At 38.9% G+C, this 144,179-nt stretch overlaps 3 protein-coding genes and 1 non-coding gene across 4 annotated transcripts in view; 2 read left to right on the forward strand and 2 right to left on the reverse strand.

Annotated features, from left to right (window-relative positions):
* Positions 1-357: 357 nt before the first annotated feature.
* Positions 358-35,982, reverse strand: TOMM70 (translocase of outer mitochondrial membrane 70). The gene is made up of 12 exons (XM_032406422.1): positions 35,250-35,982; positions 22,574-22,747; positions 20,215-20,341; positions 18,521-18,630; positions 15,307-15,455; positions 13,418-13,625; positions 10,822-10,956; positions 9,503-9,610; positions 8,524-8,640; positions 5,386-5,483; positions 4,698-4,820; positions 358-2,468 (listed from the first exon to the last, which is right to left on the reverse strand). The coding sequence occupies exons 1-12, from the start codon at positions 35,574-35,576 to the stop codon at positions 2,315-2,317; spliced, it is 1,830 nt and encodes a 609-aa protein (XP_032262313.1). The 5' UTR covers positions 35,577-35,982; the 3' UTR covers positions 358-2,314.
* Positions 35,983-55,511: 19,529 nt separating this feature from the next.
* Positions 55,512-68,255, forward strand: LNP1 (leukemia NUP98 fusion partner 1). Its single transcript, XM_032406124.1, has 3 exons — positions 55,512-55,760; positions 62,871-63,101; positions 67,351-68,255. The coding sequence occupies exons 1-3, from the start codon at positions 55,602-55,604 to the stop codon at positions 67,498-67,500; spliced, it is 540 nt and encodes a 179-aa protein (XP_032262015.1). The 5' UTR covers positions 55,512-55,601; the 3' UTR covers positions 67,501-68,255.
* Positions 68,256-68,589: 334 nt separating this feature from the next.
* LOC116634160 lies at positions 68,590-68,693 on the reverse strand. Its single transcript, XR_004299873.1, has one exon. It is a non-coding gene; the product is annotated as a U6 spliceosomal RNA (small nuclear RNA).
* Positions 68,694-93,255: 24,562 nt separating this feature from the next.
* Positions 93,256-144,179, forward strand: part of TMEM45A (transmembrane protein 45A) — a 68,646-nt gene continuing 17,722 nt past the window's right edge. Inside the window, exon 1 of the mRNA XM_032406125.1 lies at positions 93,256-93,624. The gene's annotated coding sequence lies outside the window, so the exon portion shown is untranslated. The remainder of the gene's footprint in view (positions 93,625-144,179) is intronic.

Consider the following 144,179-nt stretch of genomic DNA (forward strand, 5'->3'; position numbering starts at 1 on the left):
GGTTGCAAACTGTGATCAAAACTCATTGGTGAAACCAGTTTGAAGATCATGTTAGTCTCAAGGCTCAGGTCTGGTTGGCAAACTTCTAGGCTGCCATGCAAGCATGGGTAAGGCAAGTATAGGTAGGAATAAAGGAAGCTGGCTCTGCTAGCTCTTCTTAGAGCTTTGTTTCACCAGTAAGAAGGACAAATGTTCTCAGGGAGCTCCACCATTCACACCAAAAACTTACTCTACTTCATATACTAAACATGACCTATTTTCAGTTAGTTTGAGCCCAAAAGAGAATGATTATGGTTTTACTCTGTACTATGATAAATGAATAAACTACCTTTTTATTTAAGGAACAGATAGAAAAGCTTGAATGTGATATTTATTTGGTGAATTTACATGTGAGGTCATTTACAAAAGAAAAGATACAGACAGATGCAGCTTTCAGTGCAGTTTCAAATATTTTTCAGAACAAGCAATAGTCCATGAGGATTTGGAATGATAGTATTGAATGGCACATGCTTCAGTTTCCTTCGTGTTTTTCTACCCAACCCCAAAGGGTAGGAAGGGAGAGCAGTAGAAGAAAATACCAGTGTTAATGTCAATACAGCCATGCAAATAAAAACTTTAAGTCAGAGGTTATTCAGAGATGTAGAACATTTCTGTATGTTATGATAGTTGGTACATAATTTAAGAAAATGCAGAGTTCTCAAACTTTTCCGTTATCCAAGCCATCTTAAATTGTCCCCACTAGAGGCCGCCTCAATATTTTCCAAACTCTGACTTTGGAAGGGGTCATTTCTTATAGTTTCTAAGAAGATAGCATTTGCAGACAAAACTTTTTTGACTTCACTAGGATAAAGCACCCTCTTAACAGAGGGGTACAATGCTCCTTTACTCCCCAAAATGCAAACTTGATTAGATTTCATTTCCAGAAGTGTAACTGAAGGCTTGCTTGCTCTTTTATTATACTCAGACTTAAATAAACCTTTCCCAGCCCCAAATATCTCAAAACAAGAGATACCTTAAGAACACAACCCCTCTCCCACCAGAAAAATCCAGCATATAAACAAAAGGATGGTCTATAAAAGTGACAATTGGAAAAACAAAACAAAACCCAAAGTGATTTCTAAGTAAAAAAGTAAAGTAAGGGAAAAAAAATCTGTTAGTATTCCTAAGTAAAGACCTGGACATGGGCAGTCAGGCCCTAGAGACCAAGGTTAGCTCAAAACTAAAAAGCATTCCACATTTCCTCAGGACCTTTGAAAATACTGGTTTAATATTCTTTAAGCACATGTAGCCATAGTTAAAGCACTAAACTTAACCACCTCAGGAAATACTATGCTTCTGGCTCCAAGACTTACATCCTTTTGGAACCTTTAATCACATTTTCTTCACTACAAATTTTAAGCTAATTAAACATTCCCACACATCACACTTCATCTTTATACACACAATCAACCTGAATTTTCTTTCAAAAATACACTATTAAATAGTGTACCTAATAGAGAAAATAGCCACAGGCAATTTACAAACCCATTCCTATTTCATCTTACCTCTTGCCTGGTTACTCTCCTATTAAATTTTCAGTTTTCCAGCATATATACCAGAGTATTTTGCTTCGGTGTGATTTGATGAAAGCCAGCTGCTGTGGACTTTTAAGAACAATGTACATTATCCATTGGAGTTGAATGGGGTCAAAAGGCTTAAGCTGCCACTGAATCTAACCTTCTGCAGAATCAGAGGCATTGTGCATGCTGACAGTGGTTTAAAGGGTCTGTTTTGCTGCCTTTAAAACAAAGTCCCCATTTAAGTTTTGTTTTCTAAAAAAAAAACCCAAAAAAACTAAAAGGGATTAATTGAATCCAAAAGAAACCTATTTTACAGCACTCACTATGTTAATTTAAAAACCAACATGCTGTAAAATACGTTACACACACACACACACACACACACACACACACACACACAATCATCCAGAATATAACCCACCAACCTCCAAAAAAAAAAAGTCAAATCAACAAATCAAAGTTTTTATTTGCATGGCCAATTATCATCTTCTGTACTCTCTGCAACTTTAATATCCCTTTAACAGGTTCTAAGCTTTTGTTGCACAGGGAATAAAAGCTGCAACACTGCAAACTTCCTTCAACAGCCACTCCCGCAACACCTAAACATGAAACATGTAACGAATGACAACAGCACAAACAAATACTAAGTTCCACCATTCAACACAGTTCATGACAGTGTCTTTAGGGTTCAGTTGAAAAGGGAGTAAACTTCTAAAAAGAGGGTCATTCTCCTCCCCGTCCCCTCCCCCCCCATTTTATAACGTTGGTGGTTTTAATCCATATTTCTTTGCAACTTCTGTCTGGGCATGGGCAGCATCACAGAGTGAGTACAGATGAGCCATCTCCATTTCTGATTTGGCCAGGTTAATAGCTTTGTTGAACATGTCAATGGCTTTCTCCATGTTTCCTCTAAAAGAACAATTTTAAATGTTTCACAACCAACAAGCATTTCACAGAATACAACGAAGTTTCTGACCACCCAGTTTTATGATTCCAAAAAAAATGCTTCTATACTGTATAAGAAACAAAATCGTGCCTAGCACATAGGAAGCACTCAATGAATATTAGCTACTATTATAAATACTATGTACTTATACCTTTTGTAGTCTTTGTTTACAGATAAGAACAGTGAGACTAAATGACTTACTTAAAATTATAATCCTGTCTGGTTCCTAAATTCTGTGTTTCTATACTACATCATAAGGCTCCTTTAGAAAGCAGTGACATAACCTCAGAGAACATTACTGGTATTCGGGGGCCTTACCTTCACATCTGTGTGAACTCCTCTTCTTTCCCCTCATCTCTTACCACCATACTCCCGCCCCATGCACCTCCGCTCCAGTTACACAGGTTCCCTGGGGCCCCTGGCTCTCCTACCTACATATAATGCTCAGATGATTTATGGCATCTCTGCCTGACTCTAAATCAAACCCTCACTGTTCTAAGGCTCAGTTCAAATACAATATCCTCATGAAAAATATCTTCCCCTTCCGTCCCCAGTCTTCCCACAGACATATTGTCATTCTGTGCAAGTCAGATGAATATATATTCATATTCTTACTACTTAATAGACACTTCTCCATTCCCAGATCCTAGTACAATGCCTGGTAATTAGTATCTGTTTTTTGAGTAAATAGATGAATATGCTTGGTCAAAAAAAATATAATTTACCTCTCACAGTCTAGATGTGGTTAGGCTTTACATACTTGCCAAGAACCAAGAGCTGTTTTAAGTTGTCTTACCCATGTATATATGCATACATGCCTGTAATCTTACAATAAATATTTATAAAGTTCCTACTATATGTATGCAGTTAAACTCTTAAGAAATACAACGGACCTCTGGGGTGACTGTACTTAACCTCCTACCACAATATATGGCTACATGAAAGACTTGTTTTTTTAAAAAAAAACTTTTAAGAGTTCATGTTTGGTTATTAGGTAGACAGTAGATTGGCTAAATCCTAGGATAATGAGCAATTTCACTTATTCATTTACATTCATTCATTTATTTGTAAGGCAGGATTTAGAATGGATTCCTTAAAGTATAATTAATATACCAAGAAAACCCATCAAAATGCATATCAGCGTTCTTAACCCAGGCTCTACAAATAACTTTATAGCTTTCCTCAAAAAAGATTAAGAACCAGAATCCCATCCTATCCTAGTGCAAGAATATTCACATTAACAGACTGGCAAATAAATAATATTTACATGTAATTGTCACAAATTTCATCAGCCTATATATATTCTGCCCACTATGGGGCAAAGAGAGGACCCAGGAGGGGCTGAATGACAGGGAGTTAAGACAATCCCTATTGATTCCTAACAAGGTCAGTTAATTTGGCAACAGTGAAATATAGGGGCTAATATCCTATTCCTACTACTGGATCGTGATGTAACTTTGTTACCCAGTTTGGGCATCAGTTTCTACACTCTTCAGTTAAACTAAAGATCATATAATCCCTACCTTTATAAGGACTGGGGTAAAGATCATTTGAAATAAAATTTGGAAAAATACCCAAGGTTCAGTACCTGGCCTAGAGTACTCAAATGGACAGCAATGCGAATATTAAGATGGTATACGACACTAAATTCTATGGCGTAAACAGTAGTCACCTGTTAATGGTGGCTCCCAAGTGCAACTCTGGATAAATATTTTCACAAAACAAGAGGTTATGAGCAGTAAGAGTTGCAAAAAATCTTATCTAACTCCCTGATTTTTAAGAAAACTCATGGGCTCAGGGATGTTTCAACGTGTCCAGGTACTTGGCTGGTTGCTTATTTGTAGCAGGATCTAGATCTTCCTGTATTCTGGCAGGAATCCTTATGCTGCACTGCACTGCCTAAGCACACTGCAGGTATTTTTTCCTACAACAGAAATAATATAGGTGGAAAGAGGAAAGAACACACAAGAGGTATTAGAGAAAGATCAAATTTTCCTTTCTAATGCAAAAGGAAAAAAATGAAACAAGGCAAATCAAAGTTGTATAGTTTTGAGGGAAGCTTCCTTCAAAAGGCATGACATACTAAGAACTTAGTGGATACTGACAATAACATATTCTGTAATGAGAAGAATGAAAAGATAAGTATCTATGGAGCTGCCTTAAATTTCCTTAGAATAGACTATAGAAGTTACCTTTGCACTTCAATAGTTCCCATGGTTTCATATGCAAAATCACATTTATTGTCAATTTCAATAGCCTTGCTGATGAGCTCCAAACCTCTATCCAGATCTTGCTTCCACTGAAGCTGAAGTAAACTGCAAATGCAACAAGGCAGTCAGATGTAACTATGGCATAGTATCAATAGGAATATAAGCACACAACTCAATTTCTGCCCTAAATGAATTTACAAGGAAAAACAATCTAAAACAGTACATAATCAGATTTGCATTATTTTTTTCAATTGTATATTGGTTTTATAGTCCAAAATCCTTATTATGAAAAAAGTGTCCAAAGGTCTAGACTCTATTACTAACTTACCCTGCAAAGCTTTTTTACTTTGTATAAAGTTTTTTTTAAATGATAAGTACATAAGGACTGGAAAAACTAATTTTGATATAGCTAACATTTGACAGGATGTTCAGAACTGAAATCTTTAAAAGAGTGAAAACAGTATATTTACCAACTGCTGTATAAGAATGAAACATAAAATTTTAAATATTAACAATGAAGCATCTACAGCATTAAGAAATTTGTCACTTAACTCACTGATACTTTCTATTACAGTCCCCCCTTCCTTTCTTAATGATCAGAAGAAATCCATCTTATTACATGCAAGATATACAGTTTCTTACAGAAACAGAGAACCATAAATATACATACCCTTTATGAACATATGTTGTGGCATTATCTGGTTCCAAATCAATACATTTATCATACATATCATCAGCTTTACCAAACTGTTGTTGATCTGTTAATGCCTATGTGAGGAGATACTTCAGTTATATTAAGGTAACTGTCAACCTAAGCAATTAAAAGTATATTGTTTACTAATTAAAATTTACTTAACTTATCCATTATTACCAAGTTTAAATGTTACATCTTAATTATTATTTTTTTATAAAGCATTGTTGTAAATATGAAATCTTAACTGTTCTTTCTTTTTGTCAAGTAGTTACATACAATAGCAGATGATCTGGTACAGTGTAGACCAGAGAAAGTCCCACTCTTGGTGCCAGTTCTAATACCAGTTTCTCACAGGTACACTCATGTCACTTATTCATAATTTATCATAATATGTCATAAGGGACTTATTTTAAAGACAGTACTCATTTGGAAGAATAAATTCAGTTATGTGTTAACTGTTATCAGAGTCATTCCTTAAAAATGTTGATAGAAGGAAAAAAAAAAGCAGCTACAGTCAACTATTTTAGGGCAAATCCCATGGCAGAAATGGAACACTTGGTTATATGGATACCAGTTCACACTGAACCTAACTTTGAGACTTGGCCAGCATCTAAGCTCAAGCTTGAGAGTTACACTTGGGACGCCTGCGTGGCTCAGTCGGTTAAGCGTCTGCCTTCTACTCAGGTCATGATCCCAGGGTCCTGGGATCGAGTCCCCCATCGGGCTCCTTGCTCAGCGGGGAGCCTGCTTCTCCCTCTCCCTGCCGCTCCCTATGTTTGTGCTCTTTCTCTCTCTCTCAAACAAATAAAATCTTTAAAAAAAAAAAAAAAGTTACACTATATCTAACTATTAGTGTGTATATAAAGTAACATATAGATATTTCATGAAGTAAAAATCAAAAGAGGGGTCAAAGGATTGAAATTTTAGACTAGTAACGTTAGTGCTGATAAGATGATAGCTCAAGTAAGCCATAGCTATTCTGAAGGCAGCACAGTGACAGGGAAAAATGCAATTAGAAAAGCTCTCAAGAGGTTGTACCTAGTATTAGTTTCTTTAAAAGCTATTCAGTGGCCTTTGCTCTTTTAGCTGCTTATAGAAATCTGTGCCCAAAAAAAAGCCTTCTGAATTTCATTTCAGTGATGAGGATGGTGCTGTCACTTTCTGGTTTGTTCCTAATCAAACATAATGCATAAACCCAAGTGTACTTATTCAATAAAAATGTCCTATAATTATAATGTGTGTTTGTCCTATTTTAACTTCTATGCATTCTGTAAAATTTTATATCACACATGCTTTCACAATAGTGTGTAGTCAGCCACCAGTGTTTCATTTTTTTATTATCACCATTCTGTCTAGAAATTTTAAAACAAATATATCATTTCAAACTCAATTTAAAGAATTTCTGGGTTGTACTTCATACCCTAGAATCTCAATTCTTAACAATGCAGTGATATTAGGACTTTTTTTCTTCTTAAGAAAAAAAGATTTTATTTTAGAGAGAAAGAGAAAGCACGAGCAGGGGGAGGGGCAGAGGGAGAGAGAAAATCTCAAGCAAATTCCACGCTGAGTGTGGAGCCCAACACAGGACCTGATCTCATGACCTGAGCCAAAATCAAGAGTCAGACGCTCAACTGACTGAGCCCCCCAGGTGACCTGATATTAGGACTTCTAAAGAACAGATCCAACATAAACCAATCTTATCATAATCCCTCTCAAAAAAAAGTTATACCCTGTGGTACTTATAACTTGGCCAAAGAATGCATGGAAGAAATTAAAAACAAAACAACCTGCAGAAAGGTTTGGAGGTAGGTGTCTACCCCAGATAGTCATTTTATTTTATTTTTTAAAGACTTTATTTATTTGTCAGAGAGAAAGAGAGTAGGAGTGGGGGAGTGGCAGGCAGAGGGAGAAGCAGGCTCCCTACTGAGCAAGAAGCCTGACGCAGAACTTGATCCCAGGACCCTGAGATCAGGACCTGAGCCGAAGGCAGATGCTTAACCAACTGAGCCACCCAGGCGCCCCAGATGGTCATTTTTAAATGTTTCTTATTTCTGTGATGTTTGGGGTAGGGGGAAAACATTTCTTTGGAATAAAAAAGAGTAAGAGAAGATATTATACAGCGTACTGAGATACCTGGTTTATGAATATACCAAAAGCAACTTTCAACTTAAAGACTAAGAGAGAAAACAGTCATTCTGAGATCATTTACTTACAGAAAAAAGTCTAACTGTGGCTATAAGAAGCTAACCATTTTCATTTAAATGGATGACTTAAACTTAGTAAGTTTTCAAAGACTTTAGATTACAATTAAAAAGTGAAAATAATTTTTAAGTGTACATTCTACTTTCCACACTTTCAATCCTAAAGCAAGGAAAGGTTCAGGATTTGGCAAACCACAGAGAAATTAAAATGAGCTGTCAAAAGGACAGTGATCTAAATAGGAAGAAAAACCTTTCCATGACATTCTTCCCACCAATTGCACAGAGTAAATTTTCCTAAGGTAATTAACTTCTGCAAATCCAATCCAAATGAACACTTGAGGGAAATGCTCAACTTTAGCTTCCCCACGTTGAGTTTAGTGCCAGGGTTTTCAAACTGTATTAACACAGGAGTCACTCCTAAGGTGATTCAAAAGACCATTTTGGAGGCAGGAGAATCGTAACAGGAACAAAGCCATTTGTGTTCACAGAAGCTGCAACCAGGGAAGCACCGTTTTTTAATTTCCATACTGAAATTCAGCATACAAATGCAGTTCTTTAAAAGGACTGGAAACTGGGGCCCTGGCTGGCTCATTCAGTGGAGCACACAACTCTTGATCTTGGGGTTGTGAGTTCGAGCCCCATGCTGGGTGTAGAGATTACTTCAAAATGAAATCTTTAAGGGGTGCCTGCGTGGCTCAGACGGCGAAGCATCCAACTCTTGATTTTGGCTCAGGTCATGATCTCAGGGTTGTGAGATCAAGCCCTGCATCGGGCTCTCCTGGGCATAGAACCTGCTTGAGATTCTCTCTCTCCTCCCTCTCCCTCTGCTCCTCCCCCACCTCTAAAAAAGAAAATAAAATCTTAAAAAAAAAAAAGGACTGCCAACTGAAAAAATAGGAAAAATCACATTTACCTGAGCATATAGTGCATAGCCTTCAGCACACCTTGGAAATTTCTTTATGACCTCTTCAAAACCTTTCATAGCTGCTTGGATTTGTGAAGAATTGTTTCCTGTATATGCCTGGCGATACTGTTTAAAAAAAATCAAAACAGGCCTGTCAAATCAAGAACTCAAAAACTCATGGAATTTAACATATTACAAAAGTCACACAAAATAACATAAGTATTTCCAGAAAAGCAGGTGATTTGCTAACCTAATTTGCTGCATCTAAAAGGGTTCCAAGGAAATATCTCCGGAGCAGGGATCCATAGGCTATGTACAACTATGACTTCATTGCCATTATACAATTTCAAGATGTTCAATAATCTAGAAGAAGGCATACTAACTTGTAAGAAGTTAACTTTGCATATAAATGGGGGAGTTTTAAATCTAATATAATTTATTACCACTTTACCAAAGTTACTATTAAGCTTCACCTAATAACATTTTTCATCCATAATATAAATGTGCTCGTGACCAATTTCTTTAAAAAGTCTTTTAGGACTCAGGCTATAGGGTTAACTGGAAGTACCTCATTTCACTAAAAATGAACTTATTTTACCTGATTTTCAGCTTTGTGTTTCTGAATATTAATAAGGTGAGATGAGAGAGCAGTTATGTGGTATGATTGAAGAGTATTTCCTCAAAATGCTTTTGTTTTTTTGTGCTAGCTTATGGTAGAAAAGCAGGGAGAACAGTGCTGTTTAGGGGAGCATGAAATAAGGGAGAAACATCTACCAAGATGAACTCAAATAAAACATCCAGAGGAATACAGAAGCAATTCCTCATTTAGCAAATACACTTCTATTACCCTAAACACATTTTTCCCTTGTAGTCATCCTTTGGGAGAAAAAAGAGATGATGGTTTTGTAGACAATGAGGTACTTATTTTTGTTAACAATGGGAAATACAAATGATGTTTAGGAAAACACAAAAATAAAGTAGAACCTACCAATGCAAAACATTTCTGAGCTTGTGCCAGAGCTGACTCAGGTCTTAATCTAATACATTCATCAAAATCTGCCACTGCTTCTTCAACTTGATCAAGCAGTATTTTCAGCTAAGAAAAAAACAAAAACAAAAACACACACACAAATATACACAATTCAAAATAATAGGTGCACCAGTTGAGTACAGTGTCTCTTATCACAGTTTAGCATCATGCTATGCATGTAGTATTCAATACAGAATTACTTTCTAGGAACAGTGAACTAGAAAATCCTATCATTTAAAGGAAAGATTCTAAAACTATTAACCAATTTTTTCTAAAGCACTATTAGAGGGGAACCCTCTTGGGTCCCCTCCCTCCTTGGGAACTTTGTAGGATCACTTTGCTATCGCTCAATAAACCTTGCTTTGCTGTCCACCAAAAAAACAAAAAAAACAAAAAACAAAAACACCATTAGAAACCCACCATTTTTGTACTGCAGTTTTGGTCACTCTTAAGCAAGAAACCTGTTCTCCTAGAAAACTGAACATCTCTGTACTTTAAAATTTCAAAGCGGATCAGACATCAGTAATTACCTTTCTTTCTTTCTTTTTTTTTTAAAGATTTTTTTATTTATTTGAGAGAGACAGGGAGCATGAGTAGGGGGGAGGGGCAGAGGGAGAAGCAGACTCCCTGCTGAGCAGGGAGCCCGATATGGGACTCAATCCCAGGACCCTGGGATCATGACCTGAGCCAAAGGCAGCTGCTTTTCTGTTATTCTATGGATAGCCTATACATTCCACCCTAATGCATTTCAAGAAGCCATCCATGTTAAACAGATAATAAAGCCATGTGTTCCCCAGATGAGGATGAAACTGGGAATGGCTTTTGTCACTACGTATCTTTACTAAAAATCAAACATGCTTATTAGAAAACTCCATTCAGAAGAGATTTTTTTGGTACTATCTGGATAGTCCAGGACAAAATTTCCTTACACCAAGAAGCCCACAGAAATCACCTTGTTGATTCTAGCATTAACTCAAAATGTCCAATAAATGTTTCAATGTCACTGAAAATCTAGGAGCCAGAAACACCTGAAAACCAAACTTGAACAGGCAAGCCAACATTTGTAGGCTTCTTCTTTTTTTTTTTATCAGCAAATACCAAAACTCAAAGGACAAATATTTAAGATGGGACTGAATAAATGCCAACCCAAACTATAAAACTATACTTTGTTCACAGCTATCAGAAGTGATAAAAGGAAACCTGTGACAACATTCTCAAAAATGGTACCATATTCCTCAATCCAAAGGTCAGAACTCTTGATACGAAAATAAATTTACCTGTCCTCGGTGGTGATAAACATCTGCATTCTGAGGGTCAATGTCAGCAGCCATGTTAAAATCCTGAGTAGACAGCAGAGGCTGCTGCTGCTGCATGTACATGCTGCCTCTTTTGATGAGAGCATTTGCTCGAAGCTACAGAACCAAAATGAGAAAAGGTTTGTCATGACTAGAATTCAGTTTTTTTAAAAAAATAACAGCTTTATTGAAGTCTAATTCACACACCAAAAGCTCATCCTTTAAAAGTGCACAAGTTGTTTTTAATATATTCACAGAACTGTGCAACCATCACCACTAATTCCAAACACTTCCATCACCCCCAAAAGAAACCTCATACACATTAGCAGTCATTTCCCATTTCCTCCCTAATCCGCAGCCCCTGGAAACCATCACTCTACTTTCTATTTCTACAGATTTGTATGTTCTGAACTTTTCATAGAAATGGAACCGGACATGATGTGGCCTTTTTGTGTCTAGCTTCCTTCATTTAACATAAGGTTTTCAAGGTTCATCTATGTCATACCATGTGTCAATACTTCATTCTTCTCTATGGCTGAATAATCATTCTATTGTACAGATATACCACAATTTATCTGTTCATCAGTTGAGGAACATCTGAGTTGCTTCCACTTTTTGGCTATTATGAATAACACTGCTATGAACATTCATGTACAAGTTTCTGTGTTGATATATATATTCAGTTCTCTTGGGTATATACTTTAGAGGGGAGCTGCTGGGTCATATGGTAACTCAATATATTTAACTTTTTGAGGAACTCCCAAACTAATTTCCAAAGGGACTTTATCATTTTACATTTCTACCAGTAATATGTGAGACTTCCAATTTCTCCATATCCTCACCAATACTTTTTTAATTGTCCATCTTTATGATTATAGCCATCTTGGTGGGTATAAAGTGATACCTCATTGTGATTTTGGTTTTCATTTCCCTATGGCTAATGATATTGAACATCTTTTCATATTCTTATTGGCCATTTGTATATATTCTTCGGAGAAAGTCTATTCAGATCTTTGACCTATTTTTAAATTGGGTTCTATTATTGAGTTCTGTATATATCCTGGATAAAAGCACCTTATCGGATACATGATTTATGAATATCTTCTCCCATTCTGTGGCGTGTGGCTTCTCTTTCTTGATGGCGTCCTTTTAATTACAAACGTTTTTAGTTTTGATGATTTTCGTACTGTTGCCATATCTAAAGAATCACTGCCTAATCCAAGGTAAAGAAGATTTCCTTCTAGGTTTTCTTCCAAGAGTTTTATAGTTTGAACTCTTACATTTAGGTTTCTCATCCATTTTGAGTTAATTTTTGTACAGGGCATATGATAGCCATCATTATTACTTGCCATTAAAACAAAAAGTCATGGTCATGAAAGCAAGAAATAGGTTTCTTCTCCAAAAAAATTTTTTGAGCGAAAGTACATGTAAATTTTCTTTCAATGAAACAAGTAAGAATGCCCCCACAATTATAACAAAAACAGAACATATTTGTAATCAGTAGGAAATAAAATTAAAAATTGTATTACGAGCGTATCTTCAATTTGAAAACCTCATTTTGAAAGGAACTTTTAACAGTCATAACACCTTTTGTTTACAAGAGGTTAAGATAGTTTATTAACAAATACTTAGGCCTTGAAAACAACTTTTCCACAAAATACATGAATGATTCATTTGGAGGTGAAAAAAGCGAGAATTCACTTAATTCAGTGAGGAAACAGGCCACAGAGATGTTAACTAGTAAGGCATACAAATCATGTATCCGATAAGGTGCTTTTATCCAGGATATATACAGAACTCAACAACAGAACCCAATTTAAAAATATGTCAAAGATCTGAATAGACTTTCTCTGAAGAATATATACAAATGGCCAATAAGAATATGCAAAGATGTTCAGCATCATTAGCCATAGGGAAACAAAAACCAAAATCACAATGGTAACTAGTAAGTTAATTGGTAGCTAAGCTCTGTCTTATTAAAACACTGAGTAGAAGGCTCATATATTCAGATCCCCCTAAATCTTAATTATGAAAATAATTATGTACACCTAAAAAGCTGTTCCAACCACACAACTATAGAAACTTTTGGTATATTTCAGTATATATCTATATCATATTTTTAGAACCCGTTTTTTAATTCATGTAACATAAAATCTTTCAAATTATTAAATGTGTTTATTTTATTAAATGTATTTTATAATCTTGTACTACCTATTGCATGTTATTTACAGTACTACCTATAGCATTACTGTATCACCCTTCCCCCGATCTAAATATAGTCTAATACAGTAGGCAGTGGCTTTAAAAGGAAGCTGAAGTTACCAGATGCCATAGAAAAAAGACAAAAATTCCTTTTCTGGCTAAAGATAAACATCACTGATATTTACATTTCAGTTTCACTGCACCAAATCATCATTAGGTGTAGTTGCTTCCAAAATAAAAACAGTCTTTTGGAAAATGGCAACTGCAATGTGAAAAACTTGGCAAAACCTGTAATACAAGCCACATTTTTAAAATTAATTCTTTTCACACAAACACACACACACACACACACACACACACACATTTTAAAATGTACCTTCACATTAGCTTCTTTCAAACTGATGACCTTATCTAAATCTGGTTTGGCCGCAGTGGCGTTGCCAATAAGCAGGTAGAAGGTGGCTCGTAGTAATAATGCTTCTGCCATGTATTTGCCTTGAGCATCTATTTCTTTTGAGCATTCACTTATTATTTTATCATAGTTTTCTTCTTCCATATACTGTTTGGCCCTTAAATATCCAGAACTGAAAATAAAAATGAACATAGGAAATTATTTACTACGAAAGGATCAAATGCTGAAACTTGCCACACTTAGTATTACTAGAGTTAAGCAACTGTCCACTTCCCCTTAACATTCCAGTGTAGGACTGGAATGGGATTGTGGGGAAAGGAATAACAGATTAGGATTCCTGGTGTGGACTGGGATTTTTCTTGATGTCCTGGAAAAAGGTTAACAGAGTCAACAGCAGAAACCTAGGGTTACTGCCCAGGCTTCAGCATTTAGATGTGATAAAAGATGAGCTAATGACTGACTGATCTGCAACATGGACAAGGATCTGGTGTTATTCACCTTCATACATATGGCACACTGATGTCACTCAAGTTATTTTATGATCAACAGAAAGAAAAGAGAAGAGATAATTAAGTTTAGGTGACAGAAGCCAAGGGAAGAGACATGACCCAATCTGTACTTGGTAAAGAACACTCTATGTTGTGGAAAACCCACTACAGAAAAGCAAGACTGGAGGCAGAGAATTATCTGAAGGGCTCTCATCCAGAAGCTGTTGTTTCACCTAAATAAACAGACCTAGAATGAATAGGTGGAAATATCAAAGAAGCAAATTTAAAGGAAGATTCTTCTATTAAGGGGGGGCATTAAAAAAACACACCTTTTCCTACTTTTTAAAATACGGTGGCCACAACATCATTATTCTTCTAAGATGATAACTTTTATTGAGGATGCCTGTAGAAGGGATTTTTTTTTGACTTGAAAAGGAAATTTATACTAGCTAACCTCTAAGGGGTCTTACAAATATAAGGCTCCATAAGTTAGAGTATATTTTCTCATTTCATTTGTTATATATCCTGAGTACAGAAAACTGGCAAGTAACTTAGGCTGTATCAGTCAAAATCTTATGAACTCTCTTAATTTATCTTAATTAATAATTACATTCTAATATTCCCTGCATTTTAACTTCATTGTAGTTTTTCTAGCAAGGACTATTCCCTAACCTGAAGAGGAAATTACTGGCATTATCTTAAACATTTACTTCTCAACTACATTTTCTGAAAAGACTGTGTATCAACTAACTAAAATTTGAATATCTTGGTACAATTATGCATGGTATCTTCCCTTAAAAGGTGGCCAACAATGGTTGAAAAATTAGAAGATACAAATCAAAAGCAATCTTTCCTCAAACTTTCCAATATGCTATAGATGCAAAACTATGCTTTGCTACAGGAACAATACTCCCATTTTTCCAGAACTCATTAAAAAATGGCATGTTGGTAGTAATAGTGAACCTTCTCTTAGAAAGGAGAGCTAGTTTTAATACCAAAACACAATATAAATGGATAAGCAGACTAGGTGACTTACATACCACATCACATCACTTGATCTCCAGTTGTAAACATAGCATTTTGTACTTTGGTTTCAATTCTCTATAGGAGCAAACACAAGAAGCCCAAAGAATGGGTAGGCAAGCAGAAAACAAAGAAAAAACTCTGAAGAAAGTCACTCTTCAGGGCACTCCTAAGCACCTCATAGTTTATAAACCTCCCTGCACTAAAACATTTGGATGTTGAGCTACATGATACTTTTCAAGTTAGTGCCCCTGTTCCAATATAGTCAACCACTCTACTCACTGGGAATCCTCTTGAGAATATCATGTAGGACTATATAGATATTATGCTTGATACACTTACTTTTCTTTAACTTCTGAAGCCTCTCCTTCTTTGTCTTTATCTTCATCAGACTTCTCTCCTTTAAGCATGGGCTGAGAAATTATATCATCCGTGAAAGAACTGAAGTAAGATTTGATAAACTGGGGAGATGGCATCAGAGGTTCACGATTCTGAAATTTAATCATGTTTAAATATATCAAAATGAGAAAACACTGATCAAAGAAGCAGGTACATTTGTACAACAGTGAGAATGACTGCTGTAAAAACTGGAATCTCATTCTCAAACAACTGAAGACTATTAGGCTCCAAACCACAGGACAGGACAAGAGATAGTGGAATAGGTAGAGTTACCCATCCCAGCTGTTCAAAGCAGGCTTTAAATGACACCTCCCTGGGACTCCTGGGTGGTGCAGTTGGCTAGGCATCTGACTCTTGGTTTTGGCTCAGGTCATAATCGCAGGGTCATGAGATCGAGCCCCACATTGGACTCTGAGCTGAGTGTAGAGTCTGCTTAAGACTCTCTTTCCTTCTCCCTCTGCCCCTCCCCCTCCCCTGACACACACACACACACACACACACACACACGTATGTGCACTCAAGCTCTCTCAAATAAATAAATAAATAAAGGAATAAATAAATAAATATTAAATGACACTTCCCCTCTCCAAAGATGTAAAAGATCAAGAACCCCTACTACTCACTAAAAGTTAAAAAGGTGAAATGTGTAACACAGGAGGCAAATAGCTGATGAGTTAAAAATTATCTCCTGGTACGCCTGGCTGGCTCAGTCAGTACAGTGTGTAACTCTTGGTCTTGGGGTTATAAGTTTGAGTCCCACACTGGGTGCAGAGATTACTTAAAAATCAAATCTTAAAAATGTAATAAAAAAATAAAAATTATCTCCCTCTGGTCTCTGTCCTAGAAGATCAGCATCTTAATTAACCATTCAAGACCACATCTTACACAGGTGCTGTAACGTTAAGTCCATTTACCACGGGCTTTCATCTGTCCTCTAATTGTATTGCATCTGAAGATCTCCATTATAGTAAATGCCACTGAAAGTCTGAATGAAATCATATTTCTTATTTAAATTACCACTTTTGACATGGCAATCTGATTCATAATTATAGAAGTATTTTATTTCTCCTTTTAGTCTGATTAGGATAAAGTTTTAAAGAGGGTAGAGGGAATAACATGGCCATAAGGCTCTTATCATATATTTTGGATCCTTTAGCTTAAAAATTTAACCAAAAGATTTTTAAATTGAAATATGATATTTTAGATTGTATGCGTAACAAATACCATTTCTGTTATTTTGGTAGATTTAATGCCTTTGTATTTGAAGGAGGGGTAAAAAAAGGGAATTTGGCTTTGTAAGTAAATGACCTAATCTAGGATAGATGAGATTGGGAAAGAAGACAACAACAGGAAATCTAAGGGGAAACCCTTATTTTTTTGGAAGAGATTCCATGTCTTAATTTAGGATTATACAAGTTAATATTTTAAATCAAACGGTCACCCATCAAGTAAAAAGTCTGCTTAACTTCAGTATTTCACTAAAGACTCTGCATAGGAATATACAGTGGCAATCATTTTCCACTTTAAATAGCAGTCACTGAAGGCTAAGTAAATCATTAATGTCTTTTAGTTTACTATTTCAGCTTGGAAAAGGCACCTCCCTGCCTTCCACAGAGAATTACAAATTTAAAATGAAAACAATGTAAGTAATGGACTTAAGTATCAAAGGAACAAGATACAAATTCTAGCTCTGCCATTTATTAGCCATGTGACCTTGTACACGTCATTTTCAGTTTTCTCATCTCCGAAATGGCAATAAAAATACTTGCCTTATTTATCTTACAGGGTTCTTGTAAAAATAAAAACAATAATGTAAAAAAGTATTTTGTGATTTTGTGCCACAAAGCTGGCATACAAACAGATTAGAAAATATAAGTGGAGGGGCATGTGGCTGGCTCAGTTGGAAGAACATGTGTCTCTTGATTGGGGTTGTGAGTTCGAGCCCCATGTTGGGTGGAAAGATTACTTAAACAAATAAAAACTTAAAAAAAAAAAAGAAAATATAAGTGGAAACTGATTTGGAACCTATGTAAATGTAGGTTATCTTATATTTTTCTTACCACCCCGGAAGTCCAACCAGTATAATCACTCAACAATAACATCATATAAATATACACAAGGAAACGAGGCTCCTTTGAGGTTGTGAGACTATTACATGGTACTTACAGTGTTTTGAGGAACCCCTGTTCTAGGAAATGATCAAGGGAAAAAAGGGTTCCAGAGTTTAAAGAGACTGAGAACAACTACAGCTACATTCCTCTTGGAGATTCACAATATATCCTAGCACATGAAAGTCCTGCAGTGAAGAAACCCGTTTTAACTGTTTAACTCAGTGAATATTCAGGAGCGCAAAATTAAAAAAACACACAGCTTATTAAAATCAATTTAAGAGAAAAGTTATTCTTAAAGAAAAAAGGAACAATTGACTTGACATTACTGAAGTTTAGCAAAAAATCTCCAGTGAAATTTAGTGATGCCTGTGGTAGTCCCATGGCATCTACTTATATCCCTCCATGACACTTCACCATATCATGCCTTTTACACTTACTAATGGTCTCTCTCACTAAATTGTAATTCTGTAAGGGCAAGGACCATATCTACCCACCCTTCTAAAATTGCTTTGTTCAATAAATGTTTCTTGAGTTAAGTCATCTGTTACAGACTGCCTAAAACCAGTGCCAATTTATATTTTATATCTTTAAAAACTTTAATGATATAGACAGGAGTTGGCAAATTTTTCCTGTAAAAGACCAGATAATAAGTATTTTAGGCTTTGCAGGCCATACAGTCTCTGTCACAACCACTCCACTCTGCTGTTTTAGCTTAAAAAGCAGCCTTTTTAAAAACAATGTCTGAGGGCAGTGTTCCAGTAAAACATTACTTACACAAACAGGTGGCAGAGTGGATGTGGCCCATAGGCCTTGTTTGGTGACCCCTAATATAGATGAATTCTTTCAGTATTCTCCAGATACCATATTGGATATAGCCTACATTCTTATTTTGAAAAGATAAGCCACAAAAGCCTAAGATCACAGGAAAAGACTATAATCCAGATCTAATTTCAGTTACCATTACTATCACATCCAAGTTTAAGCAGTGTAAATTAAAAATGACCCTTCATAATGTATATTCCCTCTACTGACCAACTCAGACTTACCTTGTATTTTTCTTTGGCTTTCTCTTTTCCAAGAAGTTTAAGAACCTTATCAGCTAACAGCATGCTTTGTTGATTTTGGAACCCTTCTAGTATACACACAGCAGTGACATCTAGAAATGATGGAAAAAATAAAAGTATAAAATTATTGCAAAGATGATCAGCAGCATCAAATGGGTACAGTGTTACCACAGAAAGTCAAGCCAAACTGATAGCCTGATGTAGCTATCAATTTCATTTCCAATAAATTGATTCTGTTCAACATTTAGTTTTATATACTCTATAACCAAACTCAAAGCTCAGAAATTCCACTTCTCTGGTTATTCACTTTCCTCACCTGTGAAATCCAAGGGACTATACTGCATGGTTTGTGATGTTTCTCACCACTCTCACATTCTACATAGTAAATAAACAAGGAATCCAGGAAGATTCTCTTCTGGCCAGTACCTAGAGGCCAAATCAGTGAAATGTGGCTCTCTCATGTCTGATTCTTTTTATAGGCCTCAGAGTTATTCCTTGTGTCCAAAGCCATCTGGCCAAGAGTTCTCAATTAAATCTGCTGCAAAATACCATTTTCATCTGGTTATGCCACAGCTCAAGATAAGGTGGTTTCACATTTAAAAGATCAGTGGTTCCTTAAACTCTCAACCTTTCAGAATACTCAAACACTAGCTGTTCCCACTCTTTCTGAATTCAGTTTCTCAAAATTCCAAATCCTCCAAACAAGTCAATTGGCTGTGTGTTCCTCTGATAACCTGGCTAATGCCAATATCAATGTCTTTTTCCCATCCCATTCCTCCTATCTAAAATCCGCTTAACCTCCTTTCTACCAATTATTAACTGTTAGTAACTTCAAGGGCTGGCTGAAAACTCAGAATTCTCTTTTCCAAAGCAACCGTCCTTCCACCCACAACCAAAATACACGACACCACAAAACTTCAAAAAACCATTCTCTAAACCATCCTCACTTGGTAATCCAGATTTTAAAAATAAAATGGCTTTTTCCTTTTAAATAATGTTACTTAATAATTATGGCAAAATCTGATTATTGATTTTAGCAGAGTTAGCTTGTCTAAATCACACTTTGGTTTAGCGCCATGTCACCTACAAAAACATACTTTAAAAGCCAGTGGTCTATATATTCTAATTGAAGTTTTGGAAGCAAATATGGCCAATTAGAGGCCGCAGAATATTTGCAGTACTCACTGAGAACGGCAAATTCACTTGATGCTTTGTACCAACTACATAATTTCCAATGAGGTATAAAATCATGTTTGAAAATATCAAGAGCAAAAACCAAATGTTTTCTTTAATGATTCATCTTAAAATTATTTCATATTTATTTAGGATAATCACTGAAAATATGTAGATTCTTAGCAACACTATCACTTACCTAAAACTTATTTTCTGATTTCTTATTCATGGAATTACACTGAGGCTCATTAATTGCCAAGTTAAAAATGTATGGGATGTAAACTTCAAATCTTAATACTAACTTAATTCCATAACTGAGAAGAGAGACAATACTCAAGTATCAGCAATCTCAATTTAAACTAGAAAACAAATTCTCAGGTGGGGAAGAATCTAACTTTTAAATACAAGTGATTTCTCTACTCACAAGCAGAGTTTCATATAAATTTACCAATGACTATAAAGCCTTTAGTAATTTTCATATGTAAACACAAAAATACCCTCACCTTCTAAACATTCCTTCTTATTGTCTAGCTTCTCGTGGGCTTTTGCACGTCTAAAGAGAGCTTTCACATATTTGGGATTAAGTTCAACAGCTTTTGTACAATCTTGTGCCACCTCTTTCCATTTTTGCTGTAATTGAAAGTATTAAAAAAAGTCACACTAAAGGAAGCACTGTTCAAGAGAAATCAGTTTTGGAAACTTAACAGGCTGAGTATTAAGAGTCCCATAACACACAAAAATATATTCCCAATACATAAAGAGTTAATATCCACAATATATTATAACAGCTCATATAAATACTTGTAATAAAGAAAAGCAACCTGATTTTCAAAAACAGGCAAAGGACCTACTTAGGTGATCTTTCTACCACAAAATCTACAAACCTACCTGTATCTCTGTGCTCATATCATTTCCTTCCCTGCTGTTAAAAGTGAGGAAGTGCCCCTCTTCATCAAAGGCTACCCCTCTACTTGTGATCTGGATCCATACTGTCCCCACTTCAAGGACTTCACTCTGTTAGCTATTTCTCCTCTGCATCAATCTCCATCTCTACTGAAGCATTCCCATGAGCATAAAAACACTCACTCTAGTATTTTCCAACTTTTAAAAATCCTCCTTTGATTCCATAATTCCCTGCAGCTACTACCCCATTTCTCAGCTCCTCTTTATTGCCAAACCTCCAAAGAACAGCCACTCTACTTGATTTCTGCCTACCTCAATGTGGGCTCCTTCTCAGTTTCCTTTGCTAAATTCTTCCCCTCCACCTGAGTCCTACAAGTGGAACACTCTCGGCCTCATCTCTACTCTCTCTCCCTAGGTGATTACATCTATTGTCCTGGCATTATATAAAATCTAAAATTAGATGGCTCTCAGATTGGTCTCTTTAGCCCAAACCACTCTCCTTAAAATAGAGACATTTCTAATTCAACTTCTACTTAGCTGTCTCACTCCTTGCCCATTCTACCGTTATTAACATTCCTGCTTTTCTTTATCCTTCACATCCAATACAACAGCAAGTTGTTGGTCTCAGCTTTCTTTCATGTTTTACCTAGGCTACTACAACAGCATCCTTATTTGGTCTCCCTGTCTCCACTCTTGCCTCCCTTTAATATATTCTTGACAGAACATTGAAAGCAATTTTAGAGGATGTTCCTGCCCTACTTAATATCCTTAAGTATTTCCCATTACACTCAGAATCAAATCCAATTTCCTTACCTTTGCAAGGCTTTGTCTCATCTGCCCTCTGCTACCTCTCCAGTTGAATCTCTATACTCCAGGATCCTTTATAATCACACCAAACTCTTTTCCTGCCTCAGATCAATTACACATATGGTTTCCTCTATTTTTAACACCGTCTTCTCTACTGTTTGTACCAGCCCCACCTCCAGTCATTCCTCTGTTATAGATCAGGTTAATTCTTTAAAGCATTTATGAAGATGTCATTTAGTAGTTCGTTGTTTAGCTATCCTTGAACTCTATGCATAACTATTTGCTTTTATAAACCCAGCTCATACTATAGTAACCTTCCGTATAGGAGATGGTCCATAAAATTTGAACAAATAAATGCGGAGAATACAATTGCCCAATAACCACAGAAAAGGACGGTCAACTTTAGCTACATCTTAAAAAGTGTAAATTAAAACAATGAGAGACAGTATTTTTCTCCTACCAAAATGGCAAATATTATTAAGACTGATAATATAAGTCAGTGAGAACGAAAGAAAACAAGCATATTCATATATTATTGTTTGGAGTAGGTATTGATACAATTTCTTTGTATTTCCATTTCTAGAATTTTATTCTTGAATTTTATCCTCCCAAAAGTATGCAAAAAAAATACTTATGAAAATATTTACTCAAACATTGAATGCAATAGGTAAAATAGGAAACAATCCAAATGTTCATCAATAGGAAGCTGTTCTCAGTATCCATCTATACAACAGCTACTACTATATATAGCATTTCAGAAAGAATGACAAATTTGCATGTGCGAATAAAAACTGCACAAGACACAGTGGCAACTGAAAGAATATGTTACAACAATATGTGGTCTCCCCCCCACCCCACATATGGAGACCAAAAGTTGAATAGCCTCAAACTGTTGAGAAGGATGGGTTCACCAGAAACTGTGGCTTCCTGTATTATCTAATTTTATAAAATCTGATATATAGTTATATTTGTAACCAGCAAACCTAAAATCTGTTAAGAAAGTTATGTAATTAAAGGATATGAAAACAAAAGTCTGTAATTTCAAAATAATTGAAATTGTTCAGAAAATTAATTAGATTTGGGTGGTATTAACTGAAACACTATGCAAATAAAGAAAACAAAAAGAAGAAAAAAAACACCTAAGATACATACCAACTGTTCAAAGGCAGCAGCTCTGTTTTGATAAAATGTGGAAAGGTCAGCATTCTTCTCTATAGGGCACAAACTGATCGCCTCAGTATAGCACTGAATAGCTTGTTCATATTTTCCTGCTTTAAAGTATTTGTTGCCTTTGTTCTTGGCTGCTTGGGCTCTATCAAGAGAGTTCTAAAATGAGAGGAAATAACACTTACCAATACTCAGGAATAGATTCAGATCAGTGATTAAACAGTGATAAACTGACAGAAGAAAAATGGGGAGGTAGAGTGGCTGTTTATAATGTAAGTCGCTTCATATAAGTATCTTCATGGGATAAAGTCTCAGTAGTAGGATTGCTAAGCCAAAGGTTTATGTATTTTTTTTTCATATTACAAGTTTTTATTTTAGTTAACATACAGTGCAACTGGTTTTTCGAGAATTCAGTGATTCAACATTTACATACAATACCCAATGCTCATCACAAGTGCCCTCCTTAATACCCATCACCCGTTTAGCCTATCATCCCCTTAACATCCCTCCATCAACCCTGTTTGTTCTCTATCGTTAAGAGTCTCTTATGGCTTGTTTCCCTCTCTCCTTTTTTTTCTTTTTCCCCTTCCCATTTGTTCATCTGTGTTCTTTCTTAAATTCCACAATTTATGTATTTTTTATTTCAAAAAAATTGCTATAGTACTTTAAATGTAAAGATCCACTTTCCTGCCATTCCTGCCAGCAAGAGTTGTGATAGCTAATTTTTGCCAGTCTAATGGGTTCTCAATCAGGGGGTCATTTTACTGGTTAGGACACATTTCACAATTTCTGATCATCCAACCATAGGAGGCAGGGGTGAGTAGCTGCTATTGTTAACCTGGTGGGTAGACACCAGGGATGCTGCTAAACATTCTGCAATGTACAGGACAGCTCCCCAACACAAAGAATTATCAGATCCAAAATGTCAGTAGTGTCCAAGTTCATTGGAAAACCATGATCTAAAGTAATATTCCAGTATTATTTTGATTTGCATTTTCCTCATTATTAATGAATCTGAAAATCTTTTCATGTTTATTGACCGTACAGCTTTCTTATTCTGAAAATGATTTATTCATGTGTGTTGCTATTTTTCTTTTTAATTTTTTTTTTATTAACATATAATGTATTATTTGTTTCAGGGGTACAGGTCTGTGATTCATCAGTCTTACACAATTCACAGTGCTCACCATAGTACCTACCCTCCCCAATGTCCATCACCCAGCCACCCCATCCCTCCCACCCCCCTCCACTCCAGCAACCCTCAGTTTGTTTCCTGAGATTAAGAGTCTCTTATGTTTTGTCTCCCCCTCTGGTTTTGTCTTGTTTCATTTTTCCCTCCCTCCCCCTATGGTCCTCTGCCTTGTTTCTGAAATTCCTCATATCAGTGAGATCATATGATACTTGTCTTTCTCTGATTGACTTATTCCGCTTAGTGTAATACCCTCTAGGTCCATCCACTTTGTTGCAAATAGCAAGATTTCATTTTTTGATGGCTGCATAATATTCCATTGTATATATATACCACATCTTCTTTATCCATTCATCTGTTGATGGACATCTAGGCTCTTTCCACAGTTTGGCTATTGTGGACATTGCTGCTATAAACATTGGGGTGCATGTGCCCCTTCGGATCACTATATTTGTATCTTCGGGGTAAATACCCAGTAATTGTGTTGCTATTTTTCTTTTAGGCTGTTTGTCAACAGTGTAGAACAGATACTAGAAACACTTTGCTAGTGTTTTAATTATAATTATTATCCCAAATCTGTTGTTTGTTCATCAGTACATTTTTTGTACTCCCATCTTTGTCTCAGAATCTTCCTGGGGGACCCAATGCACATCCTTCATGTGTACAATATGGAAGAGTTGGTGGTTACCACCAAGGACAGCTGTGAATACCTCAGTCAACATTTGGGAAGCATTCTGGAGACAATTCCAGTTATCCAGGTTCTAGCTACTAAGTCCAAGAGCTTTGTGGCACGTCTTTACCCAAAACTTTGTCAGCATCATCCAACTTTAACAAACATGTGATTATGAAAGAATCTATAGGTCTTCAACAGGTAAGCACTGACAAAGCAAAAGCAAAAGTAGCTGCCCTTATAAATAACTTGATAGGAACTGTGAAAGCCAAGTTGCTTAGGGCCTAGGGCATCTCATTCACAAACAGAAAATGAAATAGCAACCTTTTTTTCTATCTGCTCTTTTATCCCTTACTCTGGCTTCATTTTTCTTTGCTGCTTTTCCCCCCATCTACCTTTTGTTCCCCTTCTCCTTTAGTCTGAGTACAACTATAGTTATTTTTTTAAAAAGATTTTATTTATTTATTTGACAGAGGGAGACACAGCGAGAGACGGAACACGAGCAGGGGAAGTGGGAGAGGGAGAAGGAGGCTTCCCATGGAGCAGGGAGCTCGATGCGGGGCTCGATCCCAGGACCCCGGGATCATGACCTAAGCCAAAGGCAGACACTTAATGACTGAGCCACCCAGGCGCCCCTATAGTTATTTTTTAAAAGTATAGTGTGCAAAGATTTGTTGGAAACTGCATTTATCTAAGTTCAGATATATTAATACATTTTTTTAAAGTAGGCCCGACACCCAATATGGGGCTTGAATTCATGACCCCTGAGATCAAGAGCCACATGCTCTACAGACTAAGCCAGCCAGGCACCTCCTAAGTTTAGAATATTAAACAGTTTAAGCCAGCTAGTGTCAATAAGGAACGTATTTTAAAACTAGGATGTAGGAGGATGAAAAGAGCCAAATAAACCACAAATAAATTAAAAGATGAATATAAATTCTACCATTTGTCCAAAGCCTTAATCATCTTCCAAAAGCTTTGACAGTGAAAATTCTTGGCACAAAACATCCATAGTAGACAACCAGGAATCTCTTATGTGGCTGTGGACTATAGGAGGGCAACTATCAAGCTGATTGCTGGAGAACTGCATTTGAAGCAACCTCAACAGTCCTCCCACTCCACTGAGACAAGCAGAAGGCACAGTGGAGTAGGGCTCTGTCATCCAGAAGGAGTAAAGATCGACTAAACCCAAGAGACAAGTGACAGGCATACCTGGTCTGTCTTTCAAGAGACCACACTGCCGAGTACTGCTAACATGAGAGAGAGGCACCCAACTCAAATAGAAACTAGTATTTGAGAAAAGCAGTATAAACCAAGCGAACAGAAACTTTAACATCAGTGGAATAAGAGGCTATCACATTTAAAAAAGAGGCTGCTTTTGAGGTGCCTGGGTGGCTCAGTCAGTTAAGTGCCTGACTCTTGTTTTCGGCTCAGGTCATGATCTCAGGGTAGTGAGATCAAGCCCCAAGTTGGGCTCTGTGCTGGGTGTGGAGCCTGCTTAAGACTCTCTTTCTCCCTCTAAAAATAAAATAAAAAAAGAAAGAGTCTGCTTTTACAGAGCACCAATTAGACATCTTGAAAGTTAAAAAGGATTATTTCAATCAACTCAATAGATGGCCTGGGACTGCATATTAGAATGGGCATAACTGAGGAGCAAATTAACAAGTAGAAGGTAGAGCCAAGGCTATCTGCCAGAATGCAATGAAAACAGAGGATAGGGAGGTGAAAAGTCTGGAAGAAAAGTTAAATGACATGGAGTATAAATCCAGATGTTCCAACATGTATCTATCTGGAGTTTATTTATTTATTTATTTTTAAATGGTTTTTTTTTTTTTTTTTAAGATTTTATTTATTTATTTGAGAGAGAGAGAATGAGAGCACATGAGAGGGGGGAGGGTCAGAGGGAGAAGCAGACTCCCTGCCGAGCAGGGAGCCCGATGTGGGACTCGATCCAGGGACTCCAGGATCATGACCTGAGCCGAAGGCAGTCGCTTAACCAACTGAGCCACCCAGGCGCCCTATCTGGAGTTTAGAAAGCGAGGCACAGAAAGGTGTGTTTAAGGAAATATTAGAAAAATTCCTGGAGCTGAAATGACACATTTTCAGACACATCAGAGTGAAATCTTCCAACAAAAATCCTGAAAGGTTTTAGGCTGAAAAAACAGAGGATCCACAAAGGAAAAAGAACCAAACTGGTGTTAGGATGTCACAAACAAGAGGTACTAAAAAAAAAACCAATGAAGTAACAACTTAAAGTTCTGACGAAAGATTATCTTGAATTTACAATCTTATACCTAGCCAAACTAGCTTTTAAGATTGAACACAAGAACAGAAATAGAGGTGGTACAACTTCCTTACCACTAAAAATAAACCCCAAAGTGGGGCAAATGATCAATACAAGTAGGAAGGAGGGGATAAAGAAACAAAAAAGCAGCTTACATATAGCAGGATCATTAAACATGTTAATAACAATAATGTTAAAAGGTTAAATCTCCACATTAAAAAACTATGCTGCCTATTAGGCATGACCTAAAACAAAGTGACAGGTCAAAAAGAATGTAAAAAAAGTTACAGAAGGCAAATACCAGGAAAAAGAAGGCAGTATCAGACAAATAACCATTAAAAAGCCTCAGATGGAACACAGAAGGACAGTTATACTGATAAAAGGAACAATCTGCCAAGAACACTTGGCACACTTTATGTGCCTAATAAAACTTCAAAATAATGAAACTCAGTTACTTCTGACATTATATATCAAGAAAAACATTCTTCCAATTTCTGGCAAAAAGTTTACAATGTTTCTAAGTCATTTAGAACATGGCTAATACACATCCTTAAACACAAGGGACTATTTATGTAGAAAACAATGTGGCATATTAAAAGCATGTGAGAAGTATATCTGACTATAGACCTACTGAAGATTTATTTAGTATTTTAAAGAAAATTTGCAGATTACATAAAAAACATTTCTGGACAGAGTGATGACCTTGTTTTTGTTTTTTTAATTTTATTTTATTATGTTATGTTAATCACCATACGTTACATCATTAGTTCTTGATGTAGTGTTCCATGATTCATTGTTTGCGTATAACACCCAGTGCTCCATTCAATTGCCCTCTTTAATACCCATCACCAGGCTAACCCATCCCCCCACCCCCCTCCCCTCTAGAACCCTCAGTTTGTTTCAGAGTCCATAGTCGCTCATCGCCCCCTCCTCTTTCCCCCCCTTCATTTTTCCCTTCCTCCTTTTTTTTCTTTTTTTTTTTTTTTTAACATATAATGTATTATTTGTTTCAGAGGTACTGACCTTGTTTCATTAGCAGAAACAGCAGTGAACTCTTTCCTGTCTAGAAGTTTAAGGCTAAATAAAATCATACAGAATACCAGAAAAAGCATTCATAGCAAGGGCTGACAAGTTAAAAGAACAGAGAAATGAGTACACAAGGCTTCCTTCTTCTACTTAGGATAGACACTTCTTACTTTTATTCAGCAAACTCTAAATCAACTTAAAACCAATCAGGTGAATCTTTCAATTAGCTATTTTCCTCCACTTGGTCAAGTTTTATAATAGCTCCTTTTAAAATTATTAAAAATTCTTTTACTCCAGGGTGCTTAGCTGGCTCAGTCACTACAGCGTGCGACTCTTGATCTTGGGGTTCTGATTTCGAGCCTCACAGTGGGTATAGAGATTACTTAAAAATAAAATTAAAAAAAAATTCTTTAACTCCTAAGGCCAAAATCAGAGTCTGATTAATTTCCTTTCCTTATTCCCGTAAAAAACAAAACAAAAACAACCAAACAAAAAAACCCCACAACAATGCCCCCAAACAATAAAAACCCACAAAACCAAAACCAACCCCCACAATGGTCTGAATGACACTGTGGAAAAGGACCAAATTACACAGGCAAATCACCAAGTCGCAATTTTCCTCCAGTGCTCCTCCACTGCCACTCCAGAAAGCAACCAAACTACATTTTCGGAGAGCCCAATCTTGGTTAACATCCCTATCACCCTAAGCTCACTGCCTGCCCCATTACTTTCTGTCCAACTATTTCCCTTCATTAATAAAAATGCAGAGAAAGAATAGCATTACAACAAGGACAGTACAGAAAAACAAATTATTTCAGCCTACTGATAAAATTTAGGACAAAAAGCTGGTTAACATAATGCCAACCTTCTCCTGTGTCAGGAACTAAACCCATTTTCATAAGCTTTGAGGCGAAAACCAGGCAGAAATGAAAATATATGCACTGGACAAAAAAGTTTATATTAGAAAACACACGACTAACAATTCTTTATGAGGGATTTTAAATCCATCCTACAGGAATCCTTTGTACTACTTTTCAGTCACTCCCAACCCGCTACCACCAGTCTACATTCTCGAGTTATTATTTAATAACTTTCAGAATTAAAGATTGAAGTTAGAAAATAAGCCCAGGGCGCCTGAGTGGCTCAGTTGGTTGGGCGACTGCCTTCAGCTCAGGCCATGATCCTGGAGTCCAGGGATCGAGTCCCACATCAAGTCCGCATCGGGCTCCCTGCTCGGGGGAGAGTCTGCTTCCCCCTCTGACCCTCCCCCGTCTCATGCTCTCTCTTACTCTCTCTCTTTCAAATAAATAAGTAAAAAATCTTAAAAAAAAAAAAAAAAAAAAAAGCCCAAAGACAATTTTGAAAGCATATTTTATAAATGAGAAATGAAGATCTGCAGATCTAAAACATAATGGGAACATCTCGAAATGCTAGTATCTTTCATATGGTCTATTTGCATATCTAAAAGCTACTAGGGAGATTTAAAAGACTATAAAGCCATTTATCTTACTGGAAATCACTTCTGGTTTGGATAGTCTTTTTAAGGTTCTGAACATTCCGTAATATTTTACACTAAAATTCTGTGGAAATGCATCTCTCTGCATTTATTACAACAAATTATTTTCTAATTGATCTGAAAATTCTCTTTAACAAGTAAATTGTATCATGTCATTCCCTGCTCAAAACCCTCCAATAACTTTCCACTACTATTACCTACATACAAGACTCTAAACGTTACTTCAGCCATATACTAAATTTCCACACATGGGCATAAATTCAAACTCTGTGAATACTGGTCAGAATACAGATGAATTATGAAAAAGATATTTACATCTGCCTAGTATGTCACATAAAGTATAATTTAAAATGGTCTACTAGAAAACTTAGTTTTTTTCCATCCACACTTTAAGTTTCATCTCTTCATAATAACTGTCCAGGAGAGTTAACTCCATGACTTGATGTGATTCTGCAAATGAATTCAACAAATATTTGGCGCCCAATGTTACAGGGAATCCGAAGTTAACGCATTAAGCAAAAATCAACTGTCAAAATTACTTTTGAAGAATCTTTAACAGAGTACTCCACTGGGGACGCAGGGTAGGTGCTATTACTATCCTCATTTTACATATAAAGCAACTGAAGGCCAGAGAGACTAATTTGCTTAAGGCAGGATTCAAATTCAAGCAATACTGCTGTACTGCATGGATCATCATCCATGTTTTATGAAGAATATCATTAGAATCACACTCAGATTCACATTCTGGAACTAAATCAAAGAAAACAGATTCAGATATCATATCTTGCTCAGTACTGACTCTAGGGCAAAAGGTCTTTATATGAAAAGACAATCATCAGCACAATTAGATCTTTTTCTTTAAGCCAAGCAATTGTAACTGAATTCATTTTAGTTAAAAGCACATTTTTTTTAGTAATTTTTTTTTTTTTTAAGATTTTATCCATTTATTTGACAGAGAGAGACACAGCGAGAGAAGGAACACAAGCAGGGGGAGTGGGAGAAGGAGAAGCAGGCTTCCCGCTGAGCAGGGAGCCTGATGCGGGCTCAACTGCAGAACCCTGGGATCATAACTTGAGCTGAAGGCAGACGCTTAACCAGCTGAGCCACTCAGGCACCCTAGTTAAAAAGCACATTTGATGTAACTCCACTGTACAACGACCAACAGGATAGTCTTTATCCTGAAGGAATACTAGGGGCAGTGTAAGAAACAAACAGACTGGCAGCTTCTCTACAGAATTACTACTGATTTAAAAAACTGAAACGCCAATTCACATCAGGAAAATGTACATTAGGTGATTAGTAAATTGTAAAATAACCAGAAAATTATTAGGCCCAAAGGAGCAAAGACATATATATATATACATACACACACATACACACATCCAAAACTATTTGGGTAAGACACAAGAATTAAAAACAAATAACTCAGGTAATAAATCTAAAAGGAAACAATGAGAAAAGTAAATATATATGTCTCCTCTCTTCAACAAACACTGTGCTAGAACTTGTCAAACAAGAGGCAAAACCTAGGAATCTGCCCCACACCTTTGCAGAGACATATCTACTCTGGAAAACAATTAACATTTAAAGACAAAAGCGACAGATACTGAAGTATAATACCAGTAAATTTAGTGGAATACAAAGTTAAAAAAAAAAAAAAATCAAGGTTTGACAGTCTGTGAAGGTTACTTACAGGGATTGCTCTGGAACAAAATGACTGATAAAGGACAGTTGGGAAAATACTCCAAGAAGGAAAAACAACCCTAACAGGGTTACACACACACACACACACACACACACACACACACACACACGAAATTCACACACACACACACACAATTCAGGAGACCAAAAAGAGTCCTCTGAAAACAAGTCCTGCAATGGTAACATTGACTACATTACAGAAAGCTTTCAATGATTTACATTTGGCAATAAGAACTCACTTAAATTTTTAGCAAGTATTTATAAAATATTATTCTGAGGATCACATATAGTCACTGTGAAAAGAAATGAACTAGAATCTATGTATAAGAAAATGAGTATTCCCATAATTACACATTTATATCCAGTTAAAATATACGTGAGGCAGTTTGATAGTGTTTCTTTTCAATGGTTTCATTCCCTTAAATTTACCAAATTCCAAAAGCATATTTTAAAATTTGAATTTCAGCTTAAAAGAAGTAGCAATCAACCGTGGAAAACTTACAGCATGAGAAACAATCTTTTAAAATACTTTATCGACCAATTGTTACTTTTATATGAATAAAAGCTAGTATAACAAGAAAACACCTGAGATAATAATAATAAAGTCCTTTCCCATATTATATTTTAAAAATTTACAACCAACCCCACCTACTCAATCGTAGTACAGAGCACTCTTTACCTAAGTACCCACTTGTACAAACACTGCTTCTGCAGGATTATGGTTGTAGTTCATCCAAAATCAAGTGATTTATAAAAAGAATGCCTAGGAGGCACCTGGGTGGCTCAGTTGTTAAGCATCTGCCTTTGGCTCAGGTCATGATCCCAGGGTCCTGGGATCGAGCCCCGCGTTGGGCTCCCTGCTCAGCGGGAAGCCTGCTTCTCCCTCTCCCACTCCCCCTGCTTGTGTTCCCTCTCTCGCTGTGTCTCTCTCTGTCAAATAAATAAATAAAATCTTTAAAAAAAAAAAAAAAAAAAAAGAATGCTTATGATAGAACCATGAAGATCACCAAAAGGAAGAGGCAGAGAAAAGAGCCTGGAAAGGAGACCGAGAACAATCAGCAAGGGGGGTATCAAGAAATTTTTAAAAAAGCAAAGAAAATCAGAATATACTATATCAGAAGCCACAGGAAAAGTGATGAAATTAAGAGAAGACAAAGTGAAATATTGCCAAGATCAAGTGAGATAAAGACTGAAAGGTGTTCACTGGACTTAGTTATATAGGAATGTCATTGGTGAACCCGATTTTTAAAAAATGACTAGAAGCTCGTTTAAGGGGAGAGAATTACTTCACTTCAAAAATGACTGAAAACAGCATGTTAATCAGTCTGTGATCCCCTAATTAAAATGTTTAAGTACATTTCTCCCTTCCCATTCTAGAGTGCTTAGATTAGTGGTTCCTAACCATTTCATGTGGGATAACTCCCGTGTAACCTTAAAAAAACTTGAATACCAGAATTAACTGTATATTTTATCATCAGATTAAAAAACAACTGGATAAAAAGCTACTATACTCAACAAAGTTTTAAATAAATGCACATTTCAAAAAATCCCAAGTTTGAAAAAAGAAATGCCTAAGACATCTATCTGTGTAGCCAGAATACCATTACTTGGTGTGTATGTGGGTTTGGTAGTCCCTTGCTATAACTCAGGGCCAGAGACTGAGAAGCCCTATGGATAAGGTGCTCTTCAAAGAATCTTTCCAACTTTGGAAACCTGTAATTCTTCAAGTTAAAATGGCACATCATGGTAGGTTTTTCAATGGGCCAAAAAGAAATATGATTTAATACTTTAAGTACCTCAATCTCAGATGCTATCAACTGCAATCTGATGCCTTTCTTTAGTGAAATCCTAAAATCTCCATTACTTAAAGAGAAATATGAATTTCTGCTTTTGCTTTCAAGTGTTTATCCCAGAAAAAAAGATAAATGGGTACAGTCTACACTGCACACGAAAATCACAAGCCAGATAATTTTATTGGTTCATTTTACATAAGGCAACATCGGCCAACAGACAAAAACCACTGACTTTTATTCACTGAACTCTGAAAAAACACTATTTGTCCATTCCTTCATTCCCTTAAAAATGACGGCTATTGCTCAGGTGGGCAAAGAACAGTTAGGGCATCAGGATTCTGCCAGTTTTTCCATCAAATGAAACAAATGATTTCCTTATTTACCAAACCCACTAAAGTTGCCAAATGAAAGGTGCTATTCAAATATAAAGCAATTTCTCCAACCACAGATAATAAATAAATAATAACTGGTGGTCAGTTATATATAGATAGTCTAATAATAACTTTAAGGACCAGACTATAAAAAAGAGAAAAATATTCTTTCAGTATTTATTAGTCACCATCAAACACAAATTTCCTTTAGAAAAATGGCAAAGACACTTTTAACTGTTGCTTTACTGAAGAATAATTTGGTAATTCAAAGCAAGAATATAAGCCCACAAATTCCAGAAGGTGAACAACCCTAAGTGTCTTTTGCTCAGTTTTATTTTGGGTCAAAAATAATAAATCATTTTAAAGCAGTTCAAGTTATACAAGTCAATCATAAAGTCTAATTTTTAACAGCAGCAACTTAAAAAAATTGTTCTGATAAAACTACAGAACACCCCCAAATTTAAAAATCATTACTTTTGACCCAGACAATGCTGAAAAACTAAAAACGGGATTTAAGAAAATCTAAAATCTGAAAGACAGTTTGCTGAATTCTATACCAATGGCATACTAAATTCAAATACCAAATGGTATTTGAGATGGGGCAGTATTTGAAACTGCAAAAAAAAAAAAAAAAAGTCAAAAAGTTTCATGTATAAAAATTGTTTTTATTTTTAGTGATTATAGAACTAAAAGCTTTTATATATTTTTCATTCATTTATTATTCTTCTGTGATTAAAATTAAGCTAAAAAATGAAATAGGAAATGACCAGAAGAATTTCAGACATATGAAAATAATATAAGACAAGTGCGAATTCAAAGAATCCCCCGATTACCACTCTCATTAGCAGCACTCAGAGGCAACAATTTTTAGGGCTGGAAAAGATATGAGAGACCTAAAATACTGTAATCCTCTTATAGTATGGGGATGACAGTAGACCAGAGAGGTAAAATGACTTTCCCAAGGTAACTATGCTGGAGAGTCCACTACACACATCTCCTAGTTCTCACAGTCCATGGGCTCTTCCAGCATACCATACTGCATCTTTTCTATATTTAAAAAAAAAAAAAAAGCTATGTTTTACTCTCCCATTACAAAGACTATCTGGCTCTCTCACAGCCTAGCACAATGCCTGACATATAGTGGGCATTAAATTATGGTAGTTCACTCCCACATCAAAACTTCCTTTAAAGCTAATTTGACTACTTAGTAAAATCATGTCTTTAACCTGAATAATATAATGTGGAAATGACTTGCAAATGTATTTAATGACTGGGAGTTATTTGACCAAAGGTTTCTCTGAACTCTGATTTAGTCTGACTACCACTGTACAATCCAAGAGGCAAATAAAATCTTCCACCCCACCCCATCCCAGTATTGTTAAATGCAGCCAGGCTTATTCCCCACAGCTGTCAGATACCAAAAGGATTTAACAGTCGGTTCAACAAAACCATGCAAAGCGGTTCACCAGATACTCTGATACTTGGCCTAACATCAAAGAATCTTTATCATGCATGTCAGGCTTGATCATGTAAATTTCCAGGTAAAATTAAAAAATGAATTTAAGACGCTTCTACCAAAAAAGTTTAAGAATTTACTCCCACAGATAAAAAAACAAATGCTACTTAACACCATTTCACTCTGCCAACCAACAGTCACTGTCCTATCCCCTACCCTAAGAGACTTCAAAAAACGGGGGTCGCTCGTTATTAAAAGGTTATTACGGATCAAGTTCTAGGCCTTGGAAATCACAACAATTCCTGTCAACCACAATGTACTAATCGTAAATGGAAGTTGGCTTCCTTCACTAATTAAATACAATCTTCACATTTGCAAACGTCCCCCGTACCCAAAACGCCAGAGATAAATGCTGTGTCACTGAGAAAAAAAAGACAAGTATTTTTCTGAAACCAAAGGGAAACTATCAAAGAAGGACGCTAACTTGTGCCCTCGGGCTATTCCAATCCCTACAAAGGCAGCCAGAAATGTGCTAAACCCATGTGCTGCCAGGCAGCTTCCGTCTGATGGGAAGCCCCCTGACCCGCACAGCTAGTCAAGGAAAGGCTGCACCCGCTGGGTTCCACCCTCATAGCCCAGGACTGCTTCTCACCAATTCCAGGTGAGCACCGGGGCCATCTGGATGTCCGCTGCCCGGGGCCGGACTGGCCCTGCCCTCTGGGGTCTTCCGTTCGCTGTTGCGCTTTAAACCGCCGGCGTCGCCTCGGCCCCCAGCCTCCCGGCGCCGCCTCTGCCGGCTCCACAGGTACATGGCACCTGCGCCTAGCAGCAGGGGCGCCCCGACTGCCAGCGCCAGCTGCCATCGCGGTAGGCCCCCAGTGCCGGGGCCCGCAGTCGCGCCGCCGCCGCCCACCCCACTCCCGGAGCTGGGCGCAGCCGCCGCGACCACCACCGCCTCCACAGGCTTAGAGGCGGCCATGACAAGTGTCCTCCGCCACCGCCTCCCTGCTGGTCGCGGGCGCTTCAGTCACCAGGTAGCGTGCGAAGGAAGACCGGAGGGAGGGAAAGAAGGCAGTGGGCGAGCGAGCACGCTAGGCAGCGAGAGCGGACGACAGAAAAGGGCCAGAGGTCACCGGAAGCCTAAGGCATGCCGGGCCAGACCCGGCCGTCCTTTTCCTCCCTTCTCAACCATGGGGAGGGAGGGGGCGGAGAGAAGAGGGGAAAATTACTTCCGGGTCAGGGGGAACAAGGCGGGAGGGGGGGTGTTGTGAGTGGCCCTTTCTCTATCGTTTTGCGCCGCTGCTGTTTGTCAGACTAGCTTCTAGGGCCTTGGCCCTCCGGTGGTAGCTAGTGTCGTTCCCTCCGCCGTCAGAGGGCCCTCTTATTTGGGGAAGTGGAGGAGGGACGCTTATACAGCGGACCTATGCTGCGCAGGCGAACGGCGGAGGCTCTGCAGTGGTCCTAAGAACGGGCGGGAGTGGTGGAAGAGTTGTGAATGTTATTGGTTGGCAGGAGTGGTGGGCGGGGCGTAGCCTGAGTAGCCCGGTTTATTGGTAGAATTTGGGCTCCGTTTTCCCATTACCGCCACGTAGGTGCTTCTTAGACCTTTGGGGACGGTAGTTTGGTTATCCGTTTGGACGTCCGGGAAACCAACGGATTAGAAGGACTGTTAAAGGTGTGTGAAGGAAGAGCTCAAAGCTAGAGCTAGCCTGTTGTATCACCAACTCTCTTATTTCTACCGTGGCCGGATTTTAGTTTGAAGGAATTTGAGATTATTGGGGGCAACAGCAGATAGCAGAAATCAGACTGGGTGGAAACGGGCAAATCTAAATTGGCTTCCGCCAAAACGGCTTGAACGGAGTCCCTGCGGTTCACCGTCTGCACCAGTTACGAAAGCGATGACGTCTGTGTGTTGTTAATGAAGTTCTTTAACTGAGTGGGTAGAAATGGAAGACCCAGAGTTCCCACCTGCTTGCAGCTTTCCTATACGTATTTGTGCCTTGTGCTGGATTTCTCCTGACATCCCAGCCCACGTCGCGATCCCTGGAGCACCCGCGCCCTCCGCAGTGCTCTGATCCGCCCACTGCCTTGCGAGTTTTGCACTAGCTGTCTCAGCCTTCTTGCTTCATTCCCAAACCGAAATTTCAATTCATAGCTTTCATATATTGAATAGCTTTGTCAACTCCTTTCCCCATGCTCTGCACCAGACATCTTAAAATACAAGAGTGTCCCTTGCAAGGAATTGCTGGAATTCATAGTATTTTCAGTAAGAAAAGACAAGTATTAATAGAGAATGAATCCAGAACTGTGGCTCCCATTTCAAGTATACTGGTCTGCAGCCCCTTATATTAAAAATTTACAAAGGGTCATTTTGCTTTTGGGCACAAAGAATTTTCAACATCACAGTAGAGCTACATAAAGATTGGAAGATAATTTATTAAGTGGCACAAAAATAGACGGATTAAATTAGAACGGCCTAATTCAAAGATTTCAGGATCGTTGCTTTTCTCCTGCTTCATGTAGGTTCCTATTAGTAAATTGCTTTCAGGTAATAGGATTCCTCAGCAAAAGACTAAACAGATGAGCTAGAAATAATAGCAATAGAATTGAGTTGATCAAATAGTTATTGTTGCAGGCAATCATCTTTTCTTCCTTCCTGATTCCCCCCAGAGGAACGTCTTCTGGCCCTTAATCCAATTTCTCCCTTGCCATTTCAGAACAGAGTTAGGATTTTTCTTTACTGAAATTTCCATTTTTCTGCAGCCTCGGGGGATTGTAGAATGCTAGTAATTACTATTGGTAGGAACTAAGTCCTTTGAAGTTTTTTTTAAACTTATTTATTGGAATAGGTAACATTGTTATGGTTGCAATCCAAAAGTTATAAAGGGGTTACTGTGAAAAGTCACCCAGTTCCCCTCTTCAAAGGTGATCAGTGTTAGAGTGTCTTGAAACACTTTGTTTAATTAATATTTATCTAAAAGGCTGCTTTTATTGGTTTTATTTTTAAGATCGGCATCAGTAAATGAATTTGTTCTTGTTACTTTTGTTATTTGTTGAACAGACCATTTTCATTCCCTAGCCTATTCATCTCTTTTCTCCCATTTTGTCCATCATTTCCTAATTGATTATAGTGTAGAACTGAGTAAGAATGTCATTAGTTGTATGACTTTATTGACCTGATGCATAAATTTCTGGGCTGTGAAATAGTGAAAACATACCTCTCACATCTATATGTGAAAGATTTAATTAGATAACATTTAATTTCTTTTTAGTATATTGTTTGTTACAAAATAGCAGACATTCACTGCTTAGTTTTCTGTTTTTCTGAATTTTAAAGGAGAGAAGTAAAATTGTCTCTAAGAAAACTGAAATTTTGTATATGTGAACATAGAGATTTTCTTTTTCCTGCTAGAGTTATGGAACTCAATAGATTTCTTCACCTCTTCTCTGGTCTATCTGGTCAGTTGAAATGAGGTAGAATAGCTAATGGACTGGGATGCAGGAGACCTGAGTTCTTTTTTTTTTTTTTTTAAGATTTTATTTATTTATTTGACAGAGACAGCGAGAGAGGGAACACAAGCAGGGGGAGTGGGAGAGGGAGAAGGAGGCTTCCTGCTGAGCAGGGAGCCCGATGCGATGCGGGGCTCGATCCCAGGACCCTGGGATCATGGCCTGAGCTGAAGGCGATGCTTAACGACTGAGCCACCCAGGCGCCTGAGACCTGAGTTGTTATTCTAGATTTTAATACTAAGGAGCTATGTGTGTGACTGTGGGCACCAATGTGACCAGTGGATTAGATGATTTCTAAGTCTCCTCCTAGCTTTAAAATTGTATGATTATATCCCTTCAATTGTCATTGCTACATGAAAGTCTTTCTTATTGATAGAGTTGGTAGATAGCTGCTTGATTGGTGTTCAAGCCTTCCAGTGAGTCCACAGACGTATTAAGCACATACATACACATTTGTGTTCTCTCTCAACTTTTCCTTAGGTTTCCATTCTCTATTTTTCTTCACTGCAAAATGACTGGAAAGAATTGTTTATGCTTGTTATCTCTATTTATTTATCATCCATTTCATCCAAAATCTCTTATAATATGGTTTCTAACTTTATTACTAGTCCGAAACTACCTTAAAAGTCACTTAATTCATTGTTTGTTTTTGGCCTTCATATGCTTTTACTGAAGCACATGATACCATTGGTTATTCCCTTCTTGAAACGTTGTTTTCCCTGGCTTTCAGGAGACTAAATTCTTCTGGCTCTACTCTCTGACCAATTTCTAGATAAATGCTGTCCAATAGAACTTTCTGTGATGTTGGAAGTGTTTTATATCTGTGACATCCAATATGATTTGTATCTATTGATGTCTAATAGCCACATGTGGCTACTGAGCACTTGGAGATATAGCTAGTGTGACTCAATTTTTCATTTTCATTTAAATAGACATAGCCCTTTTTACCTTGTTTTATAGAATTATACTTGTCCTGCCTCATCTGTTAGACTATAAGCATCCCAAATCAGAAGCTATGTCTGATACTTATCTTTTTATCTTTTATGGTGCCTAACATAGTGTCTCCAATAAAGCTATATGTCAGAGCAAAGGACTATGTTTTTTCTTTTTGCATTGGACCTATACAACAGTATAATTTTTTTCCTCACAACTCCCACATTGCCACAATTATTTGTTCTCGTGTGCCACCCATACTCAGTTCTGAGTCCTTGAGGGGTGAGAATCATGTTCTAGTTGTCTTTGTGCTCCTGCATCTATTACATGGCTGGGCACACAATAATTATTTATCCGTGCGACATAATACCTGAAATGTGGTCAGTGCTGAATAAAGAGTTGATGAAGTGTTTGTTGAACAATTCCCTGACTGCTGCTTCATTTCCATTACTGTTGCCAACATGAATGATCTGGAGCCACCATTGCTGTCCAACCACTGGTATCAGCTAAGAAACCAACTCCATTGCTGCCACTGCTGCCATCGCCAGGAATAGTCTGCTTCCATTACCACCATCATCCTGTCTACTGGTTTCCAGTCCCAAGCATGCTGTAGTCAGTTACCATCTGCACCGCTGTAGCTGCTTCCATTGGGATCTGATTGGTTTGTCCTTCATACCCCACTTATGATATATAGAAGCCTGAGTTTCCTCTGAGCCCTCATGCTGTTAATTTTTCCCCAATTTTTCTCCTGATGGTTTCTGCCTTATTCAACTTCCATCAAAGCATCAGTTGAGTGGGTGGTACTTCTTTGTTTCTCAGGGGGAATGTCACTTGATGATTCAATCAAGTGGCTGTTCTTTTTGCTGTCAGAAGGAGCCTCTGCATTTATCTTCAGGGAACAATCTACAGTCACCCTAGCTCCCTCTCCTTAGCTGTGACTGATGGCGCATACATGTATTTTATGCACTCATTTGTCACCTTTCCACCCACTCACCGATTTGTAAGATCTATCTCATCAATCCTCGTCAACTTAGTTCATCACCACCCACAAGAATTTGTGTCATTTGCAAATGTAGAAATGTTGCCTTGCTTATACTTCTAAAGATATTACATATAGATTACGTGAATTGTGCCCTGCACAAGGATGCTAGAGCAAGTGGGGGCTGAGGTCTGGCCTGCACTTTTTTCCTCACAGTCTGGTATCCAGCTGTGTCTGCCTGGAGAAAAGTGCTCCATTTTCTGAATAGCATGAAGATACTGGTCCATCACTAAGTGATGGGCCTGCAGTGGAGTATCCACCAATAAAGGGTACCATTGTCAAATTCATTTCTATTAGACTAGTAGCCTTGGTTATGCAGACTTGATCTTAGCATTGATCTAGCACTGAACCTGAAGTCCTCTAGGCTATTCTTCCCTATCTTTACCTTTTGTTGTTTTTCCAAACCAGTGAAAACTAGCCTCAAATCCAACAATGAGGAGGAGACTTCATTTTGTTAAATTATGAAAAAATGTAAAACCATAAAAAATAGTTTCTGTGCCTAGGTTCTGGTTATCTATTGCTGCTTAACAAACTATCCCAAGTGGCAGTGGCTTAAAGCAACTTAGTGGCTTAAAACAACGATTTTATTACATCTTAAAGTTTTATTGCTCAGGAATTTGGGCAAGGCTTGATTGACTCTTCTCTTGGTGTCAAGAGCTTATTCTTCTGTCAGATGGACTAGTCTGGAGGGCTCAAGACAGCTTCACTCAGTGTCTCACACCTTGGTGCAAATGGCTCGAAGACTGGAGTGATTTTAGACTATGTGGGGGGGGGGGCACCTTCTTGTGGCCTTTCCAGCATGGCCATCAGGGCAGTCAGACTCATGTGGCACCTAAGCGTTCTTAGAGAGAATGTCCCAGGAGCCCTAGGCAGAAGCTGCATAACTTTCTAAAAGATCACTCTGCCACCTTCTATGGACCAGGCATGTTACTAAGGCCAGCACAGATTCATGGGGAGGTGAATTAGACTCCAACTCTCAATGGGAGAAGTAGCAAAAAAGTTGCAATTCTTTTTAATCTACCACCATCTTCCACTAAGATTTAACCAATGTTACAATCTTGCCATATTTGCCTGTGACATAGAAAAACATTTTTATTATAGAACCTTGATAAAGATCACCTGGAAGTCTAAATAAATGATCATACCTAATAGTGAAATGTTAGTACTTTTCTCTTTGAAGTCAAGAACCAGTTGGGGATTCCAGGTTCTATTACATGGTACTGAAGATGTTAGCCAAAATAATAAGACAAAAAAGGGAAATAAAAGGAGATTGGAAAGAAAGAAGTAACTTTTCATTATTTATAGACAATATGGTTGTCTCCATAGAAAATCCAAAAAAAGTATAATTTACTAGAATTAATAGCTTAGCAATGTTGCTGGATAAAAGATTAATGCTGTTCTCAAATTGGTCCCTTATGTTTTCCAAACTATTGGCTATTCTGTGGTTCTCCTGTTCTCAGGTCTGGCAGTTGCCTTGTTGCTTTCTTTTCCTCCTTCATGGACAACTATCCCAGGTCTTAGCTGTTGGTGGTTTGACCCCACACTGTCCACTTGGGAGTGGAGTACATCTTGTCACCAGTATTTGCTGTAGGTTGGCCATGGATGTTTTCCTTTCCAATTGCTCTATTGGTTTTTATGTGGGGATTCAGAGAGGTTGAAAAGCTATGCTGTCTTCATTATTTTCCCAGAATACCTCTAGCTCAATAGCATTTTGATCTTGTATCTACTCATTTAGAGAAGTTTCTTTTCCTTGTTACTAGGCATTTTTCTTTTTACCTTTATTATGACATAATTATGGTTTCCCAGGAAGTTGCACATGGAGGTCCCATGTACCTTTCATGCCACTTTTTCCAATATTAACAACTTGCATAACTATAGGACAATATTAAAACCAGGAAATTGACATTGATACAATCCAAAAATTTTATTCAGATTTCACCAGCTATACACACACTCCTTGTATGTATGAGTTACAGTTCTGGGCAGTTTTAACACATTTCATGTAACTACCACTGCAATCAAAATATAGAACTGTTCCATCAGCACAAGGCTCCCTCATGCTGAACTTTTATAGCCAAAACCCCCTGCTCCAAATCCTTAACCCTTGGCAATCACTAATCTGTTGTTCTTCTCTGTGACTGTGTTATTTCAAGTATGCTATATAAAAAAATTATATAGTATGTATTCTCTCGAGACTGAACTTTTTCACTCAGCATAATTCTCTTAAGGGCAATCTAAATTGTTGTATATATCAAATCTGTACATTCATGTGTCAGTTTTTGCATGAACATAGGTTTTAATTTCTCTAGGGTAAATACCCAAGAGTGCAATTGCTGGATCATATAGTAGTTGCATTTTTAGTTTTAAAACAAACTGGTAAACTATTTTCCAAAGTGACTGTACCATTTTTAAGTCCCATCAGCACCATAAGAAGGATTTAACTTCTCTGCTTCTTCTCCAGCATTTGGTGTTGACACTATTTTTAAAAATTTTATCCATTCTGATAGGTACTTATAGTGATATCTGATTTTGGTTTTAATATTCCTTGACCTGAGGGGTAATGATGTTGACATCTTTCGATGTGCTTATTTGCTATCTATCTTTTTCAATGAAATGTCTTTAATGTCTTTTGCTCATTTCCTAATTGGATTGTTTGTTCTTTTAATGTCAAATTTTGGAGGCTATTTATATGTTCTAGAAACTAGTTGTATATGTTTGCAAATGCAAATATTTTCTCCCAGTCTTCAGCTTGTCTTTTCATTTTCTTAACAGGGTCATTTACAGAGCAAAAGATTTGAAAATGATGAGATCTAGTTAATTAGTTTTTCCTTTTATGCATTATACATCTAGTGTGAAATCTAAGAACTCTTTGCTTTGTTTCCTTTTTAAAAAAATTTTTAAGATTTTATTTTTAAGTAATCTCTACACCCAGTATGGGGCTTGAACTCACAATCCTGGGATCAAGAGTCGCAGTCTCCACCAACTGAGCCAGCCGGGCACCCCTCTTTGCCTAGTTCTTGATCTCAAACATTTTCTTCATTTTTTTCCCTAAAAGCTTTATAGCTTCACAATTTATGTTTAAGTCTGTGATCCACTGTGAGTTAATTTTTTTGTGTAGGGTGTGAGACATAGGTCAAGATTCATGTTTAACTTTTTTTAAAAAAACAGGGTGAATGCAGGTGCACACACCCCGCTGGATGGCTGCTAGAAGATTCATTTTTAAAACTGTGAATGTCCAATTGTTCCAGCACCATTTGTTGAATAGGTTTTTCCTTAGTCCATTGAATTGTTTTTGCACTTTTTCAACATTTAGTTCAGATACATATATCTGTATCTGTTCCTGGATTCTCTATTCTGGTCCATTGGTCTATGTGTATCTCTATCAACACCACACTGTCTCTATTATTGTAGCTATACCGTAAGCCTTAACATTCTATAGCATGGTTCTCCCACTTTACTCCTCATTTTCAGAATTGTTTTTGACTGTTTCATGTCCTTTAGAATTTCTATAAACTTTAGAATAAGTTTGTATGTCTACAAACACCTGGAGAGGAATTTGTATTAAACCTAGAGGTCAGTAGGGGGAGAATTGACATCTTTACTCTATGGAGTCTTTTAATTCATGAGTAAGCCTTTCCATTTCTTTAGTCTTCTTTGATTTCTTTCATCAGGTTTTTGTCATTTTCAGAATACAGATTCTGTACATGTTTTCTTAGATTTCACTTTCTTTGGGGGGGCAATTATAAATGATGTTGTGATTTTAATTTTGATTTCCACATGTTCATTTTTAGTATGTAGAAATGAAATTAATTTTTCTTTGTATTGAACCCATATCTTGGGACATTGCTGAAACTCACTTAGAGGTTCTCAGAGTGTTTTTGTAAATCCCTTGGGGTTTTATATAGAGACAATCATTATCTGCAAATAGAGACAATTTTATTTCTTTCTTTAAAATTTGTATGCCTTCCCTCACCCCCCTCTAATTTTCTTCCCTTATTGCACTGGCTAGAACTTCTTGCACTGTGTTGAATCAAGGTGGTGAGAGTGGGCATTCTTGCCTTTTTCCTGATCTCAGGGGGAAAACTTTCAGCCTTTCACCATTAAGTATGACATACAGGAGTCATTTTAAAATAACATCTTTTCATGATTACAAAAGTGATACATGATCACTTACAGAATATAGAAAAAAAGCATAAAGAACAAAACAAAATTATCTGAAATCCCATGATTCGTAGTTGACATTTGAGATCATACTAATAAACTGTATCTATTAGGGTTCTCCAGAGAAACAAAACCAGAAGGGTGTGCGTGTGTGTGTGTGTGTGTGTGTGTGTGTATGTAGGTGTGTGTCATGTAGTGAGAGAGAGGGGGAGATTTATTTTAAGCAATTGGCTCACATGATTATGGAGGCTGATAAGTCCAAAATCTGCAGGGTGGGCCAGCAGGCTGGAGACCCAGAGGAAGCAATATTATACTTGAAGTCCAAAGGCAGTCTATTGTTAGAATTCCCTCTTGCTTGGGGTAGGTCAATCTTATTTTCTATTCAGGCTATTTGGTTAAATGAGGCCCACCCACATTATGGAGTGCAATCTGCTTTACTCAAAATCCACTAATTGAAATATAAATCTCATCCAGAGATCTTGTCATTTGTGATAACATGAATGGACCTAGAGGGTATTATGCTAAGTGAAATAAGTCAGACTGAGAAAGACAAATACCACATGATTTCACTTATATGTGGAATCTACCAACTAAATGAATAAACAAACAAAAAGCAGACTCAGACCTATAAGAAAAGAGACCAGACTGATGGTTGCCAAAGGGATGGGCAAAATTGATGATGGGGAGTGGGAGATACAGGCTTCCAGTTATGGAATGAACAAGTCATGGGAATAAGAGGTATAATATAGGGAATATAGTCAATGGTACTGTAATAGCATTGTATGGTGACAGATGGCAGCTACACTTGTGGTGAGCATTGCATAACATATAGAGATGTTAAATCACTATGTTGTATGCCAGAAACTAATGTACCATTGTGAGTCAACTATACTCAAATTAAAAAAAATTTTTAAATTTTATTTGCCATAAATAAATAAATAACCATTTATACTTTTAAAAAATGTAAATCTTTTTTTATTATATTAGTCACCATACAGTATATCATTAGTTTTTGATGTAATGTTCCATGATTCATTGTTTGCATATAAAAATGTAAATCTCATCCAAAAACACTCTCATGGAAATCCAGAATAGTGTTTGACCAAATAGCTAGACACCATGGCCCAGTCAATTTGACAAATAAAATTAACTATCACAATTTATTATATTTTGATTTTGTCACCAAATATTTTATTTTGAGAAGTTCCCTGTGTCATTAAATCCCTTGGTTTTTTATGATTGCATAGAATACTGTTGTATGAATATGCCATAATTTATTAGCATGGTCTCCAATTGTGCCTTTAAGATGTTTCCACATTTTTGGTATTTTATTTTATTAAAAGATTTTATTTATTTATTTATTTGGGAGAGAGTATGGGCATGTGGGGGGAGGAGCAGAGAGAGAGGGAGAGGGACAAGCCGACTCCAGACTCCATGCTGAGCATAGAGCCTGACGGGGGACTTAATCCCACAACCCCGAGATCACGACCTGAGCTGAAATCAAGAGTGGGACACCTAGAGGCGCCTGGGTGGCTCAGTCGGTTAAGTGGCTGCCTTCGGCCCAGGTCATGATTCCAGGGTCCTGGATCGAGCCCCACGTCGGGCTCCCTGCTGAGCGGGGAGCCTGCTTCTCCCTCTCCCTCTACCTGCCGCTCACCCTGCTTGTACTCTCTCTCTCTAATAAAAAATAAAAAATCTTAAAAAAAAAAAAAAAAAGAGTGGGACACCTAACTGAGCCACCCAGGCACCCCACATTTTTGCTATTTTTAACAATGTTATGATGAACAAATATCCCCTGCATACCTCTGATTATATACTTATAATACTAAGAAGAGAAATTTCTGGGTCAAAGAACGTGAATATTTAAAACAAATCTTCTTAATTCATCTTGCTGTATTTCTTTCCAGAAAGACCATATTCATACTAAGAGTATATGGCATTTGATCCTCAGAAAAGATTGTTCTGGAGCTTTGTTAAAGTTTTTATTTATAATATCCTGAAGATTACCCATTGTTTTATTTTTTTTTAAAGATTTATTTGTTTGAGAGAGAGAGGGGAGGGGAGAGGGGTAGAGGGAGAGGGAGAGAAAGCATCTCAAGCAGACTCCCTGCTGAGTGCAGAGCTGGGCCTGGGGTGGGGCATGTGGGGCGCGGGGTGGTTATCTCACAACCCTGAGATCATGAGCTGAGCCGAAATCAAGAGTCTGACGCTCAACCAACTAAGCCACCCAGGCATCCCTACTCATTGTTTATTGACTCAAACTTTAACCTTTCCAATTTCTTTTTCTAAATGTCACAAATATTTTGTCACAGTTTCCTTTAAATGTTTGGTGATCCACTCTGTTATTCTACATTGCAAAATTTTGCCCCTCTTAGAAGTGAGACTCATGGGATTCTTTAATTCCCTCGATTCTTTTCTGGGGCATTTCTATGGGGAGGCTGTAGACTCAGACTAAAAAAAAAGTGCTGAGACATTACCCTTAGATTCTCTGAAATTGTAGTTAATAGCTGGGAAGAAGCCTTTTCTGAAATCTAACACACTAATGAGCTAAACTGGCAAAGTTTTTTTTTTACAGAGCGGTAAGTTTTAACAAATAGCGTGTTCAATCTGTTTTGGAATAATAGCTGCCCAGGGATCAACAAGACCTCGAGAGGCCATGCAATTAATAGCACTACTGGAGGCAAAGCTGCACAGATTCCATCTCTGGTAGATGAGAATCAATACTGTGCTTCAAGGTCTCTTGTGGAAGAGATGATATATTGTCTTACAAAAACCTATTCCAACATCTAACAACTTTGACTATTGTAAAGCCTACCATTAGCCCAAATCCTGCAGAACTTATTGATGCTTACTGCCAAAGTAACTAGATATTTATATAACCAATATTCTTGTAGGCAGACCTCTGAAAACACATGTTTTTACCCCCTCAGATATTTTTTACATCAACATAGTATATTTAAAAAATAGTTTTCATAATATAAGCTACATAACTTTTTAGAGTAAGAAATGATGATGAAGTACCCTCAAGTAATACATACTTTCAGACACTTGGTTAATCACCAAGCAACAGAGTGGCAAACTTCACAGTGTAACTTGGTAACAATCATGGAAATGGATGACGGGGTTTTAACATGTTACCTGTAAAAGAACATTCTGACAATCAGGACATTAAATGTAACAGTACACAGTTTCAAGTATTCAAGCACTGCTTTCTGGCAGGTAAAAACTGTGTAAAAACCACTGATGTATTTTGACTCTATATAAATATATAAAGATGTAGCAGCTTAGTTCTCCTGTACATAGCATTTCTTTTCTGAGATGAGAGTGGCTCAGGCAAGCTCGAAAATAGTGTGGGGAATAATTCTTCCCTTTAACTGGCAAGAAAAATTAATGAACTAAAAAAAATAAATTATTGTAGAAATAGGGGCTATGGAGAATGAACTAAGTAAAAGGAATGCATTGAAACAAATAAAGGGAGTTAATTAAATGAAAGAGAGAATGAAATAAAGAGAAAATCATTTCCACCCCCCCATCCCCCCATGATCACAGTCTTCTGAAGCAGCAAATGTGAACTAGGACATTGAAAAGCCACTTCATTGGTACACAGCCCAAGGATTATTTTCACTGATTACCTGGGCACCCATGATGTCTGATTGCTTTATGAGAACACGCGCACCACAAGCTTCCTACCATCTAAGGGAAGGTAATTTCTTTCACATTGAGCATGATAAGAAAATACACACACAAGCTCTCTAGAAAACTACAGCTGTCTCAGCCACTTGACACTTTGGAGTACACAGCAGGGGCTTGGCAAGGCAGAGCATTAGAGCAGGGTCAAAAGGGCAGCTCCCTTTGGTCCCGTGCCCTGCAGCATCTCCTCAGGGCAGGTGTCCAAGCACCTGCCAGGGAGAGCTGGGGCCAGGCTCCCGGGGGGCTCATGGCCTCCTCTTGTGTGAGGGCTCCCAAAACAGGCTGGAAGAGAGTTTTCCTCCAGTTGCCGAGAGCTGGTACCTGCAGCTGCTGCTTTGCTGCTCCAGGTTTGCTGTAAGAACCTTAGTCCAGGCAAAGCAGGGAGCCATCTTTCCCGTACATTGAAGGAAATGGGCTTAACTAGGAGAAAAATGGAGGTGGATTGATTTTATATACTGTAGACCAAATTCTTTTTCTTTTGGGGGTACCTTTATATCTTGTTGTTTTGGGAGAATTTTTGGCCAAAGATATGAAGAGTTCCCTTTCCTTCCTGTATTGGGGGTCCCAAAGACCAGCCCTAGGTTCAGTGACTCACAGGACTCACAGGGCTCAGCATGTAGTTATACTCATAGCTAAGATTTATTGTATTGAAAGGACACAAATTAAAATCAGCAAAGTGAAAACTGTCTCAAGCTTCCAAGAGTCCTTTCCCAATGGAGCCACATAAAACATCCTTAATTCGTCCAGTGATGAGAAGTGTTATTTACCAGGGAAACTCACTGGGGACTCAGAGCCCAAGGCTTTTATTGCAAGCTGGTCATGCAGGCACACACTGCCTTGCCTGTACAAAAAATTCCGGACTTCCAGAAAATAATGCAGTTGTTCAGCATAAACTATTGGTTGTATAAGCAGCTTAGGCCACTCATCAGTTAGGGTAAGTTTTATATTACTGTAGGAACTGTTTACCAGTCAAGTTCCCAGATGCCAGCTAAGGGTCAAGCAAGAAGGCTTTTCTCAGGCTATGTCGTCTCAGGCTGCTATGTTAACTCCTTTCTCCAAAGTCCACCCCATTTGGCCAAGGCTTTTTTAGAGCAAAATTATTATCAGTAGGACCCCCTGTGGCAGGGTGAAAGCGTCTTGCCAGGACTGCCTCCCTTATGCCCTCTAGGGTCTTGGATTTAGCCAATTAAAACAAATTCCGTCAACATGAAAGGTCAATCTTAGAAACCCTGGTGGCTTTCTCCCGAAGTTTTTGCATTAACCTTTTTACCTGGCCTGAACCGTCCATTCAAGCACAGTAGGACTCTGGCTAGTAAGTTGAAGCTGACCTGCATGCCTTTCAGGACTGGAGCAAGCCATGAAAGTCAAGGTACACATTCAAGAAGCATAATCCCAGGGAGTACCCTTGGGAACAAAAACCTTGCAACTGGCAGGTCCCCAATGAAGACAGACAGTAGTTAGGCATTAGAGGTTAACAGGGCCCCTGGTGTGCCTTCCCACGGTGGGTCCTTCTGCCCTAGGGTTCTCTGTCCAGTCCAAATAATGCAGTTGAGCCCTTGGTTTTAGAGAGACTTTCAGAAGACTGTTTCAGCAATTTTGCTTGTCTTTGGCATCAGCTCATTTGCCTCATGAATGTGGACAACATCTAGAGGAGTTCTTCATGGGAACATAGGAACTGGGCCTACCATTGCTGTCCCACGGTCAGTGCTGTCAGGTGTGATCATAGGCTCAGGAGTCGGTTCGAATTCAAGACCTCACAGCATCCTGGGAAGCCAACGTTGGCATTCAGGAGCAGTTCTGAAAAACAGAGCAGTTATGAGAAACAGAGATCATTAACGCATCTTTCCCTGCATCTCCCAGGCGCTGAGCTTCTGTTTTTTGTTTTTTTCTATGTTATTACAAAATCAGTGTGTCTTATTTAATAATCATTACTTTACATTTTTTCCCCAATCATTTTTTATTCTCATCTTCCATCAAAAGGGGTTGGGTGCAAAGAGGGTGTCGAGAATTTAGCTAAGTTACTGCATGGTATTGCTGCCTTGACCTCATTTTGTTTGGCCAAACAATGCCCTGAAACTGACACTAGTCCCCTCACCTAAGCACATGACCTAGATAGCAGTCCACAGAGTCACAAGCACATGTAAGTTCCTGCTATCACTTCCCCAACAGCCCTTGTGATCAACCATCTCCCCTGTCCCCACTGCGTTCTCCCCATGCGGCTCCTTAGATAAGACTCCACTGTGGCTTATCAAACCCTGCCCTTTTGGTTTCAATTGACCAATCTAACCTTAGCCCTGGGAACCCCAAAGCACTCCACCTGCAGACTCTAATAAAAACATGCCCCAGCGTCTGCCTCTCTCTGCACTCTGCCTTGACTTCCCCACGTGGCCCCTCAAGGTGTGCCAGGCACTTCCTCCAGGACTTGTAAGTAATAAACTTCTCTATTTTAGTTCTTCTTGTATCTGTTGTTGAGCCACAGTTCACTATCTGACATCCTGTGCTCCACTTAATCAGTGATGATTTAAGAAATTTGTAACAGATGGACAGAAGAATTTACATAGAAAAACATTGTTACTGTAACTTAACCAGAAAGACACAGCATGATCAGGAACTGGTTAGGACAAAATCCTGAATTCTCAAAAGTTTTCAGAACATGTTTACATAACCCCCCATCCTTTTCATCCTGATCATTTATTCAGTAGGAAGCCTGAAAAAGAACACTCTGTCTTTGGGAATAGCTATATTTAATAATCAAACTGCCTAACTTAGGAGAAAGGTGAGTAAAGCTGAATCAGGCTATCAGTCTATTGTTGCAAATTTCAAATAATGTTGAAAGTCAGACATAAGTCAACAGCAGTGAGACATTCCTGAGCAGGGGTTGAGAGTTCCCTCTGTTGGGAGTGGGTGGAGAGGTCCTACTCTCCATGCTGTGCTCTCTTCCATCTTACAGCTTGCAACAGGAATCACAGGTTAGGTTCCTTGGGATCATTCATCTCAAATGCAGTTAGTCCCTACATTAGAAATATACAGCCACCTGCAGCTTGGTTTCAGATGGTCTCATCAGAGAATGAGCCCTTTTCTGTGGGCATCTGCAGGTGACCCATGTGGTCCAGCCAGCATCCATGATGTTTTTATAGCTTATGGCCCCACGGAAGGGTGTCTTAAGTCTGTAGTAGTCCCAGCGTCTCAGTTCTGTTCATTGAGTCTATGTCTGTTTTCCAAGATTGAAATAGTCTGTTACAGATGTTATTAGGTTTCAGCCTACCATCAGATCCAGGCAATTAGGTTCTCTGAATTCAGGATTCCAAAAAAGCCAGTGACTTTTCTTCTTTGGCAGCAGCAAAGATGAGAGACTACAGGGTCAGACAGTGGAGTTCCAAGTTCTTCTAAGCCCCTCTTATCTTGTCAGTCTTAGAATCCAAATTGACCTACTCAAATATATGCACAATTAGTCTAGAAAATCATCAGCCTCTAAGAGTCAGACATCTGATTTTACAGAAACTTATTATCAAACTAAAAACTGCTTTTTAAAATTCAAAAAGATTATTTCTCCTTTTATGTTGTCTGCCTTTCCTCATAGGCTCCAACAGGCAAAAATCATGGGAACAATAATCAGTTATGAAGATTTCAATACTCAGATGTTCAAAGATTTTAAATTTTAATCCATCCAAGGAAGAAGTCCTGTTCTACTAACACCTTTTATTGGGCAGTTTTCCCAGATTGGAATAATCCCTTTAGCATTTATGAAATTACAGGCATATGATACTTTACACCGTTTTTTAAAATCATATACCCAGAAGCAATAGCTACAAAATAAAAAGCCATTTTAGAAAGTCTCTCCCTCTCTCTCTCACTTTTTTTTTTTTTTTTGCAAGTTTACTCAAACCTTAGCAGTAAATTCAACACTTCCAGGATTAAAATTAGCACTATTGAGAGATCCCAGCTGGAATGCAGCAGGCTGCTGCACCAGTCGGTAGAGTGTTTTTTTTCCCCTCTTCTTTTTTTCTGATTTGTCTAAAGTTTGTGCCAGCCTTGGAATTGACTTAATCTTATTTCCTCCCACTTGGAGGAGTGAGCAATACAAACATACAACATTTTGGCTCACCCGAAATGTTTTTTGGGAGTGTTTGGACCCTTTCTCTTCCCACCTGAGGGGCAGAACAAAACCTAAAGACATCACCCAGACTGTACTTTTTAATTCCTTCACCTTAGCTACCACGGCCAAAAGCGACCAATGGATTCAATTCTTCTAGGGTTGGACCTATCATTTTCAAATTCCATAGGTAACCTTCACCTTCCAGAACAGACATCATCTCAGCTGCTGTTTCATACCACAGATGACTAGGTAGCCATTGGGATGTGAAGGTTCATAATTATATCCCCTTCATACTTCCTTTCTCCAAGCCCTGTTTTAGCTATATTTCAATGAGTCAGGGTTGTTTTTAATAAATCCCACTTCCGACACCAACTGTCACCCCCAGTTTAAGGATTTGCTAAAAGAATCCACATCATATAGTTATACTTATGGATAAGATTTATTACACTGAAAGGATACAGAGCAAAATCCAAAAAGGGGAAAGGCATATTGGGTAAAGTCTGAAGAAAGCCAGGCACAAGCTTCCAAAAGGTTTCTTTTGTTGTTTTTTCTTTGCCCATTGAAGCCTTATAGGATGTGCTTAATTCTTCCAGTAATGAGTTTTGGCAACATGTGTGAAATGTTGTCTACATGCTCATTAGAGACTTAGTGCCCCCGGTTTTTACTGGGTGCTGTTTATGTGGTACCCTGCTATGGACTGGATGTTGTAATTCTAAAAAATTCATATGTTGAAGCCTAATCCCCAATATGATGGTTTGGAGGTAGAGCCTTTGGGTGGTAAATAGATGAGAGGGTGGAGCCTTCATGAATGGGATTAGTGCCTGTGATGGTTAATTTTTACATGTCAGTTTTATGGAGTGCCCAGATTAAACACTATTTCTGGATGTGTCTTCTAGATGAAATTAGCATTTGAAATTATGGACTCAATAAAGTAGATTGTCTTCCCCAGTGTGGCGGACCTCATCCAATCAGTTGAGGGTCTAAATAGAACAAAAGACAGAAGGAGGAATTTGCTCTTTTTTTCTGCCTCACTGCCTAAGCTGGAATATCTCATCTCAACTTTTTCTGCCCTTGGACTGCGATTTACACCATTGGCTCCCCTGGTTATCAGGCCTTTACACTTGGACTAAATTACACCACTGGCTTTTCTGGGTCTCTAGCTTGCAGATGGCAGATTGTGAAGTTTATCAGTCTCTATAATTACATGAGCCAATTCCTCATAATAAATATCCATATTTATATATACACATTTTCCAATATTTAAATTGCTTCTGTCTATAAGGCCTTAAAAGAAGGGTTCAGAATTCCAAGAGATAGGTGTCACTCAAAGAGGTTTTATTTTTTTAATTTTTTAATTTTTTAAAGATTTTATTTATTTATTTGATAGAGAGAGAGGGAACACAGGAAGGGGGAGTGGAGAGGGAGAAGCAGGATCCCCGCTGAGCAGAGAGCCCAATGCGGGGCTCGATCCCAGGACCCTGGGTTCATAACCTGAGCTGAAGGCAGACGCTTAATGACTGAGCCACCCAGGCGCCCCTCGAAGAAGTTTTAAAATAAAGTCGTATTTCTTTTCTTCAAAATACTTCTAAGCAATAATTAGGTATGACCTGTTCTGGTTTTTCCATCCCCTGATCATAGATTTATTTATTTTTGTTTCTGAAATTGGAAGAAAAGACATTTCTGTTTTAAGAGGAATAGAAAAGAAGAGGTTTATCTGTAGTTAAGTTTTGTGGACATACCTGGTCCTGCTTCCCCAAGAGAAGTTACCTTTCTTTCTTTAATAACAGAGACAATCAATAGTGGTGGCATATGGTTATAGTTATAACTTTTCCTTTCTCATCTGGGTCATTGAGAAGCAGGCTTTCTGCATTCTGTAATAAAAGTATTACAAAGTAACAAGCCTGCATCTCTCACTATTTAAAACAAGAAATAAAAATGTTGCAAGCTATTTTATGCTTTGGTTGCTTTTCCTTAGTAACTTAGAAATTGTGGTGCCATGCTCTGGGAACACTGGTCACAATTATTAAGCCTGTCTTTTTGTAGCTCAAGGAAGAGTTTTCATGTAGAAAACAGGAATAACTCCGTCTAAGAATGCAAGCTTTATTATCAAAGGTTTCTTGGAATACTGGTGGAATGGTGGAAGAGTCTGGACTTCATTATTCTACTCCTTGCTTCAGACTTGGCTGTGCTGCTTAGTAGTAATTTCACCTCAGGCAAGTGATGATCTATTTGAATCTCAATGTCCTTATCTATAAAATGTGAGACAAATCTCCCAGTCACAGTGTTGTTATAATGAAAATAGCATACGTAAAATATTTGACTTCATACCTGGCACAAAGGAGGGGCTTAATAAATTTATTAGTCCTGTTATCTCAAAAAAAAGGCCTACTAAAAAACAAGGACTATAATGTTCACGGAAGTTCTATTTATAACACCTCACCTGGAAACAGCGCAAATGATAGTCCCAAATGACCATCAGTAGTAGACTGAATTTATTTTATTTTATTTTATTTTATTTATTTATTTATTTATTTATTTATTTATTTATTTATTTTAAGATTTCATTTATTTTCCAACAGAGAGAGAGACAGCGAGAGAGGGATTTTTTTAAATGTGGGATATTCATACAGTGTACTACTATAAAGCATGAACTACCATTAGCACAAAAATATGGATAAATCTTACCAACATAATGTTGAATGACACAAAATAATACATTCTGTATAATTCCATTGAAAGAAAGTTCAAAAACAGGCAAAATTAATCTGTAGTGATAGCGGTCAGAAGTCATAACCTTTTGGAGGGAGGATGGATTGGAAGAAGGAAAAAGGGAGCCAGCTGGGGTGCTGAAAATGTTTTATGTCTTCACCTGCATGGTGGTGGTTATATGCGGGTACATGTATGTAAAAATTCATCAGACTATACACTTAAGGTTTGTACAATATACATGTACGATTTATACAGATATAAATAATACATCAATTAAAAAACCTGTTCCCTTAAACCCAGGAGCTGGATTTTTGTATCAATATCAATTTTATTATTAGGAGTGTATCTGGCAGTAGATATAGCATGCCAATAGCTGGCCATCTTGCAGGCTGTAGTCAGTCTGTCCCTTGTAAGTGGCCCCATTTCAGAGCTAGCCTGGAGCTGACAGGCATATTATAAGGGTCATGCTCCATCATCATTGACAGCTGGAGATGCCATCACATGTATCGGCAGCAGAGCACAGGGAAAACCAGGCAGTGGACTGTGCTTCCCACCCTTAGGCTTGGAGACACAAGCCCCAGCAATGGAAGGATTAAAAAGCCTCAATTTTAAAAAGACAGGGGGAGGGGAGGGAATGTGGGCTGCACAATTTATAAATAGACACTCCCCGAGGCTGCCTGATGATGAAATGGTTGTTTAGTAAATCTTTCTCCCTTAAGGATCCCATTATCGGAGAGCATTTGAAAATACCAGTTTCATTTTGTCTTTTGGGGGAGATCCTCAGGTTCATCAGGTCAGCCCTGTTGGATGATATTTCTCTCTCTCAAATTTAGGGACAGGCCTTCGAGAATTTGAATCACCTACTCATGGAGCACAAAGATGATGATGATGATGATGATGTGTCTTTCGCCAAATGGATGAGCAGCTTCTGGGGTCACAGCTGGATAGAAGAGAATGAGAGAGGACTCCGGGACCGCCACAGATCACAAGATGCCACTTACAGGAAAACCTCCCTGCCCTGCCCAGTGAGTTATGATCAGAGAACCAGGGGAGAGCTGGACTAGGGGAGGGGAATTTCTATTAGATAATTTTTGAAGAGGCCTTTGGTATAAAATCTTCTCTGGTTAAAAATCAGTACTTCTAAACCTTTTATACCCACAAAAGTCCCTTTTATTATTTTATCTTGTCCTCCAGGGGACCTGATTTTCATTTATTAGGTGAAGATTTCTTCATTTTTAGTAGCCTAAGATATCTTTAACTACTATTCAGAGCTCCTGATAAACCTGAGACAATCCTCCTGAGGGTTAATATGATTCCAGCCAAAGGAAAGAAACTTGATGTTATAAATTAGTCTGTGTAGCATCAGGCATGGATCAATGTGTGATTTCCACTACTCTTTTTGAAATACTGAAAATAGCTCTGTGATTTGATGACCTCTAAAGAATTGGGGATTCCACATCATAAATCACTACCTTTGATAAATTTGATACACGTTTTCTTCTGGTTCTCCTTTGGTTTCCCGAGGGGAGAGGGAACCCAAATTTTTCTGCCCTCAGCACTACTTTTCCATAGGGCAGCAGAGCACCCAGTGTCTAGGGAGCAAGATGGAAGCAGGAGAAAGCTCCTGATAGCAGAACGGGTGGGCCTAACCAGGTGAGGACTCAGCGGCAGGTGCAAGCAGCAGTTCTCTCCACTCAACTGCACGGCTAGAAGACTCTGCAGCAGAGACCTGCATCCTCTGCTTCACAGTTACAGAGCAAGAATATAGCTTTTCTTTTTTGCAGGTCACTTAGGATTCTAGCTATAGAGAATACCTCCCCAACTTGCTTCTGTCAACCCCAGAATCATGTACGTTTTGGGGCAATATTATTTTATTTCAGTTTTAGCCTCAGAGTTCCCAGATGCATAATGCCTATGAGGGATATTACGGTGGGTATGGCAATCTCTTTTACTCCCCGTGACCAGCAAAATTGAGGAATGAGACCTCTTTAAGACACAAATATTTGAAAGTAGATTTCTTACCAAATGCATACTCAGGGACAAAGGGCAAGTTTCAACAGCTCTTTGAGCTTCAGGTTCCTTACGTAAAAAAGAAGAGAGGCTGGACAGGATGATCTCTGGGAACTCTTCTAGCTCTAACTGTCCATGATTCTGTTATAAATAAACACCTGTTTATCACACTCTCATTTTAATCTCTTATGTTCCACTTCAAGTGAGGTATTCACAATGTGTGAACCCGAAGTACAATTAGTTTCCAGTTTCCAGATAGCTAGAACCAAGAAGAAACAAAGAGAAAAACTGTGATTTGCTATTTATCTCAACAGCCCTTTAGTACTGTTGAAAATATGAAAACAAAATATGAAATAAAAACAAATGACTTATAAAATACAGTTTTGTTGAATAAATTTTAGCATCTATTAGACCTTTAAAACTGAGATAATCCACTAGGGAATCCAGTTTTAGGTTGCAATGTTGTTTGCCTGAAACTATTGGGACTAAGCAGAATTTGTTATATGGGGCATTTGTAAACAGTGTCCGTATATCTCTTCCTGCTCATACTAGCTTCGGGCATTTGCCTGAATTAACCTGTTTAGATTCTCTAAGTCAACAGTGAATTCCAAAATTATCAGACTATATGCAGAAAGTATGTGTTTATTTAAGGAGACAAAGCATGGAATAAAAATGAGCACCTGACCAAATAGAGTAGAGAGTGCGAGGGCAGAACACAGAGCAGGGGACCCAGGGGTGACGTGGGCAGATCCTGGGAAATAGTCAGGGGTCTGAATGTCCAGTTCCAGTCACAGAACTCCATATATTTATGACAAGAGCCTGTGTTGGATAGTTAACTTTTCTAACTCTAAAATGTGCTGATTTTTCTTACTTTAGAGATCAGAGAACAATTAGGTTTTCATTTTGTGTGTGTGTGTTTTGCTTTGAGCTCAATCAATAACTTAAAAAGAAAAGCTTACTCTTAGCCTTGTCTCTTTTTCTCTCTCGCCACTGCTCCTATCTAAGGCTCTTCCCTCTCATAACCTATTAATAACCTATATCCGTCCATATTACATGCTTAGGAAGAGAAGAGCTTTCCCTTCCTTTCCCATTTGAATGTGGTTTCTGGTTTGTTTGTTTGTTTGTTTGTTTTTTAAAGATTTTATTTATTTATTTGACAGAGAGAGACACAGCGAGAGAGGGAACACAAGCAGGGGGAGTGGGAGAGGGAGAAGCAGACTCCCAGATGAGCAGGGAGCCCGATGCGGGGCTCGATCCCAGGACCCCGGGATCATGACCTGAGCCGAAGGCAGACGCTTAATGACTGAGCCACCCAGGTGCCCCCGCCTGCCCCCACCCCACACTAATTTCTTCTATGCCTTGGGTCAAAGAGTGCCTAGGGTTTTTTCTTCGCTGGGAATTGTCTTCTGGGGTCACAGTGGAAACAGCTGTGGTGCTGGGCACACTCTTCTGTACGCAGTCAGGGAACTGGGTCGTTGTGCTCTGAAGGCAGCCCGGGCAGCACGCTTTGTCTTTGTTGCTTTGCCGTCTGGGACCCCAGCTGCTGAGCTCGGAGTGAAGGGATCCCATTCCATGGGCCAGACCCTGCCACACAGTGTGGGAGAGAGAGCTATAAGCCTAGTCTGTGGCTGTGGGGTGGCAAGGGCATACTTGGTCAAAGCAAGCCATGCATGTAGGGCACTATTTCATGTCTTTGCCAGGAAAATTACGTTGGAAGGGCATATAAAATCCCAAAAAGTAGAGCTTGCGTGGTACATACACATATTTAAAAATGGGAACTTCTCCCTGTAATCAGTGAGAGAGCTCTTTTAAGCCTGTTTCCCACAAAGTCACACAACACAACAAAGGAACCAAAAGACCTATCTGATAGGAGATATTAAGTATATACTCCATTTATGTTGTGATAAAACATTTGCTGTTCTTTTTAGGCCTCTCAATGGAAGAGAACGTTTGTATAAACAACCTCATTTCATTCCCAGCCTCAAATTTTTAAATTTCATTTTTAAAGTTTTATTGTGGTAAGAACACTTAACGTGAGATCTACCCTCTCGGCAGATTTTTAAGTGTGCAATCCAGTTAATGAGAAGCACAATGCTGTACCGTACATCTCTAGAGCTCACTCATCCTGCATAACTGGAATGTTATACCCATTGATTAGCCACGTCCCATTTCCCCATTTTCTCAGGCCCTGGCAACCCCTATTCTATTTCTTGCTTCTATGGGATTGACGATTTTAGATACCTCAAGTAAGTGCAGTCATTCAGTATCTGTCCTTCCGTGTCTCAGTCTCAAATTTTGAAAGTATCATTTTTTTCCTGATAATATAATACACCATCACTGCAGAAAACTTGGAAAATACTAAAAAACCAATCCCACAGCACAAAGAAAACCTTTCAAAACATTTGGGTATGTTTTAAGATTGCCCATCTTATGATACTACCCTACTTCAAGCCCTCCCCACCACTCCCTTCTCCCAGATGCTCACACTCAATAGGCTTCTTTTCCTTCCACTCCAGCAAGCTCTTCTGTGGCAGGGGCCTCTGAACATATGGGGCTCATCCTGAGGCAGAAAACTGTTCCCTGTTCCCTAATTAACCCTGCTCATCCTTCAGATTGTATCTTTATCATCACATCTTCACAAAAGTCTTCCCTGATCCTCCTAGCCACTCCAACACCCACCCGAACATACATGATTTTACCTTGTTATATCCTCTCTGTGCACCTTGAACTTTCCCTTTATAGCATTTGGCCAGGGCTGTAGGCATATGCCCTATTTGTTTAAATTCCATCTCCCGGGGTGCCTGGGTGGCTCAGGCGTTAAGCATCTGCCTTCAGCTCAGGTCATGATCCCAGGGTCCTGGGATCGAGCCCCACATCGGGCTCTCTGCTCAGCAGGAAGCCTGCTTCTCCCTCTCCCACTCCCCGCTGCTTGTGTTCCCTCTCTCACTGTGTCTCTCTCTGTCAAATAAATAAAATCTTTAAAAATAAATAAATAAATTCCATCTCCCAAAATAATCCCCAAGAGGGGGACACTGTGCCTGTTTGGTTCCCCAATTTATCCAAAGCACCCAGTACCATGTCTTACCTATAATAAATGGAATAATATATACAAATTCACCTCCTATCTTTTAGTAGCTTTACAAATCTTTAACCATATTTTTGATTATTGTTTGAGAGAAAATTTCTAGATATGTGTGTTAGTTTGCTCAGGCTGCCATAACAAAATACCACAGACTGGGTGATTTAGGGCAGAAATTTATTTTCTCACAGTTCTGGAGGTTAGAAGTCTGAGATAAAGGTGTCAACAGGTTTGGTTTCTTCCAAGGCCTCTCTCCTTGGCTTACAGATGGCCACCTTCTTGCTGGTCCTCACATGGTTTTTCCTCTGTGTAAGCATATCCCTGGTGTCTCTCTGTGTATCCAAATTTCTTTTTCTTATAAGGGCACCAGTCAGACTGGAGTAGAACCCACCATAATGGTCTCATTTTAACTTAATTGTTAGAGGCCCTATCTCCAAATATAGTCATAATCTGATGTACTCACATAAGACTTCAATATATGAGTTTGGGGTAGGGGGACACAATTCAGCAAATTATAAAATGCAATGGATGGATCCAAGGAGGGGAATATTTTAAGCCCTCTGACACACATTGCCAACAGCTTTCTAGGAAGGATGTACATATTTGTAGTCCTACCAGCAAGGAAGACAAGTGCCTATCTCCCTGCACTCTTGCCAGTGTTGGTACCATTAAATAACATTTTTTTTGATACCTGAAAGACAAAATTGTGTGTTATTTCATTTTCCATAGTTTTTGGCTACTAGTAAGCATCAACATTTTTTACCAGCTGGTATTTCTTTTTCTTTTACATTTATTCATCTTACATATAAAAATTTTTTTAATTAAGATTTTATTTTTGGGGCACGTGGGTGGCTCAGTCGTTAAGCGTCTGCCTTCGGCTCAGGTTATGATCCCAGGGTCCTGGGATTGAGCCCCGCATTGGGCTCCCCACTCTGCAGGAAGCCTGCTTCTCCCTCTCCCACTCCCCCTGCTTATGTTCCCTCTCTTGCTGTGTCTCTCTCTGTCAAATAAATAAATAAAAATCTAAAAAAAAAAAGATTTTATTTTTAAGTAATCTCTACACCTGACGTGGGGCTCAAACTCACAACTTGGAGCTCAAGAGTCACATACTCTTCTGACTGAGGTGCCCCTCATCTAGTATATATTTAATGAACTTATGTTGTGAATAGGGCAAAGCGCTGGATACTGGGATTCTAGCAGAGAATGAAACATAGCCCTTGATGTGATGGGGCATATAGTCTAATGGAGGAGAGATATGTAACAAAATCACCCAAAATATTGATTATGGTTGTGATAAGTATCATAAAGGAGAAGTATGAGACCCCAGCAGGGCATCGAACTGGGACCCGAACCACCCAGGGTGGTAGGGAAGGGTTTCTGTGAAAGTGCAGAATGACTGAAGTATGATTAACCATGTCCTGGGATAATGAGGTGGGGTGGTGCGCAGTCATGAGCAGAGAGGACCCCCTTGTGTTGGGTAGGAGAAAGTGAGCTGGAGAAAGTGACTAACCAGTGAGGCCATCCATGAAAGTGTGGGTGGTGCAAAATGAGGTACAAAATAAAAAGTGATCAGATGTGACTTGGTTGGTGTCCTGACTACTCTGGCTGCTCTGGGAACGACAAAATAAATGGGTAAGAGTGGATATAGGATGTCCACCATGGGGAGGCTCCTTCTATAATCTGGGTGGCTTGGATTACGGTAGTAACAGTGATGCTGGGAAAGCATGGATAGTTTTTGAGAGACATTGGAGAGGTGGAATCTACTGACTTGGCAAGAGAATGTGAAGAGTAGCTCCTGAGTTACGGGTCTGAGTAACTGAGTGAATGGTGATACCATCTTCTAAGTTAGGGGACACGTGAGGAGCAGGTTTGGGGAGGAGAGGTGATGAAGTCAGATTTGCCCAAGTCAGGGTGAGTGCCAGTGGGATACTTCGCCAGAGGGAACTTGAGGGGGCAGAAACTCAGAGGAGATGTCTGGGCTAACAACATAAATTAGAAAATCAGATGATAGCTAGAAATTGAAGCCTGAGGATGAGATATTTAGGGAGACAGTGTGATGTGAGTAAGGAAAGGATGGGAAGGAAGACTAGTTTAGAACCTGGAGGAACTCCAAAAGTTATGAGCAGCTAGAAGGAGAAGTGAGCAAAAATGTCTAAAACACCGTGGCAGAATGATCACCCTTAAGGGTGCAGTGGTAGAAGACAAGGAAAGATTGTTTCTGGGGGTGGGGGGGCACACGGGCTACTGGATTGAATGCTACAGAATGATTAAAGACCAAAAGTGCACAGAATTTGGCAACATTGAGATCAATATCCTGACCAAAATCAGTGTTGCGTGCAAAAGCTGAATTGGAGCGGGTTGGGAAGTGAGAAAAATTGAGAGAACATTTCTTTCAAAAATTGCCTTCTCTGAGCTGTCTGTCCTTTGATTATTTTCCAATTGTGATTTTAACATTGATGTTACTGTATTATATGACCTCTGTGTTTCCCTGTATGCATGTGAGATATACTTATTTATTTTCAGGATATCTATTAAACATTACTGACATGCAGCAAATATTTTTTAAGTTTTTAAATCTACCATTAATTTTGTTTATATTGCTTGTGATGCACATTGGCTTTATTTTTATGTAATTAAATTAATATTTCCTATGACTTTTCCCATTGTTCTTTTGCTTAGAAATTCTTTCTCCGTATAGAAATCATATAACTATTCACCGTTGTATTATTTCTTAAACATTTATGGCTTCATTAAATTTTTTTTTTATAATTTTGGAAATTCTTTTTACATATCAGCTTAAGGCTTGGAATGCTTCATTATTCTACCCTCATGGTAAAGGATGAACAAAGCTAGACTTGGGATGTTCTACTTAATGTTTTAACTAATTGATTCTACTTCATTGTAGGAGGAAGGCCCTACTGATCAAAAAGATAAAATTTCAGTTCAACATGAGATTTGTTTAGTTGGTAATTTATGGATATTCTGTCCCTGTGCTAACATTGTACCATCTCTTTATATTGCAAAAATTTTTATTCTGTATTCCCAGTTTCCTGTGCTTCCCAGAATCACATCGTCTGACAGCCATCCCAGAAGGCATTCTCATGAGGACCAAGGATTTCGATGCCATACCCACATGCTGGATTACAGAAAATGCTCAGTGGATGAGTCATTCAAGGAGCCACTGGAATCAAAAGGAAGCTCCCGTTCCAAAATTCAAGCATTTTCAGAGTCCTCTGAACAGCAACTGTGCTTTAGAACCAAACGCTCTGTCTCTTTGGTATGTAACAGAGTTATTGAATATTTAACCACTTTAGAAAAGGAAACCCAAAGGGTTCGTCCTCCCCAAGTTTGAGGAGAACAAATCTAACTTCTTCATTTACAGCCTAGTGATGAGGTCTTTGAAAAATGACAGTTTTAGATAGCCCAGATGTATATGTTTTTTTTATTATTTTTATTGGAGACACCTGGTATAGGAAGAATTCCTGGAGGACCATAGGTGGAATGTTTTTGTTACCAAGGTCCTCTGGTTCTTTGAGACTCTCTTTGTCAATCTTATAAATAATTGTGACTTGTTCTTCTTTCACTCTTTGAAGAATGGAAAAACTACCCCAACTGTTCCTGTCCTTTCGTATTTAATCCAGTAGCAAACAGTGTATGATGGTGGTGTGTTTCCCTGTACTTCTATTTTTTTTTTTTTAAGATTTTATTTATTTATTTGAGAGAGAGAGAGTGAGCAAGAGAGAGCACAAGCCAGGGAGGCACAAAGGGAGAGGGAGAAGCAGGCTTCCCATTGAGCAGGGAGCCTGATGCAGGGATCCATCCCAGGACCCTGGGATCATGACCTGAGCTGAAGGCAGACGCTTAACTGACTGAGCCACCCAGGCACCCTCCCCTATACTTCTAAAAAGTATGCAGAAGGAATTCTCTAAACACTAGTAAGATTCCAGGAGTAGGAGCTGTCCAGGCATTCCCAGTGACTGTGGGAGTCTAAATAAAGCACAAAGGAGAGATAGACATGAAATGGGTGAAGAATAGAAACTCCATTGGTGATGCCAAACTTGATACCTAAAGTCATACACTAGAGGATCAATTAATTTGGGGATAGTTTTTGAGCTCTGCAACATGTTCATTGAGTGGCCTTGAGCAAAGTAACTTTTTTTTTTTTTTTTGGTTTTGGTTTTATTTTGCAAAACAGGAATACTAATATGTCTCTGCCATGTAGTAGGCAGAACAAATAAGTGACCAGGAGTGTTGCCACCTGGTTCTTGAGCTACGCTCTGTGAATGTAGAGGGGAAGATGTGTGGCTGCTTCCTACCTCTTTGTCCGTCTGAACACAGTGCTTTCTGCTTAGCAGTGATGGCTGTTGGTGCTGTCACCATGCATCTTTGCCTCGTAGGTGACACCTCACTTTTATCAGAGAGTGACCCTGTGTATGATTCCCTTTCAGCAGGCTGCTCTCTCCACCTGATCATAAGAGGAATAGGGCATTGGGTGTTATACGCAACTGATGAATCGTTGAACACTACATCAAAAACTAGTGACATACGATATGTTACCTTATCTAAATCTTATTAAGAGTTCCTGTTTTGTCTTTTCTTTATATTGTTTTAAAAAAATGGTTTCAGACTTAGAATGGTATTGCAAGAGTAGTACAAAAAAATCCATTCTTCATTTAGATTCCCTCCAAATGTTAATGTGTTATATTTACTTATGTCCTCTCTCCCCTTCCAAGCCCCCAAACAAGGACAGGAGAACATTCTGTTACAGAAACACAGTATAATAATTAAACTCAGGAAATTAAAACTAATACAATACTTTTATATCTAATTTATTGATCTCGTTCATATTTTGCCAGTTGTCTCAAAAATATTCTCTATTGTGAAATTCCAGATCATGTGTTGCAACCAATTTTCACATCCCTCTGATTGATTTTATTCTGGAACAGTTCCTTAGTCTTTCCTTGTCTTTCATGACACTGACATCTGAAGAATACAGGCCAGCTATCTTTTAGAGTGATGCCTAGTTTAGGTTTATCTGATATTTCCTCATGACTAGATTTAGACTCTGAGCTTTCAGCAGGAATATAACAGGAGTGCCAGAATTCCTGTTTTAAAATTACATGTTCAAGTCATTAATTATATTAATTCAGGAGACATATCTGCCTTAAGTTTTTTCTGGAGCGAGTTACAGTATAAGTGTATTTTGAAAAACATTTTAATCTGAACTATTCTTTGTTGATTCTGATGTCCTCAGAAAAAAATTATATATGTAACAACACATCTTATGTAACTGCTTACACGATACCATTCGCTAATATTATAAGCCCTAACAGTGTGTAAACATGAAATCAGTTCTCTTATTTAAAGAGATACTTATCACATTATCCCTAAAATATCAAATGTTAGCTAATATTTCATTTCCCAAGCTCTTCCTTTTGAGTACCAAGGCAATTAAGACAGCATTTTCAACTTTTTGACCCAAGAACTCTTTTCACAGTTCCATATAATACCTAGAAACCTGCTAGGAATTTACAAAATCATTTAATTTTTTTTCATGTTACATATATAAACATATAGGATAAATACTTTTATTAAATATTTTATTTTATATCAATTTTAAAGAGTATTTTATAAAGTTTATCCTTATGTAAAATTAAAAATTTAGAGCATACATATAGTTTAAAACGTGTTCTTATTTAACAATTGACATACTTTTCTAAAGCTAACTACACTAAAAAGTGTAGTTTATCAGCAAATCTAAAACTGATTTATATTTTGGCTGGGGGCCAAATGTAGAGTAATGTGTAGATTAAAATTTTATGTCCTTCAGCATCAAAAAGATCAAGAAATTGGGGCACCTGGGTGGCTTAGTCGTTAGGTGTCTGCCTTCAGCTTGGGTCATGATCCCAAGGTCGGGTCATGATCCCAAGGTCCTGCTCGGTGGGGGGGCCTGCTTCTCCCTCTCCCCCCGCCCCCCCCCCCCGCTTGTGTTCCCTCTCTCTCTGTCAAATAAATAAATAAATAAATAAAAATCTTAAAAAAAGAGATCAGGAAACTAATTTTGTGACCTGATCACAACCAACAATATTAAATTCTTTCATTTTGGTATTGAAAACCTCAATTGTCTTATTTTGATAATTTTTACATTTTGTTTCTAAATAATGATACAAGAAAAAAGATTTCAGCTCATTATTTACAAGCATTTCTCAGATAGTCTTTATTCTCAATAAGGGAAAAGCCATTGCTTTATTTTGAAAATAATCATCACTGTATTTTCTCTTTTTTATACTGCTCTTATAAGTACTGGAGATATTCATGACTGCTACATATGAACTTTGATCAGGCTGATGGATCTAATACAACTGCTAGGTCTAATGAAAATAATCTGGGGGCACATTTACAGAACTAGTACAATTTTTAAGTTTCTCTTAACCTGTATCTCAACTTCATCATTTGTTTCGCTTTGTGACTTTGGCAGTCACATGGACCAATATAGATAGAAATGAAATAATCTAGGTATAAAAACAATTTAGCATTGAAGAGTAGCTGACATCACCGCAGTAATCAGACACCCTCATAACTCAGCCTGCAGGGTTGAGTCATGATTTTGCTCATCTGATTGGTACTCATCACAGTGCATATTCACTTGATAGACGTTTGGGTGTTCCCCAGCGTTTCCAGTTCACATGGAGGACGGGGAGAGTCATGATGTTATTTATTTTTAAAAATAGAAGTGTAGGTAGATGCCATCGCCACATTTATCAATGCCATTCTTTAGTCAGTAATTCCTTCGAAAGACGCTCCTTAACCATGGAAATGAAGAAGCCTTCCCCCTTCCCACCCCATACTTCCTTATCATGTCACCCTGTTTGCTCATTATCATTGCAATTATCACTATCTGTGATCTTCTTGTTTCTTTTTAGGCTTATTGATTGTCATGCTCTCCCTAGGGGTAATATCGAAGAAGTAGGGTTTTTTTAGTTAGTGCTGTATCTCCTGATCTTAGAACAGTAGTATGTGTTCAATAAATCAGTGAATGTGGACCCCTGGGCAACCAGCTGGGGAATGTTAATGTGCCTGGATGTCATTTCCTTAACACTTCATTCTTTACATAGTCCTCACATTAGAACTTAACACAAACCCTACTGTTAATGTAATTTAAAGAAGTAGACACTGGGAGGTTAGAATCATTCCGTATATGATTCACTTGCCGTATTCCTTTTCGGAAAGCACCAGGAGACTGTTAATTATATCGTACTGTGAAACACATCCCTCTATAGCTCAGAGTTGTGTACAGGTTGAGTTTCCTCCATAGATCGTCAGCTGACACCCAAGCCCCATTCCTTTTATTTATGACTGAAACCTTTAGCAACACCCTTGGGCTTCTGCTAATTTATTATGAGAAACTAAGATGTGGAAGTCTACTAAATGACCAGGGCTTTGTTCATTTCCAAGAGTTAGGAGAAATGTGGCTCATTGTCAGCTGTCGGCACATTTCTACCCTTTTCCTGAACTTTCTCTTTCAGGGACCTGAGAGCAGAAAGGAGAGAAGCAAAAGGGAATGCCTGAGGATGGAGATGAAATCTCGAAAGAAAGTGGAGGAAAAAAGGAACCCTAGGAAGGAAGAACATGGAGAAGCATACATGCCCCCCTTGCTTGAAAAAGATCCCAAATAGTATTTTGTTTCCACATCATGTCTCCGGTGCCACTGTGGTTTTCGGGCCCCAGTACGCCAGGCCAGGTGGTGGTAGCTGTGAAGGAGTGCCCGCAGAGGCTGAGTGACTGCAGGGGGTGGTCGGGGCCGCTGCTCCCCCACATGACTCACACCTGACTCTGACTGCTTCTGATGTCTTAGTTGAGAGTGTGATCTGCTCTGTTGTCCTTTTATGGGACTAAGGAGAATGAAAGGTATTTTAATAGAATAAGTTGTTCTTAAAAATGTAAAGAAAGATATTTAAAGAGCCACCCACCCATCTTCGCTAACTCTCCTTCCGCATCAACCTTGCAAATAATTTTAAATAAAAGGCATTGATGTGACTCTAAGTTTACTTCTTTTTCAGAACTAATTATGTAAGTATGTCTAACGGCCGTCATTTAATGAGAACTGGTAATTAACATGCCAGGTACTATGCCGAGTTCTTCAATGCCTTACCCAAAATAATCCTCACTACTCTAAGGTGGGACCTATTCTTTTCACTTGCTAGCTGAGGAAATGGAAATTTAGGCACGTCCGGGAACTCATCGGTGAGGTGGCAGAGTTAGGGCCAGAACCCAGTTCATTCTGACTCATGGTCCTAACCTGAGGCAGGACCTTCATTTCCCTTTAGCTCTGGCTCCTAAGTTGGTGTTTGTGTGTGTGATGTGCATGAAATGAGTGGATGTGAATGAGAAAAGCAGGAGCTGGGAGGAGCTTATGATAATGACTTTTACACGGGTGGAGACTGATTTTTCTGATGTCAGCTTTATGCTCTGGGTTTTAACTTTATGAGACCATATTCTTACTTATTTATTTTTATTTTATATTGAGACATAACTGACATATAACGTCATATTAGTCTCAGGTGTACAACATAATGATTTGATATTTTTAATATATTGTGATATTATCACCACAATAAGTCTAGTTAACATCCATTGTCACACATAGTTACAAAATTTTTTTCTTGTGATAAGAACTTTTAAAATCTACTCTCTTAGCAACCTGCAAATATACACTATTACTAGCTATAGTCACCATGCTTACCTTATATCCCATGACTTATTTAAAAAATGTGGAATGCTTCATGAATTCACGTGTCATCCTTATGCAGAGGCCATGCTAATCTCTGTATCCTTCCAATTTTAGTGTATGTGTTGCTGAAGTGAGTACTTCTTTTTTTCTTAATTTTCAGCTTTATTGAGATATAATTGACAAATAAAATTATATGTTTTAAATTGTACAAACATGATGATTTGACATATGTATGTTCTGTAAAATGATTACCACAATTGGGTTAATTAGCACATTGAGGCCATATGCTATCACTGTTTTTCTTCCCTAGAAGAAAAGATACTACAACTCCCCCTATATTTTTTTTATATTGAAGTATAATTGACATTTAATATTCTATTAGTTTCAGGTGTACAACATAATGATTTGATTTTTGTATACTTTGTGAAATGATCACCACCGTAAGTCTCATTAACATCCATCATCACACATAGTTATAACATTTTTTTTTCTTATGATGAGAACATTTTTTTTCCTTTAAAAAACCCAGCTTTAGGCGTGCCTGGGTGGCTCAGTCGTTAAGCATCTGCCTCCGGCTCAGGTCATGATCTCGGGGTCCTGGGATCGAGCCCCACGTCAGACTCCCTGCTCAGTGGGGAGCCTGCTTCTTCCTCTCCCTCTGCCTCTCCCCTGGCTTGTGCTCTCTTTCTCTCTTGCTCACTCTCTCTCTCAAATAAATAAATAAAATAAAATTAAAAAACAAACAAAAAAACCCCAACCCCATACCAGCTTTATTGTGGTATCATTGATATCCCAAAACTGCACAGATTTAATGTACACAATTTGATGAGTCTGGACATATGTATACACCCATGGAACCGTCACCACCAACTATCAGTTCTTCTTTACTCCCCTGAATGCTCTGAAGCATGGCATTTCTTAACTACTTCCACAATTCATACAGGTCCTCCCTTCTTAGTATGGATCCTTTTCAAATTTTTTTTTAAGTAGGCTCTATGCCCAGTATGGAGCCCAATGTGGGGCTTGAACTCACGACCCTGAGATGAAGACCTGAGCTCAAGACCTGAGCTGAGATCGAGAGTCGGACACTTAACTGACTGAGCCACCCATGCACCCCAGTATGGATCTTTTTTTGAAATTAGCTTAAGACAAAATTAGTATGTTTGAGAAAGTTTTTCTCGCAGACACATATGATGAGAACTTTTAAGATCTACTCTTTTAGCAACTTTCAAATATGAAACACAATATGTGACAATAGTCACCATGCTGTACATGACATTCCTATGAATTTTTATTTTATGACTGGGAGTTTGTACCTCTTGATCCCCTTCACTCATTTCACTCACTCCTTTATCCCCCCTCCTCTCAGGCAACAACCAATTTGTTCCTTGTATCTACGAGTTTTGTTCTATTTGTTCATTTGTTTTGTTTTTTAGAGTTTACATATAAGTGAAATCATACAGTATTTGTCTTTCTCTGTTTCACTTATTATTCACTTAGCATAATGCCCTCAAGATCCATTCATATTGTTGCAAATGGCAAGGTTTCATATTTTTGTGGCTGACTAACATTCCGTTGTATATATACACCACATCTTTACACATTTATCCATTGGTGAACACTTAGTTTGTTCTGTATCTTGGCTATTGTAAATAATGCTGTGATGAACACAGGGGTATGTATTTTTTTTCGAATTAGTGTTTCTGTTTTCTTCATATAGATGCCCAGCTGGATCATATGGTAGTTCTGTTTTTAATTCTTTGAGGAACCGCCACACTGTTTTCTGTAGTGGCTGTACCAATTTACATTCCCACCAACAGTGCACAATTGTTCTCTTTTCTCCACATCCTCACCAACACTTGTCATTTTTTGTCTTTTTGATAATAGCCATTCTGACAGGTACGAGGTGGTATCTCATTGTGGTCTGATTTCTATTTCCCTGATGATTAGTGATGTTGAATATATTTTCATGTGTCTGTTGGCTATCTGCATGTCTTCTTTGGAAAAATGTCTATTCAGGTCCCCTGCCCATTTTCTCTATTTATTCTTTGTTTCTGTCTTGGCTCTTCAAATACCCAAGGGCAGCCAGAGTCTCCATTTTGTAAAGAATATCTCCCCAAACTAGTAATAATACTACAACTGGTTGCTTATGTAAGGCACAAAGTAACTTTGTCATAGACACTAAAAAGAAGGAAAAGGAAAAAGAAAAAAAAAAAGGAAGAGGAAAACAGAAAAGTAAAGTAGCAATTATCTTTGGTTTGTATTTTTTCAATTTTCTTTTTAAAAATTTTATCTTAATTCCAGTATAGTTAATATACAGTGTTAAATTAGTTTCAGGTGTGCAATATAGTGATTCAACAATTCTGTACATTACTCAGTGTTCATCAAGATAAGTGTTCACTTTAATCCCCTTCCCCTATTTCACCCATTCCCCTCTGTCCCCCTCCCCTCTGGTAATCATCTGTTCTCTTCAGTTAAGAGTCTATTTTTTAGTTTTTCTTTTTTCCCCTTTGTTTTGTTTCTTAAATTCCACATATGAGTGAAATCATATGGTATTTGTCTTTCTCTGACTGGCTTATTTTGCTTAGCATTATACTCTCTAGCTCCAACCATGTTGTTGCAAATGGCAAGATTTCATTCTTTTCTGTGGCTGTATAGAAAGTGTATATATATATATATATATATATATATACCACATCTTCTTTATCCATTCATCTATCAATGGACTGTTGAGCTGTTTCCGTACTTTGGCTATTGTAAGTGATCCTGCAATAAACATAGAGGTGCATATACCCTTTTGAATTAGCATTTTCATATTCTTTGGTAAATACCCAGTAGTGCAATTACTGGATCATATGGTAGTTTTACTTTTAATTTTTTTTCCTTTTTTTTATTATGTTATGTTAATCACCATACATTACATCATTAGTTTTTGATGTAGTGTTCCATGATTCATTGTTTGCATATAACACCCAGTGCTCCATGCAGTACATGCCCTCTTTAAAACCCATCACCGGCTAACCCATGCCCCCGCCCCCCTCCCCTCTGGAACCCTCAGTTTGTTTTTCAGAGTCCATAGTCTCTCATGGTTCATCTCCCCCTCCGATTTCCCCCCCTTCATTCTTCTCTTCCTGTTATCTTCTTCTTCTTCTTCTTCTTCTTCTTCTTCTTCTTCTTCTTTTTTTAACATATAATGTATTATTTGTTTCAGAGGTACAGGTCTGTGATTCAATAGTCTTACACAATTCACAGCACTCACCATAGCACATACCCTCCCCAATGTCTATCACCCAGCCACCCCCTCCCCCCCCCCCCCCCCACCACTCATACTCTTTTCCACAGTGGCTGCACCAGTTTGCATTCCCACCAACAGTGCATGGTTCTGGGTTCCTTTTTCTCCACATACTCACCAACATTTGCTTCTTGTGTTTTTGATTTTAGCCATGCTGACAGGTGTGAGCATCTCATTGTGGTTTTATTTTTTTATTTAAAGATTTTATTTAAATTCCAGTTAACATATGGTATAATATTAGTTTCAGAAGTAGAACTTAGTGATTCATCACTTACATATGACACCCAGTGCTCATCAGAAGTGCCCTCCTTAATATCCATCACCTATTTAACCCATTCCCCTGCCCACCTTCCCACCAGCAACCCTCAGTTTGTTCTCTATAGTTAAGAATCTGTTTTATGATTTGCCTCTCTCCTTTTTTATCCCCCCTATGTTCATCTGTTTTGTTTCTTAAATTCCACATATGAGTGAAATCATATGGTATTTGTCTTTGTCTGACTGACTTATTTTGCTTAGCATAATACACTCTGGCTCCATCCACATCATTGCAAATGGCAGATTTCATATTTTTGATGGCCGAGTAATATTCATATATATATATATATGAATATATATATATAAATTTTATATAAAATTTATATATATATATATATATATATATACATAAAATTTGCCATATCTTCTGTGTCCATTCGTCAGTCAATGGGCATGGGCTCTTCCCATAATCGGCTATTGTTGATAATGCTGCTATAAACATCGGGGTGCATGTGTTTCTTTGAATCAGTATTTTTGTATCTTTTGGGTAAATACCTAGTAGTGCAATTGCTGGGTCACAGGGTAGTTCTATTTTTAACTTTATGAGGAACTTCCATACTGTTTTCCAGAGTGGCTGCATCAGTTTGCATTTCCACCAACAGTGTAGGAGGGTGCCCCTTTCTCTGCATCCTCGCCAACACCTGTTGTTTCCTGTGTTGTTAATTTTAGCCATTCTGACAGGTGTGAGGTAATATCTCATTGTAGTTTTGATTTGTATTTCCCTGATGATGAGTGATGTTGAGCATCTTTCCATGTGTCTGTTGGCCATCTGTATGTCTTCTTTGGAAAAATGTCTCTTTGTGTCTTCTGCCCATTTCTTAACTGGATTATTTGTTTTTTGGGTGTTGAGTTTGATAAGTTCTATAAAGATTTTTGATACTGACCCTTTATCAGATATGTCATTTCCAAATATCTTCTCCCATTCTGAAGATTGCCTTTTAGTGTTGTTGATTGTTTCCTTCGCCATGCAGACGCTTTTTATCTTGATGAAGTCCCAATAGTTTATTTTTGCTTTTGTTTCCCTTGCCTCCAGAGAAGTGTCTAGTAAGAAGTTGCTATAGCTAATGTCAAAGAGGTTCCTGTCTGTGTTCCCCTCTAGAATTTTGATGGTTTCCTGTCTCACAGTTAGGTCTCTCATCCCTTTTGAATTTATTTCTGTGTGTGATGTAAGAAAGTGGACCACTTTCATTGTGGTTTTGATTTGCATTTCCCTGATAGTGAGTGATGTTGAGTGAAAATTCTCAATTTTCATACAACTTGTACCTTCATCCATTCTGGATTGGCACATTCATGTGGTCTTTTAATGCAGTATGATCCTTTTTCACACGTGTAAAAGATGATGTCAAGCTATTACCTGGTGCTGTTTGACTGTTATTTGCCACCACTGAGGGGGAGGAGGGGCCTGACCTGCCATCAAGGTCTGCATTCTGCTGTAGTTATGAAGAAAACAGTTGTTTCCCTGTCCTTGCTTCATATACTTTTCAGTCTTGACAACCAAGTTTCAGATTTGGGGATGGTCTGCTCATAGAATATAGAAAGGTCTGGGGAGAGGTGGCCCATCCATGGGAAGAGGAGACACCTGGATGGAGTGGCTGGCTGGCTGACCCAGGTTGCCTGGCAAGGTTCTTCCCCTCCCTAGACTCAAGGATAGCAATACTTGTAAAAAACATGATAGGTAATTTTATAGTATATTTCATCAAACTGGAAGGAAGTCTATTTTCAGTACATTTTCAGGACCATAGCACGTGGAAAAGGGGGCACTCTGAAAAGGAAGTTGTCAGCTTATTGCCTTTTTTTATATCCTAAAAAGACACTTCCTATAATAAAAAATACAGATAAAGGAAAATAATAAAAATTAAAACCTTTTTATTAAAAGATTTTATTTATTTATTTGATAGAGAAAGAGTAAGAGAGGGAGAGAGCATGAGCAGGGGGAGGGGCAGAAGGAGAAGCAGGCTCCCCGCTGAGCGGGGAGCCCAATGCGGGACTCCATCCCAGGACCCTGAGATCATGACCTGAGCTGAAGGCAGACGCTTAATGACTGAGCCACCCAGGCATCCCCAAAATTAAAACCTTTTATTCTACCTACTCAGGGATAAATATGGTTAATACTTTGGCGTTTTTCTGTCTAGAGTATTATCTGTGTGTATACACACACACGTACATAGAAAACTTTTTTTCAGGCATGAGCTCATTTCAGTTACCAATATAACATTAACATCTTTTCAAATCAGTAATTCGAGTGCATAATTTTAATTGTTTCTTTCCAATAGCTTTTAAACATGCTGAAGATCCTTCTGTCTTAAAAACCTTCTCTCATAGTATACCAATAGGTATCCTTCTTGATATCCAATAGTTACCATTTTAGCTATCTTTCCTTTCATCGAAAACTTGTGGAGTTGCCTACATTTCCTTCTCAGTCTTCAGTCTGCAGCACAGGGTAGATAGAGGCAGTCTACCCTCTATAGAAAATGTTTTCATGAAAGTCACCCATGACGTCCCTACTGTCAACTTCTGTGAAGATAACCCTCTGCTGACTTACTTGCTTACTTTCTGGCAGCATCTGACACAGCTGTCCACTCTGTCCCTTTTGAAACTTTTTCTTTGGTTCTTGTGACCTATATTCTTTTGCGTTTCCTGGGACCTCTGATCACTCTTGGTTGGTCTTTGGTGAGGGATCCTTATCCTTTGAATGATGATTTTCCTCTGTGCTCTGCCTGGGCACTTCTCTCGCTCCTTATTCCCTCTGGGGAATTTCAAACATTCCCATGGCATCAACTATGTACAAGTGGAAGATCCCCAAATCTATCCTGTGGTGCAGACCTCTCCCCAGACCACCACACTCACATATACAGCTGGCTCTTGGACTTAGAAGTAGTTGCAAGTTTCACAGGCATCTCAAACTCATCTTTTTAAAAGTAAACTATGATTTCTTGCACTGTCTGCCCCCAATCTGCCCCTCCTCCTGTGTTCTCTATGTCAGTGAATGGTAGCATCATTTACCAGTTGTCACATGAGAACCTGGTTGGGTTTGAAGCCATCTTGCACTTCTCTCCTTCTCCAACCAAATAATCATCAACTTCTCCCTATTTTGCCTCTAAATGTCACTTGGTTTTACCCAATTCTCTTCATTCTCATTGCCACTACCCTATTTCGGGCCCTTTCTAACTCATCTTCATTCCAACAAAAATGATAATATTTTGGATATATTTGGTTAAATAAAATATATTATTAAAATTAGCTTAATCTGGTTTTTCCTGTTTTTAATGTGGCTACTAGGAAATTTAAACTTACATATATTATATGTCTCATATTTCTACTGACCTATACTCAGACTAACTCTCAAGCTTCCTTTTGTATTACTTGAACTTTGCTTTTAAGTTCTACTCGGTTGAGGAAATTTTTTTTTTAAAGATTTTACTTTATTTATTTGACAGAGAGAGACAGAGAGAGAGAGGGAACACAAGCAGGGGGAGTGGGAGAGGGAGAAGCAGACCTCCCGCTGAGCAGGGGCTCGATCCCAGGACCCCGGGACCATGACCTGAACCGAAGGCAGATGCTTAACGACTGAGCCACCCAGGTGCCCCTCAGTTGAGGAAATATTAACATTCAATTAATCCACAGTGTGATTTTGGGTTAACTGGCCTAATACTAGTTACAACATTTCAAAGTTTATTATATCTCTCCTTCCTTCCTTTCTCCCTTCTTTCCTTCCTTCCTTCCTTCTACCCTTTCCAAATAAAAATGCTTCTGTCCGTTCATATTCTCCTCTGTGTATAGTATAATTCAGGTAGGTTTTATCATACAATGTAATGACTTCATTACATGTCTGTCCTTCCATTATACTGTAAACTCTTAGTCTCTTAGTGACAGGACCCATGTCTTCATCTTCTTTGCATTCCCGAAATCCAGCAGCTGCCTATAACATAGTAGCAGCTATACATGTATACAGTTTGAGGGTGTGATTTTAAACAATCAGGGCCCGAAAACTTGAATGACTTCTGCTTATTTAGGCAAGACACTGTCATATATTACTCTCTTAGGGCTAATATTTCTTCCCTAAAATGGAAACTTTTTTTTACTTATAAAAGTAATATCTGACATGCTTTCAAATAGTGCAGAAGCATATAAAATAGAAAATGGCCGAACTCTGGGAAAGCCCAGGGTCAGAACTAGGAACTTAATACCGTTCAGCATCACTGTCAGGGCACTCTGGTCTACTCTGCTCTAGGGGGCAGACTTGAGCTGACATTTGGACAAGTGATGCGAGACACGGAGAAGCCTGTGTCTGACTGATGACAAAACCACGACCCTTACTTTCAAATAGAGAGAACTGTAGCATTTCTTATCAAAACTCTTGGAGGTTAGATTAAACAAAATAAATAGTGGGTAATTTTTATGATTTCGAATATATCTAAAGGTACATGTACATGAAGGAAGGTGACACACTGGTTATATCTATGGGGCACAAAAGGAAAAAGAGGGCTTAAAATACTGTGCAGGTGATTTGCATTTGGTACAATGGGAACTTTTAAACTGGTAAAGGGGGGGCGACTGTAAATTCTAATTTTCTCTGTCTTTGGAGTTTTATTTATTTATTTATTTTTTTTAAAGATTTTATTTATTTATTTGAGAGAGAGAGAGAGCGCACAAGAGGGGGGAGCGGGAGAGGGAGAAGCAGACTCCCTGCTGAGCAGGTAGCCCGATGCGGGACTCGATCCCGGGACTCCAGGATCATGACCTGAGCCGAAGGCAGTCGCTTAACCAACTGAGCCACCCAGGCGCCCAACTGTCTTTGGAGTTTTAAACATCCTACTTTAACCTTGGATTATGTATTTCTGTTTGAGCTGAATTTCCGCTCTAGCTTTGCAGCCAGTTACCGCATTAATTGGTTGAGCACAGTTCTGCCCCATCTGCACGTATGGGGTGTGAGGCAAAAAACCATAGTGAATGGGGACCCTTGTGCATTGCTGATGGAAATGCAAATTGGTGCAGCCACTATGGAAAACAGTATGGAGATGACTTAAAAAATGAAAAATAGGACTACTATATGACCCAGCAGTCCCACTTCTGGGTATTTATCCGAAGGAAATGAGAACACTAACTTGAAAAGATGTCTCCTCCCCCATGTTTATTGAAACATTATTTTGCAACAGCCAAGATGTAGAAGCAACCCACGTCCACCAATGGATGAATGAATGGATAAAACAGATGTGATATCTAGATATCTATCTATCTAGCTAGCTAGCTACAATGGAGTATTATTTAGCCATAAAGAGAGGGAAATCTTGCCATTTGTGACAACAGGAGTGGGTCTTGAGGGGTTATGCTAAATGAAATAAGTCAGACAGAGAAAGACAAAAACCATATGATCTCATTTGTATATGGAATCTTAAAAAACAAAAAAACTCCCCCAAAGCCCCTGAACTCATCATACAAAGACCAGATTGGTAGTTGCTAGAGGTGGGGGGTGGGAGGGGCAAAATGGGTGAGGGTAGTCAAAAGGTACAAACTGCCAATTATAAAATAAATAAGTGGGCATATAATGTATAGCATAGTGACTATAGTCAGCAATATTGTATTGCATATTTGGAAGTTGCTAAAGAATAGATCTTAAAAGTTCTCATCATAAGAAAAAAAATTGTAACTATGTATGGTGACGGATGTTAATAAGACATTATGGTGATCATTTCCCAATATATACAGATACTGAATCATTATGATGCACACTTGAAACTAACATAATGTTATAAGTCAACTGTATTTCAATAAACACCCAACCAAACAAAAAGCTGTAGAAGACTGTGAAACCCTTCTATTTTACCCGGCCTCTGTCCCCCAGCTTATGCATGCATGTATGTCCGGCCGCTCTTGAGTGGCTTAAACCCCAAAAGCGTAATCGCACCTTGCCTTGGCTCATGATCTCTGAGTCTCTCCCTTGCCTACTAATTGCCAGGATTCATTTGTTCATTCAACAAAAAAAATTTTGACTGCGGGTGCTGTGCTGGGGATACACCAGTGAGCAGAACATAGAACACCCTGTTTTACAGGAGCTCACATTCCAGTGAGGAAGACAGATAGTAAACAAAAATCAACACATCACTTCCTCAGAGATAACTCTCAAAAAAACAGATGATCATGTCAGTCTCTAGCTCGAAGACCTTGGCAGGCTCCTCATTGTTTACAGAATTAAATCAAAACCTTTTAGCATGGCATCAAACCCCCATCCAGCTGCTTTCAGACTTTAATGAAGAAGGCATTGTCTCAAACTCTTATCTCCTTCCCTCCCACTTCCTCCTTCCTCAGTGCATGATACATCTAACTTCTCAGCACATATTTTCATTGCTATTGTGTAAATTGCCTTCAAGTGTTTTGGTGGAGGGATAAGTGCAAACTAATGAAGTCTTCATAATTACTATTGTGTCTATTTGTTTGGATTTTCTGTTTGGGATGGGCACTGGTTAGCCATTCATTAAGAGGTAATAATGTTGTGCTGGTCCTGAGCCATTTTAATATGATTATGGAACCAGCCAAATACTTTCTCAGGAATCTCTCTTCTCATCTCTGAAATACATCCATCATCTGTGATTAGTTCATATGTATTTAAAGGCTTCTCACTGTGTTCTTATAAACAAGTGGCTTTATTTCTCACCCCTCAATTTGCAAACATAGTAAGATAATGACAAGTCACTATTTCCAGGGAAGTGCAGAAGCAAATAGGAAAAAACAAAACAAAACAGAGGAGGAGGAATGAGAGAAACAAAATCAGAGGACTTTTAAAGATCAGATGATTAATAAGTACTAGGGATGTAATGCACAACATGATGATTATAGTTACCACTGCTGTATGATATATATGAAAGCTGCTAAGGGAGTAAATCCTAAAAGTACTCCTTACAAGGAGAAAAAAATTTTTTTCCATTTCTTTTTAATTGTATCTACATGAGACAGTGGATATTTCCTAAACTTTTTGTGGTAATCATTTTGCAATGTATGCAAGTCAAACCTTTATGCTGTACATCTGAAACTTATCCAGTGACGTATGCCGCTTACATCTCAGTAAAAGCGGAGAAAAAATAAAGATCGTCTGATCTGTCTCATCCAAGTTCCTACTTGAGTCAAGAACCCCCTTTGCAATGGGCCTGCCAGGTGTGTTCCAGGATTTTCTCCATGATTGCCAGAGCTGGGAAGGGAGCCTGTTGCTTTGTGTTAAAGCTCACAGAGTTGCCATTGTTGTTATCAGCCACTGTCTTCTCCCCACAAAAAAAAAAAAAAAAAGGAAAAGAAAAAGAAAAAGTTCTTTCTCATCCCAACCTACAATCTCCCTTTGGGAAGAGCTCTGGCCACACAGGACTTGATCTTTTTCTTTTCCTCTAGTACCCTCCATCATGGGTCTAGTTCTTTTCCTGAAAGCTACCACTACGGGTCTGAGAGGGAGGGGAGTTCATGCCTTTCTTTGCCTCTCTGGTCCTTTGGGGTTTCCTCAGGCAAACATTCCTGTGCCACACATCATCCCTCACAGAAAACCTGACTTCCACAGCCCCCTCATCCTGAGTGCCTTCTCTTGAATGTAAATGAAAACAAGAGGTCATTTAACTATCAAATTTGCAAATGTTTTAAAAAGTTAATTCTCAGAGCTTGGGGAGGGTGAGATGTGATATTATTATTGTTATTATTTAAAGATTTTATTTATTTGAGAGAGGGAGAATGAGAGAGAGAGAGAGCACGAGGGTGGGGGAGGATCAGAGTTGAGAAGCAGGCTCTCTGCCGAGCAGGGAGCCCGATGCAGGACTCATCCTGGGACTCCAGGATCATGACCTGAGCCGCAGGCAGTCGCTTTAACCAAGTGAGCCACCCAGGTGCCCAAGATGTGATATTAAAAGTAACAATTGTTTAACCTTTCTTGAAAGTAATTTGTGTCTCAAGAACATTAAAAATATCATTACTATTTGACCTACTAAATTTCCTTATAAGAATCTATTCTTAAAAAATAATAATTGTGGGATAAAATAATTTTGCATAATGATATTTTGTACAGAATTATTTTATTTAAAAATACCACTTTAAGATAGCCTTATCAAGGTATAACTGGCATACAGTAAACTGCTTTTATTTAAACTGTATAATTTAATACTTTTCTCTTTTTTATTGTTAAATATACATAAAATTTACCAAATTGATAAATATTGACACATGTACACACTTGTGCCCTTTTGTAAGTTCTCCCTTTTTTTTTTCCCCATAACCCTCCCACCTTGCCCCATATCTATTTACTTTCTGTCACTAAAGATTAACTTGCATTTTCTAGAAATTTATATAAGTGGAATTATACAGAATGAAGTTTTTTGTCTGACTTCTTTCACTCTGCCCAATTATTCTGAGATTCATCCAAGTTGATTATTGCTGAGTAGTATTTCATTATATGGAGGTACCACAATCTGTTTATCCATTTACTTTTTTTTAAAGATTCATTTATTTTATTTTAGAGAGAGAGAGAATGGAGGGGCACAGGGAGAGGGAGAGAGAGAAGACCAAGCAGACTCGATGCTGAGCATGAGCCCCAGGCAGGGTTCCATCTCACAGCCCTGAGATCATGACCTGAGCCAATACCAAGACTTGGGTGCTTAACCGACTGAGCCACCCAGGTGCCCCTATCCATTTAGCGTGTTGATGGACATTTGGGTTGTATCTAATTTTTTACTATTACAAATAAGTTTGTTATATATTTGTGTACCAGTCTTTCTGTGGACATATGCTTTCATTTTTTTAGGGGTGGAATTACTGGGCCACAGGGTAAGTGTAGTTTAACTTCTTAAGAACCTGTCAAACTGTTTTCCAAAGCGGTTGGACTATTTTACATCCCCCCCAGCTGTACATGGGAATTCTAGTTGCTCCACATCCTTACCAATACCTGATGGGGCCAATCTTCTTCATTTTAGCCATTCTAATGTTACCGGGTAGAGGACCCGTTCTGAACTCATGTTCTGAATTCAGGTTCTGCTGCTCGCTACTTGAAAGGCAACACTGGAGAGATGAATGTTGGTGGGAAAGGGAAGGTTGCTTTATTCAGGGAGCTGGCAACCTAGGAAGATGGTGGACTAACGTCCCAAAGACCATCTCCTCTGTGTAGGTGGAGCAGGAGACTTCTCAAGGAGGGAAGCATGGGAAATGCGGACAGGGCTACATGCAGGAGAAGCTCGTGCTGAGCAGTTGATGATTTGTCCTTTCAGATTCCTCCCCTCTGCCAGTAACCAAAACTCCCAGGTGTCTCTCAATAAAGGCTAATCCTGTAGTCCAACAAGCCATGCCCTGGCAAGGCAGTCTGGACTCCCCCACCCCGAACCCAGAATCTCTTATTGAGGATATCATGGTCAGTGGTGGCAGTCTTTGAGTGCGGTCAGGCCTTACCTTCCAGAAAGTCCGGTCCTTTGTTCCTAAGGCCAGCAGTCTGCAAGATGTCAAGGGAAGTAGGTTAGTTCTGCTACAAACCCTGGGGTTTTGGTCAGCAAGCAAAGAGTGCATAAGCTTGAAGCAGGTTAACCCTCAAGGCCAGTTGGAATGCTCTTATACTAACAGGTATGTAATGGTATGTCACTGTGGTGCTAGTTTTCCATTTCTCAAATGACTAATGAATGATATTGAACATCTTTTCAGGTGCTTATTTGCCATCAGAATTTTTTTAAATATAAATTCTGCTCAGATATCTTGCCCATTAAAAAATCTGGGTGGTTTAAAAAATTGTTTTGGGTTTTAAGTGTTTCTTATATATTCTGGATACAAGTCCTTATCATGTATGTGATTTGCAAATATCTTCTCCCAATAGATGGCTTGTCTTTTCATTCTTTTAATAGTGCTTTTCAAAGAGAAGTTCTTAATTTTAACATAGTCCAAATTCTCAATTTTTTTATATGGGTTGTGCTTTCAGTATATTTAAGAGATCTTTACCTAACCCAAGGTAAATCACAAAAGATTTTCTCCTATGAATTCTAGAAGTTACATAGTTTTAGGTTTTACATTTAATTCTACAATCAATTTTGAGTTAATTTTTGTACATACTGCAAAGTATGGACAGAGATAGGTTTTGGAAAAAATTTTCTTTTTTTTGCACATGAATACCCAATTGTTCCAATGATTTGTTGAAAAAACTCTATCCTTTCTCTATTGAATTTTCTTTGCATCTTTGTCAAACATCAGTTAAGCATATACATATGAAACTATTTCCTGGCTTTCTGTTTTGTTCCATTGATCTATTCCATTATTTTATTTTAAAACACCAATTTTGGGGCGCCTGGGTGGCTCAGTCATTGAGCGTCTGCCTTCGGCTCGGGTCATAATCGGTCCTGGGATCGAGCCCTGCATTGGGCTCCCTGCTCTGCGGGAGGCCTGCTTCTCCCTCTCCCACTCCCCCAGCTTGTGTTCCCTCTCTCGCTGTGTCTCTCTGTGTCAAATAAATGGATAAAATCTTTAAAAATACTTAAAAGTATATCTTTATCTTTAAAAAGTATATCTTTAAAAATACTTTTAAAAGTATAATATACTACATGTTGATTATTGAAAAACTGGAAGACAAACAAGCAGATAAAATGACTCAAAACCCAACTACCTAGACATAAATGTGATTAATATTTTAGCAACATTTTCCAGTCTTTTCCAGGCATTTTTTTTTTCATATTTATGTTAGGAAGAAACCTTAAATCTTTTATGAAATTATATAACAAGTGGTTCTATTTCTTCCTTCCTCCCTTCCTCCCTTTTCCCCTCCCTTCCTTCTTTCTTCCTTCCTTCCTTCCTTCCTTCCCTCCCTTCCCTCCTTTTTCTTCTCCTTCCATAACAGGTAAATAATTTAGTCAAAAGGCTGTTTGGTAGTCTTCTCCTCCTCCTCTCCCCTTTCTCATCTTTCTTTCTCCCTTCCTCAGGGCTAAGGGTTAGACCTATGGTACTTGGCTCACGTCCATGAATAGGTGTGTGTAGGGCGTGTATGTGTACTGCTTGGCATGTCTTAGGACTAAGGACTCTGCTGGTGCAGCTGGAAGATTAGTTACATTCAGGAGGATTGAGTCAATGAGTAATATTGAGGTTCATGAGAACCAGCTGTCTCACTGTCAGAGGAACGAGGTTCAAATATGGAAAGTGGGAGAGGGTGTTGAATAAGCCCTGTGGTGTTGGACTGAAACGGAAACAAATAGGTATGTATGTCTCTCTGTGTGTATATACATGTGCATATATATATGGATAAATGCATATATGTACACACACATATATATACATAAATTTCTCTCTATATATAATTCACATGTTGCTATTATTTTTGGAACCATTTGAGAGCAAATGACAGACATGATGCCCTATTACCTCTGGATAATTCAATGTGTATTTTAAAAAAAGGATAACATTGGAGCACCTGGGTGGCTCAGTTGGTTAAGTGTTTGCCTTCGGCTCAGGTCATGATCCCGGGTCCTGGGATCGAGCTCCGCATCAGGCTCTCTGTTCTGTGGGGAGCCTGCTTCTCCCTCTCACTCTCCCTGTGTGTTCTCTCTCTCTCTCTCAAATAAATAAAAAAATCTTAAAAAAATTAAAAAATAAAAAAGGATAACATTCCTCTACATAATCATAGCATAACTGTTAAAATCAGGAAATTAATATTGATTAAATAATACCATAAATCTGATAATAGAAAATATTACCATATATAATGATGATATTTTTACACAAATATCCACACACATACATACTCCACTAAGAGGGCCTAGAAGCAATGACACAATAGCAGTGAGCACATCTAGCTCCTTTCTTTGTTTCTAAATACCATTTTCCACTATAGGGAACCAGAGATACTTAGAGAAATAGTTGACTCCAGGGTTAAAGAAGACAAAAATACCAGTTGATCTGGGAACATCACGTATCAGAAAGTGAAGAAATGCACAAACACTGATGAGTACGTGTCAAAAGGACACATGAGTCACACTGAAGGGACTTTTACTTGCCAAGTCTGGGCCAATTTAAGACTCAAAATAAAAAAAAAAATTACAATATTACCCATTATATGCCGATACAGATTAAATAAATAGGCAAATAAATGGAAAAGAAGGAAAAGCTTATTTTATAGTAGAATGCTGACTAATAAATGTAGACATAGCTTCAAAGTATTTTCCCCCAAAGTACTTATTACTTACATAAGAGGTACTATATATATATTAAGTACTATATAAGTACTTATATATATATATATAAGTATATAAGTACTATATATATACTATATATTTATATAGTATATAAATATGTATGTATAATTAACTTTATAGTAGAAAACCTGGCAGACATCATCTTACCAAGGATAAAATTAACATCACCAGTAATAAGACAAATCGACATCGTGTGCCTCCTCATTTGATGAACTGAGAAAAGGCATAATACTTCTGTGGTATTGCTGCTGAAAATGCATAAATCATAAGGAGACATCAGGTAAATTCCAAATGGAAGAGATTCTACAAAGTAACTGACCTATACTCTTCAAAAAAAAAAAAAAAAACCTAGGTAATAAAAGACAAGGAAACACCGAAGGACTGTTTAAGATGGAAGGAGAACAAAGAAATGTGACAAATGCACACAAAATCTTGTATTGGATCCTGACCTATAGGATCCGTTATTGGAAGAGTTGTTGAAACTTGAATATTTGGATTAGATGGTAATGTTGTATTTGTGTTAATTTTCTGATTTCGATGGTTGTACTGAGATTACACAGGAGAGTGACTTTGTTTTAAGGAAATATACATTGAAGTATCAATGGGTAATGGAACATTATGTCAGCTTACTCAAATGGTTCAGGAAAAAAAATATATATTTATGTTCATATATATATGAGATAGAGACAGTGAGTGAGCTCAAATTTGGTAGTAAAATGTTAATAATTGGAGAATCTGCATAAACGATGTACAGGGGTTCTTTGTACTGATCTTGATATCTTTCTGTAATTTTGAAATTATTTAAAAATTAAAAGTTGAAAATATATAATGTAAGAATAGTCACTGTAAAAATAAATCTAAACAACATTACATACAGTAGAGAGTAAAAGTCATACCTAGTACCAATCTCCTGACATAACATTTTTATACATTTATAAACACACTTAACTGATACTCTACTGTTTTCCTTCTTTAACAATGTATTGTGAACATCTTTTCATATCATTATATATACATTGTTAAAATCAAAAACAAACAGAGACCAGCCTTGAAAATCCCCTGAGCAGACAAAACCAGTTTAGTCATACAAAGATTAATTTAGCTTCTTCTGTAAGACCAACTTTACCGGAGTCATTTCTTGCTTACGCCTCTGAAAACATGCAAAACTTAAACTGTTTCCCAAGGTTGGTATGAGGCAACCATTGACCAATTCCCTATCAGATAGGAAAATTATAATGGAGCCAATCACTATGAAGAATAAACAATCACTGCTTTCTCACTATATAAGCTGCCGTGTAACAATACGCATGCCCCTGAGCCTCATTCCATGTTTTAGTTTGACTGTCCTGTTTTGCAAATTATCTTTTTGGTGTGTGCACAATAAGCTTTTACTAATTACTACTTCGGTGATTCATTGGTTTTACTTTGGCTATTTCTGAACTTTTGGCATTTATTTCATTTTTCTTTTTAAAGACTTATTTATTTATTTTAGAGAAAGAGGGCGGGGAGGGGTAGAGGGAGAGAATTTTCAAGCAGACTCCCTGTTCATTGTTTAATCTCTATATTTCTGCTTTTATTGTTTCCCTTTTCCTACTTTCTTTGGGTTTAATTTGTTCTTCTTTTGCTATATTCTTGAGGTAGATGCTTCAATCATTGATTTTCCAGCCATTCTAATATTTTCCAATATGTATTTAATACTATCAATTTTCAACTTCCCTACATTCCAAAAGTTTTGATATGCTATCATTCAGCTGAAACATTTTCTTGTTCCCATTGTGATTGCATTTTCAGCCGAAGTATATTTTTCAAATTTTCCAAATCATGGATATATTATATTTACTTTTAGCTACTGATTTCTAGATTTATTTCATTGTGGTCAGAAAATATAACTTGTATGATTTCAGTATCTTTGTAATTTGTTGATTCTTATTTCACGGACTAGGTTGCAATCAACTTTCATAAATGATTCATGTGTGTTTGAAAATAATATGTATTATGCAGATGTTTGATATGGTTCGATGTATTCTATAAATGTCAAATTGTTAATTGTATATTTAAAATTTATGCACTTTTAGAATTTTGTTTTGTCTATTTGTTTTATAAGTCACAGAGAGAAGTTATTAAAATATCCCATATGATTGTGGATTTGTCCATCTAGTCTATAGTTCTGCCAATTTTTGCTTTGTGTAGTTTGAAGCTGTGTTATTGGGTGTATATGATAGAATGGTTATATCTTCCTGGTGCATTGAATCTTTTATCATTATGAAATATCTCTACTATTTTTAATGTTTTTGACAGTAAAGTCTATCTTGTTTGGTTATTAATATAATTGTACTAGCTTTCTTTTGGTTAGTGTCCACATTTATTTTAGATACTTTTTTTGGTAAATAGCACATAGTTGTGTGTGTGTGGTGTGTGTGTGTGTGTGTTGTCTACTCTGACAATACGTATTTTGTTTGGTTTATTTACATGCAATGTAATTACTGATATATTCCATACTTAATGGAAATCTACCATATTGCTATGTGCTTTCTATCCATCCCACCTGTTCTATGTCCTCTTTTCTTTATTGACTTTTAAAAAATTTAGTATTTTCTACTATTCCATTTCCCTGTTCTATTAACTTGGTAGTCATAGCTGATGCCTCCCATGCCTCGAGTCACATCCCTTGAGGCCACTTCAGATTTCTTTTTTTTTTTTTTTAAAGATTTTATTTATTTATTTGAAAGAGAGAGAATGAGAGACAGAGAGCATGAGAGGGGGAGGGTCAGAGGGAGAAGCGTGTGCGGGACTCGATCCCGGGACTCCAGGATCATGACCTGAGCCGAAGGCAGTTGCTTAACCAACTGAGCCACCCAGGCGCCCCCACTTCAGATTTCTAAGGCAATTGTAGCAGGTAATTCCTTGTGAGCACAATCTTACCTCAGGTGAACATCTCACATCAAGCACCGAATGTGGATTTTTTCGCTTTTGGTCTCAGACTTATCTGAGGACAGAAGAGAGCAAGTACTGTCTGGAAAAGCAGAAGAATTAATACCTTCAGGGTTAACCCTCAACCAGTGGAGAACAAGAACTGGTGAATAAATGCTCCAGGCTCCTATCCTTCAGGAGGACAATTAGGAGAAGCATTCTGTAGGATTCTCAGGTGGTTCTTGCGCTAATCTCTATTAGCCACAGTAGTGACCTTGATAACACACCCTATTAATGGCTCTTCCTCCTTCTTTGTCCTGTTCTCTCTTCTCCCTTGCTCCTGCTTCCTGAGATCACATAGCAAGTAAACTACCTGCATCCAAATTCTTATCCCAGGTTCTGATTTTTTTTGGGGGGGTGGGGGGAGACCCAAACTAAGACATGTTACTGGAAATAGTACTGGCACCCTGATAATTAGGATGGGCCTCTAGAATTGGATCACTTACTGATGAGATGACAGTGAGCATCCCATTGCTGTGGCGAAGGGGCAGGGATAATCTCTGGCCTGGTCTAGCTCACAGTTACTCAGATTCTTACTTTCCACGCATTGGGATGAAGTATAAGTGGAAGAGGAAACACCAGATTATACCATAGGGTCAGCACTTGAACAGTATGAGATTAGATTATATGAATTATGGAGTTGACAGGCTCTTGTTAGTTGCCTCGAAAGCCTCAAAGAAGAGAATGACAGGTTCAGTTAAACCGACTATAAATGTGATCTAGGCTGTAAAAGCAGGGAGGCCTCAAAGGCAGTGTTCAAAAAGACCGGCATCTCTTGTAGGGATCAATATACAGTGATGAAAATCAAGCCCAAGATTTGGTAGAAAACTGAGCAGACCTGCAAAAGAAACTGAATAAGTAGCCTTGATAAGTCTCCTGTGCTAAAACCAGAGCCCTGACCAAGAAGTGAGACTCCGAGGATATATTTATGATTGTATGGACTGCCTTGGCCCATAGAGATAGTCTATCATCCTGACCTGAATGCCTTTGATGAACAAGATCACTTCAGCTAGGTAAATTTTGGACTGTTTTTTCTAATTGGATGACTCCCATTGTAGTAGAAGATTCCAGCAAGTTCCACATAAGTAATGTCTTTTACCCCTCTGGGAAGTGTCTTCAAGTAACTAAGGATAGTCCCAGTTTTTTTATTTTTAAAGATTTTATTTATTTATTTGACAGAGAGAGACACAGCAAGAGAGGGAACACAAGCAGGGGGAGTGGGAGAGGGAGAAGCAGGCTTCCCGCGGAGCAGAGAGCCCGATGTGGGGCTCGATCCCAGGACCCTGGGATCATGACCTGAGCCGAAGGCAGACGCTTAATGACTGAGCCACCCAGGCGCCCCAGGATTGTCTCAGTTTTGAGAGATCTTCTCTTTGGTCTGAGAGTTACATGATCTGCTGGTGGTGTTTGTTTAAACACTTATAGGTCTCTTGTGACAATTGCTAAGGTGCAACTCACTGTGTTTTGGGGAGGGAGGTAAGTTAGTGCCTGGCCTTCACTTCAAGAAATACACTCTTGGGGATGCACGTGATGTCCCTGGAAAGACCAGAGTTGTTGATAATTGCTGGGAAGTATCAACTCAGGTGAGCATGCATCAGTGTGGGACAGGGGGTATAGACTGACAGTGCCTCCAGTGGGGCCTCCTGGCCAGGTGGTGAGCCTTAGGGATAGTGGACGCTAGTCTCTGTTTTTGGAAAGACTACCTGAGGGTAGTCAGTCCAATCTGTCCTGTTTGTCTATGTCACTAGCTTATGGGAGGACTGAGAATGGGAGTGAAGAAAATATTCAGAAGTGTTGACAGGTGTTGTCAGGGAATGTATAGGAGCTGGAGCCACCCCTTGTTTCCAATAGACTTTATAGTAAAGTTACGGGGAACGGCTATTAAACTGTGGTCAGAGCTGTCTGACAGGGAATGACATACCCACTGTGTCATTTAAGATGCTTGCAACAGTTTGGGAGAGTTGCATCATGGCATTTTCCTTGTGGAGAAAGCTCCCAGGGGCAGTTCTGAAAGATAATGTATGATTAATGTTCCCATGCACTCCTCCCTATGTCCCAGGGTTTATGGTGTCCTTCCTTAGGTTTGTTCCTGTCCCTTTGTCTCTACAAAATCAGTGTGTCCCTTCCAGCAGCTATAACCTCACCTCTTTCCTAATCATACCCTCTTCACTCCCACATCTTTTGTCTGAGGGTCAGGTGCACGAAGGACAAACACATCTTAATAAAACTTACAGAGAGATCCCTTATGTCCTCCAGTTGGGCCTGCATGGGAGGCTCAGTGAGCAATGTACTCAACCAAGTGTTCATTATCCTTATGATCTAGGACCATATCAATCCAACAAGAGAAGGCAGGTGGCTGAACCAGAATGAAATTTGAATCCTTTAGGCCCTCTTTTGGCCAGCCTGCACCTGGAAGGTGTACCAACCTAGATGGCCTAGTATTGCCATTAGGGGAAAGAATGAAACATCATGCCCAAGAATGGCCAGGGCAGACTTCTGAATTTTCAAAAGACTTCCGTATCCCCTTCCACCCCTTCCATCCAGAACATGACCCAGGAATTGGCCCAGAGGATATTATCCCTTTCTGGAGAGAGCTGCATTTTTGCTCAGTGACCAAACTGCTTTACTAGGTTGACCGGGAAGAGGTGAGGGAGATAAAGTCAAAAATATTTTTTTAATTAAGCTTTTTATTTTATGATAATTGTAGATGCACACACAGTTGTAAGAAATACAGAGAAATTTCACATACCATTTGCAGTTTTCCTCAATGGTAACATTTTGCAAAATTATAGCACAATATGCCATGGATACAGTCAGGCTACAGAACATACCCATCACTGCAGGATCACTCAGGTTGCCTTTTAATAGCCATGCTCATTTCCCTTCCCACCCCCACCTCCCAATCATGAAGTTTAACCCCTGGCAGTCATGAAGCTGTTCCCCCTTTCTATAATTTTGTCATTGCAGAGGATGTTATAGAAATAAAGTCACAACATATATGTGAAAAACATCTAGTCTTTTACATTAAGTGTAATATTAGCTATAGGTTTTTTGTGGGACAAATTGTGGACATTCCCCTCTATTTCTCTTTTTCTGAACATTTTTATGGTACTGAATTTTGTGACATGTTTGTTCTGTATTGACTGATAGTCTGTGTGATTTTTCTTCTTTAGGCTGTTAATATTATGGATTACCCTGATTGAATATTAAACAAACCTTCCATCCTTGGGAAAAAGCCCACTTGGTCATGGTGTACAATTACTTATTTTTATATATTGTTGCATTCTATTTGCTAATATTTTGTTAAGGATTTTTGTAACTATGTTTATGAGGGAACTTTGTCTGTAGTTTTCCAAGTCTGGGCCAATGAGACAAAAAGAAAACCCAAGGAACTCACCATCATGTCGTTCCTTGGGTCCCTAGATTATTAGCTTGTCTACCTTCTTCTTGCAACATTTCACAGTCTTCCTATGCTTATATATACAAGCATACCTTGGAGATATTTCTGGTTCGGTTCCAGACCACTGCAATAAAGTGAATATTGCAATGAAGTGAGTCAAATGAATTTTTTGGTTTCCCAGTGCACATAAAAGTTATATTTACACTATACTATAGTCTATTAAGTGTGCTATAACATTATGTCTAAAAAATGATGTACATACCTTAACTAAAAAGTTCTTTGTTGCTAAAAAATGCTATTATCTGAGCTTTCAGCAAGTCATAATCACTGATCACAGATCACCATAGCAAATATAATAATAACAAAAAAGTTTGAAATATTGTGAGAATTACCAAAATGTGACATGGAGACACAGAGTGAGCAAATGCTGTTTGAAAAAAAATGGCCCCACTAGACTTGTTCCACATGGGGTTGCCACAACTTCAATTGGAAAAAAATACAGTATCTGAGAAGCACAGCAAAGCAAAGCACAATAAAACAGAGTATTCCTGATATTAAGTCAGGATTTTTAGTTGTACTAGCAGGGGAAATAGGGAAAATTATGTCTACTCCATTTTCTTACAAGTAGAATTCCCCAGGAATCTTTTTTTTTTAGTAGATTTTTGAGGAAACTCTTCCAGTGGTTAATAATATCAGATGCTCGTCAGTGGTAATGAATGTGGAAGGTTGATCATATATACCTTGACCATCAGCCCACTATTGAGTAGCTTTTTAGATAAAAGGTGCACCATCATCAGATTACAAATGCTCCAGAAAGCCAAACTCATGATTAATTACATTGGCCACCTCTCCTTTGTGGGCTTCCATGACTCCCAGAAGGATTAAATATTGATAATCTACTCACATATTTTTTTTACTTGGTGAACAGGATCCTAAATTTTTGGATGATCTGTGGAGGTGTGATTACATTGTAATCAGGGCTACCTTGACTAAGGTGTCTGATAGCCACTGTATCAGACAGACTCTGAGGTGGCCCCCCATGATCTTCACCTCCTGGCTTTTAGGAACTGCAGCTGCTAGCTGACATCCAGAAAGAAACTGGGAACTCAGCCCTATAACTGCAAAGAAATGAATGCTGCTAACAGCCTAAGGGAGCTCAGAAGCAGATTCTTTTCCAGTTGAACCTTCAGATGAGAATGCAGCCTGTCAGACATCTTGATTGCAACCTTGTGGGACTCTAAGCAGAAGATCCAATTAAAACCATGCCTGAGCTCCTGACCCTTAGAAACTGTGCAATAATAAATGTGTGGTGTTTCAGGGTACTAAATTTGTGGTAATCTGTTATGTAGCAATAGGTAACAAATACAACAACCATGAGGACATCATCTGTGTAGTGAAAGCTTTGGACATCAGAAGGTAAAGGCATGCACTCAATAAATTCTGACCCATCCCCTCCTGGCAAATGGCAGGTAAGATCATGATGGTAAGTACCCATGATGAGGTACCACAAACGTAATTTGGAGACCTTGGTAGCATGCCAGAATAGGCTTCTCTCCATCTTGGTAGCCTCATCTGAAAATGGAGATAATTATAATATCGACTTCATAAGATGGTTGTAAGAATTAGATAATAATGTGGGTAAAACGGTTTATTTAGTACAAGACCTGGAATATTTCATGGTGTGTGGCCCAAATGAGTGTTGCTCATGGCATCTTAATATTTTAGTGAAGTCACATTTCTACCATATCGTTACATTATAATTGCAATCGATTTGCAGACGACTCCTCTCCACCCCAGCTAATCAACCAACCAGTCAACCCCTCAATGATTTCCCCAGGATCAAAGTCTCGTTTGGTGCAGTTCTATCTAAATTCTCACAGAATAAAGCAATATTTCCCATTTTTCTACAACTACCAACACCCATCAAAAGATTCTAAGCCCACCAAGTCTTCCAAAGCACTCCTGTAACCAACACTGGGCTTCTCCGCAGAAACAGCCACCTCCCCCGTTAATAATGACTTCAATAAAGGATTCATTAATTTTTTTCCCCCCAGCAAAAGAATACTGTCCCCAAGAATCAGGATCTTGATTTTTATTATTTGCTCCCCAGAGAAAGCGGCAAGAGTGAAGTCCTCAGGCGTGGCCTGAACGCCTTTTGGGGGCGTGGGCATCCCGGGGCCCCAGTCTCTTCCACTCGGAAATGCGGGGGCTTTAAGCCAACTCTGGCGTGCCTTAATTTCATCCCAAGAACAGACTGCAATCATCGTGTTTAAACAAACCAGCCCAACGGCCTAAAAGCATGGGCATAACGGGGGCCAGGGCAGGGGTAAATCCTGGGTACGCAGGACCCGCTCTCGATCCTCCCGGGCCCGCTGCCGCTGCTGAGTGCCACATCAGCGCCCGCGCTGCACTTCCAGGTTCCTCTCGAGGATGGAGCGAGCTAGCCCGGCGGCCGGGGGCGGGCCGAAACCCTCGAGAGTGGCGGGCTGGCTGGCCAATAGGAAGCAAGCGAGGAGTCGCGGCCACCAATGAGCTGGAGCTCCGGGTAGTCGGCCCGCTGAGGTTCGTGCCCCGCGGGGGAACCAGATGAAGCACATCTGGACAGCTGCGCCGAGGAACTGTGTGGCCCCTTCGCGGGCCCGACGTCAGCTGGGCACGTCTCCCACGTTCTCTCCTGCTAGCCACTTATTATTATTCATATTCCCAAAGAAGCAACCGAGGATCCAAGCTTAAAACTTCCCCCCCTCCCCGCTAATTGAGACGGGGCCAGATCCCATCCAGCACACAGTTTAATTTTCATGGGGCTCTGGGATCAAAAGAACAGAAACAGCAACAACAAAAGCCCAGCCGCTGTCTGATTTAAAACTGGCAAAGTGAGAAAAATAGTGTTGAGTAAACAGACCAAGTTGGGTAAGTTTTGGAGACGTGCTGGATATCTTATTTCTCCCGCTGTGATCTCTCTCCTGCGTCTTTTTGCTGTTCTCATTATCTGCTCTTCATCAGAGAGATGAAAATATCGCTTGCTGCCACAAACTGCACAGACCCCCGGCTTCCTTTCCTTCTGCTTTGCTAACAATTTAATTTTTTGGTTACGTGTGTGTTATTTTAAAATTTCCTGGGAACAGAAATTTAACTGGTATCCCGTTGTAAGCCTCTCCAAACCTAAGAGTTGAATCTACTGATGAATTTATTTTCCTATTTTCTTTCTGTGGGAACAGAGTATACATTTGTAAAGTTGAAATCTTTATCCATCCCCCCTTCCCTGACTGTTTGGATCGAATATTGAGAAAGTTATCAGACTTATTCTAAATTAATAGAACTTCTGCTTCTGTTAATAGGATGTTTAATATTAACTTACATTCTGAATTCTAGAGGTAACTGCTGTTTCACTTAACATGTATTCACATGTTTGTAACCCAAATATATCTTCTCTATGTTCTCCTGTCCATAGTGGGAGATCAAATTCCTTTATGATTGTTAAAAAGCTCATTAAATATGTGACAGACAATTGTATGCATCGATAACCTTATAATTGTATGTTAATCCCATAATTCTATCAAAATAATATTTAGAGTGATAGTAGATGTGTATACTTGCAGATAATTGTGTCACATATTTCAGGACTTAGAAAGGGAAATGATGGCAAATATTGAGCTAGGTGAATGGCCTAAGGCCCATTCCATTCAAAATATCTATAATTTTCTTTAAGCAATGTTTTGGATTTGAGACTTTGTCATATATTATTTACTGTCATGGCAGATCTGGCCACAATTGATGTGTAATTTCTGGCTCAGAAAGGAATAGGTGGGGGTTTGGTGCCATAATTGCAAGTTGCAGAGTGTTTTTGAATCAGAACGGTAGTGCAAACAGTGGATGGAACAGCTGAAGTGGTTTTCAGGGATGCAGGGTTAGAAGAACAGTGCTGCAGAGAAATAATAGAAAGAGCCCGTGGGATGGTTCAACTCACAACCCCACTGTTTGAACCTTGGATCAGTTAGTCAGACCATCTGTGCCTGGGTTTCCTCCTCTGTAATGTGGAGATATTAATAGTACCTACCTCATGGGTTGTCTTGAGGACTAAGTGAGTTAACATAGGTTAAACAATAGTTCTGGCACATAGTACGTCTTTGCTGTTGTACTCACTCTTTATTTCCTCCCTTCTCAGCTTCCTCCACCGCATGTCAGTTTCCCAGCCACCATTCTGACCTCTGAATTAGCAACTAGCATTTACTGAATGCTGACCTCTTGTTAATGATGCACTATATAAGTCTGTGAAGGAGAGAGAGTCTTGAGAGGAGAGTAGAATTTATCAGGTGCCGGAGAAAGAGCTAAAAGGTTCTGGGAGTGCAGACAATGGAAGGAGGACTTCTTGTTGTAGGATGGATTCATAGAAGGGTTGGTTTTCTGGGAAAGGACTTTGCCGAACAGGTCAGGTTGAGAGGAAAGGGATCATGGAACAGCGGGTGGCAGGGATTCTAGGAGAAAGGGAAAGCATGGGCAAAGCATTGAGGCTGGAAAATGTGGATCTATCCTTGGGGACAATGGGTTGTGATGCAGGATAATCTGTGGGAGGTGCATGGGTGGAAGGGTTGGACAGGTAGGAGAGGTAGGAGAGAGGATTGTATGGAAAGCCTGGTGGGGAAGGGGAGGCTTGGGACATAGATGGGTGGGAGATGGTGAGCTGAAATGGCAGCAGTTATATGGTGGAGGTGTTTCTGGAACAATCTCTTTCTGGGGTCCAGGCTCCACCTCTTGCCCAGCATACGCTCCCTGGCTCTCCATCCACTCCACTACTTCTGTGACCTCCCTTCAGGGCCTGCAGGCTGTGTGGGTAGGACTGAGCGGTGAGCCTGGCCCATACCTTTTAGACTCCGTGGTGTCTGTCTGGGAGCTCTGCTGAAGTGGTCTGGCATTCTGGGCTATTATCCCTCGTACTTTTTAGAAATAGGCCTTCCCCTAAAGTCTTTGACATGGATGTGATTGTTCCAACTCTCCCCTCCTCTCATACACACAGTGTCTGCAGACTAGCTCTTTCTCCCCATGCTGAGAGAATCATCTCTTCACACGTTAATACTTGTAACTTTGTAGTTCACAATTATGGAAGTAGATAAGACCTGTAATGTATATATAAGTGGAGAGTCAGGTTGGAGCTCTCCTGCTTTCTCTTCCTTGAGGGCATTGTGCTGGGGCAGAGAGAACCTGAGTTCTGGCCCTGGCACTGCTGCTGACCACCTGTGTGACCGTGGGCAAGACAGGGAGCCATTATGCCCTTCTTTGTGCTGTCATCTGTAAAATGATCTCTAAGATTCCTTGGATGATCTTCTTTTCTTCCCTCCTCATCTCTGGGGCAGTCTGTTGCTTGCAGGTGGCTCTTTGAGACACTATGGCTAACACTTCCTGACCACTTAATACATGGCAAACATTATTCTGAGTGTTTAGCATATTTTAGCTCATGTAATCCTCTTACCAACCCTAGGTTTGGTACCTATCGCCGGAGGAGACAGAGACACAGGCATATGAAGAGACTGGCCCAAGGTCACACAGTGAACAAATGGCAGATGCACACCCAGTCTAACTCTAGAGCCCAAGCCTTAACCACTAGGCTACACTCTACTCCTGCTTGTCATGATGATAGTCAAGAAGTCCATGGGAGCAGCATCATTGGAGGGGGAGGGCCCATTTGAAGAATCGAGATGGTAAAATTTTCCTGGAGGGTCCAGAATATTGACATGAGTCATGTCTATGGCATGTGCTGTGCGTGGAGGCAGAAGACATTTTATGTGTTTATTAGATGGGGCTCATTGCAGGCAAACACTCTGTCATTTCATCTTGTTTGAACAAAACCCACCATAATACCTGGATATATAGTAGACATTCAGTAAATATTAGCTGAATTATTATCCTTTTTGAACAACTGAAAGTGTTTAAGAGTTAGGAGCAATGGTTTCCTCTTTATTTACCTGCTTTCTTCTCATTCTTCTACTCTCCCCAGAGGGAGCCTTTGTTACTGGTTTGGTCTATATCCTTTCAGTCCTTCTGTAAGGATCTACTCACAGGTATAGATCTAAATATAATGTGAAAATATAAATGGGACCACAATTTTTTTAATTGAAATATAATTCACACACAGTATTATATTAGTTTCAGTTGTAAAATAATTCAACAATTCTATACATTACTCAGTGCTAATCACAGTCAGTGTACTCTTAGTTCTCTTTATCTATTTCACCCCTCCCCCATTCACGTCCCTTCAGGCGACCACCAATTTGTTTTCTGTATTTAAGAGTCTATTCTTTGTTGAAGATTATTTAACCATAGAGTTGAGGGTCCATATCTGGGCTCTTTATTCTGTTCCATTGGTCTATATGTCTGTTTTTGTGCCAGTACCATTCTGTCTTGGTGATCACTGCTTTGTAATATAGCTTGAAATCAGGCAATGTGATGCCCCCGGCTTTGTTTTTCTTTTTCAACATTTCCTTGCCATCCGGGGTCTTTTCTGATTCCATACAAATTTTAGGTTTGTTTGTTCCAGCACTTTGAAAAATGTCATTGGAATTTTTATCAGGATGGCGTTGAAGGTAGAGATTGCTCTGTGCAGCACAGTGTTTATTATTCCGATCCATGAGCATGGAATGTTTTTTCATCTTTTTGTGTCTTCTTCAATTCTTTCATGAGTGTTCTGTAGTTCCTAGAGTATAGATCCTTTACCTCTTTGGTTAGGTTTATTCTGAGGTATCTTATGGTTTTTGGTGCTATTGTAAATGGAATCGATTCTCTAATTTCTCTTTTTACAGTTGCATTGTTAGTGTATAAGAAAGCAACTGATTTCTGTGCATTGATTTTATATCCTGCCACATTACTGTATGAGTTCTAGTAATTTGGGGGTGGAGTCTTTTGGATTTTCCACATAAAGTATCATGTCATCTGCAAAGAGAGAGAGTTTGACTTCTTCTTTGCCAATTTGAATACCTTTTATTTCTTTTTGTTGTCTGATTGCTGTTGCTAGGACTTCTAGTACTATGTTGAACAATAGTGGTGAGAGTGGGCATCCTTGTAGTGTTCCTGATCTTAAGGGAAAGGCTCTCATCTTTTCCCCATTGAGGATGATATTCAACAAAGCAGGAAAAAATACACAATGGAAAAAAGACAGTCTCTTCAATAAATGGTGCTGGGAAATTGGACAGCTATATACAGAAGAATAAAACTTGATCATTCTCTAACACCATACACAAAGATAAACTCAAAATGGTTGAAAGACCTCAGTGTCAGACAGGAATCCATCAAAATCCTAGAGGAGTACATAAGCAATAAACTCTTCGACATCGGCCACAGCAGCTTCTTTCAAGATACATCTCCAAAGGCAAGTGAAACAAAAGTGAAAATGAACTTTTGGGACTTCATCAAGATAAAAAGTTTCTGCACAGCAAAGGACACAGTCAACAATACAAAGAGGAACCCGCAGAATGGGAGAAGATATTTGCAAAGGACACTACAGACAAAGGGCTAATATCCAAGATCTATAAAGAACTTCTCAAACTCAACACCCAAAAAACAAATAATCAAGTCAAAAAATGGGCAGAAGACATGAACAGACACTTCTTAAAAGAAGACATTCAAATGGCTAATAGACACATGAAAAAATGTTCATCATCATTAGCCATCAGAGAAATTCAAGTCAAAATCACATTGAGATACCACCTTAGACCAGTTAGAATGGCAAAAATTGACAAGGCAAGAAATAACAAATGTTGGAGAGGTTGTGGAGAAAAGGGAACCCTTTTACACTGTTGGTGGGAATGCAAGTTGGTACAAGCCACTTTGGAAAACAGTGTGGAGGTTCCTCAAAAAATTAGAAATAGAGCTACTCTGTGTCCCAGCAATTGCACTACTGGGTAATTACCCCAAAGACACAGATGTAGAGAAAAAGAAGAGCCATCTGCACCCCAATGTTCATAGCAGCAATGTCCACAATAGCCAAACTGTGGAAAGAGCCGAGATGCCCTTCAACAGATGAATGGATAAAGAAGATGTGGTCCATATATACAATGAAATATTACTCAGCCATCAAAGAGGATGAATACCCAACTTTTACATCAACCTGGATGGGACTGGAAGAGATTATGCTCAGTGAAATAAGTGAAGAAGAGAAAGTCAATTATCATATGTTTCACTTATTTGAAGAACATAAGGAATAGCATGGAAGACATTAGGAGAAGGAAGGGAAAAATGAAGGGGAGGAAATTGGAGGGGGAGACGAACCATGAGCAACTATGAAAACAAACTGAGGGTTTTAGAGGGGAGGGGGGTGGGGGGATGATGGGTTAACCCAGTGATGGGTATTAAGGAGGGCACATATTGCATGGAGCACTGGGTGTTATACGCAAACAATTAATCATGGAACACTACATCAAAACTAATGATGTACTGTATGGTGACTAACATAACATAATAAAATTAAATTAAATTAAAAATAAGTAAAAGTTCACTAACCTCAGGGGAAAAAAAAAGAGTCTATTCTTTTGTTGGACTTTTTATTTTGTTCATTTGTTTTGTTTTTTAAATTCCACATATGAGGGGCGCCTGGGTGTCTTAGTCATTAAGCGTCTGCCTTCGGCTTAGGTCATGATCCCAGGGTCCTGGGATCAAGCCCTGCATGGGGCTCCCTGCTCCGTGGAAAATCTGCTTCTCCCTCTCCCACTCCCCCTGCTTGTGTTCCCTCTCTCGCTGTGTCTCTGTCAAATAAATGAATAAAATCTTAAAAAAAAATTCCACATATGAGTGAAATTATATGGTATTTGTCTTTCTTAGTTTGACTTATTTCACTTAGCATTATACCCTTTGGGTCCATCCATGTTGGTGCGAATGGCAAGATTTCATTCTTTCTTTTTTATGGTTGAGTAATCTTCCATTGTGTATATATAGAACATCTTTATTTATTCATCTGTCAAAGAACACTTGGGTTGCTTCCATAATTTGGCTATTGTAAATAATACTGCAATAACATAGGGATATATATATATATATATATATATATATATATATATATATATATATATTGTGTGTGTGTGTGTGTTAGTATTTTCATTTGTTTTGTGTAAATACCCAGTAGTGAAATTACTGGATTATGTGATAATTTTATTTTTAATTTTTTGTGGAACCTCCATACTGTTTTCCACAGTGGCTGCACCAGTTTGCATTCCCACCGATACTGCAGAGGGTTCCTTTTTCTCCAAATCCCTGCCATCAGTTGTTGTTTCTTGTCTTTTTGATTCTAGCCTTTCTGACAGGTGGAGGTGATATCTTATTGTGGTTTCAGTTGTCATTTCCCTGACGATTAGTGATGTTGAGCGTCTGTCTTCTTTAGAAAAAAAATGTCTCTTCAGGTCCTCTGCCTATTTTAAAATTGGATTATTTCTTTGTTTTTTTTTGAGGGGGTTGAGTTGTATAAACTCTTCATATATTTTGGATATTAACCCCTTATTGGATATATCATTTGCAAATATATTCTCCCATTCAGTAGGTTACCTTTTTGTTTTGTTCATAGTTTCCTTCGCTGTGCAAAATCTTTTTATTTTGGTGTAGTCCTAATAGTTTAATTTTGCTTTTGTTTCCCCTGCCTTAGAAGACAGATACAGAAAAATGTTTCTATGGCCGATGTCAAAGAAATTACTGCCTATGTTTTCTTCTGAGAGTTTTATGGTTTCAGGTCCCACATTTAGGTCTTTAATCTGTTTTTAATTTTGTGTATGGTGTATGAAAGTCGTCCAGTTTCATTCTTTGTGTGTAACTGTCGAGTTTTCCCAGCATCATTTATTGAAGACCGTCTTTCCCTATTGTATATTCTTGCCTCATTTGTCATAGATTAATTGACCATAAAAGTGTGGATTTATTTTTGGGCTCTCTATTCTGTTCTATTGATCTGTGTATCTGTTTTTGTGCCAGTACCATACTGTTTTGATTACTACAGCTTTGTCATATAATTTGAAATCTGGGATTGTGATAACTCCACCTTTGTTCTTCTTTTTCAAGATTTCTTTGGCTCTTCCAAGTCCCATACAAATTTTAGGGTTATTTGTTCTAGTTCTGTGAAAAATATTATTGGTGTTTTTTTTAAAAAATTTTATTTATTTATTTATTTATTTATTTGACAGAGAGAGAGCACAAGCAGGGGGGATGGCAGGCAGAGGGAGAAGCAAGCTCCCTGCTGAGCAAGGAGCCCAATGTGGGGCTCTATCGCAGGACCCTGGGATCATGACCTGAGCCGAAGGCAGACGCTTAACCGACTAAGCCACACAGGCGCCCTGCTGTTGGTATTTTGATAGAGATTGCATTAAATACGTAGATTGTTTTGGGTAGAATGGACATTGTAACAGTTTGGTTTTTCCAATCCATGAGCATGGAATATTTTTCTATTTGTTTGTGTCTTCTTCAATTTCTTTCAGCAGTGTTTGATATTTTGGAGTATAGATCTTTCACCTCTTTGGTTAAGTTTATTCCTTTTTATTTTATTTTATTCTATTATATTTATTTTATTCTTTTTAATGCAATTATAAATGGAATTGTTTTCTTAATTTCTCTTTCTGCTGCTTCATTATTAGTATATAGAAATGCAACAGGTTTCTGTATATTAATTTTGTATCATGCAACTTTACTGAATTCCTTTATAAATTCTAGTATTTTTTTGGTGGAGTCTTCAGGGTTTTCTCTATATAGTATCATGTCATCTGTAAATAGTGAAAGTTTTACTTCTTCCTTACCAATTTGGATGCCTTTTATTTCTTTCTCTTGTCTGACTGCTGTGGCTAGGACTTCTGGTACTATGTTGAATAAAAGTAGCAAGAGTGGATAACCTTATCTTATTCATTAAAATGGTGGAAAAGCTCTGTTTTTCATATCGAAAATAATTGTGGTTTGGAACCACAACATATTTATTTAAAAAAAAATAGAGAAACTGAAATGTTCCAAGGCTTGTGGAAAAATGGGGCCGGTGTCAGGTAAATATTCTACTTCTATTTCTTGGGCATTAAAGTTTCTTGTCTTATTCCTGGAGATGCTATGGTTTTGGGATAAGAACTTCTCATGATGAAGGTCGATGCAGGGTTATTTTAGGTGCCCCATTATTATTTATACCTAGTCTGGATTTTACATCTTTTTGGTACTTCATTCTTCAAGTCTTTTATATTCTTTAAGTCTCGTATCAACTCTAAAATAGTATTTGAAAAATATTTTAATCTGCTTTTTACTTCATTATGTTAATGTAGTCAGTCTTTTCAGTATAGCACTCTGACTGAGCACATAGACTTTGGAGTCAGACTGTGAGGGTTTCAATCCCAGATCTGCTTCTTACTAGTATACCTTGAATAAGTCACTTTCTCTAGGAGGCTTTATTATGTTGTATTTATTATTATAAAGTAGGGGATAGCAATAGTCATAAAATGAGAAAAATCCATATAAAGAATTTAGCATAGTATCTGGCTCATAGTAAAGCCTATACATATAAGCAATTCATTGTTTATTGTGGTAAAAAGCATAACATAAAATTTGCCATTTTAACCATTTGTAAGTGTGTAGTTCAGTGGCATTAAATACATTCACATTGTTGTGCAGCAATCACAACTATCTCCAGAACTTTTTCACCAAAATGAAGCTCCATAGTCATTAAACAATAACTGTTACCCTCCCTGACTGGCAACCACCATTGTACTGTCTCTAGGAATTTGATTACTCTATGTACCTCATATAAGTGGAATTATACAGTATTTGTCCTTTGATGACTGGCTTATTTCACTTAGCATAATGTCTCCAAGGTTCATCTATGTTATAGCATGTATTTTTAAGGTTGAATAATACTCCATTGTATGTGTATATAACATTTAGTTTATCCATTCGTTTGTTGAAGGCATTTGGGTTGTTCCCATCTGTGATGGCTAATTTTTTGCGCCAACTTGGCTAGGCCACCCTAACCAAATAAGGAAAAGCTTATTCTTGATGTTTTGGAGAAGGTATTTTTTAGATGAGATTAACATTTAAATCAGTAGACTTGAGTAAGGCAAATAGGTCTCCATTATGTGGATGGGCCTTGTCTAATCAGTTGAAGGCCTTTATAGAAAAAGACGGACCTCCCTTTGACAAGAGAGAATTTTGCCGGCAGACTGACTGCCTTTGGACTTAAATTGCAGCATCATCTCTTTCCTGAATTTCTAACCTGCTGGCTTATCCTGAAGGTTTTGGACTTGCCAGCCTCCATAATCATGTTAGCCAATTCCTAAAATAAGTCTCTCTCTATATATAATATATAGCTATAGATTTAGCTATATATAGATAGTAGATACAGACATATAGATGTGTAAATATAGATAGATACCATATTCATTCTATTTCTTTGGAGAATCTTAACTAATACACCATCTTTTAATTATTGTGAATAGTGCTGCTATGAACATCGGTGTACAATTATCTGTTGGAATTTCTGCTTTCAGTTCTTTTGGGTATAAACCTAGAAGTGGAATTGAAGGATTGAAAAAAGTAATTCTTATAGGAATAAAAAAATGCCCAGTGCCCAGCAAGGTAAAATTCACAATATTGGCACCCTAAAATAGTGAAGCAGTTATGTTTAAAATGAAAATAAATACACTCTCCCTGACTGTCCTGGAGGTGTACTTACATGCGCATATTTGTACTATTAAAAAGTCAAACAGTTGAGGTGTTCGCTATGGTAACATTTTGTACATAATAAGTCAGAGTTTACCAAACCGTGGTCTGTGTTGATTTTACCTTGGCTTCTGAGATAGAAGTTTTTCTTCAATGACTATTATGGTTTTTTAAAATTCTTTTTCTGTGTTTGATAACTCCAACCTCCCCATTGGATTATGGTGAGGTAAACTCAGCTAAGAGTAATACTGGCTAAATGCATCATGCATCCTAGGGTTGGAGTTAGGAGTAGGGGGCACTGGGTGGGGGGTGAGGTGAGGCTAATTTGTTGAGGCTAATGGATGACTCAGAATCAAAGGCCTTATGGAGAGCAGCAAGGGCCAAAGCAGGGCTGCCAAGATCTGCTGACAGGTCTAAGGGGCTTGACTAAGCCAGAGTCTAGAACCAGAAGCCTTTGAAACCCAAGAGAAGCACATGGGGAGGGAATTCAGCCAAGTCCAGTTGGGACTGTGACTGAAGTTGAAGAGTCAGGGCTTGATTTCATTACTAGAGGTATGAGGCTGGGTCAGAGAAGGATGCCCTGGAGTCAGGCTTGGGGTTAAAGCTCTGGAGGTTCATACCTTAGTCCCAGGCTTTGAGCCCGGGTTGTCTCTTCTCCCTCTGAGAATTGGACATTTTCTCTGTTTCTCTGCTCCACTGCTTCCTAGAAGTCCAGTCTGACACCTTATCTTCTGATATCTCTGCATAGATACTTTGCAGCTAGAACAAACAAGTTTTCCTTTTTTAAAAAATTTGACTATAGTTGACACGGAATGTTACATTAGTTTCAGGTGTACAACTTAGTGACTTGACAAGTTTATAGACTAAATGAGTTTTCTTCAGTTTGGCTGTTGCTTAGCATCTTGTCATTCCTTCCCACTTTGTCTGTGCAGATATATTGCTGTTCCTCATACAACTTATACATTTCTCAGGTGCTGGAAAACTCTGTTTTTTTAAACATGTTGTAGCCCAGATCAATTACTGGGAAAACTCCTACTTAAGATGACAACAAGATATTATTACTATCATTTGATAGAGATTTTACTTTCTTTGAAGGTAAGGACTAAATGCTCAGTCTTTGGGAAAATTGGAAGTCAGTTTGTCTTTTAAAGGAGAAGTACTAAAGTCACTTTTTCATCTAGAAAGGAAGCTTTCTGTCAGAAGTCTTAAAAAAACTTTACTTTTATTTCAGCGATGACCATACTATGGATTGGGATGTAGGGATGGATGCTGGTCAGTATTCCCCTGTCACTGTCATCGTTCTCAGAGCAGAAATGATTCATTTGCAGTATTTAATAATAGTAACAGCAGTAAGAACAGCCACACTAGATGACAGATGGAGTCCATTTATCACTTTAATTTCCTCTAAATCAGCATTGTTTGAAGGCGGTTCTGTTCCTCTCATGTTTTCCACTGAGAGAGAGAGAGATGCAGGAAATATTAAGAGAGCATGGGTAAGAGCCTTCTGCTTCTATCTGATGAGCTCAGGACTGCCTTCTGTACTCCTTTGCATATCAGGGGCCATTAGTCTACCAGGAAGATGCAATTCAGGACAAAGATTATGGTTTCTGGAGAGAAATGTGTAAAAAACTTGGTTATAGCTAATTGTTGTCTTATTAATTGTGATAAGTGTTGTTGGTTTTGCTCTTGGCATTATTTTTAATTATTTATGTTTCATGGTGGTAATGAGTAAGAGAGGGTGGGGTGAGTGGATGAAACTGGTTCTGCACCCTGACAGGTGGTGACATTATGATTGTTTCTCGGATGGGAGTTGAGTTTTTTACAAGACAATAAACAAACAAAAAGCATAGTCAGACCTGTAAATACAGAGAACAAACTGATGGTTGCCTAAGGGGTGGGGGTGGGGGAGTGGGCAAAATGGGTGAAAGGGAGTGGGTGATACAGGGTTCCAGTTATGGAATGAATAAATCGCGGGAATAAAAGGCACAGAATTAGGAATATAGTGAATGATACTGTAATAGTATTTTCTGGTGACAGATGGTGGCTACACTTGTGGTGAGCACAGCGTAACGTATAAACTTGTCAAATAACTGTGTTGTACACCTGAAGCTAATGTAACACTGTGTGTTAACTACACTCAAATAAAAATAATTTTAAAAAAAGATTGGGGCTATCACTCCTACCTTCAGAGAGCACAGCCCTACATTTTATGGAAAACAGCTTTGACTCTTACTGAGCCCACTTATGCTTCTGAATTTTCCTTTTGATATATTATCTATCACTGCTTGTGCTGAATCAAAAGCATATTGCCAGATTTGGAAATGGACTGTTGTTAATGAGGAACTTGGTAAGGCCTGAAAAAGTAAATTTTCAGGAAAAGCTGTGGGCTCAAAGGGTATCTTCTTTCCTTCATTGTTTGGCACATTATCACTTTACTTTTCCATGTTTCAGTTAACAAATGATGTTTAGAAATATCCTGTCCTCCACCATCCCCAAACCAGTTTGTCTTTTTGTCTTTTTCCTGTGGGTATGATTTAAGACGGAATTCATCAAGGGCAGTTATGAGTCTAGATTGACTAAAAAGCAATAATAAAGGTGAACTTAAGACTAGTTAAGAAGCAGAAAGAGAAAAAAGAAATGACTGAACCAGTCTTCTCAAAAATTTTGTTGGAAGTTTGCTTGAAGACTAATTCACTCCCTTAACCATAGAGTTGAGTCATATTTTTTGTAATTAGTTCTTATAAAATTCAACCATTACTAAGCCGATGACCAAAGAGGACTCTTTCAACTTGATAGAGTAATCTCTTCTCTAACCAAAATTGTAGGAAATCTTCTGCCAGCAAGCACGCAGATTTCTTACTGGGTCCACTCCTGCAAGATTTATCTTTCCAGATCAATCCAGTTGGTTAGGTTAATTGGGCCCAGTCAATCTTTAAAAAAAAAAAGTACCAGTTACGGGGTAGAAAGCTTGTGAATCTCCCAAGGAAACAGACATATTTGCACAAGTCCAGTTCAGGATTACATCTTACAGGAGAAATTGCTCTTTTCCTCTCCAAGCAATACCAGAATAGACTAACACTTTGTGGGATCTTGGAGCTTTCTAGGACACTCTGCCCAGGAGGAATGATGCCTGAGAGCATGTAATTCAGCCACAGTTTCTCTCAGGTCTCTTTCCATCACTCAGAGGACAAGTTCTCTGTCTGCAGGACCCACTTTGTGGGTGTGCAACCTTGTAGTTGTACAGGGTTACAGTTTTAGAAGGGCCCCATGCTTGTTTTAATGTTCTGTTGTCACTATTTTGAAATTTTCAGCAATTTATAAACAAGGGACTCTGCATTTTCCTTTTGCTCTGGGCCCTACAAATCATATAGCTGGTTCTCCCTCTAAGCTTTCAGGGTCACTCAGGTGTAACAAGAGTGAGAAAGTAAAATCAAGGGCCTGTTTCATCACTTTCCTCCAAGTTTATGTATCCAGATGAGCACTTAATGAAACTGCTGCTCATTCTCTTGTCTTTGTTGATTTAATGTTTAATCTCCTTTAACAGGAGGTTTTCAGAGGATCTTTTCCCTTTCTGGAATACTTTCTGTACTAATTTAGAGCCTGAAGTTAAAAGGGTGAGTCAGGTCTTGACAACATGTGGTACTTCCATCCTTTGAAAAGAAGTTTTCTAAATCTCCTTGTGCTACTTTGTTTTATGGGCTCTTGATAGCACAACTTCAATTTCACAGGTGCATTGTACACACACTCCAGTGGGTCTTATTTTTAAAGCAAGAACCAGGAAATATTCTTATTGGTAGGTGGGTCCAAATGCTGAAACCAGCAGCAACGATTGTGAATATTCATACCTGAGTTTTCTTAGTCTTCATAGATACCCTTGGGTAGGAGTGGGTGTGAGCTAGTTGGCTTGGTAAGTTGGCCCAAGTAAGGGAAACAAAGCCATGGGTGGACCTAATTCCTGTAGGAACCTTCTACTTTTGCTGTGCTTACACACTGAACACCTAAGCTGGCTGGTTGAACAATTTCATAGAAATAATTAATCCAGAAGCAGACTCGGTGAGAATGGGAATAAATGAAGGTAAATACCTCATGGGTTTTGGAGAAATACTTTCTGACAGTGAGTCAGTAGTGCCTCCCTGACTGCGAAGGACAAGTGTCTTCTGGTAAGTGAGAACATGCCCAATAGGTTGACAATCAGACTTGCATGTTTGATGATATTAATTGCAGGGTGTAATGGGCCAGGTTTCTGTAAGTAGGATGGAGGTGGAGGCCACTGGCAGGGAGAAACGTGAGTGGGAGGAAGAAAAGAGATTTCTCTGGGGCTGTTGCAAGGCTGATGCTGTGAAATATGCTTGTCTTTCTTGAGGATTAAGCAGCATCTGGCAGGATTGTTAGCTACTAAGCGGCACATCTTGGTCCTTACAACCCATGAGAGATTTGGGTGAAGGTGGTGTGGTAAGTTTAAATATTGTGTTTTCTTATTAGTTGTCTTTGGCGTGCACATGGGTGTGTGAAAGTGTGTAAAACTGACTGAAAGGTGTCCGGTTTCAGCCTACTGATTTTTTTATTCTGTTGGAAAATTTTTAGCATTAATTAAGAAACAAAGACTTACTTTTAACTTCTTCTTTCTGCTCCAATTCTAAGATGTTTGCTATACTGAGACTAAGTATGATGAAGGATTAGGAAGGGAGAATTGATCTGAAACAGTCAAAGGTTAGTTCACCATTTCTAGAATAACCTTTAGTATGTAAAGAATAAAAACTTATGATTCAGATAGATCTTGTTTGAATCCCGACTTTCCGTGTGTATTTGGGAGATTGTGAAAATAACTTAACCTCTCTGAACTTCAGTTTCCTGATTTGTAAAATGGGGGTAATAATACCTTCTTCCCAGTGTGGCAAGGAGCTAATGAGATAATGATGGCCAAGAGCCTTGTGTTGTATCTGTCGATAGAACCTGGTACCTTTGGTGTATCAACTCCTCCTCTAGCCACCTTCCCTATCATGGGAGCCATGGCTTGCCATTCTCAACTCCTGTACTCATGAGTGTTTTCCCAGCCAGCTTATTGTGGGCTATGGCTGATTGAGACAAAGCTAAGCCTAGCCTAATTCTGATGATTCCATCGACATTTCATTTCATTTTATGTTAAGATCTAGCATTGCAGTTACATAGGCAGAGTAGATGTGGGGAGATCTGTGTCTTAAATGCTGAATTCTACTTGATTTGTAATATTTACCCCCTCTTGGATATTCAGGAATCTGCCAGCTGAAATACAAGTCCTGCCATCCACTCTTTCCATCCACCAATCCATCCATCCATCCACCCATTCATTTATTCATCAATTTATGCCTCTGTTCATCCATCCAACACTTACATACTGAGCCACTTACTATATGCCAGGAACCATTCTAAGCAGCAAAGAAAAATAGAAAAGAATCCTATATTCATGGAGCTTTCATTCTAATTGCAATAAACAAAGTAAGTCAGTAAATTATGTAGTATGTTAGAAAGGGATGTGTGATGGGGAAAATAAAGCAGGAAAAGGGGATAGGGAAGTTGTAAATAGAGTCATCAGGGAAGGCCTCATTGAGAAGGTATTTGAGCAAAGGCTTAGATGAGATGAGGGGGAAGGGTATTTCAAGCAGGAGGAACAGCCAATACAAAGACCTGAAGGTAAAGGAGAGCCTGGTGTGTTCAAGGAGAAGCAGGGAGGCCAGGGTGGCTGGTAGGGAATAGATGAGAGGAGAGGAGCCTGGAGAAGTGTTGGGGGGCTAAATCATATGGAACCATGTAGGCCATTGTGAGGACTTGGGCATAACTTACATCTCAACAAGATAACACTGACTTCTGTGTTAAGAATAGTCTGAAAGGGGTAAAGGTGGAAGCAGAATCCAGTTAGAAGACCATTTTAATAACCCAGGCCTGTACCAGAGTGGTCTCAGGGGAGGTGGTGAGAAGTGGTCAGATCCTGGGCATATTTTGGAGATAGAGCCAACAGGCTTTTCCAGCAGATTGGATGTGAGAAATGAGAGCAAGAGAGGAGTCAAGGATGACTGTAAAAATTTGGTGACACTGGGAGAATGAAGTTGTCACTGAGTGAGGAAAACTGTAGGTAGGCAGATCTGGTTGGGGTGTCAGGAGATCTGCTTTGGACAGTTTTGAGTTTGAGATGTATTCTGGACAGCCGAGTGGGTAGGTGGATATAAGGAGTCTAGGGTTCTGGGGAGAAGTCCCGGCTACGAATAAAAATCTGGGAGTTGTGAGCATGTGGCATACTGTTGAATGCTGTGAAAAGAGATGAGATTCCCCAGTACTGAGGAGATAGAACAGAATTCTAAAAACTGAGCCCTAGGACATTCTAATTTTAAGAAGGTAGGGATTAGGAGAAACCAGAAAAGAAGGAGGGGCTAGTGAAGAAGAAAAATATGGGAAGGACATTTTCCAAGGAGCAGGCAGTGATCAGCTCTGTGAAATTCTGCTAGTGGCTCAGGTAAGTTGAGAATTGGCCATTGAATTTAGCAATGTGGGGATCTTTGGTGATCTTGATAAGAAAGCTAGAATCATGCAGGACCGGTAAAGAAGGGACAGAATGAGGTGGGGAACTGTGAAGTTAGAGATCATTCAATTGTAGCCTATTTATTCTCACTCCCAATCCAGAGATTCCAAGCCCCTCAACTTCCCATTTTTCTCATTCCTCTTTATTATATGTTGCCAATCTTTGTAAGCAAACTTAAATTCTTTTGGAATGGGCTGGCAAACAAGCATGGTGGGATACTCCCCCAGGTAGGTTCTCTTCGGCTTCTGTTGGGGTACCATTATACCAACAGGGCCCATTATTACTTCCCTTCACATCTGGTGGTAGAGATGTGGATGCATCCTGAGCTGAGGTGCTCCCAGCACAGCTGTGCACATTGCCTTCACATGGAAACACAGGCCCTTCTAGGAGGATGCATTTGGGGTATGATCATGGGGAGATGGTTGATGCTTATTATTTTCTCCTCTTGGTGAGGTCCAAGCAATAACTGTGTTTTAGCACTTGTCTTGTTATAGGTATAGAGCAGGAAAAATAGAACTTTTGAAATTGGGTTAAACTAAAGGGATTTCAGAGGAAGGCAACAGAGTGAGCAACATGGTAGTGAAAGAGGAAAAAACTGAGGACACATGAAGAAGCTTCTCCAGCTGTGACTGTGGCCCTTTAGGGCTCGGATCATACCTATAGGCCTGCAGAAGCTGAAAGTGACTGTGGAATCTGGCAGTTATTTCGGGGAGGCTCTTTCCTGGGTCAAGGCCAGAGGATGACTCGGCTGGCTGGGACATAGCTGGTTTCTGTTGAGGTCCCAAGAGAGCTCCCCTGCAGTGTACTAGACACAATTTCCAGTCATTAGGAGTGCTTGCTGACTCCTCCACTCCCTCCTGTTGATTCAAGGAGACCTCACCAGCTTTGGGTCATGAAAACAAAAATTTTTTGGAAGCACAGAATATGACTTTTGGCTTTTCCTTAGGGGCTGTGTTAAGTTGCTGGTTAGATGCCAGATACAGAATAAATTAGTGGGCTCTCCCTTTTTTGCTGTCCCTGCTGGGTTCTGAAAAGTGATAGTTTGTTTCACTGTTCACATGACTTTATACATTGGGCATCTACCTGCAGTGCCTTTTTTTGGAAAATAGGCTTTATTTTTTAGAAGAGTTTTGCATTCACAGCAAGATTCAGCAGAAGTATAGAGTTCCCATATATCCCCTACCCCACGAGTACACAGCCTTCCCCACAATCTGCATCTCTCAGTGGAGAGATACGTTTTGATGAACCTTTACTGACATATTATTTCACTCAAAGTTAGTTTACATTATGGTTTACTTTTAGTGTTGCACATTCTATGGGTTGACAAATATATAATGACATGTATCCACCATTATAGTACCATATAGAATAGTTTCATGGCCTTAAAAATCCTTGATGCTTTGCTCATTCATCTCTCCCTCCCTGCTAACCTCTGGCAACCACTGATATTTTTACTGTCCCCATGGTTATTGCCTTTTCTAGAATGTCATGTAATTGGAATCATATAGTATTGTAGCTTTTTCAGAGTGGCTTCTTTCACTTAGTCATATGCGTTTAAGTTTCTTCCAGTCTTTTTGTAGCTTGATAGCTCATTTCCTTTTACCACTGAATAATATCCCATTTTAAGGATGTATTACATTTTATATATCCATTCATCTACTGAAGGACATCTTGGTTGCTTCCAAGTTTTGGCAATTGTAAATAAAGCTGGTATGGATATCCATATGCAGGTCTTTGAGTGCATATACATTTCAACTTTGGCTAAATATCAAAGTTTGATTGCTGGGTCATATGGTAAGAATAGGAGTAGTTTTGTGAGAAGCTGCCAAACTGTCTTCCAAAGTTGCTGTCCAATTTTGCATTCCCATCAACAATGAATGAGAGTCCCTGTTGCTCCACATTGTCACCAACATTTGGTACTGTCAGTGTTCTGGATTTTATCCATTTTAATATGTGTGTAGTAGTATCTCACTGTTGTTTTAATTTATAATTCCCTAATGACATATTATACTGAGCATCTTTTCATATGCTTATTTGCAATCTGTATATCTTCTTTGGGGAGGTGTCTGTTCAGGTCTTTGGACCACTTTTTAATTGGGCCAATTGGTTGTTTTCTTTTCTATTAAAATATAATTGACAGATAACATTGTATTAATTTTAGGTATGCAACATAATGATTTCATATGTGTATATATTGCATAATGATTACCATAGTAAGTCTGGGTAACATCCATCACTACACACAGTTTCAATTTTTTTTGTGTGTGAGGAGAAACTTTAAGATCTACTTTCTTAGCAACTTTCAAATATATAATACAGTATTACTAATTATAGTTCCATGTTGAACATTTTATCCCCAGGTCTTATTTATCTTATAACTGGAAGTTTGTACCTTTTGACCACTTGTACCCATTTTATCCCCCCTTCCTTGCCCACCTCTGGCAACCACTAATTTGTTCCTTATATCTACACGTTTGGTTGTTGTTTTTATTTGTTTTTGTTTTTTGTTTTATTTTTAGATTCCATACATAAGTGAGATCATACAGTACTTGTCTTTCTCTGACTTATTTTGCTTAGCATAATGCTCTCAAATTCCATCCATGTTGTCCCAAGTGGCAGGATTTCTTTCATACACACACATATATATATACACACACACACATATATATATATACACACACACACACTACATTTTTTACACTACTATATATACACTACATTTTCTTTATCCATTCATCTCTTGATGGACACTTAGGTTGTTACCATGTTTTGGCTTGTAAATAATGCTGCAATAAACATGGGGATGCAGATATCTTTTTGAAAGAATGATTTTGTTATTTTTAGATAAATGCCAAGTAGTGTAATTGTTGGATCATACGGTATTTCTATTTTCAATTTCTTGAGGAAACTTCATACTGTTTTTCATAGTGGCTGCACCAATTCCATTTCCACCAACAGTGGTTCCGTTTTCTCTACATCCTTCACAGACTTATTATTTCTTGTCTTTTTGACAATAGCCATTCTAACAGGTGTGAGGTGATATCTTATTGTGGTTTTGATTTGCACTTCCCTGGTGATAGTGATGTTGAACATCTTTTTACGTACCCATTGACCATTTGTATGTCTTTCTTGGAAAAATATTTATTCAATTTCTTTGCCTATTTTTAAATTGGATTAATTTTTTTGTTATTGAGTTGTATGAGTTTTTAATATATTTTGGATATTAACTCCTTATTGGATATATGATTAGCCGATATTTTTCTCCCATTCTATAGGTTGCCTTTTCATTCTGCTGATGGTTTCCTTTGCCTTAGAGAGGTAGTCCCACTTACTCTTGTATATTAACTTTGTATCTCAATTTTGTTACAGTTGCTTATTCTAGTTTCTTGTCAATTCTTTTGGATTTTCTACATAGATTGTCAGGTCATCTGTGAACAAAGACAGTTTTATTTCTTCCTTCCCAATGAATACCTCTTATTTCCCTTTCTTCTCTTATTGCATTAGCTAAGACTTCTAGTACAATGGTGTCTATTCCTGGTTTTAGCAAGAAAACTTCTAGTTTCTCACCATCAAGTATGATGTTAGCTGTAGATTTTTGTAGATATTCTTTATTAAGTTAAAGAAGTTCCCCTTTACTTCAGATTGTTGAGAGGTTTTTTAAAGAAATTAATTAATTAATTAATTATGAATTGGTGTAGGATTTTGTCAAATGCTTTTTCTGCATCTATTGGTATGATTATGTGATTTTTCTTCTTTAGCCTATTGTTGTGATATATTAATTTAGTTAATTTTTACCAACATTCAAAAATGTTGACAACATTCAAAAACCATGCTGGGATATGTCTCACTTGGTTGTAATGTGTAATGATTTTTATACATTGTTGCGATTTGTTTTGCTAATGTTTTGCTGAAGAGTTTTACATCTATGTTCATGAGATATATTGGTCTGTAGTTTTGTTTTCCTGTAATGTTTTTGTCTGGTTTTAGTGATAAGGTAATGTTGGCCTCATAGATTAAGTTAAGAAGTATTCATTCCCTTTACTTCTATCTTCTGAAAGAGATTATGCAGAATCGATACAATTTTTTCCTTAAATTTTTGGTAGAATTCACCAGTGAACCCATCTGGGCCGGGTTCTTTCTATTTTGGAAGGTCATTAATTACTTATTCAGTTTCTTTAATAAATATAGGCCAATCAGATTATCTATATCTTTTCTTACGTGAGTTTGGTAAATTGTATCTTTCAAGGAATTGGTCCATTTCATCTAGGTTATCCAATTTGTGGGTATAGAGTTGTTTATAGTGTTCCTTTATTATCCTTATTATGTTCATGGGATCTGTAATGATGCCCCCTCTTTCATTTCTGGTGTTAGTAATGTGTGTCTTTCTTTTTCTTTTTTATCTTAGCCTGGCTAGAGGCCTATTAATTTTATTGATCTTCTCAAAGAACTAGCTTTTGTTTTTTTGCTATTCTCTATTGATTTCCTGTTTTCAATGTCATTAATTTCTGTCTGATTCTTATTATTTTTTTCTTCTGCTTATTTTGATCTTAATTTGTTCTTCTTCTTATAGTTTTCTAAGGTAGGAGCTTGGATTATTCATTTTAGATCTTTTTTCTTTTTTAATATGCATTTGATGTTATAAGTTTCCCACTAAGCACTACTTTTGCTGCATCCCATAAATTTTGATAAGTTGATTTTTCCATTTTCATTTACCCAAAATATTTAAAAATTTCTCTTGAGATTTTTTTCTTTTCTCATGTGTTATTGAGAAATGTGTTGTTTAATCTCCATGCATTTTGGGATTTTCTAGCTATCTTTCTGTTATTGATTTGTAATTAAATTGCATTGTGGTCTAAGAGGATATATTGTATTATTTCTATTCTTTTAAATATGTTAAGGTGTGTTTTATGGCCCAGAATGTGATCTACCTTAGTGACTGTTTCATTTGAGCTTGAGAATTGTTGTTGGATGAAGTAGCTTATTGATGTCAGTTATATCCATTTGATTAATGGTGCTTTTGAGTTCAGTTATATCCCTACTGATTTTCTGCCTGTTGGATCTGTCCATTTCTTTTATCTTTTTTAAAAAAAAAGATTTTATTTATTTATTTGATAGAGAGAGACACAGCGAGAGAGGGAACACAAGCAGGGGGAGTGGGAGAGGGAGAAGCAGGCTTCCCGTGGAGCAGGGAGCCTGATGTGGGGCTCTATCCCAGGACCCTGGGATCACGACCTGAGCCGAAGGCAGATGCTTAACCGACTGAGCCACCCAGGTACCCTGGTCTTTTTTTTTTTTTTTTTTTTTGATCCACTCTGACAATCTTGTTTTTTAATTGGTGCACTTAGACCATTGATATTTAATTATTAGTATAGTTTAATATCTACCATATTTGTTCCTGTTTTCTATTCATTGTCCTTGTTCTTTGTTCCTATTTTGTCTTCTGCTCTTTTCTGTTTGTGTGTGTGTGTGATTTTAACCTGCAATGCCTTTTTATATAATCCTGTTCCCTCCCTACCCTGCCCCAAAAAACACTCACTTCACAAGAACCTCCAACTCTGTGTAGCTTAAAGTGAACCATGGTAGGGCTGGGCTTCTGGTTCTAGTGTTTCTTCTTACATCCCTTGGAGAAGCAAGCAGACACAGGTTGCCAGCCTGCCTTCAACACTTTGGACAACAGCAGCCTCTGCCTTCATCATTTCCTTTCCCTAAGACAATGAGAGCAAGCGTATCTCATCACTAAGAAAGACCTGTCACTTTTTCTGTCTTGCTCTAGGAAATGGGGGAGTAAGGGGAAGTAAAAAAGTTGACATTATCATGGTATTACTCCTAGGCTGGGACCTGGATGCTACTTTGAAGTGACAAAGTGGGATTCACATCAAGGAGACTCTCTAATTGTTCTTTGGCCCATGGTAGATGATAAGTGAGTGAACATTTTATTAGCCTTCAAGAAGGAAGATATTTGCTTTCTAGTCATTTCTAATTGTTGAAGAACCCCTTTAGAAGCTGGGAGCAAAATTTAGAGAGTGGAGCTCTGTAAATGTCTTGGATACTTTTTAGTTTGCTATTTAGTAGAGCTTAAATTCCTCTGGCATGTGCTCAGCTCCCCACTGACAGAGTTGAACAGATGGAGTCTAGGTGACATTTGCATCTCTGGTGGAGGTTGGGTGTGGTGGAGATTAAATTTAGTTTCCTCTTTGGTGTCTGCCCTACCTTGGCAGGGCTGATTTAAATCTCAGATGTTAACTTTTCTTGGCTCGGGCTCTTGAAGTGCCACGGTAGCTTCAGCACGTACACACACACGCACACACCCTTGGGGCCATTTACTCCATATGACTTGGTGCCAGATGGGTCTGGCCTTCTGCTGCCTACTCAGATCCACGGGCGTGTGATGCCAACCAGAGTCATGCTGAGAAGTGGGACTGGTCTGCCACCTGCTCAGAGTGAAGAGGGCCTCCTTGCCACATTCAGCTCTTGCCTTTCTCCTGTACCCTGGTCCTATTACAGCTCTAGGCCCATTTGCTGTGACTGTGAAGTATATTTCTGATGAGCTTAGTAGTGTGGGGAGAGGTGTTTTCTGGTTAAGTAAGAGTTCAATAGAAGCCATGCTTTCCTGATATCTTTAATTGTCTTTTAGGTATTATTGGTGTTCTCTGGTTATGTTCCTTCCCAGCTCTATCCCACCTTGAGTTCAGATCTATGCTTGAAAAGATAAGCAAACAGAGGCAGGAGAATAAATTTGGGGGATGGGGGTAATGAGCCCAGCTTCACTGATAATCACATCCTCTTTCTCCTCATTTTCCAGCTTGTTTATGAGGCTTTAATGATAATATGCGTGAGAAATTCCTTGAGTGTTTCTAATTTCTAAGGACTAATTTTTCCGTGGGCCATACCCTGCTAGGAGGAGAGGTGGGGAGGTGCCAGGCAGGGGTTGTAGGGCTGACTCTGGCCCCTGACCTGCCTCTTTCAATTAGGAAATATGGGCTATTAGGGGATGAAGTGTCACTCACCTTGATATGTTTGTTTCTCAGGAGTGTGCCTTTGTTGAGGACCTGTGCCTTATTCTTGTGGGTTATTATTATTAATTTACTTTCAATGGTGCCATGTGCTAGTGTCCCATCTTCCACCTGAATTCTCAAAAACACCCACACAAATAGGCTGGTCTTGGTTTGTACCTACATTTGAGAACTCATAATCTTGCAAGGCTATTGGGCCAGATCCTGGCTACTATCATATCTACTATCCTCTACCCACTTGGCCCTGTCAAAATGAAATACTTTTTAAAAGTCCTGAGTCTCTGAAGCTTGCTCATTCATCTCATATAGTCTAACTCAATACTTTCCAACATTTTTCCTGGCAGAGTTTACATAGAACATGAAATCATGTAGATGAGAAGGCTCATTTCTAGGCAATAGGCCAGGGTTGGGGGGTAGGTTTTGGCTTCCACAAGTGTTGCCCTCCCTTACACTCACCTGGCTGTTCTTAGGACTGAGGGAATTTGTATTTTCCTCTAACACAACTGTACCCACCAGGAGCATACCAATGTGGTGCATCAAAGGTTAGAAGCTTTGACCCAACACTTAGTACAGACCACAATCTCAGGTGCAACCAAGAGTTCCAAACTATAAACATCTTGCAAGATATTCCCAGAGGGTGAACATACTTGTCCAGGGTGTTGTAAGTTAGGGAGAGCTGAGTTCCTGAGGTTTGGCCCTCTGCTCGGTGCAGTCTGCTACCATCTGTCCTTCTGATGGGTATATGGATACCAACACTGCATGTCCCCTGTCCCCTCCAGGTCAGCATGCCTAGGGTCTTTGGCTCTGTGGCCCACATTCTGATGCTTAGAATGCTTCTTCCTACCCACCATATTCCTATTTCATGACTTCCATATATCCCTAACTTCCCAGGAGCTAACAGTGGAACAAGTCCCAATTTTGTTACATCTTCTTCACAGCTTAAAACAATGCATCTTATGACTTGGTTGGAAGCATCACAGGGTGCTCTGCTGATGTCATCTGCTCATGTCACTGTGACCCACACCTTGACAACTAGCTTGAGTGTGATGCAGATATTGCAAGAGTACTTTCATCCTCTTTTAACTCTTTGGACTGTGTGGTACCAGGTATTGCTTCTTATACTTAAACAGGGTTATGAGTGTGCTCATTGATACATCCATTCCTTTATCAACTTGTTTAACAGCCCATTCAATAAATGCTGTCCAATGAGTATATAAAGATAAAAGATATGGTTCTTGCTTTCTAGAAGCTCACAGTCTGGTGAGGGAGACCCTAGGTGTATAATGATGGTTTGCATGAAAAATTCCATAAGAGTATCTTAGGAACACAGTAAAGGGGGCCCTCACACTTGGAGAGCAGGTCAGGGAGACTCCTTGGCTGAGATGAGAGGACTGATGAGTTGCATTTTTTTCCATTTCTTTGTTCCTTCTTTTTTTCTTCAACTGAGTCATGTAGGATGCATGTTAATCAGGTGAAGGAGGGAAGGGTTCTAGGTCGCAGGAAAACTATATAGAGCTAGGAGGCATGTTATCGAGCTTGGCATATTTGAGGTACTTCAGATGCCTCCATTTTGTTTGGCCATAGTGGTGTCCTAATGGACAGCAGCAAATGCGATAAGGATCCCTCTAAAACATTTCTGGAGGAGGAAGGGGAGACTCCCATGTTAGCCTGCAATAATCAGATCATACTTTTGAAATGAGTGTATGTGGGATTCAAAACAATATATTATAGGAGCCCTGGGATGTTTTATCTGGATGAGAGAGATTTAGATGGCAGTCTGGGCCTGACTAGACTTGTTATGTATGGCTTCCGTGAGTGTAGACAGTAAGGGAAATTGCATTCTGAATCTTGGTTCTTTCACTCATAAGACAATGTGATCCTGGGCAAGTTACATGACATCTCCAAACCAGTGTCCCATTTATAAAGATGGTTCTCATTATGCCTACCTCACCAGGCTTGATGTTAGAATTAAATCACATAATTTATTGAAATATGAAAGAATTTAACATAAAATAGCCAACAAATATTAGTTTCTCTCTCTTTTTTTCTGTCTTTTCTTCTTGTTTCCCTTCCCACCTTCCCTTTCTCATGAATCAACTTTTTATCAAGTAAGTTAAACATGTCAAGCATCTTGCAAGGATCTGTGTTATCCATTATGGTAGCCACTAGCCACATGTGACTTGATGTGTGGCTAGTCCCAACTGAGATGTGCTATGAGTGTAAAATACAGAAGATAAAGACTTAGTACAAAAACAAAAAAGGAATGTGAACTATCTCATCAATTTTTTCAATAGATCGCACATTTAAATGATAACATTTTGGATATATTTGGTTAAATAAAATCAAATGTATCCTTAAAATTAATTTCACCTGTTTCTTCTTACTTTAAAAAATATGACTGCTGGAAATTTAAAATTACATTTACGACTTGCATTTTATCTCTGTGGGACACCACTGTGCTGGCTGTTGGGGATTCAATGGTGATAAGAAATACCGATTTTGCAGAGTGTACTGGGGGAAGGTGGAAAACCACCACCAAGAACAAAAGCAACAAAAGGAAATACAAAAATAAAATCTAAAACAAGTATAAAATTCTGCATTGTAACAAGTACTGTGAAGAAAAGTTTCTGTGGGGAGGAAAACTGGAGGACCTAATTGAGATGAACTCGTCATGGAGGCCTCTCTGAGGAAGACATGTTTTTGCTGGGCCGTCAGGGAGGCCTTCCCACATGGAGTTTCCAGGCAGAAGTGGGAACAGAATTCCAGGCAGAGGAAACAGACTGCCAGTCAATATTTTTTTTTTTTTTTTTAAAGATTTATTTATTTCTTTGACAGAGACACAGCGAGAGAGGGAACACAAGCAGGGGGAGTGGGAGAGGGAGAAGCAGGCTTCCCGCTGAGCAGGGAGCCCGATGTGGGGCTCGATTCCAGGACCTTGGGATCATGACCTGAACCGAAGGCAGACGCTTAACAACTGAGCCACCCAGGCGCCCCCAGACTGCCAGTCAATATTTATGAAGTCTACCCAACGCCTGGCCTCTGGTAGGCAACAGGGACAAGCTGTGGGGCTGCCAGGCACAGGAAGTGTCCCTGTGTTCTTGGAACTTGTGGTCTGGTGTGGGGACAGAAGAGGCGGGTTCCTGAGTGTGCAGGGGTGAAGCCACGGCCAGCTCTGGTAGTGTCTTTCCTCCTCTTTTCCGGCTGCCTCAGATCTTCAGGGACCACAGCCTTGGCTCTGCAGCTCCCGTGCAGCCCTTCCTTCGCCACAGGTAATTCTCACATTTGTCCCTTTCCCCCTGTTCTCACTGCCCTATTCTGACTCAGACCCACCATCTCAGAAACGAGTGCCAGCAACAACCTCTTAACCAGTTTCCTCGCCTCCAGCCTCTTGCTCCCTTTAATATCCCCTGTGCACGGCTGGCGGATGAATCTTCCTGAAATATCATTTACACCACCTTACCGCTTTTCTTCAAAGCTTTTACAAGGTTGCTGTTACTGGCAGAGAAACACTAGGCCAGGTGCCCTGCCCTTTTCTCACTTTGCACCCTTAACCTTTTCCTTCCCTGGATAATGACAGCTGGGAGGAAGCGCAACTTACAGCAGGGAGGGCCACCTCTTCAGCTGGCGTTGAGCAGCCTTTGAAGCCTCACCTCTAGCCACCTTCCTGTATTTCCACTTCTGCCCTACATTGCTCTCTGGGCCAGGCACGCTGGAGCCCTAATTGTCCTCAAAGCACTCAATTGCTCTGTGTCTCAGGGAGGGGCAGGAACGTATTAGTAAGAGCATGGGGTCTAGAGTCAGTCACACCAGGTTCCAATCCCAGCTCTGCCGCTGAACTAGCTGTGAGAACACTTTCAATAAGTTACTTATCTTTTTTAAGCCTTAGTTTGCTCCTCTGTTAATACCAGGAGGCTAACAGTAATTTGTAGCCCTTGGAGAGACATGGGCGGATAAGATAAGACACTGTAGGTGGAGTATTCTGCAGGTGCCTACTCAATCTAAAGCCCTTAATCTATGCATTGTTTAAAGGAATGATAAGCCATATACGTGCTGATTAACAGTGATGCCTTCAGAAATCTCTGGCCTTGCTTTCTTTTTGCATCCCTAATGCCAGTTAGCAGCCTCCTTGTATCTGGTGATGGGCTGTGGTCGGACTTCTGTGTAGCTGTGATGCTGGCCGGACATTGAGTAGTGGAGTCTAGGAGCTAGATGGGACCTCAAGAGACCATCCCATGTAAAAGCCTGAGGCCCCTCACTGTGTCCAACTAGATTCTAAGGAGTTACTCAAAAAAATCCCATCAGCACTCCTGGGGCTTCTTACTTTTCTTGCACAGCAGTCTCTAGTTGGCTTTCCCTCCCCAAAGTCCTGTTATTGCTGGTTTATCATTTGCTTTTGGCCACTTTTAATTAGATGTCTTTTTTGACTTCTGTCACTGAGAAACAGTGAAAAAAAGGCTCAAAGCTGGGAATATAGGAGACTTGTGGTTTAGTTACACCTCAGCTATGAACCTTCAGGCCAGCCTCTCTTCTTCCTGTGTTCCTGATCATATTTTGTAAGGTCCTTCACGGAATTAACCAGATCATGGACTTGGAAGTGTTAAAAGTTTCACAAAATTTAAGGTGCTATCATTAGCCAGTCTTTCCTCATTTGTTTTGTTATTTCTGGACTTGGTATAAGACTCATTGTTAAAACGAGGCAACGAGGAGTCTCATAGACTCATTGTCTCGTCTTCAGTTTAGACAATATTGCAGGTAGACTTAAGGGAAACTAGCCATTAAGAGTTCTTCTCATTTTATTTTATTTTTTTCTATTTTTTTAAAGATTTTATTTACTTATTTGAGAGAGAGAGAGAAAGAGCACAGAGGGAGAGGGAGAGGGACAAACAGAGTCCCTGCCGAGCGCAGAGCCTGTGCGAGGCTTGATCCCAGGACCCTTGGATCATGACCTGAGCCGAAGGCAGATGCTTAACCGACTGAGCCACCCAGGCATCCTAGCACAGGATGTTTAAATATAGATTTGGAAATATTCAAAAGTCACAGCCTGTGACCTTGTGGTTTGATGGTAGTACATCTGACTCTAGAAGTCACAGCCAAATCAACTTGAGATTTCTTACTCAGAGAAACATGCTAGTCTCTTCTAATAGATTTCATGCTTGGGGAAACAGAAATATTCTTGGGTTCTTTCCTCTTATTTTCATGGGGCACTTCAGTGTCAGTTTCTTCCCCAGCTTCATGGGTATTGCCTGAGAAACCTCTACCCCAAGCTGTTGCAGTATTCTTTACCCAATGGAAATCCTTTCATGGGTTGCCAGATAAAACACAGGGTGTCCAGTGAAATTTGAATGTCAAATAACACATGAAATATATGGGACATACTTAGCCCCCCCAAATTTTTTGTTGCTTATCTGGGATTCCAATGTCACTGGGTATCCTGTACTTTTGCTGTTGCTGCTGAATGTGGCATATCTACCTCCACATGTCCAAAGGGGTACCAAGTGTTGAAGGGTGGGAACTGAAAATGTGGGTGATGTTCCTGCACAGCTGTCGACACTGCCAACAATTACTGACATGTTTTCTGAGGACCTGTGTACAGTTTTCTCCGGAAGCCTTGCTGTTCTTCATGACACGTAACCCAACTGTGATGCTGGCAGCCCAGGCAGCATTCACTCATTCCTCTCTATTCTCTTTGTTCATTCTAATTTACCTTCAGGTTTTGTCATGAACTTGGGCCCTGCCCCTCTGTAAAGTGAGCACAAAAGCAAAGGTGGCTACTTCTTTGGGTTAAAGTAAGCATCAAATCAAGGGACAGAGAAAGGGGCAGGAGGGAAGGAGACCTCAACCCACCTGACCCCTCATGTTCCTGTACAGGAGTCAGAGCATTTTCCATGGAGCATGGTGAGCTATAAAACTCTCCACTTTTTGTTGTCTGAATGTGAATTTAGAGGAGCCTGGAGTTTAGATGCCTATGTGGAATTTAAGAAACAAGGCAGAGGATCACAGGGGAAGAGAGGAAAAAATGAAACAAGATGAAACCAGAGAGGGACACAAACCATAAGAGACTCTTAATCTTAGGAAACAAACTAGAGTTGCTGGAGGGGAGGGAGGTGGCAGGGACGGGGAGGCTGCGTGATGGACAGTGGGGAGGGTATGTGTTGTAATGAGCACTGGGTATTATATAAGACTGATGAATCACTGACCTCTACCTCTGAAACCAATAATACACTATATGTTACTTAAAAAAAAAAAAGAAATGTATTAACTTTTTGATCATTTTAACCTATTACCAAATGTGTTGGCAAATTGAATTTTTAGAAATGTTAAAAACATTCTAATCAAATTTTCAAATTAAAATATTCATTTTGCTGAAGGAAAAGAGAAATGCCTATTTCTGTCTCTTTTTTTCTTAGTTTCTCTCTCCTGTACATTAGATTCAAAATAAAACCTGGCATTGGACCAATTGTTTTCACTTATTTAATTTGTAAAATGGGATATCCTGGGATTTGTCTTCACTCCAATTGTAGAATCAATTATTGTATTCCAAAACCATGCAGAATACAATGACAAAACCAAAGAAACAGCCCATTTGAATGAATATCCACATTGAAATTCTGCCACCTCATGGCAGACCTGTGTAAAAGAATGACTTTCATAGCAGGTCCTAAGAGTCAGAGAATTTTTCTCTTCTTTTCTTTTCTTTTTTAAAAGATTTTTTTAAATTTATTTGACAGAGGGAGAGACAGCGAGAGAGGGAACACAAGCAGGGGGAGCGGGAGAGGGAGAAGCAGGCTTCCTGCCAAGCAGGGAGCCGGATGCGGGACTTGATCCCAGGACCCTGGGATTATGACCTGAGCCTAAGGCAGATGCTTAACGACTGAGCCAAACTGGGATTTTGAAGGTTCATTTTACAAAATTCTCTGATGGTGAATGCCAAAGCCCACTGCCCCACCACCACCTCAAAGTGAGACCTCAAATGTTTGTTTGTGAGGGAGGAATATTAAGAATCAGAACATATGCAGAAATTAAAAATGGAGCACTTAGTGGTAGGCTCTAACAATTAGAAGAAAATACGAACTAGAAAGGAGTAGCATGAGTTGGCTTAAGAGTAGGCACTGCTTTTCATTCATTCATCCAACATTGCTGAATGCAAGCTTGGTGCTTGGATGAGTAAGGAGCTCTTGGTTAGTGAGAAGAGACTGAGAGTAGAAGTGTGAGAAAATGCTGTAGTAAAGGGATGTGCAGGTGCAGAGAGGGTGCAGTGTAAATTAGACTGGAAGTTCAAGATCAAGAGAAGAGTCACCTCCAAGGCCAGGCCCTTCCAGCTTTAATTTCTCCTTTGTGAGTATTGGAGTCATAGCCTTGGATTTCTCAGGACAGCCTTGATTTCTAATACGCTGTTCTGTTGTCAGGTCCAGTGACAAAAAAACTGGGTCTCTGTTTGACTCTTCCATTTATTTTCATCCTTCCCAAGTTTTTAAATGGAAAATTTCAAGAAGATCCAAAAATAGAGAGAAGAGTATAATGTACTTGTTAGCCAGTTTCAGCAATTACTAATTTATGGCCAATTTTTTTTTTATCTATTTCCTCATCTGCATTTTCTTCCCCCAGATCATTTTTTGTGCTAGAATTCTCCAGAGAGACAGAACCAGAAGGATGTGTGTGTACGTGTATATAAATATATGGGGAGGGGGCGGGGAGAGAGAGGGAGAGATTAAGAGGAGATTTAAGGAATTGACTCTTGCAATTATGGGGGCCACCTAGTGTGAGATCTCTAACGCAAGCTAGCAGGGTGGAGACCCAGGGAAGAGTTGATGTTGCATTTTCTATTGGGAAGACAATCTGGAGGCAGAATTACTTCTTTCCTCTTAAGGCCTTCAGATGATTAAATGAGCTCTCCCTCCCCTTCCCCCACCAGTGTACAGGGTAATCTACTTTTCTCAATGTCTATGATTTAAATGTTGAACGTTGATTGTATCTAAAAAATACCTTCACAGCAACATCTAGAGGGTGTTTGACCAGAAACTGGGTACCATGGGCTTAGCCAGTTTGACATAAAATCAACCATCACGATTTTGAAGCAAATCCAAGTCATATTATTTGGTCCATAATATTTCTGTATATATCTCTAAAAATTAAAGATTCTTTAAAAAAAAACTTAGACACAATGCTATTACCACCCCTACAAAATTTAAAATCCTGAATTATTATTGTTTGAATTAAGATCCAAATAAAGTCCATACATCACAGTTGTAGATACTGTTCAGAAGTCTCTATTGGTATACAGGTTCTCCCTTTATCTCTGTTTTTCTTAAATTTATCCGTTGAAGAAACTAGCTTGTCCTGTAGAATTTTGCATCATCTGGATTTTACTTGTATTCCCATGTCATTTAACTATGCTCTTCTGCCTCTGAATTTCCTATCGGTTGGTAATTATATAGAGAGGTTGAACCACACCCAAGTTGAATTTTTTTTTTTTTTCAAGAATACTTCAGGCACATCTTGTTGGGTTATTGCTCCTGGGTGTCAGCCATCTTTGTTTATTATTGGCTGAATTTATTAATTCACTAGGGTTTATGAAATTCTAAATTCTATCATTTCTTCTGCATTTTCTAGCTGAAATATTTATATAAAGAGGAGTTTCCCCTCATTAACTATTGAGGTATAGTTCTTCCTAATTCTTTATCTCAGCATTTCCCAAATTGAAGTTGATAATTCCTAGACCTCAGCTGACATGTTCTTCTGAGCAGGGAAAGAGGTCTGTAAACTTTGTATTATAATAATCTAACTCTGCACTTTCATCTCAACAAGAACTGAGTAATATAAGCATATTCTAGATCACCTGGATGAGCATCTTGTATTGGAGTTCAACCTATGATATCTGTACTGGAGCTTACATTTGTATTCAGGATTGTGACAGGCAGGAAGCACTGCTTTAATTTTCAAGGGTTGATGCATAGAGAACATGGACTTAAAATGCTGAACAACATTTTGCTGGAATTTATTTGAATAGAAATTGAGTCAATTTGGGGACAAAATAATATACATATTCTGGACCAAAAACAGTATGCACTGTAGTTGTCAGTGCAATAGTCATACTGTGAAAGGCCATTTATTTTAGCAGAAGTAAATGTTATATTCAATTTGCATTAGTTTATTTGATTTTTGTTGGTTTTGTAGTTTTGCTTATATTTAATTTGTAAATTGGTTTTATTTTTATAGTTGTCCAAATATATCTTTTTACTATTTAAGAAAGTTCATAATAAAAACAACTTAACTCAGGGCACCTGGGTGGCTCGGTATGTTGAGCATGGGACTCTTGATTTCAGCTCAGGCATGCCCTCAGGGTCGTCAGGTTGAGCTACCCATGTCAGGCTCCGCACTCAGTATGGAGTCTGCTTGAGATCCTCTCCCTTGGTCCCCGCCCACTCCGTGCACACATGCGCACTCTCTCTCAAACAAAAAACCCAATTTAAGTCAATGTAACGGTTTTGAGGTAAATTTTTTCCTTTTAAAATGTCTGCATATTACTCAAGTTTGAGAAACACTGCTTTATCCCATTCTGGCTTTCATAGGCTATTAGCAAATCTCACTTTCAGTGTAATTTGTCTTGTTAAGGAGTGACGCTCCTGCTGAGGGTATTTGGAGTCCAACAGTGTGTATCTAGAGACCAACACTCTGTCACACTCAAAAAGAGGTGTACTGGGGAGAGGGTGCTTTGGGGCCTTCTGCCCTCCCTGACAGCATTTTAAACCACAGAGCAGCAGCACCAGCTTCCTTGTACATTGTTCGCTGGAGCCTTGTGAGGTCTGGTAAATGGAGAATCTTAGGCTGAGCCTGCACATTACCAAAACAGCTCTTTGGAAAGATAAAAAGTAGAACCAAAACCATCTAAAGTAGTCTTCTCCAACTTTACTGTGCTGATGAATTACCTGGGATTTTGTTAAAATGCAGATTCTGACTCAGCAGGTCAGGGGTGGGGCTGGAGAAGCTACAGTTAAACCCTCCCAGGTGGTACTGCTAGCCTTTATCCAGTACATTAACTGTTTTGTTTCTATGTCATGGTCATTTTACTTGATTTTTCCATGAGGGAGTGCATATGAGGTTCTCAGTACCGTATTTGAGATAGAGCCCAGCATTCAGTAAATGATTCTTGTTATGGTTGGTACCATTAGCTTTTGAGGCCTGGAGGGCAGAAATAATGGGAAAGAGGATGGGGATTAGAGGTGGACAGGCTTGAGTCAAGATTCCAGTTCTTCTGTTGACAAGCTTTCTGACTTGGGCAGGTTAGCTTTTCAAGTCTCTGTCCCGTTAAACGTGAAACAGGAAGGAAAAGGCTACCTCATGGAATTGAGAGGACTTTAAATGGCTCTGAAAGGGGTGGATGCTCTAAATGGTCATTGTTCTTCCTTTGTCCCTTTTGGACATAGACTTGGGGTTGAGTCTTGGGTCCAGTCATGACATTGTTGTGAGTCTCATTACAATTCTTGTGAAATGCACCTCTTTATTATTATCTCTAACATGAGGATAATAATTATGGTGGTTAAATTAATTGGTGTGTGTCAGGAGTGTTGGCACATAATAGGAACCCAGTCACTGTGAGCCTTTCCCTCCCCTCCCTTCACGTTGCAGTTGGTGAGACTGACTAACCTAGGATAGTCAGCGTAAGAGAAGGAAGGGCCCGGTGCTTTCAACTCTGGCTAACTAGAATCATCTGGAGAGTTTACAAAAGAAAAAAAAAAAGAAGGAAGGAAAGAAAGAAAGATTCTCAGGCCTCGTTCCCAGAGATTCTGATTTAATTGGTCTGGTGGGGGGCGGGGAACCAGACACTCTAAGTGTTCTTATGGCTCCCAGATATTTTGCAGTGTTAGCCATACGGAGAACCACTGCCCTAGTAGACAGTGAAACCTTGATCACTATCACACAGCCCTTAGCATTCCTCCTATTTATCAAGGCCTGCCACACCTCATCCACCCCCACTCCAGCTTTTCTGGTTGTTTCTTCTTATTCACTTGTCTAATTTGCATGCATTCCTGCAACTCAACTCCTCACTGCCACTTGATCTTTCAGCTCAGCTCAGCCCAGCCTAGCTCAGAACTTCAGCAGTGGAACCCCTGTCCCCACCGTCCCAAGCTGAGCCTGAGCACTCTCTCATTGCTCTGTGTTATTTTATCAGTAGCTGAAATGATCTTGTTTCTTTCTTAATTTTTTTTTTTTTTTATGTATTTAATTGACAGAGAGAGAGAGAGACACCGAGAGAGGGAACACAAGCAGGGGAAGTGGGAGAGGGAGAAGCAGGCTTCTCCCTTGGCACACTGGGGTTAGCACTTCCGGAGCCCATTACAATCAGGCAGGGCAGGGGAGATTGGGCCCGCAGTGCCTCCCAATTCCACTCTTCACATCCTAGGCACACACAGAAGTCACACCGGTGCTAGCCTGAGGAGTTCCCAGAGGGCCCTCTGGAGAGCTCTGAGATATTTATGCAATGCCTACTATGTGGCAGGAATTTTACTAGTACAATGTCAGTTTATCCTCAGCTTTATGAGGTGGTTCTATGAATAGCATCATTCCCATTTTATAGAAACTGAGGCAAAGTTAAATAATATGCTTCAGGTCAAGCACACAGTTGTGGATCTGGCCTTTGGTTGCAAACAGTCTGATTCTAGAATTTGGGTTCTTAATCTGTTAGGGGGAATTTTATTTTTATTTATTTATTTTTTAAAGATCTATTTATTTATTTTAGAAATAGGGGGAGGGACAGAGGGAGAAGGAGAGAAAAACCCAAGCAGACTGCGTGGAGCCTCATGATGCCAAGATCAGAGTCCGACCCTCAACGCACTATGCCAGCCAGGTGCTCTGCCCTATGGGGAATTTTAAGATGTTGATACCTGTGTTTACCCAGACTAACTGAAGCAGAATCTCTAGGGGTTGCAGCCCAGGCACTGGTTGTTTTTTCAAGGGATTCTATGTACAGCCAGGATCAGAAGTAGACAGCACTACGCTCTTGAGCCTCCCTCAATGACATGGAACCTGAGAGTCTGTTGAAGGCTCCTTCTATTCCTGTTCTCTTCTTCCCCACTGTCAGCAATTTTAAAAAATTTTTATTTTTATGATTGTCAGAGGCCCTTCTTGTGAGTGGCATTCCTAAGGGGGTGTGGTAAGCTTTGGCCTCCCAGAGAGGTCCACGCCCTAATCTCCAGAAACCTGGAAGATATTACCTTATGTGTGTCAGGGTAGCAAAAGTTGACCTCTACCCATGTTAGGTTTTCAGCTGGGACTCTTTAACAGAAAGATAGATAACAAGAGAAAAAACAGTTTTTTTAACATGTGCAGTGCACATCACTCGGGAGAAACCTTAATGAAAAGTAACTCCAAGCAGCAGCTTAAGAATTCTGGCTTCTAGAGCATTTTTAGCAAAGAACGAGAAATTTGTAGAGAAAGGACAGGACAAAGTCCAGCAGTTTTAAGCTTCCAAGGACAGCAAACTGTAGGAAGATAAATATATGGGAGGGAGCTAATGGAGTAGGGTTTGTTTGCAGATTTCTCTGGTGCCATCTCTGGGCTGATAAGGATCTGCCTCCAGTGAAAGGGGAATTTATTTCCTGTGTTTAGTCAGTAAAAGGGAGGTTAAAGAGAGCTTTTCCTGCATTCCTAATTGCCTTCAGCTCAAACTAATTTTTATGTCAAAGATACATATTTTGAGGTGACATATTCTGGTTTCCTTCCCATGGTAAAAGATGCTTGGAAGATTTGATTAAGTTAAAGATTTGGGAATGAGGAGACAACTATGGATTATCCAGACCAGCCCAATGTAATCACAAGGGTCCTTGTAACGGTGAGGCAGGGGAAGCTGAGTCAGAAGGATGAGTGGCAACAGAAGAATGGGGTCATCGTCAGCAAGAGAGAATGAGATCTGAGTGAGACCCATTTCAGACTTCAGACCTCTAGGACTCTAAGATGTTAAATTTGATTGTAACTTGCAGTAATTTGTTAAAGCAACAACAGGAAATGAAAACAGGGGTATTTAGTGTTGCAGAAAGAAAATTGCCAACCTGTATCCCAGAGATCTGGGTTCCTTTTTTGCCTTCTACCACTTACTGGCGGTAGACGTTCAGTCAAGCTGCCGAATATCTAATGCCTCTTCTGTGAAATGGAACCAGTAAAAATGGATGTGTTTGAGGGCAGGCCTGGGCCAATGGCCTCATCCACTTCACATGTGTTCCCTGCTGTAGCCTTGATCTTTCAGCTCAGCTCAGCCCAGCCTAGCTCAGAACTTCAGCAGTGGAACCCCTGTCCCCACCGTCCCAAGCTGAGCCTGAACACTCTCTCATTGCTCTGTGTTATTTTATCAGTAGCTGAAATGATCTTGTTCCTTTTATTTATTTATTTATTTATTTATTTATTTATTTATTTAATTGACAGAGAGAGAGAGACACCGAGAGAGGGAACACAAGCAGGGGAAGTGGGAGAGGGAGAAGCAGGCTTCCTGCCGAGCAGGGAGCCCGATGCGGGGCTCGATCCCAGGACCCTGGGATCATGACCTGAGCCGAAGGCAGTCACTTAACCAACTGAGCCACCCAGGCGCCCCTTGTTTCTTTCTTTGTCAGAGACACTTGCCAAAATCGGGAGTCATTATTTCCTAGATTGGGCCTATTTAAAAAAAAAAAAAATTAAACAGTGAGACATAAATTTCCTGACACCAAGAGATGGAAAGACCAAAGAGTGATTCTGCTGACATTTCCTCCCCTAGGCCAACTAAAATTGTACAACATTCAGATAGCGCCATACTGGTTTCAGCTTCGGCTTATTTTATTCATTTATTTTTCCTTAAACTGGATTTGAACATAACTTCTCCTCCCTTGCCACCATTTCCGTTATTTGAGGGTGGACACAGAGCATTATGACCACAATAACTGTTTTTTTCAAGATGGGAAGGTGTTCTATATAGACCTTTATTTGTTTGTACCTGATCCACATATAATTGGCAGTGATGACATCCAATGCCAAGTCCTTGACCTCATAGATATCATATTTAATGTCAGGCTCCTCTTTCTCCTTAATAGTAATATTAAACAGCAAACTTGAAAGATTTTTGTCTAAAAAGTCATGGGAATCTTGCAAACATTATTTTTTCCAAATGATGGTTTTTTGTTTTATTAGTTACAATAAAGTGTACTTTATCTTTCTGAAAAAGGTATACATAATCTTGGTTGGACTTATTTTGGTACAATAATTAACAGTTAAATTTGTTATTTAATTTTAATTTAAAATTTAAATTTAAAAATTTCTCTTTTTCCTAAGAGAGAAGGAAAAAAATCCTTTTTATGTTTAAGGGGATTTGACCCAGGGTCTTCTAAACCAGTACTTCTTAATTGGGGAAGGGGATATGATTTTGCCCCTCAGGGGACCTTTATTAAAACCTGTAGATATTTTTGACTGTCACAACTGGGGGAAAAGTACTGCCAGGATCTAGTAGGCAGAGGCCAGGAATGTTGCTAAATAAACATCCTATACAGCACAAGATGGTTCTACACACAAAGAATTATCTGGCCTGGGATGTCAGTTAGTGCTGTTGTTGAGAAACACTGCCCTAGACCAGTGATTCTCAAACTTTAATGTGCATGTGAATCACCTGGGGATCTGGTTAACGTGAGGGTTCTGATTCCATCACATGTCCCCAATAGATAGAGCTGGACCTGGCACACTGTAGTTGTTCAATAAATATTTGTTTAAAGCATGAATGAAAAGATGGAGAACTAAGGGAATGAATGGATAAGCAGGCAGCCAAGAGCACTAGTGATCATTCTCATACATATGTCTGAGCATCCCTGGAGGCACTTATTCCAAAGAAAACTGAATTTCTTTTTCACAAAGCCAGCAATTTATCAAAAGCTCAGGGCATGACAGATTTCCTCAGATTAAAAACTTCTTTTCTCTGATGTCTCACACTGTCCCTTCTGACACAGGGTGAAGGTTACTTGGGTGGTTGCCAAGGCTGAATGGGTGTTGGCCACAGTGGAAAAAAACTGGAGGCCCCAGCCCTGGCCCCACACCTGAACTTGCCCCAAGGGAAAAGGATCCAGATCAAATCATATTTATGTGTGTGTTGGCAGCAGGGAGAAAGGAGGAAGTGGATAACTAAAATAAGTTTTTAGAGGAAAATCAGGTTAGAATGAATTTCATAGAATTGCCTGGTGAGGAATGGACATCCACCAGGGGGCAACTCATGGTTGAGGTGTGGAGAATGGGATGATTGTGTAGTTTGTAACCCTGTGAACTTCAAGAACTCAGAGATTCATTAGCCCGAACTGGCAAATCATTTCGTTTTTACATATTCTTGGCTCTCTGGGCTCCTATTGATTACCTTCTGTCTGCTACCCCTCCACACACAGAAATCCAAACCAAGCCAAAATTTGGAATCTGATCCTGGAGTGCCTCTCCTTCTCAAGATGGTTCCCATGCCCTGGAAGGCAATTTGCTTAGAATCCAGACACATCTCTGCTGCCCTTCTGAGAATTGGTTGTGATAGGCAGAAGGGAGAAAAGGAGGGGGAGAGCAGGATGCAGGAAGGTGGGTAAAGAAGTGAGGCAGCCAAGGCCATGAGAATTGGGCAACAAAGATGTTCTCTGTAGATAGGCCAAAGATTCATCCCGATGTCGTTATCAATAGAGCCTCTGACAACAGCGACTCCCCCGGTAGAAAGTGTGACGCAAAGGAATATGTCAACATTGTTGATTCAGGTGTGGTCATTGCATTTCGTCCAATATGCTTGACACTGAGTCTGGGCCACTGGGGGCCTGTGCCTCTACCCTGGACCACAGTGTCATCGCTTTCTTTTGTGGGTGGGGGGCGGGGAGCCGAATACTGGGGTTGGGAGTCATGTCTTTGCTGAAACGGTTCATCAAGATTGATAAATGTTCTGCATCCTCCTTGGACTCCAAGAGATTCAAGTTTGTTATGAAGCAGGGTTAATGCAGACTGAGATTTGTATTTCACCAGAATGGGTTAGTGCAAGAGTTGGAGGAGTCACCTTTTCTGGACATCTTTAAATAAAACTAGAACATCTTTAAATAAAACTTCTAAACCGTTTAATAGTTTTAAGTTCTGATGCTCAAAACATGTAAAAGTTTAAAAGCTCTGATGCTCAAAACATTCAGTTGCTTCTTATTGCCCATAGAATAAAGTTTAAACTTTTTAACCTGGCATTTAAAGTCTTCTTTATCTGGCTCTAAACCACCTTCTCAGGTTTTTTATTGTTACTGTTTTTTTTTAAGAAAAAAAAATTAAACATGGAAAGCAGCAAAGTAGGAATAGAGGGGAACATCCATAATTTGATACAGAATATCTACATAAAACTTACAGGTAACATCATGCTTAATGGTGAGACCTTGGGTAGGATGATGAGTTTTTAAATGCGATATCAAGTACACAATTATTCTTTTTTTTATTATTTTTTAAAAATATTTTTATTTATTTATTTGACAGAGAGAGATACGGCGAGAGAGGAAATACAAGCAGGGGGAGTGGGAGAGGGAGAAGCAGGCTTCCCGCGGAGCAGGGAGCCCGATGCGGGGCTCGATCCCAGGACCCTGGGACCATGACCTGAGCTGAAGGCAGACGCTTAACAACTGAGCCACCCAGGCATCCACACAATTATTCTTGAAAGAAAATATGTGTTAGATCACATGAAAATTAAAAATTTCCACTCTGTGAAAGGCACTTAAAAAAAAAAAAGATTTATTTATTTATTTATTTTAGAGAGAGAGAGAAAGAGAGAGAGGCATAAGCATAAGGGGCAGAGGTAGAAGGAGAGAGAATCTCAAGCAGACTCTGTGCTGACCACAGAGCCCAACACGGGACTGGATCTCATGACCCTGAGATCAAGACCTGAGCTGAGATCAAGAGTTCAGTGCTTCACTGACTAAGCCACCCAGGCACCCCTGAAAGGCACTTTTAAAAGAAGGAAAAGGCAAGTGACAGACTGGGAGAAAATATTTGCAAACCATACATCTGGCATCTGGTGAAGAACTAATACTTGAAGTATATAAAGAACCCTTAAAAGTCAACAATGAATAAATGAACAACTCGATTAAAAAGTGAGCAAAAGATCTGACCGGATTACTCATCAAATAAGATATCCAGATGGCACATTATCATATGAAAATCTCCTCAATATCATATATCATTAGGGAACTGCAAATTAATACAGCAATAACACTACACACCTATTAGAATGGTCAGAATCCAGAACACTGACAAGAGCAAATGCTAGAGACAATATGGGAAAATAAGAACTCTGTCATTCATTGCTGGTGTCTCTCTTGCTGTGTCTCTCTCTGTCAAATAAATAAATAAAAATCTTTAAAAAAATAATAAAAAAAAGAATAATTGTGTACTTGATATTGCATTTAGAAGACAATTTGGCAGGGGCACCTGGGTGACTCAGTCAGTTAAGCATCTGACTCTTGATTTTGGGTCAGGTAAAAAAAAAGACAATTTGGCGGTTTCTTACAAAGCTAAACATAGTCTTACCATATAATCCAGGATTATGGTCCTAGATATTTACTCAAATGAATTGTGACTACTCAGTGTTTATCAGTTATCTTTATTACAAATACCTTCTATATCTGCCATGTGTAGTTTAACTTTATTTATGGTACATTGTGGTAGAGGCACTATAGACCCAGGGCTGAATATTGATCCCAGCTCCATTACTTATCATCTCCATGACCTTGGACATTTTAGTTCATCTCTAACTTTGTCGCAGTTTCTTCCTCTGTAAAATTTAGAGGTGAATTTTACTGCATTTAATTATACTTCAATAAAACTCATTGAAAAGCAGACACAGAGACTCCTTCTGCCCTTTCTTCTCTCCTGCAGCCTGGAACATGATTGTGATGGCTGGAACTTTGGCAGCTATCTTAGATTATTAGGATAAAGCCCATATTGAAGGGGAGGAGCAGGGAAACTGAAAGAGGCCTTTACACATGATAGAATTTCATTTCCATATCACATAAAACAGTTATGAAAATGGAGTATTCAGGGATGGGACAGTAGATCCACAAAGTTGTCAGCAAAAAATATTTAAATCTATTTTGTGTAACAACAGAAGAATCTTAAAACTTCCAGATGTCAAAATAATAGCTAACATTTATTAATTGATTTTTGTTTACCAGTTTCCATTCAAGTACTTTGCATTATACTTATTTAATATTCACAAAAGCCTCTTAAATAGATACTTTTATCACTCTGATTTTACAGATGAAGAAATTTATTTAGGGATGTATCAGTTTGTTCATGCATTCACTAGTTGCTGGGCATTTGGGCTGTTTCTGGGTTTTTCATTATTATGAATAAAGCTACTATGAGCATCCATGTACAAATCTTTGTGTGGACATAATTTTAATTTCTCTTGGGTAAATACCTAGGAGTGGAATTGCTGGGTCAAATGGTAAGTGCATGTTTAACTTTATAAAAAGTGACAAACTTCTTTTGAATGGGGCTGTACAATTTTGTGTTCCCACTTAGAGTGCATAAGAGGTCCAGTTGGTCCACATCCTTGCCAATATCATCAGTATTGTCAGTCTTTTTAAATTTAGCCATTCTGGTGGATGAGTATTGGTATTTGTTATTTTAATTAACATTTTCCAATTGACTAGTGATATCGAGCATCTTTTCCTATGCTTCTTTGCCATTCACATATAAAAGATATACTTTTTAAAAAAAATATTTTATTTATTTATTTGTCAGAGAGAGAGGGGGAGAGAAAGAGCACAAGCAGGGTGAGTGTCAGGCAGAGGGAGAAGCAGGCCCCCCCCACTGAGCAAGAAGCCTGATGCGGGACTCAATTCTAGGACCATGGGATCATGACCTGAGCTAAAGGCAGACACTTAACCGACTGAGCCACCCTAAAAGCTTTACTTTTTGAAGAGGTCAAATTTATCAGTTCTGTCCTTCATTACTTTACTTTTTTGTATTTTGCTTAAAAAATCCTTTCCTATCCCAAGGTCATAGGGATATTTTCAAATATTTTCTACTAAAAATTTTATTTTCACAATTAGGTCTTCAATCCACCTGGAATTTATTATTTATTTATTTATTTATTTATTTTAAAGATTTTATTTATTTGAGAGAGAGAGAGAGAAGAGAGACAGTGAGAGAGTACAAGCGGGAAGGAGAGGGAGAAGCAAGTTCCCTGCAGAGCAAGGAGCCCGATGCGGAGCTCGATCTCGGGACGCTGGGATCATGACCTGAGCCGAAGGCAGATGCTTAATGACCAAGCCACCCAGACGCCCCTGGAATTTATTTTTTAATCTGGTGTGAGGTAGGGATCTAGTTTGATTTTTATTCATTACTAGAGACTCAATTGTAAAAACATTATTAATTTTTTTTACTGATTGGTAATTTGTATTGTTACTTTTGCCATTTACCAACTTCCCATATATGTAGGTGTTCCAGGTGCATTTTCTGTTGTGTTCTACTCCTATGGTAGAAGTGGCTTCAATATCTCCTGTAAGTTTCTGCCACCAAGAGTTTATTCATGCTGTTTCTTATGTCTAGAGTGCTCTTCCCTTTCAGCTCCCCCTTTCTTTCTTTTTTCTTTTTATTAACATATAATGTGTTATTTGTTTCAGGGGTACAGGTCTGTGATTCATCAGTCTTAGACAATTCACAGTGCTCACCATAGCACATACCCTCCCCAATTCAGCTCCCCTTTCAAAATCCTAATCAGTCTTCAAAGTCCAGCTTAAATGGTCCTTATAGTCTTACAGGATCCTGCCGTATGCCTTTCTTACTCCTCTAAATCAAATGAAGGGACTCAGCATACCTTTAGTAGTTTATTCCTTTACCATGAATCTTGGCTCATCTCCTTGGTATCATAGTCACATGTTTTTGCCTCCTTTGTTCTGCCAAACTGTAAACATGTATGCGTTGCTGTTGTAGACAGAATAATGTCCTCATCCCACCACTTTCTGATTCCTGGAACATGTGAATAAATTACTTTACATGGCAAAAAAGGATTTTGCAGAGGTGATAAAATTAATGACCTTGAAATGAAGAGATTATTCTGGCAGGCCCAGCCTAATCATCTGGGTCTTTAAAATTGGAGAACATTTGCCAGCTGAGCTGTAGCAGCAATGAAAAATAGGTATATTTGCTCACCATGGAGTTCCCAATAACCTGAAGCAGATTGTTAGATATGTATGTAGTAATCAGAAATTGTTCGTTGACTTGAATTGTGAAGCAGCATGAAGCTGGGAACCATAGAATGATTTCTTTAGGTTCTTACCACATCACTGATACTTATCTCTAGCATCTTCATTTTGTCAAGTGAAGTCATTGTAGATTACTCAGACCAGCTTTCTTTTGGTTGGCATCCCTCTGCATTCTGACTCTGACTATAAACAGTGGTAAATAAATATTCAGGTTACGTGCAGAGCTTCACTTCCTTTACATGCACAGACAACTCAATGGTAGAAAGTCCCAGAAGAAGGAACTCTTTCCTTATGGTGTTTAACCTAGTCAAAGAACTTGATGAGTACTGTTGGGTTCATCCGCAAACCTCTTCTGGTCTTTGCCCTTTTCTAGGGGAATAGTCTGAGATTTGGAATCATATATAAGGACCTTGAAATCCTGGCTCTGGTCTTAACTAACTCTGTGACTTAGAGTAGGTCAGTAAATCTCTTGGAGTCTCAGTTTCCTCATACCTGTGGTGGAAATAATAATACTTCCTTGAGTTGTCTCAAAAATAGAATAAACAGATGCATGAGAAGTTATTAGCATGAAGTGAAGTGGATGTTCCACTACTAACAAAAACAGTCCAGGCCTCTATTTACTTTGAAGAGTTCGTTACAGCAGGTGATTCAACATGACATTTGTTCTTATTTTCTGTTTGTTGGTTTTATGTTTTTAATACATATGTCTTTGGATTGGCTCATCCTGTGTCTTTTTTTTTTTTTAAATGTAGAGTTCTATTTGTCATTCTGGATGTTTGGTTAAGAATAGCCCATGTGACATGGGTGGTTTTAGTATTTAAAGATTGATAGGGGTATGGGTGTAAGAGGCTGGGGTATAAAAGAGATCAAAACAAAATAAAATATCTTAATAATGTATGATAAAATAAAACAGAACAGAATGTCAGGGCTCCAGTATTGTTATTGTCTTCTTTTGGAGCCAGATTATCATTCTGGCCTCAGGAGCAGCTGTTGAGCCACCACCTCTGCCCAATATGAAGCCTGATGTGAACAAGCCCATCAGAGTTTATGACACTGATGGGAGACAAATGGCCTCTGGGGTATGGTGATAAGGAAGTCACATTTAAATCTCAGTGTCTTGGTGTCATTCTGCTTGTCTCCACATAGCCTAATACTTTGGTTCACAAAATTTAAGAATATAAAAAAATAACTGATGAGCACTTATTAAAAATGCAGATTCATGGGTCTCCCCCCTGATGATTGATTCAGTAGATCTGAAGTGGGTGCCAAGAATCTGCATTTAATTAGCCACGTCCGCTGTTTCTGATACTGGTTGTCACCCAGCTCAGTGTTTCAGGGGGATGGGGTTCCAGAAAGAAACCCATCATTCATTGGTGATTTATTGAGTGCTAATTGGGTGCAAAGCATGATAGAGGATATGGCCCTTGCTCACCATGTTTATCATTGAGAGGGGAAGTAAGACTTGTGTACAGACAGGATAACAGCTGCTAGCTTGTCAGGTTAGAGTCAAACTGCTGCTTCTTCTTCCCATTTCACTCTGTGTACACCTCATGTTAGTTTAGAATGCACTTGTCTCTCTACTAGTTTGTGTATTCCTTGAGGGCAGGTGAGCTTCATTGATGATCCGCAGCAATTTTGTTCCATCATCTTTTCTTATTCTTGTAATTTTGGTTTTGGCTATGACTCCAACCCTAGCCCCTGTGACAGTCTCTCCTGAGGCACTGCATATTAGGAAATGGTTTGCCTTCATAGGACTTATTGGACCTGCTCTGGTATGTTACTGCTGCCATACCATTCTGCTTGTCTTCTGTCCATCTTGATGACCTGGAAGAGATAGCAAAGATCACACATGCTCTACTGGGCTTTGGTTCTCACAGCAGGGACACATGTTTGAGCCTAGTGGTCACGTGGGTGGGTGGCAAGGTGAGGCTTCTTGGGAGCTATGGCACAATGTTTGGACATGAAGTAGGATTTCAAAAGGGTGTGGCCCCAAGATTTACATTTATGAAGGCATTGTGACATATTCTGAAAGTTTACCTGCTGCCTTCATGCTGGAAAAACATAAGCACATTGGTTTAGTCTCTAAGAAAGAGAGTAATTAGATTTAGACCAGTCAGTATCTGCTTTCCTTCTTGAAGCTGGAATCATTATAAGTTCTTGGAAGAAGAGAATTGAGTTGGACTTGACATTGAGGAAAGTGTGAAGGTAAGGATAATTTAACTAAGAAAACTTTTTTGAAATAGTTGAAATTTGGGAAATAATGACTGGTATGGAATGATGGAGAACTTTAAAGCTACAAATGCTTGTATATATTTTGCTTTGAGTGTTCAAGCAAATGGTAAAGTGAAGTTCAAGAAATAGTTAAAATTTGTTTAGTGTATGGGAATTTATAAATGTGCCTTGAAAGGAGTCACTAAGATTTAGGAATACTTTATTTTGGTGGTGGCTCAAGATGAAATTTTAATTTAAGTTTCCCCCATGGCATTCATTTTATATTGAAATTAGTATTTGGTTGAGATTCCACCAAGAAAACTATAGGATCTCTTTCTGTGAGATATTTTAAGCTCTCTCCTCTTTTTGTGCGCAGGTCTGGTCTGTGGTTTATGTGGCTGTAACGCTGGGAATTAACGCTTGACACCTAAGTTAGATCTTGGGATTTGTCCAATATTATCTCTAAGTATTAGAGTTTAAAAATATTTCCCTTTAGGATGAGTGTGTAAATTTGGAGGACAGTGAGAAAAAAAGAGGCCAACAAGGGTATCAGGAGTCAATGTTTGTCATTAGCCCAGAGGATGATGTTTGGTGTCATTAGGAGTAGAGGGTTTATTTATGGATTTGTTTGGATTGGGGAGGAGTATGAATTTTTAGGATAAATTGCAGCTGGAAGCTGGTGACTGAATCTTGCAGCCCACCATTTCAGGCTTGAATGAACCACTTTCCCCATGAGATTATTTTAAGTGGCAAGATCAGGCAAGGAGGATATTGAAGAAGGACTTTTTTGTTTCCTATTCTGGTGATTTTTCTGAGGTTTCTGCTGGTTGTCTGGCAAGTATGATTTGCTTTGTGGGTGAGAAAAGCCTGGTGTTCTTCTTCCAAGGGGAATGTGTCTGCTCTTTGGATTTGGATTGAATCAAACTCTGGACTACTTGGCTTTTAAGAGCAGTAAATTGCAACCTCAGGTAATAGTAAAGCAGGGAACAAAAGATAGATTTATGGATAATGGTGTTCTAGGAGATCACAGTGAAGTGATATTTGAGGATCTGAGCAGTTCTTTCTTTCCACAATGGAAGTGAAAAAAAAAAAAATGAATACTATTTTCATTGCCAGGAGCAACTGGGTCTGTTCGGTTGCTTAGCCAGGCAAATATAGCAAGCCTGCTTTGACTTCGTTTTGTTTGAGTTTTTTTAAACAGAGAACAATTGAGCCATCACGTTGTTTCAGATTAAAAGGCTAAAGATGCAGAAGTTCTGTAACTGATGTAGGAGCAATGCCTCATTTCTTTCCCTACTCCGATCACCTCATATCCCTCTTCAAAAACTTTCATCTACTCCCCATTGCCTCCCTATCACGTCCCAATGACTATGCTGAGGTATATTGGTTCACTCAGGTTTTGGGGCAGCAGGAACCTATTATAATGTTCGTCATGGAGGTGGATCAGGAAGATTATTTGGCCAGAGCCACACATTTCGGAAGGGCCCCAAATTTAAATTTTCATGTTAGCTCCAACATAGCCAATATGTTTTGCATCTGTGGTGACGGTATTTATTAGGTAAACCTAAACATTGAAAAGCAACCATGGTTCCTGTAACTCCGTTTTGGCATTTTCTTCCTTTTTTAAATTTATCAGGGCCTAAAAAAATGGAGGATAGCCCAGGCTCCTAACCTCTGAGGCCCCAAATGACCACTACACAGGCTCTCAATAGTGATGGACATAGAGGCTAATGAAGAGGACAGACCTTCAATAACTAATCACACAAAGAATTCATTAAAATAAGAACTGGGTACCTTGAGAAGGTATAAGGGGGCCTTCTCTTTGGGCCATCAGGGAGGATTTCCCTAGGCAGTTGAAATTGAAAGAGCAAGGGGAGTCAGTCAGATTTGGGGCAGGGGAGTGTTCATATAAGGTCTTAATAATCAATTAGTTTTCAGAGACAAGGTGGCCTCTACGATGATTTTCATATTTTGAGTTTGGGCAAGTAAGTGAATGGTGGTGGTGTTAACAAAATCAATGACTAGGGGAAAATTATTTTCTGGTAGTGGGTGGGTAGATAACATGATTAGTTCAATTTGTGGGTATGTTGAGTATGAGTGAGCTTTGAGACATCAGAGTAGAGATGTTTTATAACTATATGATCTTTTAAGAAGGGCTTAGTTACTCTTGTTAATTTAGAACTTCATAGTGTATAAGATGCTATCCAGATTCAAAGGGGGGGGGGTAGAAAGAATAGATTTATGGCCCCTGCTTTCAAGAAGCTTATTCTTTAAATGCAGTCAAGGAATTAAATAACTACAGAAGATTCCAGTAACCCTCTAAGACAATAGCAGGAGAAATGTTACAAGCAGTACATGAATGATTGCCAAGGGAAGTATATAGATGTTTGTTGCTTTTCAGCAGTAATTGTCCAAGTAGAATTTCTCATTTGATTTTACTTTTGTTCTACTTTGGTAGTTTGAGGTGGGTTGAAGATAATATGAGCTTGCTTAAAACTACTGTGGGTTATTTGCTTTGGAGGAAACGTGTTTTGATTTTAGGAGGTAGGTATTTTTCTTTGTCTCATTTTACAGAAGAGGAAACAGAGGCACTGAGAAGTGAAATAATTTGCCCAAGTCACATAGCTAGTAAATAGTAGAGTTGGGATTTAGATCTAGTCCACCTGAATCCAAAGCCCCTTCTCAGGTTTGAAAAATGCTGTTCTTTACACTAAATATATCCCCTATCGCTTAAGTTATTTGAAAACTTTATTTTAAGTGGCTGCAAAAAATTTTAAATCATTCTTCTGATTTAGACAATGTATCTTTTTAATTTGGTGCTTGTATTTCCAGTTATAACTTTAGGATAGCTTCCTGGAAATGGGTTTCCTGTACCAAGGAATATAAAACCGTCAAGGCTTCTTAAAACATATCAAATTCTTCTCTAGAACCGTACAAATAATTTACAGTCTGGATATATTTTTCAATCCCACATAAAAGCATTTTCCAATACTATGTGGCTTCTTAGGCCAAGACAAACAGGAGAACTCAGTAACACTACTACAGATGGTGGTTAGGATGATGAATCACAGAAAAGAACTTCAGGTATCACCTAGGCCACCTTCTTCTTCTATTAAGAACTAAGGCTCAGAGAGGTTAAGGGACATGCCCCAAACCACAGCACTAATTAGGGTCAGAGTTAGGACAAGAATGGTCACTTAGTACTATGTGATATACAATTGACCCTTGAACAACATGGGAGTTAGGGGCGCCAACCCCCTGCAGTCGAAAACCCATGTATTACCCTTGACTCCCCCCAGACTGAATAACCAGTAACCTACTGTTGACTGGAAGCCTTACTGGTCACCTAACACATATTTGTATGCTACATATATTATATACAGTATTATTACGACAAAGTAAGCTAGAGGAAAGAATATGTTATGAAGAAAATTGTAAGGAAGAGAAAATACATTTCCAGTATGTACTGCAAAAAAATCTGCATCTAAGTGGACCCGAGCAGTTCAACCCTGTGTTGTTCAAGAGTCACTGTATTGAGTCAGATTCTATTTGAAGGTTTGGATGATTCAGGGGTGTGCCAAAATGTCCACCTGGGGGCTTGACTGAAAATTTAAGAGACTCTTACTGTTTGAGTTAACTTCACAGTTCCCCCTTGAAATTTCACAGTTGTGAAGGATGTGGAAGTCACCCAAAGGGGTCTCCCCTGAACTGAAATGCCCAGTACCCACTCAAGGAGATAAAGTCCTCTGCTGCGCCAGGGGAAACCTGAAATCTCCTTTCTTCAGTGCTCCTACATCTGGCCTACTGTGAGATTCATAAAGAGGATTCTGCATTCTCTTTTCATTATTCTGTTGATGGTACAGGACATTTGAACAAAGGGCTGCTCACATAATTCAAGACTGATTTTCTATAGCACTGACCAAAAATGGAAGCTATTTCTTTTTATTATTTGTCTCACTGTGTAAATGTAACAATTGTGTAAACAATTTACAGTTTGATTTGGCTTGGCATCAATCTGAAAAGACTAGGTTAAGCTCTTTAAGCCTTAAAGGTTCAATAACTTAGCACAATTGATCTGAAGCAGACTGGTTGGCCATCCACTATGTTCTGGATAAGCCATGCCAAGGTTGCCACGGCAGGGGAAAGGTGAATTAAAGGAGTCATGTAGGCTCTTAACTCACTCAGCCTGGAAATGACAAATGCCATAGTCCATTGGCCAGAACTAGAAACATGGTTTTTGTTTGTTTGTTTGTTTAGGTAGGATAAAATATTTTTTTCATAAGTTTCTATTTAAATTGAAGTTAGTTAACATATAGTGTAGATTGGTCTCAGGAGTAGAATTTAGTGATTTATCACTTACATACAACACCCAGTGGTCATCACAAGTGCCCTCTTTAATGCCCATCACCCATTTAGCCCATCCCCCCACACACCTCCCCTCCAGCAACCCTCAGTTTGTTCTCTATAGTTGAATCCCTTATGGTTTGCCTCTCTCTGTGTTTTTATCTCATTTTATTTTTCCTTCCCTTACCCTGTGTTTATCTGTTTTGTTTCTTAAATTCCACATATGAGTGAAATCATATGGTATTTGTCTTTCTCTGACTGACTTATTTAACTTATCCTCTAGTTCCATCCACATCGTTGCAAATGGCAAGATTTCATTCTCTTTGATATCTGAGTAATACTCCATTATAAAAAATAAATGCCACATCTTCATTATCCATTCACTAGTTGAGGTACACTTGGGCTCTTTCCATAGTTTGGCTAATGTTGATAATGCTGCTATAAACATCGGGGTGCATGGACCCCTTTGAATCTGTATTTTTG

This window comes from Phoca vitulina, unplaced genomic scaffold, assembly GCF_004348235.1.
Source record: "Phoca vitulina isolate PV1807 unplaced genomic scaffold, GSC_HSeal_1.0 scaffold8, whole genome shotgun sequence".
NCBI lineage: Eukaryota > Metazoa > Chordata > Mammalia > Carnivora > Phocidae > Phoca > Phoca vitulina.

Excerpts from the sequence above, each read along its gene's own strand:
- TOMM70 (XM_032406422.1), bottom strand. The coding sequence starts at position 35,576 with ATGGCCGCCTCTAAGCCTGTGGAGGCGGTGGTGGTCGCGGCGGCTGCG. Across the intron at positions 20,342-22,573 it reads CTGCTGCCTTTGAACAGTTG|CAAAAATGGAAAGAGGTGGC; the intron begins GTATGTATCTTA and ends TTTCAATTACAG. Across the intron at positions 13,626-15,306 it reads GCTTCAGAAGTTAAAGAAAA|TTCTGGATATTTAAGGGCCA; the intron begins GTAAGTGTATCA and ends TTTTATTTTCAG.
- LNP1 (XM_032406124.1), top strand. The coding sequence starts at position 55,602 with ATGGAGCACAAAGATGATGATGATGATGATGATGTGTCTTTCGCCAAA. Across the intron at positions 55,761-62,870 it reads AAACCTCCCTGCCCTGCCCA|TTTCCTGTGCTTCCCAGAAT; the intron begins GTGAGTTATGAT and ends CTGTATTCCCAG. Across the intron at positions 63,102-67,350 it reads CCAAACGCTCTGTCTCTTTG|GGACCTGAGAGCAGAAAGGA; the intron begins GTATGTAACAGA and ends TTTCTCTTTCAG.